This window comes from Megalobrama amblycephala, linkage group LG20 (assembly GCF_018812025.1).
Source record: "Megalobrama amblycephala isolate DHTTF-2021 linkage group LG20, ASM1881202v1, whole genome shotgun sequence".
NCBI classification, from domain to species: Eukaryota; Metazoa; Chordata; class Actinopteri; order Cypriniformes; family Xenocyprididae; genus Megalobrama; species Megalobrama amblycephala.
Window position 1 is genome coordinate 17,030,911 of NC_063063.1, and position 119,281 is coordinate 17,150,191.

A 119,281-nucleotide genomic window follows, 5' to 3' on the forward strand; every position below is an offset into this window, starting at 1 on the left:
AGAATTCTTTCTGACAGAAAATTAATATGCACCCAGAAAAAATAGGCTTTTTTTTTAATGTATTTTAGCAATATTGCATAAAAGACTACAGTGTGGCATTTCAGATGGCACAAACGTCCTCTTTGCTGTTCACATCAAAACTCAATATGACCTTCAAAAGTGACCTGCTCCTGTCACCACTTGTGAGTGTGTGTGTATCACACATCTCTGTGTTGGCTCAAGTGTATTCCTAGAACTCTTAATCAATACTGAATCATCATTCTTGGAAGTTACACTATCAAGCTCAATCCAGCTGCCTTTAAGATATTTAGAAAATATATATTTCTAGCAGACAACTTTGATGTCGAATGTTTGATGAATAGGTCTACTACGTGTTGTTACTGTGTGTCTGGTAGTTCACTGCCCACTACATGGATGTCTCACAAAATCCAGCCAGACATGGCGTGCAGAGGAGAGAATGCAACCCGACCCTTACCCTCCCCATTTCTGTAAAAGAGACAGAGCCTGAATGATGAACTGACAACATATTATAGTATCACACCCGAGGAGGAGGGAACCTCAAGGTTGGGCCCAGCAATAAGGAGAGTGACCTAGAACCTTTTCTATGGACTTGCAGAACAGGCTGCTTGAGCCACAAGCACTTTTAACCACAAGGTGGTACAACTGAGCATTAGAGATGACCTGAAGGTACATTAATATTTTTCTTTTAGCCACTATTAAGAATCTACTAAATGTTTGGGTGGCTTGGCTGCTAAAAAAGGTTAGCTATTTCTTCTCTTACCTTGTTTAAGCTGGATGACAAGTCCAGATGTCACTTGAACACAGTTATTCCATTGTGGCCAACACAAGACCATGAGGACCTTACTGTGAACTTCAATCTGTTGCGAGGCCCAGATGTCTGGGTATATTTATAGCTAGGTACAGTGTCTTTAAGGCAGGCTCCAACCATACTGAACTCCTGCTGGTCCCTACACATTTACACACTGACCTTAAGTGCCCCGAACAGGGGACTGAAAAACATGGAACGTATAGCAGGTTAATGCAGTATTAGTATGAAGTACATTACATAATACTGGTGTGAAGTGACTAGTGCATTAGATTGAGAGATTACATATTTTTCCTCACACCTACCTCCTTTCTTCCTCAATCAACACAGTCTTTTAGTTATTCAGAGGTGTACTGCAGATAAACTGCACCCATTAGCATTTTTACCTGAATTCAACAGAACACTGCAGAGATAAATGGCAACCTAACTCTTCCTTCAGTTCCAGTCATGCAAGATCCATTTTCTCAATGTCTGATCATAAATGTAGTGCATTATCATATCTTGATTGTTCTAGCTAAACAAAAGTGTTTCTTTAAACTGTTAGCATGATGCTAAGCTAGTAGGCTAAGCTAATAGCCTGCTAAGCAAAGGCCAACTAAAAACTTGTAGCACTTTTAATACAATGTAAAAAGTAATTTTTAAAAATGTTAAACATTTTTAGGATTAATTTAGCATCATGAACATTATTTTAAGACCAAAACAATCCACCCCTTGAAAAAAAAAAAAATCTCAATACAAATTTTATGGAGGTGACATTTAAATTTCACATTGAAAAATTTCAATATCATATTTATTAGAACCAATCTGGTGTCATGGTGTGCTAAATGAAAAAGGAAAAACAGGAAAACAGATTACACATACAACACTTTTATTTTTGAATATTAAGACAATGAAGCATAAGCCAAGAGCACCAAGAGTGACAGCTACTGGTGAAAGAGGGGCATGTGGAGCCCCCCCACCCCCAAAAACAGCAAACTGTAACCCAAAGTCAAACAAAATAATACAACAGAGCAACTTAGTAACAGCCTGGGAGTAGGGACCATTAACTGTACATAAGAGAGAATGAAGGAAAGGTAAGAGAGAGGACATTGAGTGCGAGTAATTACATTGTACAGTACAAACCTTGGGCGGTGTATAAAAAAAATTAAACACATAAGATGGTGAGAGACAGTGATATCCACGTCACTCCAGAGAACCCATTGGTGCATGTTTCAGCAAGTTTTTTGAGGGGTTAGTCCCAAGGGTCCAATCAGAAATACGGAGGCAGGTCATGGGTGGCGCAAGAGTCATCTTAAGTGTAATCATTGTCAAGTGTTGTCATCATGGCACCCAGTCCTTAAACCTCACCTTCAGCCCATTCCACCTTTAAGGTAACACAGTTACCATGGTGATGCTTGTGACTTACTGAATCTGAGACAGATCCAACAAAATTTAATACAAGTCAGTCTTTTATTTCTGTCTAAACATTGCTGAACACAACCTCCCTTTGTGTACAGAAACATATCAAATAATATTGAACAGAAAACTTTTCCGTTGGTAATGTGCAAGGCTCTGCACATAAAATGGCTTGCAACATTCTCTCTAACATTTTAACATAGTATTGTTATTTTCTAGAAGAAATTCCGGCTAGGCTATTGACAGGTGTGTATCGTGTGAGGACACACACTGCCAATCTAAGCCTCAGTATCATATCTGAGAATCATGACCTTTCATCTTGCTTTGTGGTGATCTGTGATAAAGTCTCCATCTATGCACATTTTCATGTGCTGACCGATCACTTGAGTCAATCATACACCTGATGGTCTATAAATATTTAATAATCACATTTAACTACACTGTTCCGGTGAACAGATAAACAGCAAATCCAGACCTTAACTTTGATACTAAAATATGGGGGAATAAAAGCTTTTTGTTCACAAATTCTTCGTGATATTTCTAACTTCCTTTCAGCACACAACAACACACTTGTATAAAAACACATAACTAATGCATACGTTTATGTCGCATTTTGCTTTAATTTGCTGCAGAATGCAAATTAACCACTGGGGACAACTAAATTTGGGTTACTTGAGGAAAGGGTGAAGTATTTAAGAAAAGGCACTTCTGAAAGTTAATAAATCCATAGAGTGAGCCAATGAGCACCTTTAGGGTCTAAAACTAGGCCTTTTTTAACTTCAAAATGTTTATCGTGGAACATTTTAGCAATAATTTTGTGAGAATCACATTGACAATTTTCCACCAAACTTAAACCTTTGGTCACATTTATCTATAATTTCTCTCACACACCTTTATGACACACTGCACCAACATCCTATGTTGTCGTGATGTGAACAGAATGATTCTAACCTGAAGACAATTTCAATAGAGAACTATTTCTCAGACAATTCACATCAGTTTTCACATGGGTCACCATTATAGCTAAGCCCAAGAACGTTATTGCATTTCTTTACAGTTATTAATAATAAAAATATTTCATTTTAAAAATCTGTATGTGTGTGTATTTTATATATATATATATATATATATATATATATATATATATATATATATATATATATATATATATATATATATATATTATGCCTTTAGTAAAACTCGGGAAAAATAGGGGGGAGAGAAGAGGCACCATGATCCTCTTCTCTGCCCCCATCTGACTGAGCAAATGCTCCACCCCTGATGAAAATTGGTACACACAGGTATAGGTAGGTACACGTCAAGTTTCACGGGTTAGTGCAGTGAGGAGTGTCTGGAGCAAAGCCAAGCATGACACTTTTACAGGTGAGCAGTAAGCAGGACAGCTGGCCCCTTCAGATGCCATGTCAACCTGAAACCTGCTTCACAACCATCACACAAGCCGAGGCTCTGTCTAAATTGCACTAATTTCACCCACACCCTACAGAGAGAGAGAGGTGGTGAGGGAGATCAAACCACACAGTGGCTGCAGTGATGTCACCCCAAAGTTCTCTCCTCATGTCTTTGAATTCTTCCCAGGATGATCCTGACATCCTTTCTTGTGCAAGGAAAAAGACTCGACAGGATAACGTGCAGGAAGACGACTTTAAATGCATCAGGATAGACTGTGGATTAATGTTGCCTGGGAGGAGCGTATAACAAAACTTTTCAAGTCAGCAGAAGTCTCTTACGGTTGACTGAGGTCAGGGTCAGTGCAACACACACATACACACACACACAGCACACAAAGCTGGTTATAGTTGCACTGTATACCCTGCTGTTTAGGTGTTGTGAGCCTGAGCTTAGCATTTGGCAGTTCTACCTGATCGCATCAATTGAAAACAAGTCAGAAAGATTTAAGAAATCAATAGTAATATCCCTAGCGGTATTCAAAATACATCACACATCAGCACCAGGCCCATGAAAAGGATGTCTCACGGTGCCACTGACATTCAGTGTAGGAACGGTCATTGGAAAACACATCTTTTCCAATTGGACCACTAATTGTAACAAATCCACTGAATGCACCATATGATGAACTTAATGGTTTAGATGTATGCACGTTACTTAAGTCAGTGGTTCCCAATCTCGGTCCTGGAACCCCCGCCCCCCCAATCCCGCACATTTTGTATATCTATCTTATATGGGGAGGGGGCACCAGGACCAGGATTAGGAATCGCTGGCTTAAATGTGATTTAATCTTTTTTGAGACTAAACAAATGGGGTAAACAGCACAAGAGTTATACATATGTCCTTTTCTCTTAACTTCTATTTGAAATCCCTCATTGTAGTTATAGAAATTCAAGTGTGGATCTGGATTCTAAAGTGATCAATAAGCTGGTCTTGGCCTAGTCTTGGCCAACAATGTGATTATACTCCATTTATTTAAATTCCAAACCTTCCTCTAGTTGCTTAACAAAAGAATCTGCTAAACTTAAATGTACTAAAGATTATTCATCAATTATTAAAATCATTTAAACTAAGCAGGTCTCATAAAACAAGCCAGCTTGACCCAATTCCAATGGCACTGATGGGGTCACCTCAAAACTTACTATATCCTGTCTAAAGCAATGTGTGTTAGACAAAGTGAGTGTAGAGTGTTTATTCCTGTATATAGGAGGGTATTTATGCCTAAAAACAATGGTCCCAGTGTAGCAGGTTTATGTATTGCCTCTGCTACACCCACTAACATAAGCACAGTTAAGTTAAAGTGCTCTTAATCAGTGCCCAACTTCAAGGGCACTAATAGACCATTCACAATACAATACAAAAAAAAAAAAAAAAAAAAACGATACAGAATTAGTCACCCCCCCTGTGCAATTAGTGGTAGGAATTAATGATTACAAAACATATCGACAGCAACAGAACGCAGAGTGTGAGTAACAATGTTTTTTGAAAACCAAGAGCTCTCACACACATCATCACCACATCATGTTGTCGTCCTTAATCGCTTCCCGGAAGCGTAAGGAAGCAGAACATTACAGAGCCCTTCTCTCCACTGCAACACATTCCCAAAAGCTGTCTAGATACAGTTTAAGGTCAATCCATCTTTCATGAATCTCTCTGCCTCATTCACTATGAGCAGGGTGAAAGCCTTTCTATTTCCTGCTCCAGAATGCCTCTTCTAACCATGGAATGAGCACAGAATGTTACCATGGGAACCACTGACAGAGCACCATGAAAGCTAAAGATGATGAAAGAAGCTGGAAAAAGCAATATTTGAATATCACCCTTCATTTCTCCTTCCCTATGTTGAATTAACACTAACAATGCAATTTGAATGCAAGGGAATTAAGGGCAGGCAGGGAGGTGAACGGAAATGGCATAAACCTCACAGTCAAGCAGTGAAAAATATCTGCAGATCCCCCTTAGGGCAAAGCCATGAGAAGTAGAGTTGTCAAATGTACCGACTTCGGTACCAATCGGTACAGAAATTTAAAAAAATGTGACGCTTTGATCACTGTTGAGTGGATTTGTAAACACCTCTGATTGGCCATTGTGTTCACGGCTAATCAGATTGGCTACAATGATCAAGGCATGGAAGCGTTTGAAAGCACACGGAAGTGTTTGAATTTGAAAGCGTTTTGAAAGCGGGAGCCGTTTGAAAGCAGCCGTCTATCAGCAGACTGGTCCACAGTAGAAGCCTGCTTTCAAACGCTCCTGCTTTCAAATACTCTCGTGTGTATCTGGGTAAGCGCTCGGTGAAGAGCGTCATTGATGATAATTTACAACATTTTTGAAGCGCTGATCATTGAAGTCAATCACAGACATATCCGATGAGCGTGTCAACACAATGGCCAATCAGGTGTTTACGAATCCGCTAAAAATTTTAGTACCGACTAGGCACCGAAGTTGGTATTTTTGACAACTCTAATGGGAACTGAGGGAGAAGGGGAAATGTGACTAAGACCTCTGTTGTGTCATCCTAGTCCATAAGCTGTAGTGAAATGTGCACACTGGAAAGCCACTATATTTGTAATTTCTTTGTTTGTTAGAGTGATAAAAAAAATGATAGAAGCTTATATGTGTTCAGTTTCAGGTCCCTCCCTTCATACCTCCATCCCCGAACATCCAACCCCTCCCTCCTCCCGTCCCCCAAAAAACTTGTAATTCCTCCACTTCTGCAAAGTGCTGAATGGACTATTCCTGTTGGAGAGCTGAGAAGGATCTGCCCTGCCTCACTTGGCCTTGACTGGCTCCCTCTCAAGCCAGCGTACACGCACCCTCTGCTTATAGTGATACTCCCTGAGGTAGTCCTGCAGAGCAGGGGGCAGTGGTAGTGCCCCGATGCCATCGTAGGTGATCCCATTGCAAATGGCAGCTCGAGCCAGGCTTTGCAGGCCAAATGGGAAGGTCCGGTGCAGAGGCACAGTGAGTAACGGCTCAAAGAACATGCAAGCACTAGGGTCCTTGTAGTGCTCCAAGAGTGCTGTGACGGTGGCTGCGTGGAACACGCAGGGGTCGTGTGCGTCAAAGCTGAAGTTGTGATTCCACTGCTCAATACGTGCGTGCAGCGATCGGCCGTAGCGGCGGAAGCTAACGGAGAACAGATAGTCTTCTTGGGCCGAGTCTCGCAGCAGAAAGGTGCCCTCGGGCCGACCATCCAGCAGTGCTTCAGCCTCATAGCGGTCCATCACACCCCAGTAGCAGGGAAGTGCTGTGATCTTCAGCAGATCTGGAACCAAGCAGTGGATATAGTCGATCTGGGTGTGCACTTTCCAAGGCCCTGGTTGCTTGCTGCTCAGATGGCCCTCAGCTGAAGTGTGCCGCTGCTTGGGCCTGCGAGCTTGCAAGCAAAGAGTGGTGGTGTCGTCATCCTCAGAGTCACAGTTAGCTGCTGTTGCGCCCCGGCTATCGGCCTCACCCATTCCAGGGGCCAGCTTAGGTCCCAGTTTATAAAGGGAAGCTAGGGGGGCTGTGATGGCCTCCACTGTGTGGATCTGGGCATCTGGAGGTGGGTCCACGCCTTCCTCGATGCTGAGTCGCCTTCTTTCTCGCAAGCGCTCCTCCTCATCTTCCGGTGATGCACAGGTAGCACCACAGGCATCTGAGGAAGAATCCACTGGTGTCACTGTCACCGGTGCCGTGTGCTGTTTAATGAGGTGCCATTTTCGGGCAAGGTCTGATCCCGGTGCAAAGGGGCACGTCTCTAGCATCAGCTCAGTAATTTGTATTTTACGTTTGGGTGGTGGAAGGTGAGCATTTCGAGAGGATGAGCGCAATGGGAGGCACAGGCCTACTGTGTCATGGATCTGCTGGCGTAGTGAGCGTGCTGCTCCCGGCTCCAACTCCTCACGGCTACTACCAGTCCCATGTCTGCGCCGAGACCGGCCTGATCGCCGATCTGTGGTCTCTAGAGAACTCTGAGCCTTAGTGGAACACGAGTGTCTCTTTTTTCCGCTCCAAGGTGCATGACGTGAATAAGAGTCTCTGCGAGCTCCCAGGGGAGCATGAGCATCTTCAGTATCCTGCTCAACTGTGATCTCTAGTATCTGGGGTACATCCGCTACGCAGTTATGGCCCCGTCGTGACACACTCCCGCTGGTCCTCCATGCCACTAGTGGGAGTGCTGCCACACTGCTAGAGGGACTGGCGGCCTCCAGTGTGCTGTCTCCCTGGGCCTTGTCCACAACGTGGCATACCATGTCTGTTTGCTGTTGAAGCTGTGGTGTTGTTTCAACATGAGAACCCCCATCTGTGTGGAGCAGAGATTGACATCCCCTCTTCAGGTTGCTCCACACCTTGCCAACCTTCTCCATGAGGTGGGGGCACCTGGACCTGGAACAAAAAGTCAGACTTCCATTAGCACATGATGACAAAAACTAATGAGACGGAAACCATCTAGTTACAAAAAACCCCAAAACAAAACAAAAAACAAGCACAGACACAAGAGTGTGCATGTGGGTGTGAGGGACTGTGGGAGGGGAGAGCAAAGCCTTAAGTGACTAAGACACAGTTTACACATTCATGTTGGGTAATCCAATCACAAGTTCATAATGCTAAATACAGGTGTTAAATGTTCAAAAAATGTTTGTTCGTTCTACATTCAGAGCAAGTCATAAACACTTAACCTTTGTAGTAAATGTTAATAGATGTAACCTAAACAATAATGAAAGTTTAATCTTTTAATCGATTAATTTTCTCAGTTTAACATGTTAAAAATATTCAATGCAATTAACGCAGCTTGCATTTTTTCCATCAATTTGGCTAGTTACATTATATGATCATGCTCTTTTCACGCAAATGCTTTTAAACCATTCAAGCACCACAATTTAAAGGAGAGTGTGCTGTTTGTGAATGTCGTGTCTGTGTGACACGACTCATGCACAGAAGGACACGCACCAGTATGGAGTTCTCTTTCGTGCTTGAACAAACAACACAGAATTATGCCAAAATGTCAGTTTTGTCGAGTATCTTCATAAGAACAGTCTTAAATTAGTTAAATGCCATCTTTAATGAAGTTATGAGTTGTGAAAAAATTAGTTGTGAGAAAATTAGATCAGCTGTTCAGCAGTGGCAGGTCTTAAAGTCACAGCAGCCTAATAAATCAGTTGCTGTGATGTCTGTCATTAATGTTAATCAAAAAACAAAGGTAATAGAAAATTGAATTAATCTATATTTAATTTATAATTTATGCAGTGAAGACTGTAATGTGTTTGAAAACTTTATTCAATTTCTGTATATTTCCAATCTGTTACAGGTAGGAAGGCCACAGGTAAATATGACATTTATATAATGGGTTTATGTGAAGATTAAGTTCACTTAAATTAAAAGTTATTTTTTAAAAGCCTAATAAATGTTGAAATTTATAGCTTTTAGTTATACTAATGTTGAATGTCTATAATTAATGTTTAAAAAAAACAACAAAAAAAAAAACAATTTCATAGAGACATCAGTACCAGTATTAGTATCAGTGATACTGGCCTTCATTCATAAAAAGATACCATTAAACAAATATTTAAAATATACTGTCTTTATGTTGTTTCTACATTAATTTGGAGAGTAAGTGTGAAATTATTACAATAGACCCCTTAATCGCCTACGTCACTGTGACGTCACCGCTCTAGCTGGAGGCAAAACATAAGGAAGAACTCATAGCAGGCGCGCTAAAAGTTTGAGGTTTTGACTTTAAAATGTCGTATTGTTGAGACGGAAACCATCTAGTTACAAAAAACCCCAAAACAAAACAAAAAACAAGCACAGACACAAGAGTGTGCATGTGGGTGTGAGGGACTGTGGGAGAGCAAAGCCTTAAGTGACTAAGACACAGCTTACACATTCATGTTGGGTAATCCAATCACAAGTTCATAATGCTAAATACAGGTGTTAAATGTTCAAAAATGTTTGTTGGTTCTACATTCAGAGCAAGTCATAAACACTTAACCTTTGTAGTAAATGTTAATAGATGTAACCTAAACAATAATGAAAGTTTAATTTTTTTCAATCGATTAATTTTCTCAGTTTAACATGTTAAAAATATTCAATGAAATTAACACAGCTTGCATTTCTTTTGCATTTTAAAATGTCGTATTGTTGTGTTTTTGGCTGCCAGAATAGAAGAAACAGCACTTTTGGTTCAAAACTAAAGTTTTACCGGATCCCGGCAGACATTCCTTACAGAAATCAAGAAGACAATTGTGGTTGAATGCAATACGGTGTACAGACTGGACGGAGACGATCATAAATAATGCTTGTGTTTGCAGTGCACACTTCATATCAGGTAAAATAATCATAAAAATAATAAAATAATCTATGCATATGTACTTGTGTGTTTGTTTTATATAGTACAAATCAGCAAGTTTCTGTTTATTGGAGAAAAGTCGCCAACCTTCAGCGCACTAGCTAGCTTAAATGTTAAACAATCATACAGCGATAGATGTGTGTGCCATCCTTTGAATGGTCTCTTAAAATAATCCACACTGCTAATCATAGTTAGCCCAGCGATGGGTTACATTAGACAATAAGCCGCACGTTGCAATGTTTACAAACTTTTAAGGGGTCTATATAAAAATAATAAAAACTCCAATATTTTTAATCACGATTAATCAATATTAAACAATTTACCAATATAAAACAATGTAAAAAACGAATGTCCTAAAATAATAGCATATAATGGCTATATTGCTTGTGAATTAACACACACCTATATACATATATGTACACACATATATTGCATTGTTTATCATTTTGATCTTTAATTCATAAAATTAGCAAAAATCTAACCTTTCATTGAAGGAAAATAATTGAAAGTGAGGGGAAAATCACATTATGAAATAAATGTTTTTCTTCAAAACATGTTGGCCATAATTATTGGCACCCCTAGAATTTTTTATGAGTAAAATATCTCTGAAGTATATTCCCATTCATATTTACATTTTTTTTAGCACACCAGGGTAATCATGAACATGAAATTGTCCAGCCATGACTTCCTGTTCCACAGGAGTATAAACATGAGGACCAAGGCCAAATTCATTTAATCATTTATCACAAGGAGTAAAACCAAAGAATATAGTTCTGATGTGCAACAAAAGATTGTTGAGCTTCACAAAATAGAAAGTGGCTGTAAGAAAATAGCTAAAGCATTGAAAATCCCCATTTCCATTGTCAGGGCAATTATTAAAAAGAACAACTAAAGATGTTACAAATTAACCTCGAAGAGGACATGTGTCTAAATCATCCTAATGCACGGTGAGGAGGAAAGTTTGAGTGGCAAAAGACTTTCTAAGGATCACAGCTGGAGAATTGCAGAGATTAGTTGAGTCTTCAGTCTCAGAAAGCCTTTAAAAAATGATCAAACAGAACCTACATCCCCACAAGTTGTTCGGGAAGGTTTCAAGAAAAATCCTCTGCTCTCACACAGAAACAATCTCCAGCATATTCAGTTGTCAAACAAGACCGGAACTTCAAACGGGACCGGCTTCTATGGTCAGATGAAACTAAAAAAAGAGCTTTTTGGCAGCAAACCCACCAGATGGGTTTGGTGCACACATGGATAAAAAGTACCCCATGCCCACGGTTAAATATACTGCTGGATCTTTAATTTTGTGGGCCTATTTTTCTGCTGGAGGTCCTGGACATCTTGTTCAGATACATGGTATCATGGATTCTATCAAATACCAACAGGTAAAAAAAAAAAAAAAACCTGACCGCTTCTGTTAGAAAATGATGGGCCGTGGTTGGATCTTCCTTCAGGACAATGATCAAAAAACAAACAAAAAAAACATCAAAACCAACACAAAAATGTGTCACTGAGCACAAAATGAAGCTTCTGCCATGGTCTTCCCAGTCCCCTGACCTGAACCCTAAAGAAAATGAATGGAGCGAACTGAAGAGAAGAAGCACCAACATGGAGCTGGGAATCTGAAGGATCTGGAGAGATTCTGTATGAAGGAATGATCTCTGATCTCTTGTCAGGTGGTCTTCAAACTCATCAGGCATTATAGCTGAAGACTCAGAGCTGTTTTCTTGGCAAAAGGAGGTTGCAAAAAGTATTGAATAAAAGGGTGCCAATAATTGTGGCCAACGTGTTTTGGAGAAAAACATTTATTTCATAATGTGATTTTCCCCCCACTTTCAATTCTTTTCCTTCAATGAAAGGTTAGATTTTTGCTAATTTTATGAATTAAAGATCAAATGGATAAACAATGCAGATTTATTTTTAGAGTCATCTTTGATCATATTTACCAAGGGTGCCAATAATTCTGACCACAACTGTATATACATATATATATATACATATATATATATATATATATATATATATATATATATACATATATATATATATATATATATATATATATATATATATATATATATATATAGATAGATAGATAGATAGATATAAATATATATACACACACTCAAAAATCTGTTTGATCAACAAAACTGGAAAAGCCCATACTTATACAATCACCAGACATCACAGAATATTTTCTGTATACCTCCTGCAGTTACAGAGATCATGTGAAACATGCATAATTGAATCTCAGTTAAGATATTAGCATACTCAAATAGCAATAAGCAGAGATCATGTAAAACTTACTTATTACAACTGAAATGTTTATATTTTATGTGCTTTAACAACATGCATGAAGAGATGCAATCACAACTAGCCACAGGAGACAGGTTCATTTCAGGTGTATACGGCAATCTTTCTTGGTTGAATGACCACTTGGAATCAGATCGCTCGAGACGGATGTTAATACCAGGTGTAAACAGGGCCTAAGTGATTAAAGTGTTGCCAGGCAGACTCACTAAGACTCAAGGCCAGCGCTAAAAATGAACTCATGGAACTGCTCCCAGACAACATGCTGCCGTAGGCTGAGTTATAATGCCGGTCTGGGCCTGTCTTTTTCTGACCCGCCATAGTGGAGCACTCAGCAGTTAATGAACTGAGAGATTTTGCATGAGCTCTGTAAATCCTTCCTTAATCATTATGTAGCCACTAAAGAACCTTTGATTTGGCTTTGGCTTTAATAATCTTAAAAACAAAAGCTCATACACTCTTCCTGAATATAAGCATGAATTTGTATTTGGGCTAATTCATTAACTGTTATCTTGGCAAAAGGAGATTGCAAAAAGTATTGAATAAAAGTGTGCCAATAATTGTGGCCAACGTGTTTTGGAGAAAATCATTTATTTCATAATGTGATTTTCCCCCCACTTTCAATTCTTTTCCTTTTCCTTCAAAGTATCCACTAATAGCAAATGTAAAGGCAACACCATGATAGACCAGACCAAATGTCAGAACAGTCCAAATATAAGTCAGCAAAAAGTCAGTAATGAATTGCCTCCAGGTGAAGTGTGAGCTCAAGGACTGCTTGTGCTCAGAAAAATTATTTACTGAGCACATGTACTCTGGCTAACCCATCTTTTCACAGGATGAACTTTTGACCAATGAACACAAAGCAAGCTGTAAAAACCTAAGTCCATGGGAAAAAAAAAAAAAAAAAAAAATTTGTGATTAATAAAAAATAATAAAAAAAAATATAAAAAGATACCCCCCCAAAAAAACATTATTGCATCTGTTTTGCACACAATCAAAAACCAAGACTTTAAATTATTTAACGCAAAATATGTCACAAAAAGAGAATACTGAACAAGAGAGAAAAACTTCCATAAATAATTAATGATAGTTCATCAAGTCTCCTGATAAAAAGAACAACAGAATGTAGGTCATGTGGGAGAAGCTACAGTGTATTATTCACCTTTTCTCAGATGGTGGCAAGGAAGAAGAGGGGTGTCATGCTTTTTTTTTTTTTTTTTTTTTTTTTTTAAGAGGCTGCTAGGTGTCATGAATATGCACTACAAAATTATTGGACTTGTGATGCCGATACCAGTCATCGATTTTCTGTCGGCGTGGATTCTGATATCGATCAGGGTGGGAAGGTTGTGCAACATTTAGAATTGAATTTGAATTGACGAAGCAAACACAAAGCAGAATGCAGGTAGAGTTGAGCCTGCTGCACCCATGGTACGGCAGCAAAGTTCCTTGATTATTACGCAGGAACGAGAGTATAGTTCCTAGCCATATCGGCCTAGAAAATCACAACTTTTCATTTTCTGTCAGTCTTAGTACACAATGTAACTACAGAAGAGTCAAGTTTTAAATAGGAAAAATATCAAAACTCTTTGGTCATTTTTGAGCGAGATTCTAACAGCCTAATCAGATTCAATTAACTATGCTAAGCTGTGCTAAAAGTGGTACCGCCAGACCCGAGATCGAAAACGGTAAAACTCAACTGTTTGACTCTAGGGGAGTTGGAAAATGAGCAAAAAAAAAAGTGGAGTGTTCCTTTAAAATTGAAAAAAAATTCAGTAAGATTTTTAACACTGCTTCTCTAGGTAAAATTAAAGAATTTATTTAAATTTACAAAGGCTTGTATACAGTGTTGTAGTTCTCCAGTCTGGATAAGAGTAAGACTGGACTCAGACTCAAGTCCATCTCAAGACCCAGTCAGAGACTATATTTTATATGACCAGCCAAAAACAGGGGCCGCATGTATAAAACTTTATTTAGATTTCACCCTAAAATTGTGCGCACACACACAAAAGCTAGAATTATCATGCCAGAACCTGCACAAAATTCTATAAAATCCAGTCAACGAAAGATTGTGCGTACATGCATCTCCAGCCCACCTCCTCCCCGAAATAACCATATATAGAGCTTACAACACTTAGTTTTACCATGCATATCCTCCTCTGCATATAATTTCCATATGCATATTCCCATCTAAGTGATACAAGACATTAGGAAAATGTCTACATAAATATGACATATATATACCATTTGTGCAGTCACATTACATTGCTAAAAAATCTTTTAGTATCCAGAGAAGAGTTATTTCCATTCTTTTTCACTGGCCAAATAGTATTTTTAATGGTTTCAAACAAATAAACATATGCAATTTTGCCTATAAGGTAAACATATATTTTATGATGTTTATATATTTTTAATGGAAACAGATAGGTCTTATTTTCACAGTGTAAATAAAATTATCTGACTCAGCATGTCACTGACAAAACATTTTAAAAATAAAACATGCACATTTTACCATTTCCTTTCAATTCTATCCTTCAAACACAAGTGTATTTTTCATAATGTTGGGAGGATCTCAGAAGAACTTATCATAAGGCTACTGTCTGCCTGCACACAACATCAACAGCACACCTCCGTGCAGCAGTGATTGTACAGTACTGTTCAAACTGACCAATGGACCTTTCTACCACCGATCTAATCCAGCAGTGTCTGCCATAAATATCAGAGTCAAGTGCACATCATTGATTATTGTTCTCACAAGAAATATTTTCTCAGAACGGTTTAAAGAGGAATTATCAAGCGCCTAGCACTCTTCGCTGTCATTAAAACTTGGCATACTACAGGAAACGTGTTCAAAAGCAGTGCATCCACAATAAATATCTAATCTAATATATCTAAATTCATATTTTTTTTGTTTAACTTCTGGATGACAATGTAATTTGAGTGCTAAACATTAATGAGAGTGGAATATTTAATCTAAATGTGTATATCAAAATGAAAACAGTTTAAAATCAGTCTAGGGTAACACTTTACAATAAAGTTCATTAGTTAACATTAGTTAACATGAACTGCAATTCTACAGAATGTATTAATCTTTGTTAATGTTAATTTCAACATTTACTAAAACATTATTAAAATCAAGAGTGGGTCAGCAGCAATGTGATCTGATCCTGTCTTGAGCTGTCCAGTGATCTTTTAGTGAGTGCAATGCAACAAGGTGGAACTAATCCAGCCAATCACAGTGCAGACGGTATAAACGGATAAATCTTGTAATCACTTGCATCAGTGTTGTGCTGTGTAGTATGCATGCTGCTATGACAAGATGCCGACAGCACCAAAATTTCGTCTTTTGAAAATTTTCGGCCAAAACACCAAAATTTTGGGTTTCGAGCCGAACGGACATTTAATTAGCGCTTCTCCGATGGCATGTTTTGACTGTGTTCAGTGTCTATTTCATGCACACAATGTAGATAAGCTAAACATGTCAGCTGTGTGGACACGACCTCTAGATTGACAATATTAATCTCCTGATTTCAATCTGTGATGATATGGTTTCTTAAAGGTGCCCAAGAATGCTTTTTCACAAGATGTAATATAAGTCTAAGGTGTCCCCTGAATGTGTCTGTGAAGTTTCAGCTCAAAATACCCCATAGATTTTTTTTAAATTAATTTTTTTAACTGCCTATTTTGGGGCATCATTAACTACGCACTGATTTTTTCAGCGCGCCGCCCCTTTAATTCGCGTGCTCCCTGCCACACGAGCTCTCGATTATATTACAGCACATTTACAAAGTTCACACAGCTAATATAACCCTCAAATGGATCTTTACAAGATGTTCGTCATGCATGCTGCATGCACGCTTCGAATTATGTGAGTAAAGTATTTATTTTGATGTTTATATTTGATTCTCTATGAGTTTGAGGCTGTGCTCCGTGGCTAACGGCTAATGCTACACTGTTGGACAGATTTATAAAGAATGAAGTTGTGTTTATGAATTATACAGACTGCAAGTGTTTAAAAATGAAAATAACGACAGTCTTGTCTCCATGAATACAGTAAGAAACGATGGTAACTTTATCCTCATTTAACAGTACATTAACAACATGCTAACGAAACATTTAGAAAGACAATTTACAAACATCACTAAAAATATCATGCTATCTTGGATCATGTCAGTTATTATTGCTCCATCTGCCATTTTCGCTGTTGTTCTTGCTTACCTAGTCTGTTGATTCACCTGTGCAGATCCAGACGTTACTGGCTGCCCTTGTCTAATGCCTTTCATAATGTTGGGAACATGGGCTGGCATATGCAAATATTGGGGCGTACACCCCGACTGTTACGTAACAGTCGGTGTTATGTTGAGATCCGTGTGTTTTCCGGAAGTCTTTTAAACAAATGAGATTTACATAAGAAAGAGAAAGCAATGGAGTTTGAAACTCAATGTATGTCTTTTTCATGTACTGAACTCTTGTTATTCAACTATGCCAAGGTAAATTCAAATTTTGAATCTAGGGCACCTTTAAATCTAAAATCTGTGCTGTTTTTTGTTGATGTGTGAACAAAACTTCACTAAACATTTTCAGTTTCAGTTTACAGCCAAGCGCATCCTAATTTTTCCGTTTCAGCCCAGAATTGAAGAAATCTTGTTGTGTAGTTTGAGCACCACAGCAATTCAGGTAGTCATACAGTCCTGTATTGTGAGCTTGACCCCTAAAGACTTTTACATTCATTACAGAAAATTGCTAATTACAAATATAATTTCATTTTCTTATTTTCTTACAACTGGATGAGTTTCAAGCTATATTTAAAAGAGGAAAGGCAAGTCATGATACCCTGTACTAATCCTCACCCTCATTCATGTTTCCAAGTACTGGACATGGTGACATTTTGGCTCAAACAGCATTGGCAAAAAACTGCTGCTCAATGTCAGTACAGCAAATTAGTGCAACGTACAGCAAAAGCATATTAACTCTCAGCATCTTCCTTCTTGTCTTTTCTTCCCCTCTTCCCTCTTGTTACCCTCTCTTTATCCCTTTCAAAGCCAGCATAAAGGATGACCATAAATCAAAGTTCAGATCTGTCAGCGCAGCTATGGCAACAATATACAACAAGCCTGACCTTTCCCCCAAACTCAGGAACCTTGCTCCACTTCCAGAATGAACTTGCACCGCATAACAACATTTGTAAAATTGTGGTGCAGGGTGGTCAGACGAGTTCATGAAAAGGGTTCACAGAGTTCATTAGAATGTATTCTATGAAACTGTGTCCTAAATATGAAGTCAAGGGTCATTTTTTTTTTTTTTTTACCATATTCAAAAGTTGCATACATATTGAAAACATTTTTGCACAAAAAGTGTTGTGCGAGCAATGTTAGTACTAGTGAAATGATTAGAAATGTGGTAAATTGATATTATATAACCTTTTGCCTTTGCAAACCAGGTTGGGAGGCACACCAGAGTCAATGTAGCTTAACTTCACAGTGCACTCTGGTCTCAAAGGCCAAAACTATCACCTAAAGTCAACCACTTCTCAAAACACACCAGCTGTGGAGATCTTCAACATACTGAATTCTGAAACCAAACAGGCAAAAGACCAGTTGCCAGAACTACAACGCTCTACCATGCCATATTCATATACTTTTCCATCCATAATGTTTTCTTTCACTCTGCATGTTACACAGGCGAGGCTCACGTTTGGCTGTGGGGCTCCCTTGTGTGGCTAAGAGACAGAACCGCACCCCAAGAGCAAACAAACAAAACTATTTTTAAAAAATTGGCTCAAAAACAAGTTGAGACAGCATGTTGGCAAAGGAAGTGCCCCTTCCTCAACTAAGTGGAAATCATGCCTAAACAGCCAAGTTCACCTTGGTGTGTTTCAGATGTTTAGACACTACAAATTACCCAAGAATTTGTTGCTCAAGATTGAATGAGATGCTGAGAATGAATATAAATATATACTTGCACACAATTTACATCTATACTACATATCGAATTATTAATATTTAAATTGAGATAAAGACCAATTGAAACAGAGAGCAAAAGTTCAGAAGAGATGCCCAGATAATAAAGGACATATTCAGGAGAGTCTCCAGATGGGGTCTATGGGCAACATATACTAAAATGCTTCTCATTGAACACAAATGTTTCCATACTTATTGGATTAACTTCTTAACAATTAGAAGATTTAAAAATGTCACAGCGTTTGGTTTGTATCCCTTTTACTTCAACGAGAGCAGTACTGGATGAACTCCACAAGTCTGTGTGAAACCTGATGATCATGTTCCCCCGCATGATTAAAATTATCTAAAGAAAAACACCTGACTACCTCTACAAAGAAGTCCACATTATCAGTGTCATAAATTTTATTACTTAAGTACTCTATAAATCTTAAATGCTTTCACTTTATGTTGTCTATCCTGAAATTTAGTTTCCAGGTCTAAATAAGATAACTTTTGGACCCCACTAAATTAAACATAAAATTTTCGTATCTAAAACACATTCCCAATCTCAAAATGTCTGAAGTGTTATAAAAATGTTATTAATGTTCTTAATGGAAGTCTAGCTTTTTAGGACATTAAAATTTGTTTTGTCCATTTTCTGTATTTAATTAAATGAAAAAAATAAAAAATAAAAAAAAAGGAACAGTCATCGAAAACTGTAACAATCGATTCCACTCTTCACACTTCTATAGCAATACGCTGAACTAATGATTAGAGATTAAAATAAAAATAAATCTTAACTTTTAACTACATAATATTCAGCAAACAATTATGCTAGAACCACCTTAGTTGTAGTAATTTTGCCTACATTTACATAGTACATTTTAAATTTTAGCTTTTACATAAACTGCAGTAATGCAGAGCAATGAGATGGAAGTTTGTGAGAAAGTACAGAAGTACTAAGAATAGCTTTTTAAAATTTTACATTTAGCTCTTCAGTTCTACTTTTTCAAATGCAATATACATACATAAACACATATACATATATATATACACACATAAACACACATATATACATATATATATATATATATATATATTATATACACACACACACATACATACACACACATATATATATATACACATATATATCTGTGTGTGTGTGTGTGTGTGTGTGTGTGTGTGTGTGTGTGTGTGTGTGTGTGTATATATATATATATATATATATATATATATATATATATATATATATATATATATATATATATATATATATATATATATATATATATATATATATATATATATATATTACACACACACACACATCTGTGTGCGCATCGGAAAATGTGAAAAATATGAAGGGAAAAAAAAATTTGAATTATGTAAGTGTTTACCATTAATTACCTAGACTCTGGTGGGCCGCCACAGTCTAATCTGTCCACACAGTTTCATAATGAACCGAAAATGTTACACTTCTCATAACATAAAAGTTCTCTAAAGGCGGGTGCACACTGTGCGATTTTGGCCACGATTTGGTCGTCTGAGACATAATTTTGAGAATCCTAAAAGATTCCTATAATCCTAGGCTAAAATGTAATCTTTGATCACTAGTTTGACATGTTCACCGACAGCCGATTAAGAAGATTTTTGTCGCACAGTCCTGCAGTGTGAATTCTCCTACGACCAACGTCAAATTGTCTTCGTTTTTCAAGATAAGCCGTGATCAAAATTAACGCCAGAGATGCCTTTGTTGGCCACCATTTCAGTCCCGTGTGTAATACAGCTCACAGTCACCAAACGTGTGTGGGTTGATTATGTAAAACTCCGGACGAGTTTTCATGTGCACTAGGGCTGCACAACGATTAATCGCGATTAATCGCTTGCAAAATAAAAGTCTGTGTTTACGTAATAAATGTGTGTTCTGTGTATAATAATTATGTATATATACACACACATACATGTGTAAATTTAAGAAATATATGCATGTATAAATAAATATATATATATTTAAATATATTTTATATTATATATAAATATTTTATATATAAATATACATTTTTTCTTAAATATACATATGTATGTGTGTGTATTTATATATACATAATTATTATACACAGAACACACACATTTATTACGTAAACACAGACTTTTATTTTGCAAACGATTAATCGCATTTAATAGTTGTGCAGCCCTAATGTGCACGTCCGTTTTTAATGCGTCTTGACTGTCGTACAGTCTGAAATAAATAACGGCTGAGATCCCACAGTGTGAGGATCATGTTCGTACAATCTGACAAGCAACAATCGTAAAGGACTGTTATAAATCGAACAGTGAGCACCTGGCTTAACTTTGTGTTTTGCGCCACTGAGTTTAACATGCATCTGGGAGAAAAACATCCACCAATTACTTTCACATTCACGTATTTTTCAACATTGTTGTGGAGATTTGTGAAAGATGCGTTTGTAAACCTGTTCTCACAGAGATGGCAGTTTTTCATCAAAATAAAAGCTCAAGGCTGTATCTCTTGCATGCAAGTGAAGAAATTAGGACAATAGTATTGTAATTTCCCTACTGTAAAGTAAAATAATATACATGTGAAATATTCATTTTTCATTTACATATATTTTAAAGTGCATTTGTTTTACAATATATATTACTATATTAGGGATGATAATAATGATATTTAAGTATTATTATTGTTAATTATATTGTAATTGTTTGGCTTTCTAACACACCAGATTGAATGTAATGTATATAGACTAAAGCACTATATCACAGCTAAAAAAAAAAAAAAAGGTTTGAATCCACTTTAAAGTCCAGGTACAAGTCGATGCAAAGACTTTTTACTCTGTTCAATTTGGACTCTGAACAGGTTGGAGCTTCTCATTTTGAACTCTCAAAAGGCACCAGATTATGTATTTAATATGTTATGTAATTATGTAAAACAGCATACATGTATTAACATTACTTACCTCTGTACCTCCTTGTTTAAATCCTCATTACTCTGCAGCTTACAGAACACTATGCAACTTAAGTTTCTGCTATAACCAGTTAGAGCATATTAGTGGATTAATGGATCTGTTCCCCTTGTTCTACCACTAACCAGATGCAACAGGACCGTCTGCAGATAAATCCTGGCACCAGATCACAAAACACCAGCCCGTTAAATACTATGCTATTCTCTGCTCAGCTTGGGTTTCTGCTACCAAGAACGCTAACAAGCCTTGCCCAGAGCTTCTGCTTCCTGGTAGCGTGGGCCCAGCCCCCTCTGTCCCCCCCCAGGTCACCCCCCTTCACCTGATACTGCAGCCAAATTCTACACCAGACATCTCTAGCACCCAAGCGCCAGAAGAGGAAGCAGTCCAGAGCAGCCCACTTCGTTCTCATGCTGGAGAGACACTCTACACAGTCATTTGAAAAAAATATCCACATTCCACACCAAATTCAGTTTCTGTTCACAGACAGATCTTGCCTGTATACATGTCCTGAGCTCCTCTGATAAAAGTCTGAGCACCACATGAGATTAAGAAAGAGCCCCTATCAACCACATACACCTTCAGTAACTGTGGGGACTACTTGACGTAAAGTATGCCCTTCTCTGATGATATGAGAAAACACATTAAATGAAAAAAGCATCTACATTATGTGAAATAAAATAGGAGTACACTAAGTGGTAAAGTCCTACTGAGAGTTTATGACAATATCCACACCCTGGATGGCAGACAGACAGAGATGATTGTTCTTCTTGCACAATTGATAAGATAAAGAGCCATTGCAATGGTGTGTTTTACTTTAGGTGCCCTATGAAAAAGAGTGGCATCTCAGTTCAACACTACACCAGTCCTTTAAACCACTTGGAACAATACAAGCGAAACGCCACAAATAATATGAATCATGAGCCATGTGATAAAAGGAAAACCACGCATTTTATATTTGTATCAATATCAAATGTAACCACAACTGTTTAAAAGTTTGGGGACAGTAAGATTATTTTTTTGGAAAGTCTTTAATACTTTTATTCAGAAAGAATGCATTTAATTGATCAAAAGATCATCAACCGAAGATACCTTTTTAATGTTACAAAAGATTTCTATTTTTAAAATAAATGCTGTTCTTTTGAACTTTCTATTCATCAAAGAACCCTGAAAAAAGTGCATCATGGCTTCCACAAAAATATTAAGCAGCACAACTGTTTTCAACATTGATAATAATAAGAAATGTTTCTTGAGCCCCAAATCAGCATGATTTCTGAAGGGTCATGTGACAATGAAGACTTACGGCTGCTGAATATTTTGCTTAGCCATCAAAGGAATAAATAACATTTTAGAATGTATTAAAAACAGTTTTTTATTGTAATAATATTTCACAATATTACTGTTTTTTTATTTATTAAATAAATGCAGCTTTAGTAAACATTTATTTTATTTTAAAATGTCAAAAAGAATCTTACAGACCCCCAAACTTTTGAAAAGTTAATATACATTTTAATCTCATAATATCTTAAAATAAATAAATAAATAAAAAATAATACCAAAATGTAAATAAATCTATTAGCATTGATATTTGAGACTAGTATGAACCATAACTAAGCCACCTGGAAGTTATTTTACCTATAAACTTTAAATTAGTTACAGCATTTATTTATGTTATGTTAATTTCAACATTTACCAAAATATTTCTAAAATCAGTAAGATAATTCATTATGAACTAACATGAACAATTGTAATTTCATTAACAAGCATTAAAGAGGATTAAATAAATGCTGTAAAAAAATACATTGCTCATTGTTAGTTCATGTTAGCTAATGCATTAACTAATATTAAGAATGAGACCTTATTGTAGAACTACAGTGTCACTGATGTACTTAGTGTAGTGAAGCAGCTTTCTAGGAAACGTCTGTTGCAATGGCTAAGCCCCGCTCAAGACAACTAAAATATCTGGGCAGGCCTTAACCTCTGCACACGGAAATATGCCAGCAGGAGTTTGCAGTCTCTCCCTCTCTACTAATTGTCTTGCATGTCAAGAAAATGTATCTGTGATACCCTGAGCTAGCAGATAATATTTCAAAAGCTTGTATTCAGAATGAACCCACTTGTGTCAAGAAGTGTGCAAAAATAGAAAATATTCCCAGGCATCCTCAATCTCCACAAACCACACTTTTTTGGAAACAGACCTCTCAAATCCAGAGCTTTGTAAAGCTATAGTTTTAAGGAGGTTTTATGGGCCTGCTGAGGTTACACCACTGTATATCTTATGCAACAATGACCCACAACTCCCTTTTTAGGACAGATAGGCATTAAGCCTATATTGAGTAACATTTCTCACTTGATAACATTTGGATCAACAACTTTTTGATCATTTGAACATACATGCTGACGAGAATCAGAAATGAACCAGAGCTCAGGGCAAACTGCAGATATTTCAAACGTGGGGGCGCAATAGATTTATCTGTCATTAACATTTGACATATTTTATAATATATATTCTAGGATTTTCTATTCATAGATTGAGTATGGCTTTTGTTCCTCCACAAATACTGTAATGACCTGCAGCTGTCATATATCGGTCTCAAAAGCATATTCTAATGTTCCATGTCTTATGATATCTTGACTTATATGGATAATTTATAGCTTCATATTTAATTTCAAGACCTGATTCACATGTAATGGCCATAATAGAAACAAATTCAATTGAAGTTTTTGACAAAAAATTGTTTTACAAGGTTCAAAATACAAATTAATAAAAAATGCCATCATAAATGTTATATATTTCCATTAAACAAAGGTAATTTCTGACAATTATCATGATGGTAATAAAACTTAGGATCTCTGCTCAAAATTCAAAGTTTGCAAATTGCAATCATGATCTATTCTGGTGTACTGGTGTCCAATTTATCCTTTTTACAGTCACAAATAGTTACATGTAAGAAAGGTGTTAAAAATAACCTCGACCACACAAAGGTTTTATCTCATTAAAAGTAATCTTAATACATAACTGAATTCAGGTTGGTTTTACTCAATGACCAAGCATGATATGTCATGTAATTTCATAAGATGTCATGGGATACATCTCAGGTAAAACAAAATACTTTATTTGCCAATGTGCTTAAAATTCGGCCCATGCAAATAATAAGAGGTCATATTTCACTAATATGCATTAAACCGTGATCAATGGTATAGGCCTTTGCAATAACACTGCAGCGAGTCTAAGTAGGTAACGTTAGTCAATCCAGACATGGACATAGCGGTATATTTCTAGATACCTTCATGATTCCACTCCACGTTTTACCTGACAATAAAACTACTGTATATGATGAATTATATATAGACCATGAATCTAAGTCTCTGCTGAATAACTCTCTATACATTTCTAGTGGTTGCTTTAGTTCAACCGGCTTCGGACATTAGAAAAGGGGGCCGACTGAAAAAAAAATAGTTAAAAAGCCATCGAACATAAGCGATAACATAAAATAATCGATGCGCATTCACAACACACGGAGAGATAAACTCACCGATCCTTCTGTCGTGCTCTTTTATTGCTTTTTCGGGTGTCTTCTTTTGTTTGCGAAAAAAATGCTATCAAGAATAGTCGGGTACATTTTCCCGAGGCTAGAGACGGTGGTGGATAAAACACACGGACGGGAGACGACTGGGACCATAACTGCGATAATCGAAAAGCAGGCAGCACGACGATGTGTCGATGAAATCGTAAACATTTTATATTTTGTATTTACATGGCCTACGATCCCCTCATCCCGTTGGCATTTCTTCCCCTGACGGCCGATATGGTCGCCAAGTGCAGCAGAGAAGAGAATCAGGAGAGGTGGTGGCAAAGCTGCTGTTGACTGACATCAAGGGACTCCAATTGCGCGAAGCTCTGTGTTCCGGCGGATACGGATGGGGAAAGACTTTGGAAGAAAGCGTCATTTCCCCACTCGAATTCCAGCTAGTGACGGGATGTCCGACTCATTTACGTAAATCGGTTCTTTTGAATAGTTGGTTTCAAAGAGTCGGTTAAAAAATGATTCAGACGTTCTTTTACGTAATTACGTATTTCCGTTTAGTTTGTTACTTGCAGCCACAATTTAGCTAATTTAATAATTTGCATTTGCTTTACGTTCTAAAACGAATTCACATTTTTACAGGTTTTGCGAGTTTTAATACAATAATAAATCAAAAAACGTTTCGTATGTTGATAAAACTAAGTTCAACACATTTCAGTTCGTTTAATTTGTATCTGGCTATTAAAGTAGACTAACTTACTTTTTACCTCATCAAATCCTCGGTTCACTTTGAGTACTTTTCTGATCAGTTCTCTGCTTACTGCTGCGAATCGGGCATGTCCAAACAATTTGAGTTCCCGGACCTATTCAGTTCGTTAAACGAATCGTGGAGACAGCTGTGAACCGGTTCAACAGATGCATAAAAATAAAGAACCGATTCAAAAGAGTGACTCGTTCACGATTCAGACGTCACTAAATCCAACCCAGACACAGTAGTGATGGACGACAGCCTCAGGATGCAGCTGGTTGCTTCAGTGGCAAGATATAAACACAAATTAACTGTCTGTGCTGACAACATAAAAGCAAACGCACGCGATACGATTGTAACTTGCATAACATGTTTTGATTCTTTATCTAATGTAATGTAGGACGATTAAGTAACCAGAAAAACGAGTAACCAGAGTGACACCATTTGTAATAACACACACAGGAAGAATAATCCGAACAAAATTTAAAGATTACTTTTGAAATGGTTCTACATTGGTTCTACGACGTGAAATGGCTTGGCTATGTCAAAAACTTGATTTATTGGATTTTGTTCAGGTGTATCTTTGGGATTTGTAGGTGTAATGAAATCTACTCTGTAGAATTTATCATAAAGAAAATAGAAAAAAAGAAATTATACTTCTAAAATTCAAAAATAGTGAACAAACGTTAGCTTGGTTGCTTTGACTGCTCTGGCGAAAGTAGCTGAGAGAAAACTAAACAGTCTTGACTGTCATGTGAGTGAGTCTCCCTTTATCCCTGGTTCGCTTCATGCAGTCATGTGACATGGTTGCATGTTGTGTGACAAAGGCAGGCTGTTCTTTAAAATCCCTCGGTAAGCCTCAGTGTCAACTGCTGGCCTTTACAACTACAGTTAAGTTCATGTGTGCTTGGATTCTAAAAACCTCCTTTTCATCTCCTACAGTAGTCAGATACACAGCATGTGTGGCTTTGATATTCATATGGCTTTCTGGATTACAGAAGCATGCGACTTAGAAAGTCCAAGTCAGCAATATTCACATGAGCAAGATTAGGCACAAGACATTCTTCCGCCTTATTACTTGTAGCAGTGATACAACAGTGCTCAGTACATATTGCTGTCTTTGGAAACATTTGGAAGGATCTGACAAAATATCCTTTTAAGGTCACACTTTATTACAAGCTTTATTAGCTATCCTAACCTTAGTATATACAAACATGCATGTGAATGTCAGTAGCTTTCATGCTTTGATTTTAGTGTATTTAAAGACCCCCACCTCCCATTTCATGCAAAGTTGTTTTAATTGACCTTTATGGAATAATTATAAAGATCAATTTAAAAAGTGATATACTGCCCTCTACTGATTTAATTGGTATAAAACATAAAGATGCCCCTTTTAACCACAACACACACATCTGATGATGTATCTGTACATTGCATTGTACTTTGTATGCGATTAATGATTGGTAGTCTTTTAATTCAGTTTATTCTGATAAGCTGCACTGTAAATAATGGTGAATTTTGCTATTATGCTGTTTTTTGCTATCTGGCAATAAACCTTCGTTTTCAGTGACTATATGCCAGCCTATCAAAGGTAGGACTTTTAAAACAGGAATTGAGTTGTTTTAATAAGATTTTCTATGGATATTTTAGATCAATGGCTGTCATTACATATGCTTTGAGAATTCATTGAATGATCTGTGAAATCATAAGATCTTTGGCTGAAATACAAATTCCACTGAATTAAGGCATGACAATAGAATGAAAGGAAGCATTAAAGTAAGTAATAGTATTTAATAATAATATTTCATAATATGCTCTCCAAGAAGAAACAGATTTTATATCTGTATTTTATAAATGTATTGCCATGAAACAGGACTTACCAGATTTTTATACACTCTAGAGTCTACTCTGTTGTGTGGTATTATGTTTTGTCATTTTGGCATTTACACTTAAACTACCTTTACACTACCATTCAAATGTTTGGAGATTTTTTAATGATTTTTTAAACAAGAAGTCTCATTGCTACATTTATTTGATTAAAATACATTAAACAATAATGTTGTGAAATATTATTACAATATACAAGTAAAGAATTGTTTTCTATTTAAATATATAATTTAAAATGTTATGTATTTCTGTGATAGCAATGCTAAATTACTTTTCAGTTTCACATGATCCTTCAGAAAGCATTCTAATATGCTGATTTGGTGCTCAAGATTTCTTATTATTATCAATGTTAAAAACAGCTGAGGTACTTGACATTTTTGTGAAAACCGTGATACATTTTTTAGGATTCTTTGATGAACAGAAACTTTACAAAAAATACATCTTTTGCAACAATGTAAAAGTATTTACTGTCACTTTTCATCAAACAAATGCATCATTGCTTAATAAAAGTATTCACCCCCCCGACCTCAAACATTTGAATGGTAGTTTACATTAAAAAGAATGACCATGATATTCTTCAAAATTCCTCTTTAAGTTAAACTGAAGAAGTAGTCATACAGGTTTGGAATGACATGGTTTCATTCTTATTTTCTTCACTTATTAAGGTAATACAGATTTACTCTTGTCTTATATCACCACGTGCTGAACGTAGCAGACGCTGTATACAATACATGTTCTTGTGAAGAGAAGCCACTGTTTCAGAACTCATGGTTTCTCATATGGCCTGTATCTCAAGTGTGATCGACACAGCTTTCGTTCCTCTCATCATCAGCGGATAAAAAAAAGTCCTGTGCGTGAAGAAATTCTCCATGCTGATTTGCACAGATATCTTTTCCCACTCTAACATCTCCTGTATGGCCTTACATGTGTATGTCATTTGCAGTCCATTTGTACATCGCAAATATGTTTCATAGACCCATTCTGGGAAATGCACCTCTGGTTAGTTAAAATTGAATATACTGTATTAAAAAGACCTATAGTTGCCCAGCAATGGGCTTGCAAGTAAGACATGTTCCAGGATGAACATATTTTGTTGATCCTGTAGCAACATTCCTGTCCAAAAATTTAGTCAACCATATCCCTATACCCCTAATATCCCTATACCCCTAAACCTAACCCATAAGTTATCCCTAAAATCAGAGAGAAATGATAGGTGAATAACACTGATGTAGAAGCATAACCCTGTTGTAAGCCTAAACTTGACATAAACTGTAAACCTGTCCCTCAAATCGGATTGGTTGACTGAAATGTTGTTCCAGGATCAACAAAGATGGTGATCCAGTTGTACTTGGTGAAATAACATTCACCAACATGACATATGGCTAGAGGTTTGGAAAATGGATGGATGGAGATACTTTTTACTCCAGAAAAAAAATTCTCATGCAATGTTCAAAAAAGCTTTTGAACATTTCTACCATTATGGCCCATGAAACAGACTTTATTGAGGTATTGTTAACTAAAAACTATTCAAAATCATTTTTGTAAATTTAAATAAAGCTGAAATAAGATCAAATATAAATATTAGAGGAAAAACTTGAAATTGGAAACTAAGTGAAATAAGTTGAAGTACTAAAATTACTAAATCTGAATTTAAATTAAGCTAAAAAGAAATGGTAAAAAAAAAACTAAAAGATAAAAGCTAATTCAAAGTATTTAAAAAACTATATATAAATAATCCTTGTTTTACTGTGTTCAATTTAGACATTTTTATTATTATTATTATTATTTTATTTTATTTTTTTTAAATGAGAATTAGGAATTAATTAAAATATCAGAATTTCAGTTTGGACAACTATGTTAAATGCACAAAGAAGAGTGTTTTATGTAGCTGTTAATGAATTTGGCAAAATCTTAAAGTGCATATATCAACCCACTAATGCATGTGGGATTTGTTTACCCAGGTGAAAAATATATTTAGCTACCACTTGTAGCACTATGGGTTCAAATGTACTATAAGTGGTATCTAAATACATTTTTTAAATACAGAGATAGTACAGGTGCTGGTCATATAATTAGAATATCATGAAAAAGTTCATTTTTTAATTGTAAATTATTTTTAAAAATGAAACTTTCATATATTCTAGATTCCCTACATGTAAAGTAAAACATTTCAAAAGTTTTTTTTTAAATTTTGATGATTGGAGCGTACAGCTCATGAAAGTCCAAAATCCAGTATCTCAAAATATTAGAATATTTCCTAAGATCAATCAAAAAATGGATTTTCAAAACAGAAAAGTTCAAGTTCTTTAAAGTATGTTAATTTGTGCACTCAATACTTGGTCGGCAGCACATATTACAGCAAATGACTTGCTCCTAGCACAAATTACAGCATCAGTGAAGTGTGGCATGGAAGTGATCAGCCTGTGGCACTGCTGAGGCACTATTGAGCCTTCAGATCATCTGTATATTGTTGGATCGACTGTTTCTCATCTTTCTCTTGAAAATATCCCATAGATTCAGGGGTCAGGCATGTTGGCTGGCCAATAAAGCACAGTAATATCATGGTCAGCAAACCACTTGGAAGTGGTTTTTGCACTGTGGGCAGGTGCTAAAGTCCTGCCGGAAAAGGAAATCAGCATCTCCATAAAACTTGTCAGCAGATGGAAGCATAAAGTGCTCCAAAATCTCCTGGCAGATGGCTGCATTGTCTTTGCACTTGATAAAACACAATGGACCAACACCAGCAGATGTCACGGCCCCCCAAATCATTACTAACTTCAGAAACTTCCCACTAGACTTCAAGCAGCTTGGATTCTGTGCCTCTCCAGTCTTCCTTCAGACTCTGGGACCATGATTTCAACATGAAATGCAAAATTTACTTTTATCTGAAAAGAGGACTTTCGACCACTGTTCACTGTCCAGTTCTTTTTCTCCTTAGCCCAGGTAAGATGCTTCTGGCGTTGTTTCTGTTTCAGAAGTGGCTTAGTAGTTCTTTTCCTGAAGATGTCTGAGTGTGGTGGCTCTTGATGCACTGACTCCGGCTTCATTTGACTCATTGTGAAGCTCTCCCAAGTGTTTGAATCAGCTTTACTTGACAGTATTCTCAAGCTATTGGTCATCCCTGTTGCTTGTGCACCTTTGCCTACCCAATTTCTTCCTTCTAGTCAACTTTGCATTTAATATGCTTTGATACATCACTCTGTAAACAGCCACCACATTCAGTAATGACCATCTGTGACTTACTCTCTTTGTGGAGGGTGTCAATGATTGTCTCCTGGACCATTGCCAAGTCAGCAGTCTTCCCCATTAGTGTGGTTTCAAAGAATAAGAGATACCCGGAATTTTTACTGTAGGGATGGTCATTTAATGAAACTCAAATGTAAATATTCTAATATTTTGAGATACTGGATTTTGGACTTTCATTAGCTGTACGCTCTAATCATCAAAATTAAAAAAAAACTTTTGAAATGTTTTACTTTACATGTAGGTAGGGCTGGGCGATATATTGCATGCGATTCTCACGCGCATTTCGTCAGTAAAGCCGGTTCCCTGATTACCGCTAAATCGCCATCACCTGCTTTCAAATGGAGCGGCATTTAATAGACAGAGCCGTAGTTCACTGATAAGCCACGCAATATCACGTTCATATCGCAGATGAATCGCCTTCGATAATGAACGCGATATTTGCGTGGCTTATCAGTGAACTACGGCTCTGTCTGTTAAATGGCACTTCATTTGAAAGCAGGTGATGGCGATTTAGCGGTAATCAGGGAACCGGCTTTACTGACGAAATGCGTGTGAGAATCGCATGCGATATATCGCCCAGCCCTACATGTAGGGAATCTAGAATATATGAAAGTTTCATTTTTAAAAATAATTTACAATAAAAAATGAACTTTTTCACGATATTCTAATTATATGACCAGCACCTGTATATTAAAAGCACATTTTAGTTCATATTTCATGCTGTCTCAAAATAGCACAGTCGAGTACACTTCTTAAGATTATCTAAAAAAGGACAAAAGAAGAATTTTTAGTATATTAAGTACAAAATTAGTGCACGAAAATAGAGCTCTTCAAGTATATTATAGAAATGTACTTTTTTTCACCTGGGTAAACAATTGGTTAGAAACTCTTCCTCTGTTCATGCACTTGGGTCGTGAACAGCCCACAAAGCCTGAGGGGCAAGCATTTTATTCGCCTGGTCTCCACAGTAACATGGCTTATTTGATCTACTTGCATGGATGTTGTGATTCATACCATGCTCTTATATCTTGATCTTGTCATACACCGATGACGTCAGGCCTGTTAAAATCAGAACAGCATAACCCTTGTACAATGTCAAAACAGGTCTACATTAAGCAGAGCACAGAGCAGGCCATGCCACTTGTGATGGGAATCCTGGCTCTTTATAGTGAGCCATGCAGATCCTTCCTTTCAGCTCAACTTTGAGAGCCCTGACTCTTTTGGCTCCCAAATGCATTCACACTTACTGGCTTTAACAAATCAGAAAAATTTAGAATAGTACTAAACCACATGATTTCCAGAATACCACAATTTTACATTGTTAAATAATGTAAAACATCAAACATTATTAAACATTATTACTGAACATTTGATTTAATTTGAACTATCCAAAACACACCATTGCAAAATCACACTCAGAACAAAGTGTGCCATATAAAGAAAACATAAATAGCCTATGTCCAAAACAGCTGCATTAGTATTAACAGTGAACACTGTTGTAACAACTCATAATGTAATAACAAAGCATAATGTAAAAACTCCACATGATATATAAGTATTATTAATGTAATCAAATGTTCATAATGTAATCATTTTCTCAGAACATAATAAATCTTGTGTTCATAATGTAATAACAAGACTAGTCAACTTCAATGCTCTGCTACCATGAAGTTTTAAGCTTGACGTCGACTAGTCGCTGATTTTAACACCAACAACATGGCCAACTGTCAGAAGACCATACTGTTTTGACTTAATGTAGGCCTACTATATATTTTCTAACTGATTGGACTTAACGGTTTTAATATAAATCACTATCAAAATTGTGGGAACATGACTATCGAGGTGCTGAGATCGAGCGAGGTGCTCCGGCCAGAATGACGGGGGTCTCCTCCCCTATGCCCCGTGCGGCCGGTTTTTCTGGCTCCGGCCAGAATGACGGTTTGCCGGCGTGTAGGCAGGGTGATTTGAGGATTACGGTAAGGGCTTCCCCGCCGAGAACGGCTCGACGATTGGTACCTCGGGACGGGTCGCGCTGGTCCTCAGCGTCCCGCCCCGATGCCTTTCTTTCTGGAAGTGCACGATGAGGTGACCAAGTCTTGGCGGACGCGTTTGCTCTAGACCTGGTCCCTCGTCCGCCTTCACCACCTTTGACGGCGGAGAGGCTAAAGGATATACGGGTATCCCCCCAGTCCAAATGTCTGTAGCGATGCAGCTGTGTCCTACGGCCTCCGGCTGGCGCGGTGAACCATGCCTTCCGTCCCAGGTCCCGACCTCGCTCTCCGGGCGACTAAGGTGACAGCACGCTCTGTTGGTCAAACGATGGCCACGCTTGTGGTCCAGCAGCGCCATCTATGGCTGAACCTGGCTGACATGAGGGAGACCGATAAATATCGGTTCCTGGACTCCCCCGTGTCCCAGGCCGGCCTTTCGGCGACGCGGTGGAGAGCTTCGCCCAACAGTTCTCCACCGCCCAGAAGCAGGCTAAGGCCATTAAACATGTCTTGCCCCGCCAGCCAGCTGCTGCCTCCACCCAGCCGGCGACGCAACCTCAGCCTGCTCTTCGCCGAGGGCACCCGCCCGCGTCGTCCTCCGCCCCTGCTAAAGTAGCAAAGCAGCAGCCTCCACCAGCCAAACAGCAGGGTGCCGGCCGCGGACGGAGCGCTCCGCTTCTCCGAGCGGAAATTGCTGTCCTCCTGGCGAAGGATGCAATCGAGCCGGTCCCTCCAGCCGATATGAAGTCAGGGTTCTACAGCCCCTACTTCATTGTACCGAAGAAAGGAGGTGGGTTACGGCCAATCCTGGATCTGCGAGTCCTGAATCGGTCCCTTCACAGGCTGCTGTTCAAGATGCTTACGCAGAAGTGCATTTTCGAATGCATCCGTCCCCAGGATTGGTTTGCAGTGATAGACCTGAAGGACGCGTACTTTCATGTCTCGATTCTGCCTCGTCACAGACCCTTTCTACGGTTTGCGTTCGAGGGTCGAGCGTATCAGTACAAAGTCCTGCCCTTCGGGCTGGCCCTGTCGCCCCGCATCTTCACGAAGGTTGCGGAGGCGGCCATTGTTCCCCTCAAGGAACAAGGCGTTCGCATTCTCAACTATCTCGACGATTGGCTTATTCTTGCCAGTTCACGAGAGCAGTTGTGCGAACACAGGGACCTGGTGTTGTCTCACCTCAGCCGGTTGGGTCTTCGGGTCAACTGGGACAAGAGCAAACTCGCCCCCGGGCAGAGGATCTCTTATCTCGGTATGGAACTGGACTCGGTCGCCCAGACTGCGCGCCTCACCGAGGAACGCGTCCAGTCAGTGTTGAACTGCCTGAGTTCGCTCAAGCGCAGGACAGCGGTCCCACTGAAAGATTTTCAGAGGCTCCTGGAGCATATGGCATCCGCAGCCGCAGTTACGCTGCTCGGATTGCTTCATATGAGGCCGCTTCAACACTGGCTTCACGACCGGGTCCCGAGATGGGCGTGGCAGCGTGGCACATTCCGTGTCCCCGTGACACCGAATTGCCGCCGCACTCTCACCCAATGGTCAGACCCCTCGTTCCTGCGAGCTGGTGTTCCCCTTGAACAGGTGTCCAGGCATGCTGTGGTCCACACATGCCTCTGCCATGGGGTGGGGTGCCACGTACAACGGGCATGCAGCTTCGGGACTGTGGACGGGACCAAAGCTTCATTGGCATATCAATTGCCTCGAGTTGCTGGCAGTTCGTCTTGCGCTGGGTCTCTTCAAGGAGCTGCTGACAGGCAAACACGTTCTAGTCCGATCAGACAGCATGGTGACCGTTGCATACTTCAACCATCAGGGTGGTCTAAGCTCCCGTCACATGTCGCAACTCGCCCGCCATCTCTTGTTATGGAGTCACAAGCATCTGAGGTCACTTCGTGCCATTCATGTCCCAGGTGTGCTCAACCGTGCAGCCGACGAGCTCTCACGGCAGCCTCCACGTGCGGACGAATGGAGACTCCATCCCCAGGTGGTCCAGCTGATCTGGCAGCCCTTCGGCGAGGCACAGATAGATCTGTTCGCCTCCCAGGACACTGCCCATTGCCAGTGGTTTTATTCCCTGACCGCAGGCACCCTCGGCATGGATGCTCTGGCACACAGCTGGCCCCGGGGCCTTCGCAAGTATGCGTTCCCCCCAGTGAGCCTTCTGACACAGTTACTGTGCAAAGTCAGGGAGGACGAGGAGCAGGTCCTGTTGGTGGCCCCGTATTGGCCCACCCGGACCTGGTTTTCGGACCTTATGCTCCTCGCGACAGTCCCTCCTTGGCCCATTCCTCTGAGGAGGGATCTTCTGACTCAGAGAGGGGGCACCCTGTGGCACCCGTGTCCCGAGCTGTGGAACCTCCACGTGTGGTCCCTGGACGGGATGCGGAGGTTCTAAGTGATCTCCCGCAAGCGGTCGTAAACACTATCACTTCCGCTAGAGCTCCTTCTACTAGGAACCTCTATGCGTTGAAGTGGAACCTGTTCATTGAATGGTGTTCCTCTCACCGAGAGGACTCCCGATCTTGCTCGGTCAGATCTGTGCTCTCCTTCCTGCAAGAGGGGTTGGAGCGAAGGCTGTCTCCCTCCACCCTCAAGGTGTATGTTGCCACCATTGCCGCACATCACGATGCAGTTGATGGAAAGTCCCTAGGGAGGCACGATCTGATTGTCAGGTTCCTGAGGGGGGCAAGGAGACTGAATCCTCATCGCCCTTCCTCCATACCCTCTTGGGATCTCACCTTAGTTCTTACATCTCTTCGGCGTCATCCCTTCGAGCCTTTGCAGTCAGTTGAGTTAAAAGAACTGTCGCTGAAGACCGTCCTCCTGGTTGCATTGGCCTCGCTCAAGAGGGTAGGGGACCTGCACGCATTTTCGGTAGAAAAATCGTGCCTGGAATTCGGGCCTGGGGATTCTCACGTGATCCTGAGACCCCGACCCGGATATGTGGCCAAGGTTCCTACCACTCCCTTCAGAGATCAGGTAGTGAACCTGCAAGCGCTGCCTTCGGAGGAGGCAGACCCAGCCCTAGCTTCGCTCTCTGTCCAGTTCGTGCTCTGCGCGTTTACGTGGATAGAACACGAAGCTTCAGGACCTCAGATCAGCTCTTTGTCTGTTACGGAGGCCAGCAGAAAGGGAAGGCTGTCTCCAAGCAGAGGATGGCCCACTGGATAGTGGATGCCACTGCCCTGGCGTACGATTCCCAGGGTGTGCCGTGCCTGTTCGGGTTGAGAGCTCACTCCACGAGAGCTCCACGCCTCGCTAGCAGATATCTGTAGAGCTGCGGGCTGGGCGACACCTAACACGTTTGCTAGGTTTTATAGCTTACGTATAGAGCCGGTTTCCTTCTGTGTACTCGCTTCAACCAGCCGGTAGACGCGTTGAACCCACTCTAAGTGTCGGCTTGCAATGCCATTCCCACCCCCTGGGCCGGATACGTGCATCCATTGACTCCAGTCGTGTTCCCCTTTGGCGAACCCTGTCGAGTTCCTCCGCCTCCCCCTTCGGCTCAGACATTGCGGAGTGTCTGATGCCAGGCCAACATCCGTCACTGACGTTGTCTGTTGGCTGGGTTCCATATGTGCGATCCCTCTACGTGAGCGGTCCCATATGTGTATTGTCCACGGTATAACTCCCTACGGTGAGCCCGTGTCTTCCCTTAGCAGAGCCAGTTCTGCTGTCACCTGTCAGATGAGTCTCCCCCTACTCAGGTGGAGCCATCCCAGGGACTCCATATGTGTGCTGCCCCACGGGCCAGTCCATATGAGTTTTCCACGTAATTTCCTTCCCCACTGGGTAGGTAGTAGCCTCCGCAGCGTCCCTCTTGGGTTCGCTTCCCCAGTGTAGTCTAGTTTACTTGGTGGGTAGATCGGAACAGCAGTAGACTCTCTTGACGTTAGCTCGCCCCCTTCACCGTCCCATGGGTGCGACGGGTGGCCGGGCTTTCGCTGGGCACTGGAAAGGGTTTCGTAACTGTGGCGTTTTAGTTGGGATCCCAATTCGTCGGTCACTACCAGAGCATGTGAGCGGAGTGGAGCGGGAGTGAGCGGGGAGCGCGAGCGGGCGGGTCTTAGACTGAGCGCAGAGCAGCATTTTTAAAAGGACAGAGTGTCGCTCTATTTCCCGCTCCAATTTCGCTCCAATTTCGCTCCGCTCACCACGAGTCTGAAGCATGCTCAGTCACGCCTGACCCAGAATCCATCTGTCTTTTACTGTCATCAACAGACTATTTTCATTCAAAACTCGGCTCAATAATGGAGTTCAAAAAGTACTTCAAAGAAGAAAACGAGAAATCATACAGGTGTACTATTAAAAAACTAACTAACAGTGACAATGTGGTACAAGAAAACGAATGTGGAGACATTGTTTCAATAAGTAAAGGTTCCTTTTGGAATCTAAAAAGGCACATTTCCCGAAGGCATGAAAGTGTGCTACGTGAACACGCTGGGAAGGAAGCCAAAGGTTAGCAAATTGAATACGGTAACTTGTAACAAAGTGTAAATTAATTATAGCTTAATATTCAAACAAATTCGTTTTGTCATTCAAGTAGGCATAATGGTTCGTTTTATTTCATTTGTGTCGTCCGTGAATTTGTATTTGATAGAGCGAGAGGAGCAGCAGCAACAAGAGACAACGGTTAAGGAATTAATTTTACAGCTTTTTTTTTTTGTACAATTGATATAAGCCAATTTAAATTTTAATCCTGCGCGCTGCGCAAAAGTTCAGTTATAAGAATGTTGGCCTAATAGTTCATTTACTTTCAAAACGTTTATGTATATTTTTGTTTAATTTTTTATTTATATTATTAGGCCCATTTATTCGTTTAATATTACAGGAATTTTTGTGATTAATTTGTCATTTGTAATTTGAAATAAAACATTTCTATTTGAAAAATGTTGTTGTTGCTCATTAGTTCTTTAGGAGGTAAGGCTGTGGTCTAAGCTAAAAGTCATATATAGATTTTTTTTTCTTTTTTGGAGCGAGCGGGGGGCGATTTGAGTGGAGCGCAAAGCAAACTGCGTTGAGCACTGAGCGATAATGAGCGGAGCGGCCTGATGTAGCTTTGAGCGGGGGAGCGGAGGGGTGAACAGTTCCGTGAGCGATGAGCGGAGATTCTCACCGCTCCACTCTGCTCACATGCTCTGGTCACTACTGATGTATGTCGAACGTGACCGACTGAAAGGGAACGTCTCGGTAACGTATGTAACCCTCGTTCCCTGAAGGAGGGAACGGAGACGTACGTCCCGTCGCCACAGTTTCTGTACCCTCGCTGCAGTGCGGACACCAGTATGTCTCCTCAGCGAAAAACAGAGTGCGGTTGCATCTGCTTCCTATTTATATCCCCCCGGATGTGGGCAGTGCGCATTATGCAAATATCGCACGCCAATGTTCATTGGCTTGTTTTAGTTCTCTCAAAGCTGATAGGGGCTGCCTTCCCAGAGCCCGCTGTAGGCCCAGAGGCCATTCTTCTGCCGCCCAAGCACCTTGCCCTGCCGGCGCCACCCAAGCGCCTTGCCCTGCCGGCGCCACCCAAGCTCCTTGCCCTGCCGGCACCACCCAAGCTCCTTGCCCTGCCGGCGCCACCCAAGCTCCTTGCCCTACCGGCACCACCCAAGCTCCTTGCCCTTCTGGGCAACATGCTTCTCGCCCTGCCAGTGCTGCCCTTGATGCCTGTCGAGCAGGCCCCACCCATGCCTTTAGCACCGCCCTGGCCATCAGCCAGGACACCAGACCTACTGGAGCCCGCCTGATCCATTCCTCCAGCACCACCCTGGCCCTCAACCCGGACACCAGACCTGTTTAGCCCACATGGTCCATTCCTCCAGCACCACCCTGGCCATCAGCCAGGACTCCAGAACTGCTGAAGCCCCCTTGGTCTGTCCCTCCGGTCCCGCCCTGTTTTTTTCCCAGGACTCCAACCCTGCCGGAGCCTCCCTGGCTCAACCCTCCTGTCCCTCCCTGGTCCCTTCTAGTGACTTTTTGGTTCTTCTGCAAATACTGACTTGCTCTTTCCAACCAACCACTCTTTCCAACCAACAACAGACCGTGACACAAGCAGGGGTGTAAATTTCATTTAACAGTTGGGGAGACTAACAAATTTTTTGAAGGGGACACAAATAATACAGCCAATTTATGTCCATTTTTCTTTTCTGTCATTTTTTTCTGGCCAACAACACAAAGCGCTAGTTTAAATAGTTAGGTTCATAGGTTCCCTTTCGATACTACACTCGTACTGCGTCGAACATCTTATTATTCATAAGACAAGACATATATGGGGAAAACTCCTTTTCTCTGATTACTGAAGCCTTTTTCATTCACGCAGTGAAAACTGCACAGCCATTGGTTCATGGATTAAAATCCACTGAATCCAGGGCATCCACTGAAGCGGAGCTCACCCATGTGCTGTCAAAGGCCATCGAACAGCTCTATTTGGAGAGGTCTGCACCTGAGGAACCCACACGCAGCCACTTAGACAAGTGGTTCCTGCCTGGACGCCACCAGGCGCTTCCTCAGCGGTCAGCGCCCTTCTTCCTGGAGGTCCATGACAAGCTTACAAAGTCATGGCGTGCCCCTTATTCTGCCCACCTGCATCCTTCTGCCTCTCATGCTCTCAACTCCATTGACGGCGCCAGGCAGAAAGGATATGAGAAGCTGTGGCTGCACACCTGTGCCCGCCTGCTGCCATTGGATGGAAGACAAAGTCCGCCCACCCATCAAAGCCCTGCCGCACTACGTCTGCCCTCACTGGATGGGCTTACACCTCGGCCGGCCAGGCAGCTTCTGCGCTACATTCGATGGCAAGCCGCCCTAAGCCGGTGCCAGCTCAGTAACCACCCAAAGACAAGCCGCCAACCATTCAGCCCACGTCACGGCCTGAGCATCGACGACGCTTGCATTCTGCTAAGCGCCACCCCCTCCAAAGTGACAGGGACCTCGGCCCAAGATAGTGCTGGACCCTGCACCTTAAAAGTCGGCCTGATGTCAAAAAAGATAGAGGAGGCCAGACCACCCTCCAAAATGCCTCCCTCAGTTTTTCGGCCACCTCGTTCAGTTCCAGGTGCTTGAAAAAATGTGTTTGTTGCCTGCACAGAGCCTGTTCAAATGCCCTGGCAGTGCACTGTTGTTATAGCGAATACAATAAAAAACAAAAATACTCAAAAAGAGAGCAAATTTTCTCTTCCACCCAATACACACACCACTGTCGCTCTCGGTGACTTAGTGCCAGAACATAAAACGAGGTTATGTACTCCAGTTCGCTCAACGGGCCCCGTTATCCAACGGAGTGGTCCAAACCTCTGTGGAAAGCAAGGACGCGCACGTCCTGCGTTCCGAGGTAAACATTATGCTGGCGAAGAGAGCCATGGAAGTCAGGTTTCTACAACAAGTACTTCCTCGTCCCCAAAAAGGATGGAGGTCTCCGACCCATCCTCGATCTCAGAAGCCTGAACAAGGCCCTGTTAAAACGCTTATTCAGAATGATCACTTTGAAGGAGATCTTCCCACAAGTGCGTTTATTTTCACATCCAGATAGCCCCCCATCACAGGCGATTCTTGAGATTCGCCTTCGAAGGGGTGGCATATCAATACACGGTCCTTCTGTTCAGGCTATCTCTGGCTCCCCGCACTTTTACGACAGATGGGTGTGCGCTTACTGAACTACCTCGACGACTGGCTCATTCTGGCCCAGTCGGAGGCGGAGCTGATATCTCACAGATCCATCATCCTCAACCACTTGGAGTGCTTGGAGCTCAGAGTCAATTTTTTAAAGAGCTCGTTATCCCCCAGCCAACGTGTCACGTTCCTGGGGATAATTTTAGACTCGACTCGCATGAGGGCCATGGTCACTCCAGAGCGAGCTCTGGTCATTCAGGATGCTAGGTCTAATGAGTTTGGCATCTCTGGCTCTGCAGCTGGGCTTGCTTTGCATGCGCCCTCTGCAGCGCTGGCTGAAACCAAAGGTCCCGTCCCAAGCCTGACAACAAGGTCATTGCTCACTCAAGGTGAACTTGGCATGCGCTGCAACCCTGGCCTCTTGGACGAATCCCTGCTGATTCGAGCTTCATATCAACCATCTGGAAATGATGGCGGTATATCAAGCTCTCCAAGCCTTCCTCCCTCTCAGGGGCGGATCTAGAAAATTATTTATAGGGTGGCAAAGGGGTGGCATGAGGTCTATGAGGGGTGGCAACACCAAAGCAAGCGCCCATGCATAGTTTTTGGAGATTTATGGCCTGACATACACAATTGTGTTCACAAACATTGCATTACCAAAATAAATAAGATTTCAATATCCATCATGGCACCAAGTAAAGGCACTATATGAAAAACATCAACAGATTTAAAATGAGTCTGACCTTGTATCACTAAAGGAGATGAACAGTTTTATTAATATTACACAGGGTACTTCGATGGCATAAATCACCTGTTTTAGTGCAAGTTAAAGAACAACAAAAACTTGTTTTTGCAAACAATTTTTGTGTTTCTGTTATTAACAGAGGTGGGGATGTCTGTGTGTGTTCACCCAGAACACACTATCAACCACATACTCTAGCAACACCCCAGCAATTGCAGCAAGAGTCTAGCAACCACCCAGAATCTCCTAGCAACCACCTAGCAACACTTTAGCAATCACCCAGAACATCTATATTCTGGCCTAACTGACCAAACTATTTATGTTTTTTAAACAAGACTTTAAGTTGGCTTTATGACAAGCCAGCATAAATTTGTCTTTTAAACTTTTAATCTAGTTGAAATGAAACAATTCAACATTTTCTCACAACTATAAACACAATCTCAAAACTATGCACCAACTTGTACAAACCTAAAACTTCCAGGTCAAAATAAAATGTTTTAGTCAAAAACTTATTCTTGTCTGACAAAATCAAACTTTGGCCTCAGATGACACACAAAACTTAACAAATACACAGACTACTGCACTGCCCAGTAGGGTTGTCACGATACCATAAAAATGTCTTACGATACTATACCAGCTGAAGTATCACGATACCAAGTAGTATCGCGATACCATGCAGTATACAAAATGAACCAAACTTTCATAAATACATGAAAACAGGCCAGATTTTTCTCTGAATACTTCATTAATGAGAATGAATAACAGGCTTTTATTACTAATCAAATGAATCATTGTAAACAAAATTCATCTTAGCACTGCACAGAAGCTGTATGAACTGACTTTACGATGTAGCATTTATGCATTTACACTTCAATTACAATTGCATAAATAATGTTATGATATTAATGTTTCAAATATAAAAATCTAAATATAGAAATAAAAATGTTGGCGGGGAAAAAAAATGATAGAATAGACCTACTTTTAGATGGTAAAAAAATGATAGAATAGGCCTACTTTTAGATGGGAGACTAAAGTCGCCAGTAGGTGGCAGCAAGTGTTAATGATTAAGTCAATGAATCATTCAACCGATTTGTTCAAAACGGCTGATTCATTCAGGAACGAAGCAAATGACTGTCTTAATGAATGGATTAGTGAGTCAGTGACTCGCCAATTTGTTCAAAACAGACTCATTTAGAAACTAAACAAAAACAGCGCTCTTGCTCGTGTCACGAACTATCAGGAGCATTTTTGCCAGCCTATCTTGAAATATCTAACCCTGACTGGGGAGCAGTATGTATATTAAAACATATAATACATTTATAATTATAAAATCACGATTGATATGATTGATAAGAACCGAGTGCAAACCCGCTATAGTTTATTGATGAAGGAATTGCATTTGTCTGAATCGTGTTCGCAAAGATGTTTCTAGAAACAAACTATTTAATCTTTTCCAGAAGTGGTCAAATGAGCAACGGAAAAACTGTGAGAATTCATTCTTATATAAAGATTTTATGACGTTAATTAAGTGAATTTCAGACCCTCCAGATAAAATGCAGTGCGAACAACAACGTGCAAGTGCAACTTTATCTCATTGCAAAATTAACTGAAGCATCAGGAAACAATAAGGCGCTAATTCTACAGAGCATTTACTACACATCGGCAGTCTCTTGTAATGTTTTTGCAGGCACGCATGTTCAATTGAAGTGTACCTGCCACACATACAACATTCCTTACGGTACTGACGATACTACCGTTTAAAAAATACAATGGCATCGCCAGTATTTTGAAGCTTTAGTATCGCGATACTACCGTAGTACCAGTACACCGTGCAACCCCAGTGAACACTAGTGAGATCAATTCATGTAACACTGTAACAAAAATACAGCTTACTGGGATTCAGGAATTATTTTGCAGCTCACTGTCTACTACACTATACAAAAATAAATTTACAGATACAGTAAAATACAGCAGTGATTTTTTTCTTTTTTCATTTTACTATTGTAAATTGATCTGGCAGTAGATATGTATGAACTTGGTATGCACCACAATACAGTATACTGTCAATTACAGTAAAACTAAATTCAGCATCCTATGCACATTTTGCCAAATTTTATTACAGTATATAAGGTACTATAGCGGTGTATTGGTCTTCTGACACAAGACAGTCATTTCTCAGATCTGCAAAATACAGTACAACAAATGGCTACAGAGAAAGTTGACAATCACAAGTTTGAGGGTGTACAGCAGGGCCGGGTCTAGGGGGGGGCTAGGAGGGGCAGTGCCCCCCCAGATTTCTCTTGTGCCCCTTCAACATCCCCAGGATACTTGTTTTTTTGTGATAGCACACAAAATGTAAAAAATATATCAACACTAAATTAGTTACATACGCAAATTACTATAAACATTGTGCGGTTGTATTTTTGTGGCACGCCTTGCGGCGCGCATCCTTTTACAGTTCTCCCTCACAGACACGCTCAGCACTTCAGGTGCTCACACCATGCTAGAATTGCCATAATTACAAGATTTCAACTTGTAAAAAGCATTCATGTCCTCATCCACATCCTTTTCCTAAGCAGTTTTCCAAGACTTTTGCACACCTTATCTGATCACATCTCAAGACGGCAAATGACAATCACATGAGCAGATGATATGTAGCTCCTTCATAAATGCGCTCTAGTCTCTATTTAAACGCGCACACACCGTTAATACATTGATACACGATAATGGAACACTTGGAAATTTAGCTTGGAATTTTAAAAATGTCATTTCCAAGTCATGAAAAATCTCAAAAATGAATAAATTAAAAGCTAAAAAAAAAAATATAGATGTAACTATTCTAGTAAAATATAAAAGTTTTGCTCAGTTATGTTCAGCTCTAAAATATTCTATCAGCATATTGCGCTATTTGTTGAATAGTAGCCTATTATTTGATGTGATAACACCTTACAGAATCTGCAAAATATCAATAATTTAAAAATACATAAATGAGATCAAAAATTGTTTTTGTTTTTTTTAGCACTGCAACAAAAATTTATTATTATGAGATGTTTACATATAGTCCACAATATATAATATCTGCCTTTACACAAATTAAGCAGTTCAAAAGTTTACATATACTTGATTTATTCTCAGTACTGTGTGTCATTAATTTACAACTGTTTTTATGATTTTTTTTATGATAAGTCCCAGTTTTGGGACTCTTCTCATACCCAACTGTTACAAATGGTGAAAACATTTACTGATACTCCAGAAGGAAACAATGCATTAAAATTCAGGGGGTATAAACATTTGCACAGGATGGTTGGGGGGTAGATTGTTTTTATTTTGTCTTCTGGAAAATGTTTTATGAAGCTTTTGTGGGATAGAACTAAAAAAAAGTAGATCTTTAAATAAAATAAGAACTTCCAGTCTTATTCTATTCAGAATTTCCAGTCATCCTGTTCATAGGTTTACAACCCACTGGCTCTCTTATTGTGTTGTGTTGTCTTGTGCATCAGTAAATGTTTGCAGCTTTTGATCATCCAGGTAACAACACACACTATTAAGAATCAAGCATATAAACTTTTGAACTGGATCTTTTGTGTAAATTCAGTCATTATTATGTCTTGTGGTTTTTATTTTTATATAGCCAAAATAACTGACCACAACTGAAATTAACCAAAAATATAAGGGGGAAAAACACGAAAAAGGAATGAATCATGCAACCAGATCTTCTAATGGTTTCAATTTCTTCAATGAACCAAGTTGTCTTAAAAGTTCCACTTTTAAATTTTACCATTCTTAAAAATTTAGAGTAAATCCAAAATTCTTTCTTAAAAACAGAAAACAATGGCTTTATTTTAAGGAACCTACAGTAAATGAATATAACATTTTCCCAAAATGAAAATATTGTTCAGTAGAAATTGAATGTGTACATCTTCCATTATTATACCAAAAGTTATGGTTTTTTTTTTTTTAGAAAATGAAATCAAATTAATTGTAATTTTAAGCCATTTGTATGTTAGACCAAAATTCTGTAAACAGTCTAATTAAACAGTTGTACTAACTAAACAGTCAAAAAACAAATGTACTGTTGTTTCACTTTCAGAATCACACAAAGTACGTTTGTGATTAATATTAAATCTGAAGCTGTTATTAATCTGAAGAAATCTGAAAAATGGAGGAAACTGTTTAGTAGTTAAAAGGGGGTGGGGAGATCATAAACCTATGAATCATAAATCATATTATGCTGCCCCACCAAGTTTTCGAAATGTAAGTTTAACCCCCCTGTAAATTATTCATTCAGCTCTCTCTCAGATTTTGACTGGCGTGTGTCATCAGCTTTGCTACCTAATGTAGTCATTCATTGTTAAACGTTTTGAGAAAGGTGTCTTTGTTTTGAGAACTGAACGAATGGTTTGGGAAACTGGGCCAACTGAATCACTTATAATGTGTTAGCAATCGAGAAAAGCTAAAATACATTTAGATTCTTACCTAACTAGTTTCTGTGATCGGGATCTTCTTATTGATTTCATGTTACCGTTTCGTCGGATGGCAAAAAGACCTTTATCCATGATGAAAGTGGAGCGGGCGGTCGGTGAATCAGTTCGCAAACAATTACGAAAATTCAGGACTTCTGAGTTAGCCGAGAAACAGTAATTTTCCGATTCACGAACAAATGGAAAACAATTCGTAAGTGAACTTGGCTGCGCAGTGTTTTTGACTCCCAAAGAACCGGTTCATGAGAGTCATTTGTTAATGAGTCGGACTACATTGGGCGCGCTGTGTGCGCGTGCAACCGTCATGCAGCTTATTGACAGACGTTTTCTTGCCATTATTTTGCAATACGCTGTCTTTTTTATGTCATCACATTGAAGCGCCGCTGCTGGAAAGCAGTAGTACTTGAAACACCGCTAACATTTATATTTTATTCTCTGATAATTTTGGGGCGGCGGATATGGTGGCAAAGCTTTTTCTTAGGGTGGCAGTTGTCAACCCGTGCCACCCCGGTAGATCGGCCCCTGCTCCCTCTCTTGATGGAACACCATGTCTGACACCTGACACTAGGTCAGATCAGACAGCATAACAGTGGTGTTCTTCATAAATCACCAGGGCGGGCTCTCTTTGAAGCCCCTCTGCACTCTGGCGAAGACCATCCTGGAGTGGGCCCAGTGCAACCTGCTCTCGTTGAGAGCAGCGCATATTCAAGGGTTAGTTCACCCAAAAATGAAAATTCTGTCATTTATTACTCACCCTCATGCCGTTCCACACCCGTAAGACCTTCATTAATCTTCGGAACACAAATTAAGATATTTTAGTTCAAATCCGATGGCTCCGTGAGGCCTGCATAGGGAGTAATGTCACTTCCTCTGTCAAGATCCATAAAGGTACTAAAAACACATCTAAATCAGTTCATGTGCGTACAGTCGTTTAATATTAATATTATAAAGCGACGTGAATATTTTTGGTGCGCCAAAAAAAAAAAAAAAAAAATAACGACTTATTTAGTGATGGCCGATTTCAAAACACTGCTTCATGTGTATCGAATCTGCAGTTCGGAGCGCCAAAGTCACGTGATTTCAGCCGTTTGGCGGGTTTGAACCGCGATCCGATTCATGATTCGATACACTGATTCAAAACGCTTCGATGCTTCCTGAAGCAGTGTTTTGAAATCGGTCATCACTAAATAAGTCGTTTTTTTGGCGCACCAAAAATATTGTCGTCGGTTTATAATATTAATATTGAACAACTGTACTCACATAAACTGATTTAGATGTGTTTTAGTACCTTTATGGATCTTGAGAGAGGAAGTGACATTGCTCCCTATGAAGGCCTCACGGAGCCATCGGATTTGAACTAAAATATCTTATTTTGTGTTCCGAAGATTAATGAAGGTCTTACGGGTGTGGAACGGCATGAGGGTAAGTAATAAATGACAGAATTTTCATTTTTGGGTGAACTAACCCTTTCAGGGCGTACGGAACATGTTGTCCTGGAACATGTTGATGCAATGGAACTGCTGAGTTATTTTTGTACATTGCATAAAGGAATAATCTCCTTTTGGTTATGATCTTGGATTGTGTGTTCTTTTATACTTTCTGAGCAAGTTCATTTGAGTATACTGAACTTTGTAAGCAACAATTGCATAATTCCAAAACATCCATGTTGTTCATGCATTCAATAATTTATTCATTCATTCTTTAATTTTTTTTTTTTTTTTTTTTATGAAATAAAAGTCTAGCTGCATACAGTCATGATATATCCCACTGTAAACTATCCCAAGAGTTTTTTTAAAAGCACCTTATCAGCCCACGCCTGACGTTCACATGATTAAATTTCAAGCAAAAATCCCAAGAAAACTGACCTTTTTTGGGGAAATGAGCTTTGTCACAGAGATCAGTCTTGGATATGCTGGTGTGAGGAATAACCCTATTTTTAATATTTTCAGTCATATGATTTCAACAAATAAGAAAAAATACAACCTTAAAAACTTTCATCGGATGATCTCTTTGATCAGGTTTTGCTATGGGAACCAAATGATAGAAATACTATGAGGAAATTATGACTTAATAAACATACAAATTAATGATTAAATGTTTTAATATTCAAAAAAGTTTTGTGTGATGGTTAGATATAGAGGTAGAGGACATCAAATATCATAAGCTGAGTATATACACAATAGATGTCAATTGGAAGTCCCTATGTGTAGGCTACGGAAGCCCTAAACGGCCATGGATTTTTTTTTTTTTATCTTGTTTTCTCGTGATCACGACTTATTTTCTCAAGATCTCGAGATAACAAAAGGTCTATAGGCTATCATTTTTTTTTTTTCAAACCTAGTCTGTGGTGTAAAACGCACCCAGCCACTTGGGGATGGAACACCCCATCATAAGTATTTTAGTTACCATGTTCTGAACATCACATCCTTTGTTTTTCCATTAAATGTAATTTAACTAGGTGGTTGAATAAGGTCTATAGGCTATCTTGTGGATATTTCAGCTAAATGTTTACTTCACTTAATAATAAAGTTTACAAAAAACAAATACATATAGGCTAATCAATCACTGTTCAATAAATGTACGCTTAACATATTGTTTGTGTATTTAACATGCTAATATTCAACAGAGCATCTCAAGCGCAGGCAGAGTGCCTTCAGAAAGTCATAAAAAGTCATTTTTTACTCATTTAAATTTATATATATAATATATATATATATATATATATATATATATATATATATATATTACATAATGTATTTGTTATTTTTATTTGTCATGTAGGATATGGCTGTGATATCAATATCATGTGCGTTCAACTGTCTTCCTCCTATCTTCCATTAAAAAGAGGTGCAATACTCCAGATTTCCAAAAAACAAAACAAAAAACCTTAATCCAGTTGATATAGGCTAAAACAATCTTGGGATGCTGTTTGAGAAGCGTGTTTGTGTGTATGTGTTTTCTACAAAGAAATGTAAAAAATACAATAGGTTACACGCTATCACTTCTTATCAGTATACATTAAGTGACATATTTAGGTAAACGAACACTGAAACTTCGATGATTAAATAGCATCTTAAAGATACACAATAAGGTTCAAACAGAATACTATACAGTGACATCAAAATTAGATTTAATAAGCAAAAAGTTTATTATCACACCGAACTATTGCGGTCGTGAAACTGTGGTGAGTCATGCAACTAGTCAGAACGATAACAGATACACTTTCAAGCAAAATAATTATAATCAGTCATTTAACAGTTAAGTTAATCGCTTAAGGCACACAATACTGCACAAAATAAAGCGATCACGAAAACTCTCTCTGTCCGAAACTCGTACAATCTGGGCCAATATTAACTAATACAGTAAAGTGGATATTTACAGCACATCATCAGTTATATTTGGTAATATACTGCCACCTGTTGGCACATTTGTGTAATGTAGAGCAGAGATTAAGTCGTGATCACGGCAAAACAACTTTTGTTATCTCGAGATCACGAGAAAATATTAAGTCGTGATCACGAGAAAACAACTTTTGTTATCTCGAGATCACGAGAAAATATTAAGTCGTGATCACGAGAAAACAACTTTTGTTATCTCGAGATCACGAGAAAATTAAGTCGTGATCACGAGAAGACAACTTTTGTTATCTCGAGATCACGGGAAAATGAGTCGTGATCACGAGAAAACAAGATAGAAAAATAATAATAATCCATGACCGTTTAGGGCTTCCGTAGTAGGCCTATTAGTGTGCGCCTTTTAAATGAATAGGTTTTTGCCAATGAAAATTATAGCCATTTCACAACAACAAAGAATTATTATTATTACTATTATTATTTTGATTATTAGGCTGTTGTCTTAAACTTTCTAAGAATTTGACATGGCTAATAGGCAACAGCTTATGGGGTTCTAGCTTATATGAGCACGTGAGGTCATATGCTCAGACATTTGACGCTCATATGTGTCTTTACATTAAGACTAGCAAATCACAAATCAGTTTCCTCCGTTTGCATGACTGTAACGTATTATTCAATTACACCCCATAAAAAGGGTGTGACGTGTAAAACATAATGGAGCGCGTGCTCACACCAAATACCGACGTGCTCAATTGGACACAGCGATAGTGAAGGGCTCCTATAAATGCCACACTGAGTGGGAGAGACTTAGACAGCAACTGAATCTCAACTCAGAGCACTACGACGCTACTAGCCTGTACCTGAGGACCGGTTGCAAATTTGAAAGAATAGACGTCTGATTGCATTTGACTATATTTTTCTTTTGAATTAAATATTAATAGTAATTATTTATTCTCTTTTAAATAGTCATTTAAAGTACACTCAATGGAATACCAAAAGACGGCAGAATTGAACGGTTTGTGCAATGGCAAAATTGTCACAGAGTATCTCTGCCGTAATGGCTTTAGCGAGTTGACAGTCGACACGAAAAAAGTCGCTGTCCAGCACAAAAACGAGACATCCCGGAAAGAGGCGGAGGATGAGTCGCGGTTACCTGCTCTGGAGGCGGCATACACAACCATACTGCGAGGTCTGGGAGAGAACACTGACCGGCAGGGTCTCCTCAAAACCCCTCTCCGTGCAGCTAAGGCAATGCAGTTCCTGACCAAAGGCTACCACGAGACCATCTACGGTAAGTAGGCTATTATTTGGCATATTGTTATTATTGTTCAGAGAATAATGGCATTATACAGTTTCACTCGAGTCTACGATTTCGTTTAGCATACAGGGACTTCAAACATCGTTTTAGCAATCACAAAGTAAGATTACAAGTTGGTCAGCAGACACCGATTTCGAAATCACTTTCACTGGAGAAGGTTACTATAGCAACAGCAGCTATGCTGCTTGAACGCTTCCAGCTAGGATAGGCTAACCTACTCTTGTAATTTGTTTTTTTTTTTATTATTATAGGATTAGCCTACACTTCACAAATACACCTCAAAATATAAAATATACCACTTATTTAAAATGTCTTTGAAGTAACCATGAAATTAAAATGGTTAATAGGCCTAGGGTAGAGTGGGGGAAAACGCCCCCCTTTAAGGGATAGTTCACCGAAAAATGAAAATTCTGTCATCATTTACTAACCCTACAAACTACAAACCTGTATGAGTTTTTTTTCTTCTGCTGAACAAAAAGGAATGTATTTTGAATAAAGTTTGTAACCAGTCTGCTTTTGGGCACCATTGACTTCCATAGTAGGAAAAAAAATACTAAGGAAGTCAATGGTGCCCCAGAACTGTTCAGTTTCCCACATTCTTCAAAATATCTTCCTTTATGTTCAGCAGAAGAAAGAAATGTATACAGGTTTGGAACAAATTCAGGGTGAGGAAATGATGACAGAATTTTCATTTTGTGGGTGAACTATCCCTTTAAGGACTGTATTTTTTTTCTGTGAAACAAAAGTTAAATGTGTCTAGAGTAGTTATTCTAGTTTTCAGTGTCAATGAGATAAATTATAAACCAAGTATGAAAAATGTCCAGAGTTTGCATGTTATTGGATTTTTAACAAAAATTAAATTTGTACCAAGGGGGCGTTTTGCCCCACAGGTAGGGTAAATGCCCCCACTCTGATAAAGCAATTTGCTTTATACATTTACACCAAAATCAGAGTACAGGCAGTTTTAGTTTAAAATTAAAAAGACGAAACAGTAGATAAATATTCATTTATTAATGAACCATGCTTAAAATAAACTTATTTGAAAAATATTGTTAGCTGATGCTTACTGGCTAGCTAACTAGATAGCTGGTGTGAACTTGAGGTAATTTTTTTAATATAAAGTCTTTTATTCAGCCACCTAGTTAAATTACATTTAATGGAAAAACAAAGGATGTGATGTTCAGAACATGGTAACTAAAATAATTATGATGGGGTGTTGTACCCCAAGTGGCTGGGTGCGTTTACACCACAGAGACTAGGTTTGAAAAAAAAATGTAAATTAGCAATAGCAATAGCAAACGACAATGATCCTACAATCCAACCAATTCCAAATGTCAGATGTACATCACAATAGGGAAGAAAAGACTATCGCAACTTCCCTTACATGCCGAATTTAAGAAAGCTAATTGTGCTAGGGCCCAACATAATGCCAGTTATTAGCTCATCACCAATTGGATGATTTCATTAGTTATGTTTATGTATTTGAATGTAGCCCAAAATGATGATAACATTAATTAAATAAAATTGTTTATCATTCTGATCCAAATACTTTTCAGTATGCAATGTTAGGGCAGTCTTTTTACCCACTGGTGTGTCTGACAACTCCACTACTTTGATGAAGCATTGTATAATTTACTTGTACGTCATTCTGGAATTACTCAATTAGTCAACATCAGATGCTGAAAGCACCAGCTTCAATAGTCTGATTGGTGTTAAGGGCTACTTAAACTAATCACTTTAGTTCCTGAGTATTTGCCACTCTCCTGAACTGACCTGATTTATGAGAGGGTTTTAATGTGGAAATTGTGTCTGTTATGTGTTAAGCAATTAACTTTTGCATATATTTTTTCATACTTCTACAGATGTACTAAATGATGCCATATTTGACGAGGACCACGAGGAGCTAGTTATTGTGAAAGATATTGACATGTTTTCACTTTGTGAACATCATCTAGTTCCATTTTTTGGCAAGGTATGTCTCAATGTCTGCTGATAATGTCAATGATTGTAATGCTTTTAGCTACTCAGTTCTTCATGTTAATGTTATGCTTGATGTTGCACTGCTAGACAAGGCTGTTTCAAGAGTTGTGAGGGGATCATTGACGCATACATTTGTCTAGGCCTGGGAGAGTGCTTAGTGCTGGCAGGTCAATGGGTACTTTTCAATGAGCAATAAACTGAGTAAATTATTTTATGTTAATTAATCTGTAGGTTCACATAGGATATCTGCCAAGTAAAAAGGTTGTTGGCCTCAGTAAGCTTGCAAGGTGAGTGTATATATAACACACACACACACACACACACACACACACACACACACACACACACACACACAATTTAGTGTGCCAGTCTCAGACGGACTATAAAGGGCCTTGTTCTCACATCAGAGTGGGACTGAAAAAGTGAACATATTAGTTACAAGTGGCTGAGTTCTTCTGTTATCACAGCCCATTCACTTGAAGCTTAGATGCAAAGCCTGGCACAGTATCCTGCCCCATCTGAAAAACGCCAGACTAGCTGACCTCTGGCGCTGAGGAAATCCCCCTCAACTCCCACCTCCACTGTTCGGTGGTTGTGGGAACCATTAACATTGCTGCCCTCACAAAATATCATGTGCAGCTTAGTGCTTCCTTTGCCTGAGTAAAATATGCCCATACTTCATGAGCCACTATTCATCAGCTGCTTTTATATCTATTACTTATCTTAACACTAATTCTCTAGAATTTTTACCAATTACACTATAGTTATATATAAAAAAACATTCAAGAATATTCTGCTAATGTTGTCATTCCTTGCTCTTAAGGAAATAGCTACCTATTAAGCTGTTTGTAAGTGCAACATTTTAACTTGTGCGCTATGAATTTTGTCTCTCTTTAGGATCGTTGAAATCTACAGTCGCAGACTTCAAGGTAATTATCACAAGATATCTAGATTCTTACCAAAAGGGAGATAGACATACGCTAACATTCAAAAGTTTGGGTTTAGTAAGATTTCTATTTAGAAATTAATACTTTTATTCAGCACGAATGCATAAAATTGATGAAAGGTGACAGTTTAGTTGTGTTTTTTGCCAATTAGCTGCCATTTTGTAATGTTACAAAAGATTTCCACTTTCAAATAAGCCTTGTGCTTTTTTAACTTTCTATTCATCAGTTTCCACAAAAATATTAATCAGCCCAACTGTTTTCGTCATTGATGATAATAAATATATATATATTTTTGATCAAATAAATCAAGCTTTGGTGAGTATTAGAGACTTATTTCAAAAATATATCAAAAATCTTACCGACCCATAACTTCTGAATGATAGTATAGGTAACATTTCTTAGAGAATGTTGTACATAGTCGAGTATAACATTTATTTTCAGTGCTAGCATCTCTCAATCTCAGACTTTACTATTGAATCCACCTAATCTGTGTTGCTGCTTCAGTGTTTTACTGTTAATTTTGCTTATTGCAGTCCAAGAACGCCTAACAAAGCAAATAGCAATGGCAATCTCTGAGGCCTTGCAGCCTGTCGGTGTGGCAGTCGTCATTGAGGCAGCGTAAGTATTTAAAAGACAAAACACTCTCTTATAAAACATTCAATCAGATTATGTACAATTATCTGTATGTAAACACACACCTAATACTATAATATATCCTAGCCTCTCATAAATATTAACACAGATAAATGCAATTAGATTCATGTAACTCCAAAGCTCAGAATACAGTACTTTGATTCAGCTTCTGCTAACAGTGACTGTCATGGTTGATGATTTATTCATACAATACAATGAGCATGAAAATGTGTATTTCAAATGTTATTTGTGACCTGAATGGATGTTTGTTGTTGTAGTCACATGTGCATGGTCATGCGTGGAGTACAGAAGATGAACAGCCGTACTGTGACCAGCGCCATGCTGGGTGTTTTCAGAGAGGACCCAAAGGCCCGAGAGGAGTTCCTCGCCCTGACAAAAAGTGCATAGTGATCACACTTTCCTGCGCCAACTCCATCAGTGTGTTCACAGTCAAACAGGTCAATGATTTTTCTCTACGTTTGAAACCCTCCAAGAGAATCTCACTGAGCCAGAGCTGTAGATCTGTCCACCAGCTGCTGAAGCACAGCTGTATTGCCAACAGCTGAAACTCACTGTTTGCATACACTGAAATATAAAATGTGAATATTGAAGGATCAGTGTTACTACATGAACTATCTTTGAGAAAAAGACCTGCCACTGAATCATTCACACAGCTGCCTTAAAACTGATAGAATTATATGTGTCATTTCTATTATCTTCTGTTATTAACAATTAACACTAAATTAACATATTGCCTCAGATACTTGTTTAACATTATAAATTTTTGAAAAATGAAGATATTAAAACTAATTTGTATATAACTTAAAAACTTTTTTTTTTGTCATATACTCCAATTAGATAATATTCAAAGGGTCATAAGCCAACATGATAAATAATTTATACTTATAAAAGTCAATGAAAGGTTCTTTGTGATATATCTGGGGAATCATTTGTATGTGGATTGAAGTAACCAACATTGCCACTGGGATTTTGCCTTTTTTTTTTTTTACATAATATATATAGGTCTGAATTGTATAAAACAAAGCAGATGTCAACTATGCCAACTAAAACATTAAAGCACCATTTACGAAATGCATCGGTCTCTGTTTTCTTATGCAAAAGACTGATTTCTGCAAGATGTTGTCACAATTTTATTTTGCAAGGAGCATTTACAGAGGCAAAAACAGTCTCACATTGGTACAGGTTTCAATTCTTAATTTATTTGATCTTAAGGGAATGGTATTACACAGTAAGTATTGCTATGTTGTGCCTTCTTGCACTTAAAAATATGGCAAAACAATCAGCCTGTAAGAGAATCTGCAACAGTCTACAAAAAAGTATGTGGGTTCAAGAGACATCTGAAAGAAATCCAAAACTATGTAATTCCAAATGATCACTGAAAAAGGAAACAACAGTTTTCCAGAAAACATCTGCAACAGTGTTCACAAAAAGAACCAATGGCGGGATAGTAAGAATTGGAAACAGGATATAAACATCACTGTACACTGAGCTTGAAGCTGTCTTATATTGGCAGGTCACTTGTTTCATATTTACATTAGAATCTGCTGTAGTGACACTGCCTTGGAAACAGTAGAAAAAAATATAACTTCAAACAAGAGAGATAATATCTATATTTTTTCTTAATTGGGGTAACATGTGACATTTAAAAGTCAAAGTCTAGCGGTCCAGTGACTAAGTAAGCCTAAAAAGGGAAATAAAGTATCAAGAGAACTGTTTATGTCTGTCATTATACTTGGTAGTATTAAAAATGATAAATTATTTACTAAAACAAATTAATAAGAACATTTACAAAACATGTTCTCCAGCAAATATACTTAAAGAAGGCATCTACATTGTTCAAACAGTGCAAGCCAATATATTGCTCTAAGGTTAAGTGAGAGAAAAATACCACGGACATATTTTCATATAAATACAGTCATAATCCAGTACACTCCTTTGGCAGCACTTTCCCACAAAACACTGCAAATTAAACTCTTGTGAAGTTAAATGATCATTCTCAACACATGGAAGAGTCAACATAATCATTCACAAACATTGCCTTCTCAGCTAAACACGAAATCTCCAGCAAGAGACAATAAATCAAACTGAGGTCTGTTTGTAGTTCTTGGTGTCAAGAACCTTCTTCCCACACATGGCACAAATTCCTGCAAAGTAGAAAGAGAGGGTGGTGAGAACATATATATATATATATATATATATGTGGTGGAAACAAAACCGCATGTAAGCATCTCAGCGCTAGCGTCTCACCTTTCTTATAGGCACATCCCTGGCAGTAGTGTGAACCAGACTGATGGACAGAGCTTTTGCATATTCTGCAAGTGGCAAATCCAGATTTCCCATAAGGATCAAACCTGTCAAAATGGCATACATATTTTCATTACGTTCATCATAACTTACATAGTTGCATAGTGTTTTCTTCCCTATTGTAACGTATATATGAATGGAACAGCTTCTTGAACAAGACTAAAGAGGGAACTTAAAAAATGTGTACTGATAAATTATTTAGAATAAATACTGCAATATCCAGTAAAAGATAAGAATTGTCGATTTTGATTTCATGGTGACTTTACATGCATTACAATTAATACTAACCCAAAAATACAATAAATACTATGATGTTTAAGCAATTCCAAGCAACACACCTGGCTTTCTTTGATGTCAGCATTTTATTTTCATTAAGCTTTCGACCACCACTCTCTGTAATATAATAGTTTTCATGTTAGTATTCAGTGTTGACGAAGCATAAATACAAATGCAAATGGGAAGATCACAAAAAGCATGATCTAAGCTTTAATCCAACTTGCCTGTTGTGTTTCTAGCCCCATCTTTCCACGTATCAGGCGTGATGACTCGCCCCAGTTTCTTCTCACCTGTGGGGAACATCAAAACATGCTTGACTTGACGTCAGTTTATACATATTAATTGTTATCATCGTCGAGATACAGGCGAACGAACCACAGGCGTTCATTACAGCAGATTGTTTTGTTTCCGAGAGTTCTCACGCTAGTGTGATTTTGCTAGCGACCCAAAGCTACTGACTATACATACGAATTACAATATATTAATGACTTAGACATTTGTATAAAACAAATAATCATTTAATTTACAATATGATTTATAAGGGAACTACTTACACTTCTCGCAAACCATCTTCAAATGTGTCACAAAATCGTAGCTATCACGTCTAGATACTTCGCAGTTGTAAAAATGAAGCTAGACACACTGCTTAGCCTTCAGTTGACGTATTATGAACCATTGTCAAAATAAAAGTCCTGACAAACGTCACTCAATCTAGTTGTCTTTAGTAGCAAGAAACACGTAAAATAGTGCGTAAGATGTTGAGAAGTAATAATAATAATAAAATATATATAATAAAATAAATATTATCTGTTAAATTGTTTTTAGTAGTAGAATCTTTTATTATGTTTTTGAGTTTTTGATTGTTGGTGACTTCATTTTCCCGGAAATAACCGTCTGTCGTGTTTTGTAAATAAGCACTGTTTAACGTTACATTTATTTGCAGTTTTATGGTATTCGGTCTATAAAGGTAAAACTTGAATTTGTTCAAGCTGTTCAGGTGCTGGGGGAATCCGCTGATTCATTAGTGTAAGGAAGTTAATTTTTTGGATATAAACTACAACCAGGCACAACACTTCACTGGTCAAGTCAGTCTTTTCTTCAAAGTAAGTCGAATTAATCATTGAATGAATCGTTGTGTGCAATAGTGTCCTTGCTTTTCTAACGTTTACTGGAAATTATGCTTTTATTGCCAGCCTCATTATTACGTTTCTTTAATATCTGTCTTTTGTGTCCTTTCTTTGACCTTAAATGAAATCATTTTGATGCAAAAACTTGAGAAAATGAGATCCATGCAGTCGATGACGTTGATGAAAAAAATATTTATTTATTGAATTTAAGTTTGATTTTACATAAATAATAACAAATATTTTTTTTAGAATTTAGAAAATGTATGACATTTTATGGTTTCCTGCTATCCAGACAGTCATTGGGTAATTTTATGGTCCCGTTACTGTTGACATTATCAGATAGAGTAAAAAATAGCCCCCAAAGAGTGGGTTAACACCTTTGTCAGAACAACAGAATAGCAACATTAATACATTTAAAATATCCCCTTTCATCTGAATACAAAATATTATTGCAGGAAAAGGTACATCATGTGCACAAGAACATCAATTCTGTGAATATCTTCGCTTTGGCAGAATCTGGCAAGTGCCCAATATTAACTATAAGTGTCACCATACCCCATTACCTAGAAAATCTTAAAGGGTTAGTTCACCCAAAAATGAAAATTATGTCATTAATGACTCACCCTCATGTCATTCCAAACCCGTAAGACCTCCATTCATCTTCGGAACACAGTTTAAGATATTTTAGATTTAGTCCGAGAGCTTTCTGTCCCTCCATTGAAAATGTATGTACGGTATACTGTCCATGTCCAGAAAGGTAATAAAAATATCATCAAAGTAGTCCATGTGACATTAGTGGGTTAGTTAGAATTTTTTGAAGCATCGAAAATACATTTTGGTCCAAAAATAACAAAAACTACGACTTTATTCAGCATTGTCTTCTCTTCCGGGTCTCCGCAGTGACGCTGCTTGTGACAGCGGTTGCTGCTGTGTAGGAGCTTCTTCCATCGCTCTTAGTTCTTCGTCTGTGTATTCGGGTTCAAATAAATATGGCTGAGCAAAAAAATGCAAGTCTTCCTCTGTGTCGAAATCCTTAGACATGTTTGCGAAGGTTGTTTTGTTTACAGCGTGCGTACAGTATACCGTACATACATTTTTAATGGAGGGACAGAAAGCTCTCGGACTAAATCTAAAATATCTTAAACTGTGTTCCGAAGATGAACGGAGGTCTTACGGGTTTGGAACAACATGAGGGTGAGTCATTAATGACATAATTTTCATTTTTGGGTGAACTAACCCTTTAAAGTTCACTTGGGAAATGATAGCACACAGAGTTCAGCAGGTGAAAGAAAATACAATGAAGATCAAAATAATAAATGAGTACAATAAGGAGTAAATATGTGATTATATGATAGTAATTGAATACATTGAGTAAGATTATATGAATATTTGAAATCTTAAGTAAAGTACTATTAAAAAGTCATAAATGGTAATAAATTATTAATATAGGATATGAATAATATGAATATTGACCATTTTTGGATTTACCACATTTGAAAGACATGCAAATGGCTTTAACATTTCTTTTGCAATTATTCATTCATCCCATTAATTTACTCTAATTATTCTTTAACAGGTACCTCTATTTAACTTCCATAATGTGGGATGTTGAGATTAGGGGCATGGCATCCGCTCATGCCATCATTGCCTCCACCATCTTCATGGCAACTGTGATCCCTGCTGTGTTTTTGGAAAACTTCTCTGTTTATGGGACTCACATGGTTTGGCTGTATTGTGTGGCTGGGTCTGTTGCTGTGGTCAACACTGCAGTGTTTTGGCTTCTTGGCATCAGCCCACCAACAAAGAAGAACACACTGAGCTACAAGGTAGAGATGTGCAGAACATTCTCCAATGATATGCAAACATAACTGATGACTAAATAGAATGAACATTAAAGTTGGCATGAAATGCGATTTTTCTTCCCCATAGAGTGGTTGCAGGGATGACGTCAAAACCTGGGAGATTAATTCGCTGTGGTTCCCTCAAGATTTTCCTGTGGGTTTTTTCCAGTTTATGAGTAAAATAAGGTCTGTGGTAAACGATTCTTGGACGTTTTGTTCTACAACATAAATTACACACACACTCCAAACGTTCATATCTAGGTTCTTAATACAAAACATACTAAACATAACAGCTTCAAAATTTGCATTATCAGTATGGATGTGTGTAATTTATGTTGTAGAACAAAACATCCAATTATCATCAACTTCTACTCATAAAGCCCCATAGGAAAATCTTGAGGGAACCAGTGGTGAGTTTTGATGTCATCCTTGTGACGTAAGTATATGAGTGAAACGGCTTCGCAAACATTAAATAATGTAGGGCGGGACTTCATTTTGTCCTTCAGCAATTGATTGGATTGTTGTGTTTTGCTATTGCTGTGATTTATGTGAGTGAGGATGTCCTGCCCTCCTTGTGCATAAAAACACATCAGAGAAGAGATGTCATTGCACTACAATATTTCATAAAAACAAGAGTTGTCAATTTTGATTTCAGTCACTTTATATAGTTTCATTTGTTATTTCATTCACAGATCAACAGATTATCCAGATCCTGTCTGTACTTTCTACTGTCATGCCTCTTTTTTCATACTGTGGTGGTAATGTACGGCGCACCTCTGCTCGAGTAAGTATTACTGTAAGCATTTGTTTGTTTGTTTTGTGTCCAAAAATGTGAAATACCAGATGTATAAGTCACATATCATGTTGCAGGTCTGCCCTGGAGACATTTTCTTTGGCCGTGCTGCTGTCCACACTCACTACATTGAGATGTCTCTGCATACTGGGCCCTAATGTACAGGCGTGGATCCGGGTTTTCAGCAGAGATGGGTAAATGCTGGATAAACTCTCTACTTGAACCACACGAATCATTGCTTGCACCGTTTACGGTGTGAGGCTTAGCAGTTTGTGTTATTGTTTCAGGTGCAGCCTTCAGTGGCTGTAGTCCACTAGATGGAGACCTTGGCTAACTTTGACAAATGGTGCAACAGATCTCATTGAGTTTCATAGACAAGGGATTGTTGTAGGTTGAACAATGTAAATATAAAATCTATTGATATAAAAATCAATATGATGCAAAACCATTTTGAAATGGCAATCATAATACCCCAATCCCCATTAATGAGCAACTAGAGTTGAGTTGAAAGCCTAATGCTTTTTCTTCTCTGCAGGGTGGGGCATAAGCTGGCTTTCCTGTTTTCTATTTGTATATATTAGTGTTTAATTAATACAATTGTTAAAATATGTAACATTTTAGCTTAAATAAACTACAGCTTTACATTGACTGAGGTGTTTTGAAACAAGACCTCACAATGTTTGTACTATCATTTAGGGATGTTCCAATGGTATGATAGTCAGAGATACTGTGTGTTTATACAGCTGCAATATCTCTGCTTAAGCACTGCAGGAAATTTGTCTCTCAGATGTGAATACGCAGTTGTGCACACTTTTTGTTTTCATTGAACATTCATAGTCCTCTTGTATAACTACACTGTATACCAGCCAAAAAGCCTCATATTTTATAACCGGCATACAGTATTTTAAATTAAATTCATTCATCACCGTTCAAAAGTTTAGGGTTGGTAAGATTTTAATGTTTTTGAAGTCTTTTATGCTCACCATCATCATTTATTTGATCAAAATTACAGTAAAATAGTACTATTCTGAAATACTATTACAATTTAAAACAACTGTTTTCTATTTTTTTTTTTTTTTTTTTAATGAAAGTATAATTTATTCCTGTGATGACAAAGCTCAGTTTTTCAGTGTCACATGATCCCTCAGAAATCATTCTAATATGCTGATTTGGTGGTCAAGAAACATTTCTTATTATCAATGTTGAAAACAGGGGTACAGTTTTTTTATGGAAACCATAACCTTAAAAAGTCTTTACTGTCACTTTTGATCCATTTAATGCATGCTTGCTTAATAAAAGTATTAATTTCTTTAAAAAACAAACCAACAAACAACAAAAAAATGTACTGACCCCAAACTTTTTAATGGTAGTGTATGTTCATATGAAAACTGCTTCTTTTGATATATGATTATTATTCTGTATTCATGAGTAACATTTGTGCTTTATTCATGTTAATTTGTTAGCAACATTATGATCGTTTAGCATGTGTGATTTTCAGGGCGATGTCAGTGTGGGACACCTCGCTTCAGATTACCACTGGCTGTAGTGTGATTGGGGCCTGGCTGGGAGCTTTCCCTATTCCTCTTGACTGGGACAGACCATGGCAGGTTAGTGTGAAATTACAGTCATTTCAAAAGAAATGACATTTCGCAATAAATGCACATGCTTCTGGCTCATTGAGACTCTATGTGTGCTCCAGTGGGTAATGCAGGTTTGAGTCTGCCCTGCAACTCATCCCAATGCATCTCTGCCCCCCACCCCCGTTGATTTCCTGTGACTCTGTCTAGTAAAGTAAAAGCCTCTAAAAATTGTGTCTCTTAATATTCACTATAATACATTGTTATGCTCAGTTAAGAGAGCAGATTTCTGCCGTGGCAGCAGAATTGCAGTACAGTGTTCCTTGTTTCAAAGCTTCTGCTCTTATGTTGCATCAAACTTCAGAAAGGAGGAACATGTCAGAGAAATGATTTTGCTTTGTATAAATATTTTGGTTTAACTTTACTTATGTTTATGCTGTCTAATAATAAAATTAGTTTTTTCAAATTCATATTTCTCTGTATGCAAAAAATCATCTATTTTTGTCCTACATGCCTTATGGGATAGTACACTGAAAAAGTAAAATTGTCATCATTTAGGGCTGTTTCACACAACGCATTTTTGCTGTTAAAAGCACGAGACGCAGGTCAGTGGAATGCAAAAAAGTGCAAGAGCTAGAGACATGGGTTGTTGTTGTTCTTTTTCAAGCTGAACTTCTTTTAACTTGAGCGGCGCGTTTTTCAAAAGCCGTGTCATGCAAAAGACGCGCAATGGTTAAAGACGTCCATCTATCACGTTTCCATTGAAAAACAATGGAAAAGTAGCACACTCTTCTTACTCAGTCCTTCCAAACCTGTGCCTTTCTTTCTTCTGCAGAACACAAAAGGAGACTTTGATTAACTATTATTGTCCATACGATGAATGTCAATGACTTGGATTAAATGGGCAAAAACCATAAAAACATTTTTTTTTAATCATGTCCATTATTATTTTTTGATTCAGACACATGAAACTTGATTTCTTTTATACCATAATCACATCTATATCTATATCAAAGGACATTTATCTCAGCATTTTATTATACTAGTGATCAATGTTAAAGGTGATAAAGAGGATCTTTTCGTCGACTGAGAAACCAAAGACTGTTACTGAGTTTTTGAAATGAGAGCATGCGTAAGAACAACCCCCCTCCTTTCGAAGGGAACGCCTCCCAAAACTCGTGCACGAGTAACGGAACACGAGTGTTTACCGCCGGCATTCGCCATGTCGTGTTAGTGGATTCATTATGTCGGACTCACCGCAGGTAACTCATAATCTGCAGTTGTTACTCCTGTCTCCGGACAAAAACATCGCATGCAGGCGCCTGTGGAGTGTGGAAAGTTACTGGAGCGCGCAGCCGCGCTCGTCTCTCACAAGGAACGTCATGGCAGTGATTGACAAGCCAGAGGGCCAATCCGCGCACGTCTCTCACAAGGAATGTCACGGCAGTGATTGACAAGCCAGAGGGCCAATCGTTTACGCGATGATCGCGTAAACGATTGGCTGATGTTTTTAAGGCCCTACCTCGTGCACAGATGATGTATATTAATATTATTCCTTTCAGTGCACCTAATAAATAGTCTTTTATCAGTTAGTAAAGACAGTTTCAGGTAATATTGCAAAAATGTATAAAACAAAACATCCTCTTTAGCACCTTTAAATAGAAAACAAATGATGTGTAGTTAACACCGAGAGCCTTTTTAGACAACATATACATTCCTCAACCAGTCGTGCAGGACCGCCATAGACAGGTTTTGTTGGGAATGAACCAATCTTCATGAAAAATTTAATGTTCTCAAAGCATAGAAGGACTGCGCTGCTACTTCAATTATTCATGTGTTGTACAGACATTGATCAGAGGCCAGTGTTTGCCCTCGTTTTGCCCTCAAAATGTCACACTGAAGTCTCCCTTGTGTGCTTTCTGACACTCTCTCTACACACAGATGTCTAGACGAGGCCAGAGGGATGAGACTGACTCATTATGGGAGTGAGGAGGGAGGGGAGTGGGGTTGGCGTAGTGATGATTCCTGAACACATGATGATGATGGGATTGTGAGCTAATGAGAAACTCTGGGGTGGTTGAAGCCAGATGCTTTTCTTTAGAGAAAGGAACTCATGACTTGTGATTTCTCAGTGCAGTGACACTCTATATTGCAACCCATATCATAGTCTTGGGATAATTGAATAATCAATCTTACTGACATTTTTTAATTCTGAGCCACTCTGCATATCTTCAGTCATTTAGAGACCAAGGATGAGGGGTAAAAATCTCACGTTAACACTTCACAATAAAGTCTCATTTGTTAACATCAGTTAATGTATTAACTAACACGAACTAACAATGAGCAATACATTTGTTATAGTATTTATTCATCTTTGTTAATGTTAGTTAATAAAAATCCAGCTGTTTATTGTTTGTTCATGTTAGCTAATGATAATAATTGTATAATGATAATTATATATTTTATTATAATAATTATAATTATTATAATAATGTATTAGTAAATGTTGAAATTAACATTAAGATTAATAAATGCTGTAGTAGTTGATTCTTAGTTAATGTTAATTAAAGTAGTTAACTAATGTTAGCTAATGAAACCTTATTGTGAAGTGTCACCAATCTTACTCTCTATAAAAAAGATTATTATATTATATAAAATATGTACATACACTGTATACATGTATATAAATATATATACACATTAAAATACACACACACACACATATGAAAAATAGCAACTACAGATGCTGGTCATATAATTAGAATATTGTGAAAAAGTTTTTTTTTATTGTAAATTATTTTAAAAAATGAAACTTTCATTTATACTAGATTCCCTACATGTAAAGTAAAACATTTCAAAAGTTTTTTTTTTTTTTTTTTTAATTTGTTGATTAGAGCATACAGCTAATGAAAGTCCAAAATCCAGTATCTCAAAATATTAGAATATTTACATTTGAGTTTCATTAAATGACCATCCCTACAGTATAAATTCCGGGTATCTCTTGTTCTTTGAAACCACACTAATGGAGAAAACTGCCGACTTGGCAATGGTCCAGGAGACAATCATTGACACCCTCCACAAAGAGAGTAAGTTACAGATGGTCATTATTGAATGTGGTGGCTGTTTACAGAGTGATGTATCAAAGCATATTAAATGCAAAGTTGACTAGAAGGAAGAAATTGGGTAGGCAAAGGTGCACAAGCAACAGGGATGACCACAAGCTTGAGAATACTGTCAAGTAAAGCCGATTCAAACACTTGGGGGAGAGCTTCACAATGAGTCAAATGAAGTCAGAGTCAGCGCATCAAGAGTCACCACACTCAGACATCTTCAGGAAACGTCAGAAGCATCTTACCTGGGCTAAGGAGAAAAAGAACTGGACAGTGAACAGTGGTCGAAAGTCCTCTTTTCAGATAAAAGTAAATTTTGCATTTCATGTTGAAATCATGGTCCCAGAGTCTGAAGGAAGACTGGAGAGGCACAGAATCCAAGCTGCTTGAAGTCTAGTGTGGAAGTTTCTGAAGTTAGTAATGATTTGGGGGGCCGTGACATCTGCTGGTGTTGGTCCATTGTGTTTTATCAAGTGCAAAGACAATGCAGCCATCTTCCAGGAGATTTTGGAGCACTTTATGCTTCCATCTGCTGACAAGCTTTATGGAGATGCTGATTTCCTTTTCCAGCAGGACTTTAGCACCTGCCCACAGTGCAAAAACCACTTCCAAGTGGTTTGCTGACCATGATATTACTGTGTTTTATTGGCCAGCCAACATGCCTGACCCCTGAATCTATGGGATATTTTCAAGAGAAAGATGAGAAACAGTCGATCCAACGATATACAGATGATCTGAAGGCTCAATAGTGCCTCAGCAGTGCCACAGGCTGATCACTTCCATGCCACACTTCACTGATGCTGTAATTTGTGCTAAGAGCAAGTCATTTGCTGTAATATGTGCTGCCGACCAAGTATTGAGTGCACAAATGAACATACTTTAAAGAACTTGAACTTTACTGTTTTTGAAAATCCATTTTTTGATTGATCTTAGGAAATATTCTAATATTTTAAGATACTGGATTTTGGACTTTCATGAGCTGTACGCTCTAATCATCAAAATTTAAAAAAAGAACTTTTGAAATGTTTTACTTTACATGTAGGGAATCTAGAATATATGAAAGTTTCATTTTTAAAAATTAATTTACAATAAAAAAAAATGAACTTTTTCATGATATTCTAATTATATGACCAGCACCTGTGTGTGTGTGTGTATATATATATATATATATATATATATATATATATATATATATATATATATATATATATATGTGTATATATATATAAATATAATGTGTACACACACATATTATATATATATATATATATATATATATATATATATATATATAATGCTTTTTTTTACTTTCTATACATAAAAAACACAATATTTCCACAAAAAAATTAATCAGCACTACTGTTTTCAACATTGATAATAAGAAATGTTTCTTGAGCACCAAATCAACATATCAGAATGATTTCTGAAGGATCATGTGACTGAAGTCTGGAGTAATAAAATAGAAATACAGCTTTTGCCATCACAGGAATAAATAATAGAAACAAGTTATTTAAATAGTAATAATATTTCACTATATTACCGTTTTAACATTTTTTATTTAAGAAAAACGCAGCCTTGGTAAGCATAAGAGACTTATTTCAGAAACATTAAAAATCTTATTGACCTCATACTTTTGAAGTGTACATATTTTTCTGTTAATATATTGTCTGTCAATTAATTAGTATAATAATTATTTTTCTCCAAGTTAACAAAAAGAAATGCATATTTTAAAATGTTTTATGTGCTAGACTGAAATAAGGTAGAAGCAACAGGACAAAAAAAAGTGACAAAATATTAGAAAAACTTTTTTTTAATAGTCAGTAAGCATTTTGAGGCAAGTCATTAATTTTACATTTTGTATATCCACTGCACATTGGGCATCAACAGCAAGTTTTTAATCATGAATTATGTTCACTCATAAAACCATTGTGCCTTTTGATTTTTAGATTTGCATTCCATATATCTACTGTTTATAAAGGCTTTTTTGTTGCTCACAATGTGCTGGAAGCTTTAAAGACCACTCAAACCACTCCACATATTTGCATGGACTGCAGGAAATTCATTAAAAAAAAAAAAAAAAAGATCAAATAACATTTGAAATCACCTTGATCATATGAAGCAAAAATGCAAAGCAGTCGGCACCGACCTGAGAGGCAAGGCCACCAATACATAACACTCAAAACTTATGTTAAAAAAAGAAAGAGGAAGAAAGCAGTCTAAAATACAAAATTTGGTTGGTAAAACACCACAGTGATTCTGTAGAATTTGCAGTCAGTCACTTGTGCTCCTGCAATATGACAGTTTTGATCTCATTTTGTGGCTCCTCTGTGCAGGTTTGGCCCATTTCCTGTACCCTCGGGGCAACTACTGGATTTCTGACTGGCCTTGTCGCTGCCCCTGTCTGGATCCACTGGCATCGCAAACAGCTCACCTACAAGCTTAAGTGAGGAAACGAAGGACACAGTCACAGGCCACCAGAAAAACGGACAGAGAAAAAGAACCAGGCTTGAGTCAAAAACGACTGTCCATCCCAGTGCGCGCTCCAAATCAAAGAAATGACTCTGAGGTCACATTTACAACAATAAAACTCTGTTTTTTTTTGTTTTTTTGAGAATAGACATTTAATTTGTTGTATGCTCATAATGGCAGTATATTTATTTGAGAATTCCCCTCTTCCTTCTTGTAAATAAAACCAGTACTGACTTGAGACATTTTGTAAAAAGCAACTGTTTTGCAACCCAAATTAAGATGCTGAGTTTCCCTTTTTGAAGTTGAATAAAGTCTTACTTCTGTAAATGACAGATGGGTTTGGTTGTGCTGTTTAGGCTTGTCTGGGTTTCGTACTCGTGCTCGCTGATCCAGACGCGGAAATACAGTTCGATTGTTCATTAGGAAAGGGTGTCTTCAGACATCTTTTCATTTCTTTCACTTGTCTATTCTCTGTGCTTGTATGTTCAGTAAATCATTTTGTTGTTTTCCTTGTATTCCATCTCAATGATTAGTGTTCTTGTGTCATTTCCTCCCTGAAGAAAGTGTCTTTTTGTCATTTGCCCATGACTTGGACTGTACGGCACCATTGTTCATATTTCACTTGTAGGTGACTGCGTCCATTGGTTCTCCCTCCCTTTAGCTCAGAAGTCAGATTGTAATCTGGTTGGTTGTCAATTGGTCACCGCCAGTTCTTGCTCTTCTTTCACCTGGACGCCCCTGAGCTGGTGTATCATGTGATGAGGCAGCAGTTGATGCAGCGTGGGGCCCAGTCTTCGCTTGAGCGCGCCTTTCTTAGGAGCCAGAATGGCTATAATGGCCTCGTCGAACACAGTTTTCAGACCTTTCTGTGTCAGTGCTGAGCATTCAACATAACAGCAGGCACCAATCTGGAAAGGCACAGAAAATGAGACACCTTTTTAGATATTCACTGATCAAATTTAGGACAATGTGCTGTTCTTTTCACTTTGCCTTTGACCCATGACTTAGTTTTCTCTTAGTACAAAGTTTCAGTTTTATTTCTTGAGAAATAGGAAGTATCATTTTGCCTCACCTCTTTTGCTAGCTTCTGGCCCTGTTCTGTCACAATGGGCTTCTTCCTTCACGTCGTTCAGCTTGGCAATAGTCTTGGGGTCATCCCGCAGGTCAATCTACAGTCAAAAAAGGAGAAGGAGAGAGAGAAAGTCACAGTTAAGCAGACCCAACGTGAGGGGTTAACTGTGTAAGGACAGTGGATGAGATTCCATACGATAGAGTTTGTTTTTAGAGCAGAAGGCTCCAGGAAATTCAACCCAAGACCAGATGGTGGCATGCGTCTGCAGACTCCCCTTTCACCTAAAAAGTACCACCGCAGTTGTCTAGGAGGGTCTCTGCCTTCCCTGTTTCCAATTAAAATTCCACTTCATCTAAGTTTGAACTTTTTGCCAGCTACTCTCCACAAAAAAAAAAAAAAAAAAAAAAAAAAAACCTGCTCTCCATACATCCATTGAGGTATTACCAAAACCACTACAGAGAGTTGTACATCCTTCACATCTTCCATTTAGACACATTTTAAGGTTTCCTTTAAATATGCCAATGTTCATGAGCTGGTTGACAGCAAAAGTGAAGCTTTGTAGGGTTCAGGGTAGGGCTGCATGATTTAGGGAAAAAAAATCTAATTGCAATTTTTCTGATCAATATGACTATAAAATAATTATTATTACTGTTATTATTGTTATTATTAGTAGTAGTAGTAGTAGTAGTTTTAGTACTAAATAAACAAAAAATACTACTCAACATTTCACTGTAAAACAATTGAGCATTTAAGGACTAATAATATAATTTAAAGGATTAGTTCACTTTCAAATTAAAATTTCCTGATAATTTACTCACCCTCATGTCATCCAAGATGTTTATGTATTTCTTTCTTCATTTGAAAAGAAGTTAAGGTTTTTGATGAAAACATTCCAGGATTTTTATCCATATAATGGACTTCAATGGAGCCCAAACAGTTGAATGTCAAAATTACAGTCTCAGTGCAGCTTTAAAGGGATCTACAGCCCGGATGAGGAATAAAGGCCTGTACACACCGGGACGAATATCGCACGCGTGTAACGCCAGCGTTTTTCGCCAGCGTTTTTCGAGACGTTTTTTGTGTTCACACCCAAGCGATTTTCACTGGCGATGCGCAGAGTGAACGTGCAAATTCACTCCCTGACAGTATGTGGCGCTTGTGCTTAACGGTAGTGCAAATAAACATATTTATGATATTAATAAAGTTAAAGAAAATAAAAATGCAGATATTAAATGGCATATATATGAGAGATGGTAGTCAGAAACAGTAGTGCAAATAAACATTAATGAAATAGACATTCTCAACTATATTTCTTGAATGTAAAAGAAAAAAAACAGCAAAAATACAGAAATAATACACATCTATTGGTATGGCCAAGAACTGGCAGAGCACCCATAGCGTGCGTCTCAATCAGCTCCCTAGTTCACTAGTCAGGGCACTGATCAGGGAATCGGCCACATTCATTTAAATGGTATACAGATACATGACCTAGGAAGCTAGGGAGCTGTTTGAGACGCAGGGATAGTTTGTAGGGGTCTTCCTCGTCTACTTACTTTCTCTTCGTCGTCTTGTGTGCTTGGCAAGACTGTTTTGTGCTTGAGCGCCACCAAGTCGTGTTTTACTGTAACTTCAGCAGCTCCAGGCACGTGAACAAAAGCACCAATCTCATTGGTCGGCCAGTTTTTAACGCGGCGCGTCAAACCAAAAAAACGAACCCGAGGCGTTTTTTAAAAAATGACGCTTTTACGCCTCGCGTTTTTCGCGTCGGTGTGCACACTCACATTGGCCCCCTTTGTTTAGTTTAGTTTAGTCACGAGGCGTTAAACGTCGGCGAAAATCGCGCACGATATTCGTCCCGGTGTGAACAGGCCTTAAGGGTCTTATCTAGCAAAACGATCAGCCATTTTCTAAAAAAAAAACAAAAACAAAAAAAATTGTATACTTTTAACCATAAACGCTCTCTTCTTCTTCTCTATTTGAATTCCAGCAGTGTAGACACTGCTAAGTGTATTACTGCCCTCCACAGGTCAAAGTTTTAAGTAATTGTTATATACTTGCACTAGCATATTGTTTATGACAATTTAGTTCAAACTTTTACCTGTGGAGGGCAGTAATACACTTAGCAGTGTCTACACTGCTGGAATTCCAACAGAGAAGAAGAAGACAGCTAGTTCAAGACGAGCCTTTATGGTTAAAAGTATATAATTTAAAAAAAAAATGTTTAGAAAATGACAGATCATTTTGCTAGATAAGACCCTTATTCCTCATCTGGGATCATGTAGATCCCTTTGAAGCTGCAATGAAACTTTAATTTTGACCTTCAACCGTTTGGGCTCCACTTGAAGTCCACTATAAGGAGAATAATCCTGGAAAGTTTCCATCTAAAATCTTAATTTCTTTTCCACTGAAGAAAGACATAAACATCTTGGATGACATGAGGGTGAGTAAATTATCAGGAAATTTTAATTTGAAAGTTTTACATAACTGTAAAGTTATTTTGATAGAAAACGCTTAAAGGATTAGTCCACTTTTAAATACACTTTTCCTGATCAATTTACTCACCCCCATGTCATCCTAGATGTTCATGTCTTTCTTTCGTCAGTCGAAAAGAAATGAAGGTTTTTGAGGAAAACATTCCAGGATTTTTCTCCTTACAGTGGATTTCAATGGCTACCAACAGGTTGAAGGTCAAAATTACAGTTTCAGTGCAGCTTCAAGGGCTTTAAACGATACCAGATGAGTAATAAGGGTCTTATCTAGCGAATCGATCGGTCATTTTCGAAAAAAATACAACTGTATATGCTTTATAAACAAAATATCGCCTTGAACGTACTTTCCGCTTCCGCATTCTTCATAAGGCTTACGCTGAATGTCCTACGCCTTCTCTATTCAAGTTACAGAAAAAAACGAAACTGGCGCCGCGTTCGTTCCGTAAGTAGAATAGGGAAGGCGTAGAACATTCAGCGTAAGCGTTATGAAGAATGCAGAAGCGGAAAGTACGTTCAAGGCGATATTTTGTTTATAAAGCATAAACGGTTGTATTTTTTTCGAAAATGACCGATCGATTCGCTAGATAAGACCCTTATTACTCATCTGGTATCGTTTAAAGCCCTTGAAGCTGCACTGAAACTGTAATTTTGACCTTCAACCTGTTGGTAGCCATTGAAATCCACTGTAAGGAGAAAAATCCTGGAATGTTTTCCTCAAAAACCTTCATTTCTTTTCGACTGACGAAAGAAAGACATGAACATCTAGGATGACATGGGGGTGAGTAAATTGATCAGGAAAAGTGTATTTAAAAGTGGACTAATCCTTTAAAAGGTTCCATTTTGTTAATAAGCGTTTCTCATTACAAGAATGAGAAGATGGTTGGTGCATGTTGCATAATGAGCTGCCCATGTGTGAGAAAACAGTTCCATGCTTCACTGAAACACACAGCGCATATATTTATTTAATCAAATTATAGCCTTTGTGATTGATACATTGCACTAAATCAGATTGCGATTTCAGATTTATTTCAATTAATTGTGCAGCCCAAGTTCAGGATCCTTGTTTCCGGGATTCTCTAGCCCTCTTTCTTATCGATTGCGCTGCATCTGTATTCATCTCACTTCTGTGGTCTGATTAAGACAGGAACCTTACACACAGCAATAAACATGACCTGACAGGACTAGGGCTGATAGCGAACCCTCACTCTTAACGCACATACATGGGTTATAGTAATTACCAAACCACAAGCATAAGCCGTCTGAACAATTGACCAGATCATGTCATGAACACTTGATGATTGAACCTGTTACGATAGCACACAAATCAATATGTTCAATCCATAATATTACGACAACTATAACCACACAGGACTTGCAAACATAATGCATTCTCATGGATCATAAATATCTCTGTAGCATCAGTAATTCTGACAGGCAACATACTAGGGATGCACAATATATCATATAGATAATGAATGTTTTATTGTGCATGCGTGTTTAGATTATGTTTTTACCATCCATTTTAACACTCGCCTAAAGTTAATCTTTGAAAACATAAATAATCTAATAACATTGTTAAATGCAATCTTCAGCAAATCTCAAAAAGATATGCATTTTTTATACTGTACATTTAGTGCTGGGTAGTAACTGATCACATCTGGATCTGGATTATGTAATCAGATTCCAAAAATTAAGTACTTGTAATTAGATTATATTACACTTTAAAATACTCAATCAGATTACAGTTACTTTCTTAAAAAAAAGCCTATTGCTTATAGATGGCTTATAGTTGTCTGAATGTCTGATGCACATGGCATACTTAACTGGAAACACTTCAGGATTTTCAAAGTCGTCATCTGGTTGGTTGAATTCTACAGAACGTCCGAGAGACGTGTGTGTCGCGTTCTTTAATAGTCCGCCTGGAAACAAATGCCGTCACGGCAAACCCCCTCATCAAAGAAGAACGCCGCCGTGTTTACAACTGTGACAATGAGTGCTTTCCAGGATCAACTAAATGCTGGATTTTCAAAATTATGTGAAGTTCTTGGTCTGTTATTTTAGGGACATTGATTTTGCATTTTCATGCCCCTAAACATGACGCGGAACAAAACGAACTGTGATTGGTTGCGTTACATGTCAATCAAATGTCTTCTTGGGTGGCCCTTGGCCAATGAAATCTACGATAGAGTCCAGACCTTCTGCCGTCAGTCTGAAGGTCTTGCTATGCGAGACTAGACATACATCCAAATTTGCCAAATTAGTTGGGACATATATCCACATTTGCGTTGAAATAACAAAATCAGACACTTTAGACTTGCTATATAGTATATATCGCTTTACATAAGTGTACTGCAAGTATGCAAATAAAGTTGATTATTTTCTTAATTATCTAATCAGACTGCCAAAAATTAAGAATTTTTTATTAGAGACATTTATGGCCAAGATGATAAATGGACACCAATATAGCAACACTGTAGCATACTAGTGTACCAAATGTTTTTGTTACAAATTTGTGCACTGTTTCACATATAATTACCAAAAGTAGGCAGTATACAGAATAATAATTAAGTGTGTGTGTACCTGAGTGCCAATGAGCAGGTAAGGGACGTTGGGCGCGTACTCCTGCAGCTCTGGGACCCACTCCTCTCTTACGTTCTGGAAGCTGGCCGGATTCACCACAGAAAAGCAAATGAGGAAGACATCTGTCATGGGGTAGGACAGGGGTCGCAGGCGATCATAGTCCTCCTGTCAGACCAGAAGACACTGGATAAAAACAAGTATAGGGCCTTCTACTGATCATAAGTCAACAATGGTTTAAAAAAAAGCATCAGGAATGCACTCAAAAGCTCAGAAATATTTACTATAGTAAAATACCCTAATATGAGTTTGGTCATTTCCTTCTCCACAAATCTTAACTAATAGCATTCACCACTATATTGAATCACTGTCCACAAACGCTCTGAAATGGAACATTATCAGCAATCACTTAAGCAGCAACCAGAAATTACGCTGACCCTAATGATCGAGCAGAGATTAATATGATTTAGATTATGACTCGTGACCCATAAATCCATATTTCACTCAACAACATTTCCTCCATCTCCTCATTCGTCCTCTAAAGCAGCACAGAGGCATCGACATGTCCTCTGGAAACCAGAAACCCCAGACGCTACAACAGATAAGCCTGGATTTACTGGGGACATGTGACTGATATTTTTGGGAGCTTGTTTTTTTCCAACGTGGGTTTGTGTGTCTCCACACGCAGTGTGTGTGTGTATTGGTATGCAATCATCCATGGTTATTCTTTCTAACGAGAGTGTGTCTAAACTATAACAGCATGTGCCTCTGGCCATGCGTTGCAGTACAAACATTTCATTTGCAACAGGCACCACTCAGGAACAGTCCTGGGCTTCCAGGAATGAAACCCCAGAAATGTGGAGCCGGAGTCTCTGAGCTTCAGAGCTTAATTTACCGTGACGTCTCTCATCTAGGAGCACCTCTGCATCTGAACCGCGAGGGACGTTACTAACATCTGCTGACTGAAGATTGTGAGTGAAAAAGTACTTCTGCAAGTTTGTGTAACTAGGAGTCCTGATGCTCTTCAGGGTTGCATAAGCCTTTATGTGCAGACACATTAGAGAAATTTCAGTGAAATTTTGTGGGCAAAAAAAAAAAAAAAAAAAAACTTTCACTGTCTTTTGTCAATAGCATAGAGGTATTATATGAAAAACTAAAAAAAGGCAATTGCAACTTTTTATCTCACAATTCTGACTTTTTTTCTTGCAATTGTGAGATATAAAGTCAGAAATCAGAATTGCGTAATATTAAAGGTGCCATCGAATGGAAAATTGAATTTACCTTGGCATAGTTGAATAACAAGAGTTCAGTACATGGAATTGACATACAGTGAGTCTCAAACACCATTGTTCAAAAGACCTCCGAAGAACAGGCGAATCTCAACATAACACCGACTGTTACGTAACAGTCGGGATCATTAATATGTACGCCCCCAATATTTGCATATGCCAGCCCATGTTCAAGGCATTAGATAAGCCAGTATTAACGTCTGGATCTGTGCACAGATGAATCATCAGACTAGGTAAGCAAGCAAGGACAACAGCGAAAAATGGCAGATGGAGCAATAATAACTGCCATGATTCATGATTACATGATATTTTTAGTGATATTTGTAAATTGTCTTTCTAAATGTTTTGTTAGCATGTTGCTAATGTACTGTAAAATGTGGTTAAAGTTACTATCGTTTATTACTGTACTTGCAGAGACAAGAGCCGTCGCTATTTTCATTTTTAAACACTTGCAGTCTGTATAATTCATAAACAACTTCATTCTTTATAAATCTCTCCAACAGTGTAGCATTAGCCCATTAGCCACAGAGCACAGCCTCAAACTCATTCAGAATCAAATGTAAACATCCAAATAAATACTATACTCACATGATCCAACGCATGCATGCAGCATGCATGAACATTTTGTAAAGATCCATTTGAGGGTTATATTAGCTGTGTGAACTTTGTTTATGCACTGTATTATAGTCGAGAGCTCGGGGGACAGGGAGTGCGAGATTTAAAGGGGCCACGCGCCGAATCGGTGCATAGTTAATGATGCCCCAAAATAGGCAGTTAAAAAAAATTTATTAAAAAAAAATCTATGGGGTATTTTGAGCTGAAACGTCACAGACACATTCAGGGGACACCTTAGACTTGTATTACATCTTGTGAAAGAACATTCTAGGGCACCTTTAAGTAAGAATTGCGTGATATAAAGTCAGAATTTTATGATAAACGTCAGAATTACGTGTTATGTATGTTATGAGCAATTGTGAGGGTTTCTCTCACAATTATGACTTTATAACTCGCAATTGCATGTTATAAAGTCAGATAAACATTTCTGAGAAAAAGTCGAAATTGCAAGTTTATATCATGCAATTCTGACTATAGTTCGCAATTCTGAGACAAAAAAAACAGAATTGTGAGATAAAGTCAGAATTGTGCGACAAACTTTATATCATGCAATTCTGACTTTATAACTCGCAATTTTGAGTTTATATCTCGCAATTCTGAGAAAAAAGTCAGAATTGTGAGATAAAAATTCGCAATTACCTTTTTTATTTTTTTTTTTATTTAGTGGTGGAAACAAGCTTCCATAAGTATAAAGCACAACTGACACAAAGAAGTCACTTTCAAATCAAGCAGCTTTCTGTTGGTCATTGTGGTGAATTTGTGGGACCAACACAAGCAAAATCTGTGTGGGTAATGTTTTTGCCCTCACGTGAAACTCGCAAAATGTCACTGGGCAGTGGTAAATTTGACATCACTTTTGGGTTTGCTGTAGAACACTGTGGGAAAGCTCACTGTTAGCAACTTCAAATAAGCACACACAACAGAGCCAGACAGTCGCTCATTCATCAAAAAGATTGGCGAGCGATATAAACCTTCTGTTTTTACTTGCAACTGTCAATGTTTCAAGGCCAAATGTGCCGTTCTGTGGCTGAGATATGAACCTGCGATATATAACCTTAAGAATTACAGCCGAAACGGTTTGCTTCTGCTGTCGGGAGATCGTCCTGTCCCTGCCACATGACAAATCAGGATTTGTTACAACATAACCTGACAAAACAAAGTTGAGCAGGTGCATCTGTGGTGTAAGTGAGACTTGTGTGAGTGTGCGTTGCCCCTGTGGGCCGACTGCATTATAAATACACTTTGCAGCCCATCCTCTGGCCTGTTCAAACATTCTACAGGGGGCAGGGTGGGAGGGATGGTATTATTTACAGCTGCCCTTTGCCAAAACTGAATGTAGAATAAGCCAACACATCTTCCACCCACGTCTCCTGCATATCTCTTGCTACCACCAGAGAGCACACATTTTACACAAGTTTATGTCCATGTTGAGAGTCGCTAATGAAATGTAGTGATTCTACCAACTTAAAAGGTGAAATGTGTCATTTTCAAGATACTAAACAAAATTGAATTCTTTTTGTTCAAAAGGCCCAATCTGTTTGAAGATGACAGAGCTGGATCAAACAATGGTGTGAGGTTGGGGCGGTACTACCTGCTGTCCAAACAATGGCAGATGGGTGGAAATTTATTATTTTTACAATTACAAAGCCTGTTGCTGCTGGAGAGAATGGGGAGTAGCAAGGAAATATGAATCTGTGTTGGTGTATTTGTCATTTGCACAAGGTACACTGGGCACTGAAATGCTTATGACAAGGGTCAAGGTCACAGAAACAATGTACAACAGTGGTTCCCAACCCTGGTCCTGAAATACCAGGGTTGGGAACAACTGATGTACAATACGATAACCGAGAAACAAAACAGGCATACATGAGAGCATACATACATACACACACACACACACACACACACACACACACACACACACAAATGTTAGGTTTTTGTGAATTGTGGGGACTTTCCATAGGCCGCAATGCATTTTATACTGTACAAACCGTACTTTCTATCCCCCTACCCTACCCCTAACCCTAAACCTAACCATCACAGGAAACTGTGCACACCTTTATTTTCTCACAAAAACATCATTTAGTATTTTTATTAATTAATTTACATTGTGGGGACCGGTGGCTGGACATTTGGTCACACACACACACACACATATATATATTAGTGCTGATGATTTAACACATATAATTTAATTCATTAGATTATGAGAAAAAATAAATTAATGCATTTAACGCACCCGCCCCGCACCAGACCTACGTAGTTCATCTTACATTTCATACAGTTGATTGATGACGAACATGAAGCAGGGCAACAACTCACTGCGTGATGGAGCCTATGAAGTGTAGTTAGAATGCCCCTAAAATTCAAGATATCAGGGCAAAAATGCCCCTGAATAAGTTTGTGTCTCATATTTATGATATAGTTAAGGAATATCACACGAGTAATGAGAGCAATATCAATTGAGTGCTGTTTTTGTCCCGAATAGCACGAGTGCAAATGTGATATTGATTTTATACAACAGTTCAATAAATAAGTAGTTAAAGTGTCCCTATTATGGATTTTTGAAAATTACCTTTCATGTAGTGTGTAACATAGCTCTAAGTGAATGAAAACACCCTGCAAAGTTTTAAATCTGAAAGTGCACCATATATAAAGTCATTGTCTCTCAAAAGTAAGAGTCGACTGAGTCAATTAAACGAATCCCAAGCCGTTTCGTTGTGACGTCACAACGAAACATAAGCATATTGCCCGTCCACTTATTGCACACGCAGACACCAGGGAAAATTCATTTTTTCAACAAAACCACAGCAGTATAATCTTTAGTGTACGCTCATGGAAAGGAGGGGTTTAGAGAGACTGATTCTTTGAACTGCTTCTAACGTATCGTTTACCAATCATTGAGAACTGAGGTGAAATTAAATGTTTATTATGAGAAAACGAAAGTGTTTTTTGACCTTGCATGCATGTAAACCTGTTGTAGGAGACTCCCAAACAATATTAGAAAGAAAGAAAAAAGGCATAATAGGGGCACTTTAATATTGTGTTCTATTTTAGACACAGTATTGTCTGCTTTTTCTCAACTTTCAACAAAAACATATAAAGCTAGAACTGTTATGTATCTCCGAGCAATACACAGCGGTGCTTCATTTCTGAATGAATCCACGTTTTGAGTGAATCAATCAGGTGAACCAATGATTCAAAAGCCCATTCATAAAGAGAGCCATTTACTTCATTCCTGAATAAATTAGCCATTTGAACAAATCGAATAAATGAATGACTCAGTGACTTACTCTTTTAGACATGTATCGCCACTTACTTGTTTTAGTTTCTTATTTAAAGTATAATTTCATTATTTTTTTCATTTTTCATTTTCATTAATTCTGTTAAATCAAATAAAATATTTTTTTTCTAAAGCTACATTTTGTAATGTCTATTTGATGCTTTAATCATTTAACACAATAATGATTTTAAATGATCTTTTGGGGGTAATTTCTTGTGCTCCCCATTCCTCTTTTTCCTAATCAACTGACAGAAACACCGACGCTGCATTCACACAGGGCGTCGGCGTTAACGCTTCTCGTTTACTTTGAATGGGTGACGTCATGCATTGGCGAACTGAATTGTGGGTTCCGTCACATCGCTTCACTCGTGTTGCTCGCGGCAGAAGTTGAAGGTTTCTCAACTTTTCAAGCGCCAATGCAGGCGTCAGCCAATCAGATCGCCTTATGCAAACACTCTAGAGCAGTCGCTAGCCAATTGTGTTCATGCAACACCGAAAAGTAATGTGATTGGCTGTTATCAATATAACAGTCGCGTCAACACAAGCTTCAGACATGCCCTCCGTCAAGCGTTGACAACCTGTTTGAATGCAGCGTGACTTTTAATTCTTGCACCCAGGAACAATACAAGTCGATACTATAGTGACAAAGTTTGCCAAAAAGTATTTCCTACTCAAGCAAGGCTGTTTTTGACTCTGGTCAAGCCTATTTTAATAGAGTGGTGCAGGGATGACATCAAAACCTGAAAGACTAATTTGCCACTGGTTCCCTCGAGATTTTCCTATGGTGTAGGCTGCCAAGTTTTATTGAAAGCCCATTTTGCCAGGGGTGAATTACCCCTTTAACTAAAGCTGGCTACATGAATATACAATAATACCAGTTCTGTCAGGACCACTATCGTCAAAGATGATTAAAGGTCCCGTTTTTCATGGTTTTTTGAAGATTTGATTGTGTTTATAGTGTGCAATATAACATGTGTTGATGTTTCGCGTGTAAAAAAACACAGTATTTTTCACATAATTTACTTATCTGTATACCGCTGTTTCCACTGTCATAAAAACGGGCTGATGACTTCCTTGTTCTATGATGTCCCTCCTTCAGAAATACGTAACGAGTTCTGATTGTGCCAGCGGTTCCTGTGTTGTGATTCGACAGCAGCTTAGCGGAAAGGTCCCGGAAAGGTCACGCCTCTTACCATAACGTGGAGATGCACACGCTCAGTGTTATTGTAAACATGTCTTTAATTTTAATCACCGGAATCAGACCCGGTGATTGGACTGCGGGATGAAAATAACAGCGTTTCGATGACATGGCGACAAACACACTCTACAAACGCAACTCTTGTGTATTCCTGTGGGCGGAGGTTAGTGAAAGAACTGTTTTAGTGACGTCATTAAAGAAGGAAGTAGAGGGATGTAGTCCAAACTGGCCGTTCGATGTAGGCGACTTCTGTTAAATAAAATATCTCGCTTGGCATTGAACTTTGAGCTTTAACATTTTACAGATTTTATTTATACTCTAACAACAACATTACACACTAACTAAAGTTTGAAACATGGGATCACGAAGAACGGGACCTTTAACAATTTGGAATGGCGGTATGGTTCCATTCTAGGCAAGAACTCCCTGCCCATCCATGCAGCCTAGCATGGATAAGAGCAGGGAGTGCAGCGATAACCCCCCTAGGGTAAACAGAACATAACCAACATCAATGTATTGCTGATATCATTAATGTTCTTAATGACAATAATTTAATGTGACAACATAAATCAAGATAAGTGACAGTGCGATTTAAAGAGGAATATCAGAAGGCCAAGTCCTGACTGTGGACGAGAGGTGAAGCTGGGGATGGAGGAGGGTAATTAGCTCCTAAGCAATGCGATATAGCTGCTGATAATACTGAATGGACCTTATATATAGGGATGCTGTGACAGGCGTTGTACGTCTATAGGTAGATGTGGATCAGCTGAGATTCAGACGTGACCTGCCAGAACTAACGCTACGCTTGATTCTATAACACCACTAATAGACTCATGAGAGGACATCTAAAGCGTTAAAATGTCAACCCCCCGCGTTAAAATTTCAACAGCTCAGGTTTGACAGTAGTAGAACTACATTGAAACTGTAGCTTGGCAAGCTATAAGCTACTCATAATTTTGAGTAGTTTTCACTATATTGGTTTCTACCGTAGCATCAAAAGGCAGTTGAGCTGAAACAGGCTGCTGGTTTGTAATTAAGCTAAAATACATTTTGATTGTTGCCTGTGAAAACCAGTTGATAAAACAGGTTTTTATATTAGTGCCTCATTCCCTTGAAAACGCCCTGTGACGGCTTATCAAGATCCAGAGCTTGTTAATAATGAAATATGTGACATTTCTGGGGAAAACGTGTGTGTGTGTGTGTGTACCTGTGTGTACGTAAGCACCCTGCTCTATTGAGAGCTGAGGGAAATGGAGTGAAAAAAAGCAAGACAGCAGTCTAATGCAGTGAACCTGGAAACACCCTTTTTCTGCTGCCTGCTGCCGTCATTACCATACAGCTCTCCCTCCAGCTGATACCACTGACAACAGACAGCCTCTGAATGCATGCATTACTCCTAGAGTATGAACACAGTGACAATAGTCAATTGTGCACAGCTTCTCCTCCACACATAGTACTGTATAAGACAACTCCTGCTTCTGTCCCTTTTCTATTCTTTGCTTCTTACAAAAGCAAATATCTGATATGGAATGGAGGGGGATGTTTGTTATTTGTACTGAGATGCCTAGTCACTGTCCTTATATTAAATATATATATTCCTTCAACCAGACACACACACTCAGTTTAAAACACATTTGTGTGATGGAGTTAGGGTTGCAAAATAAGGGACACCCATTCAAGCCAACCCCCACCCCCATATATATATACTACTGTATTATATTGTATATGTTTCATATCAACACATCAGTCAGCATCTATAGTAACATATGTTATACTCTTCTGTGTTCCAGCCATACAGTGTTGACTGTCTGGTTTTATTGCAGCACAATTTACTACATTGGGCTAATAAAGCAAGCATCCATCCATCAGTCAGAGTGCAATTGCCTTGCCCTTTTCTCTTCCCTCAACCCTTGTCTTTCAGATCAGATTCCAATCTGTCTATACAGTGCTTCTGTAAGATTCCCACAGTCACAAAGATGAGTTGAGAGAGTGAGGGAGACCAATATGGTAGAGAGAAAGAAAGTGTTTTTACACTGCTGTTCCTATGAAACATTTATCTCCAGAGCCCCTCTGCTCTCCATTTACTGCATGTATGCATGTCTTCCTGTACTCCAAATTCAATCAGATGTATGTGTGTGAGTGAGAGATACATTCTGAAGTCCATCTTTGTCTGTCAACCTTCTGTATAAGTATGCAAATGTGTGTTATGTTTATCTGTATGGATCTGCTGTGTTGAAAGTGGGTCAATCTGCAGTTGATAGTCTCTTTGCTGTTAGCACCTCATTCCTTACATAAGACAACAAGAATCCGAGGGAGAGAACGAAAAATCAGCAAGCTAAAATTACCCACAAGGCCCACTTATGCAAGTTGAAGAAGAATAGAAGTGGGAATGTAATGGCTGGGTGATTTTCTACAGAAAGTTTTATATTCAGAACATATTCAGCAGAAAGGGGACTTGAGGATGGGAAGGAGATGAAGGAAGAAAGAGGCTCCTGTGCCGTTATCCAAAGAGAATAATTCATGGCTGTGTTTACTCAGACGATGCAGATTAATTGAAGCTTGCGGTGCGGTGCAGTGAATAAACACACACACAGGCAGATTACTCAGCACAGATGAAGCTCAGTCAGGTCTTTCCTTTCACACTTCATCCAGGAGTTGAATCAGACTCTGGGCAGATGCTTTAGAGGTGGGACAACCACCAAGTTTAAAAAAAAAAAAAAAAAAAAAAAAAAACACCCGACAATGACACTTGAGGTGGGAGCAAATGTGGTCTGTAGGGATATACATATATATCTCTATATAACAGTGAACTTACTGGTATCAGTCTCCTGCTACAATCCAGAATGTGGCAGAACGCTGTGTTTCACTGCATTGGCTCCCTGTAACTGCCAACATCAAATTCAAGGCTCTGACCTGGCATTAATGACTGACTCTGGGGCTGCATCCTCCCATTTACCACTTTCCTACATGTCTACGCTCCCTCCCATCCTCTGAGGTCAGCGAGCGAACCATGCCTGGTAGTACCATCACAATAGACGCACACACTCAATTACAAGAACCTTCACTCTCTCTGCACCGCTGTGGTGGATTGCTTCAAACCTTTACCTGACCTTCTGAGACCATAAAAAAACTTTAAGAAATGGCCACTTCTGTGAGCAATTATTTCATAACGATGATGAATTATCCTTTTCTCTTTCTCTCTTTTCTGAAATAACACTACTGCTGTAGTGTTTATTCTGCTCTGATTTATTCTTGAAATTCCAACCCAGGCTTAAACGGAAAAACATGCCTCTACCTAAAACGTATCTAAAGATACATTTCAATGTAGTTTCCAGCTGAAATTAACACTACAGACAATAGAAACAACTATAATTCCTTTTCACATAAATTATGATTACAGAGGAAAATTATTGATTAAAGGATTAGTCCACTTTTAAATACAATTTTCCTGATAATTTACGCACCCCCATGTCATCCAAGATGTTCATGTCTTTCTTTCGTCAGTCGAAAAGAAATTAAGGTTTTTGATGAAAACATTCCAGGATTATTCTCCTTATAGTGGACTTCAATGGCCTCCAGATGGTTGAAGGTCAAAATGACAGTTTCAGTGCAGCTTCAAAGGGCTTTAAACATTACCAGATGAGGAATAAGGGTCTTATCTAGTGAAATGATCGGCCATTTTCGAAAAAAAATAAATAAAACTGTATATGCTTTATAAACAAAATATCGCCTTGCACATACTTCCGCTTTCCGCATTCTTCAGAATGCTTACGCTTTATGTCCTACGCCTTTCATAATCTACTTACAGAACGGAACATCTTGGATGACATGGGGGTGGAGTAAATTATCAGGAAAATGTTATTTAAAAGTGGACTAATCCTTTAATAAAGACTTATTTTCATGCATAATACCATTTTATGACCTCAAAATGCTTGTACCATAGTGGATAATATGTAAACCAATACATTTTGAAATTTGCATCACATAGCGAGCTTCATATGTAGAGCTTTTTCTGACTTGATCGGTAGCGCAGCATTGCATTTTTCGTTTGTGGAGTGCTCAGGTACGAATCCTGTGAAACGTAAGTCATGATAAAAGAGCTCAAAGACTTCTAGAAGCAAGCTAAAATTGCATGTTTTATTCAGCAAACATGTTTTTATCTCATGTTTGCGTTGTTAAACCAGTCAGTTAGGCGAAGGGTAGGGTTTAATGTAGGTGCATGCTACGCGTGCTATTTCATTTCCTAACTGCCGCAATATGTACAAAAAGTTACCAGAATCAGGTTCATCAGTTTCAAATAAAACTGAATGTGGTTTTAGCCCCATTTACTGGATATTTAATTTTGAAAACATGCAGGAAGCAACTTAATATCATTTTGCAGAAATGCTGCCATGGGCTGTAAAATTCGGTTTTAAGTGTTGTTATTTTTAACTAATGCAGCCGACTCTCAAAGACCACACTGCTTCAACAGCACAAACATGCAGGTTTGTACTGTACAATATTAGGAAGATCAGGCTCTTCCTTCTAAGCATGCAACAACTTCCCATCCAGGCCCTTGTCATTTCCAGGCTGGACTATTGCTATGCCTTTTTGGCTGGACTTCCAGCATGTGCAATCAAACCTCTTCAAATGATTCAGAACGCAGCAGCTCAAGTCTTTAATGAACCCTAGAGAGCACATGTTACACCACTGTTTATCTCTCTGCACTGGCTTTTGGTTATGGCTTACATCAAGTTCAATACATTGGTTCTTGCCTACAGGATGGGCATGGGCTCCGAACACTCTCTCTCACGAGTCTACAAGCCCTCCAGGAGCCTGTGGTCGGGAAGTGAGCGGTGACTCGTGGTACCATCACAGAGAGGCATCCCTCCCTGTTCTAGCTTGTACTATCCTGAAAGTTGGCTGAAACTTTGGATTACTTGCACTTCTCGTGTTTATTTTATTGAATTGCTTGTTGCATTCCTCAATTTTGAAGTCATTTTGGATAAAGTGGCTAAATGAATACATGCACTAGAAGCCATTAAAAATCTTTTTATTAAAATAAATCTGAAATAAAATATACATATTAGATGAAAAACTTAAATGAAAAAGTTGCTTTTGCAACTAACTGAAAATACTAAGTTAGGTAAATACTAAATTAGGTAAATGGAAATATTTTTAAATGCAAGCACATAGAATGACTAAAACTTAAACTAATATTAAAATGAAAACTGAAAAGAAAAATAAAAGAATTCAAAATATGTATAGATACTATAATAACACTGCAGTACTGTTAATGTTGTTGTATAATAAACTGCTTGTGCATTTCCTTGTTTGGATAAAAGTGTCTGCTAAACGATAACCAGTTATCAGTCACAACATAAAAGTAATTATCATAAGCCAAAGTTTCATTCAGTCTGTGATTTGTGTGCTTTTTCAGTCCTGTCTCGACTGATAAAAGACAAACTCGATGTCCTTCTTTCATTCCAGAAATAGACTCCAGTAAGAATTCAAAGCAGTTGCGAATAAAAGGAACATATTATGTGAGCACTTCAAAAATATGAAAAATCTTATGGTTTAAAATCCCTTCTAGTTATTTGGCTGGTCACGACATAGACTGAGCCCCAGAAAGGGCAAAAGGCATTCGGGTACACTGGGGTGGGAGGGTTTCCTGGATTGAAAAAGCAAAGCAAACTGCAACTGTGCTTCACATCTGGGGCCCAGTCCCTTTCTGAGGCTTATTAAGAACCAGTCAACTCAAAGCCCTGTTAAAACATCACCTCAGTGAAGAAAGAAAAAGGTGAAGGACTGAGAGTAGAGGACGAAAGGTCAGGATTAGATGGCTGAGATGGAGCTGTGAGACAGATGCCAACATCTGAGAGTTTGCCCCTTTACTGACACTAGCCAGCTTACTCTCTGACTCCTCCTGAGGCAATTAGCATGTCAGGACCAATCAGACGGAGAGCCTGTGAAGACAACCAACTGACATGTATCTGCTTATGAGCCAAGCGATGCCCTCCTTCTTAGCAACCACAGGCTTGAAACTATTTTTAACAGATAAAATAGAACAAACACTTGCCTATTCTTCCAATATTGATACCATTTATTCACTGCATGAAGTGAATAAAGTCCTTTCTCTGCTCCTAGTGAGGTTTAAAATCACATGGCTATGGAGCACACACTCATTAACACACATGTCTGAGAAGGGCAAGTCACCCTTTGTCATACAAAGGGAATTCTGATGAGGTCTTTTATCTTGTCAATGCAGAAGGGAGTATTTATGGAATATATAAATTGGAATATTGCAGTCAAGTGCACAATAATACTGCTGGAAAAATGTAATTATAGATTTGAGATGTTTAAGGCCAATTCACACTCCATCGACAGACAGTGACATTCACAAGTTTTCAGTAAGTCACTTCCAAGGCCCAACAAATGCCGATTGAACATGTTTAATGGGCAAAAACGAGAGCAGACCAAAATCCGATGAAGTTCCTGTTGCCGTCTGTCGATGCAGTGTGAATTGGCCTTAAAAATACAAACAGCTAATTAGTTTGGTCTTTGGACAATGTTTCAAATCATCGGATCTTTAAAAACCTATCAAACATTTCAGGTTCAAAGTAGGGCCCTATGATTTCCGCGATGCAGAAAACACAGACGGAATTGTGGAATCCACAATTTACAGCATAAAACGGAATTTTGTTTACTACACATATATTCAAGCATGCTTGATGCAAAAAAAAAAAAATTAAAAAAGACAACAATTTCTAAAAAATAAATTATTTATTAGGCCCTATTATTTTAAAAATTAATAAATGATTAAATTGTTAAAGTTTTATGAATTCAGTTGATTAAACATGGATTTTGAGTATTAACATTTAAATAAACCACTAAATTTGGGAAAAATTAAAATGGAATTTGGGAAAAATTTCATAGAGCGCCATAAATCATCATAAAAGTAGTCCATATGACTCATGCACTACAAAGTCATGATATGTTTGTGTGAGGGGCAGACTGAAATTTAAGTTATTAACTCAAATTCCTGCTTGACAGCAATGGTCACCATTCAGGTTTCATTGTATGAAAAAAATATAATCTTGGCTGTGGCACCATAAACATTTTCTTTTGTGTTCGATTTCGAAAGACATGAGAGTTATGAAATGATTTTCATTTTTGGGTGAAGTGCTTCTTTAAATCGATCCTACCACACTGAACATAAGCTTTAAATTTAACCCTCTTTCCTGTTCTTCAGCTAAATGAATCCTCTTGATCAAGTGATCAGTCATGGTTTCTGTACGGTACTAACTGGTGCCAGCTGTGGAGAGAAGACTGGACGTGGGGAGGGTTTTCTGTGTTTGAACTGCTTCAAAACTAAACCCCACCGCTTGGCCCTCACTGACACTTCTACACATCTGGCCCACCACTCACATTTTTTCTCTTTTTTTAAAGGACGACGCTCAATGGAAAAAGCCAACCGTGTCAGATGCACTACACCACTATGTTTAAGAACTAAGAGCTTCAAAGTGGATTTTATCTCATGAATTTGGTATGTCCTGAAGTCCTGGCAATAATTTCATGATCACCATTAAAACAACATGAAACAATAAGGGGATTTAGTTCTCTATATCACATCTGAATGAAACTATACTAACACTACACAACGCACACTAATCGTATATGGCAAAAACACTCTTGTCGTCTTTATTGCAACCGCATGGAATGTTAATTGAAATCAGCCATCTTCAACTGTTCAAACAGCCTGATACTTATTTGGTTGTAGAAGTGCAAAGAGAGTTTCACTAGACATGCAATCTATAGTATAAATAAATCATTCATCAAAGATCAAAGACTGAGTGCTGACAGATATTCAGCTTTCAGATTTTTTTAACAGTTCAAACCCATGCCGCATCTGAATTAGTGGCCCTGGGCGAGAAGGCATCAGGCTCAGAGTTCAATCTACATTTACAGCTATGAGCTTGGTCGATTCATGCATACCGACACATATAGTGCACATTTTGTGGAAACGATCTCAATAGACAGCCTGACATACAACACATGTACTTAAAAGTTAAAATCAAGGTGTGGCTGCATTCAAATATGCCTACTTCCCTATTACTGTATATATAGTAGGCAAAAAAACAGTATGGGAAAAGAGTAGCATGTTAGAATTATTCATAAAATAGTAGTCAAAAGGTACGAGTGTGGCCTACTACGTCCGGCAAGATTCTGAATTGTGAATCCAATGGAAACTTTACTATCCCATGAGGCCACAGAAGAGGCTTTGTGAATGGCAGTGAAGTGATGCAACTGATGCAGGTCGCATGACAATGACAACATGATGAATCTGGATACACACATTCACACTACTATATATGGGTCAATGACGTATAAGGATTTTCGACAGGCCAATTTTAAAATACAAAAAATAATCATATTTATTGCAATTGTTCAAACATTAAGAATGTTGTGTACACATAAATTCATATTAAAATTTTAAATTAAGTGATTTTAGTGTTTTTTTTTATCTAGATGAATTGGCCATAGCCAATATCATATGGTGCGACCGTGATTTATCTTAAAATTAATTAATTTCCTTAACATGCTTAACATTTTTTTAACAAGTTCTCAGTAATTGTAAAAATGTAATGTAAAGTATGACCTTATATTTTTGCTCTGTAACTTCAGAGTTGCCTTCTTAAATGTAGTTTAACACCTATTTTTCCTGTAAATCACATAAAACTGATAAAAATGTTTTAAAAGTACCATTCGCTTAAGCATGCTGTATCAGTGATTCATATTTCAGCCGCATAAATTAGATATTTTATTTTTAATTTAATAGTTATTGTTATTATTGGTCGCACCACATGATGCGTGGTCGCTCCAAATGACACGAAGACCTTAAATTTAATTAAAAATCTATTTAAAGAGATCAATAAACAATCAATTTTATATAAAAATAGATTTAAACCAGATTTTATTAAAATTTCACAGAATTTTCATGAACAAATTTTATAAACTTTTTTTATTATTAAAGAAAAAAAAAAAATCACATCGCAAACATAAGTGCACCATTTCATTTAAGTTGAAATTAATTAATTCTTTAATTCATCAAGGACACATTAGGCTTAAATTGATCAAAAGTGACAGTAAAGACATTTATAATTTTACAAAAGATTCTATTTCAAATAAATGCTGTTGTTTTGAACTTTCTATTCATCAAAGAATCCTGGCAAATAAAATAGGATCACAGTTTCCATAAAAATATGAACACTAATAATGATCAGAAATGTTTCTTGATATCAGCATGATTTCTGAAGAATCATGTGATACTGAAGACAGGAGAAATAATGCTAAAAATCAGCTTTGATCACAAGGAATAAATTTCAGTTTACTATTTATTCACATAGAAAACAGATATTTTAAATTGTAAAAACATTTCACTCTTTTCCTAGCAAGGTGTAACTCCATTCTTGCTGTAGGGCCAGAATTAACACACCAGCGGTTTTACAGGCACAGAATTAGCCACCTAAACAAAACAAGCTAGCTTCCTACAAAAGGTCACTATGAAATTTGTAATAAAAGTATATATTTGCAGAAATAACGTAATATTCATTGTTTTTTTGAGGTCATACCAAGTGATATCCAAATGTGGGAACTACCTACCAGCCGTTAAAAAGGTTATTTTTTCCAAATTTAAGATAGAGTTGCAAACCTGCTCGCTGCTTCCATGGGTCCTTCGCAAATTGGTATATGATGCAACGTCCTGTCTTTGAATGGATTTCAACAGGAAAGTCCCAAATTAGTCTTTTTTTGATGGTCGCACCACATGATATTTCATAAAATGGACATCATCGGACAAAGTTTGTTTGTATATTATGATGGAAATATAAATACAAATGCTTTGCAATTTTGTACAGGATTGAGTAATTTCAAAGACATTTCCAAAAACAGAGGTTATGGCCGGATGGTTGTACCACATTATATTGACACTTTAAATAACAGAAAATTACAAATAACTAATGTTTTTTGAAAAGTTAAAGTGAGTACATGCACGGGAAAGGTACTACATATATGGTATCTTTTTATGCATTTAAACCAAACTTTAACTGAAAAAAATGCAGCCGGACAGAAAATTTAGGCGTCACGTCATTGACCCATATAACATATTTTTATGAAGTAATTGCTTATTCAAAAGAAGCACAGAGTACACAGAGAGTATGAGATTTTGGCACAGCCTTTGCCTTTCAGGTTACAGGTTTTAAACTTTCCATTTATACTGCTAAACCTCCAGATACTTATTCCTCCAGACTAGACCACCTTGGAGAACAATGTTCAAAGGCCATATGGCAACTTAAGATCATCTTTCATGGTCACTTTCAACATTAAAACACAAAAACAGAGAAAGTAAAGATTTTAGATTGATGTTGCATTCCCACTGCTTCACATGTTGATCTTTCCTCTGAGAGACGCCAGTGTGTACTCACCTGTTGAGCAGAGGCTTGGTGATCAAAGGGACAGTTCGCTCAAAAAATGAAAAATCTGTAATCTAACACTCACACTCAAGTTGTTCCAAAACCACATGACTTTCTTCTGTGTAACATAAAAGGAGACATTAAGGCAGAATTTTTGGCACCGACAGCCTTTCATTGCAAATTTTTCTATATAGCGAAACGGTCAGCCTGCCTGACCTCATCTTTTTTGTTCCATAAAAGAAATTAAGTCATACGGGTTTAGAAAAACATGAGGGTGAGTAAATGATGACAGAATTTTCATTTCTGGATGAATGATCCCCTTTAAATCAGACGCATACAATGCCAAAAAGACTCTGAATGGATCTGAACAGGCCACCATGTACTTTGCCTGTATTGAGCGAGTTACTATTGCTAATGAAAAAGCCTCAAGGCCAAAGAGAGAAGAATAGGTTTAACCCTACCTGACCTGCAGTGTCATACAGCCCCAGCAGGTACTGTTTTCCCCCAACGGTCACACTCACTGAAAACAAAATACATTATTAATTTAAATAGGATTTAAGACTCAAAATGTCATATATGAGTAAATACACATTCATTTTGATTAATAAAAAGGCGGTTGGTCATGTTTAGTGATTTTTGAACAAGTAAAAGAAGAATGCAAATTGATATTCATTTCTGATCAGGTGAAAGAGGGATGCAATTTTGTTTTATGTATTTATGATCAATTGAAAGAGGCACTCAATTTGGTTTTATTTATTTCTGTTCAAGTGAAAGAGGCATACGATTTTGTTTTATTTGTTTCTCATCAACTTGAAAGAGGCACTCAATTTGGTTTTATTTATTTCTGTTCAAGGGAAAAGGGAGATGAATCGTGCCATAAGGATGCTGATGTGCACCAGTTGCATCCTCAGCCCACAGGTGGTTTCCATTATAGAAACACAAGCGCAACACAATGCAAGTGACTTCGAGGTCTTGTAAATACCACTAAATGAATGTTAAATACATTTATACGTCAAATACACACTGAAATATTGATGTTCATTATGTCGCAGTAACACGCTGCTATATTTACCTGCATAATGATCAAAGACAGTGGGCACATATTCCTCTGGAAAGGCGTCGTTGGCATAGCTCATCAGCAGACAAGTTTTTCCAACGGCGCCGTCGCCGACGACCACGCATTTCAACATGATGCTGCCGGTTCCGTTTGCCATGACGATAATAAAACGCTTGAATTCACCATCTTCATCTGCTAAGAGATATATCCCGCTTTCTTAGAGCTCCCTTCAGGCGTCACCACCAGCAGCAGCAGCAGCAGCGCCGCGCTCGGTCTGCAAAAACAGCTGAAATGCCATTTCCTCCACCCCGCTTCACAAATTTGGCATTGAGTGAGGTGTTCCCCCTCTAAATACTGGCACACGCCAAGCGCGTGCCGCTCCCGCGAGATGGAAGCCAGCGGTAAACTTCGCGTTGGAAAGACATTAACCTGAAAAGCGCGTGCACAACACTATACGCCCTCTCTCTGCTGTCCCACTTTCCCTACTTTCCAACCCCAGTATCACCTCCTCTTGACTCTTGAGCCCAACGCGGATTGACTTGCGACATAGGCGGGGTAATAACTCTGGATCAAGGGATCAACTATAAAGATTGGTTGTAATGTCTGAATCAACCAGCCATGATTAAACAAATACCAGTCTGCATCTTGTGGATCTCAGACTGAGACTAATTCAACATTAAAAGGGCATGAAGTTCAGGAACATAACAGTGCGTTTGAAAATACCTCAGAAAACGATGATTTATTGGTATTTTCCAAACATATGTGCGCTTAAATAACACATTTGCAGTAATGCAAACACATTTCTTAATATTGTTTAGGCCAATTCACTCATTGTCACTTCCCTATCCTCTCAGTCTCATTTGTCTGTATCCCTCATGATCAAACGGTTAAATTATGGTGATTTAGGCTAAACATAAAATAAACGGCTTTTATTCACTGCTGTAATAATATCACAGCTGTTTGCTGCATAATGTTTTAACAGTGCATTCATAATGGCAAAAATGTACAATCTTTGATGAAACATGGACTTTACTATATTACGTTTCTGCACTTTCTAGATGATCCCTAACACCTGATCGCAGTCCAATCAGCTGGAAGCGGGCAGGCTGGTCAAGGATGCGCTGCTGTATCACTTTTGACAGCTACTGCAGGAGTCACGTGACCAAACAATTACCTCATACCTTGTGAGCGAGTGTGTGCGTCTCTCTGCTCGGTGTATATGGATTTGTGTGGGCGCGCACGTGGGCGCGCACCAATAAAACGGTGTGGTGCAGACGCGCCCATTCGCTTTGACATCAGTGTCGCTTTGACATCAGTGTCTCATATCATAATATATATATTTTTTAGACTGCTTACATTTGATATTATTGTGTGCTGAAAATATCTTTGGGAAAAAAGAAGAGAAAAAATAGGCTACCAGAAAAAATCAAATTCTAGCTTATTTAGCAACTAATTACTGTGATTTTACGATTAGGCTACTTCCATTGCGTAAAACTATTTGTTGCACATCATTAAAAACTAGGAGTTTAGTGATTCATGTCACGATAATTGTGTAGTTCATACTTAATGTTTCATAATTTAAAGACATTTTCATGAAGACATTTAGGCGTTTAGATTTAATGATAAAAATCCTATTAGGCTACTAGCTGTAAATATCCAGATGCAATGATGCTGTAATGAATACTGAATGGGTTTTCATACAGAAATGTTAACCTTTCTGAATCAATACAATGTGGTGGAAGCCTGATGCTTCTTACTGGACTAATAAGAAGCTTTTAAGGTTTAATGATGATTATATTTTAACTGACTGGGTCACTGTGTCATTCCTTTAAAGGTAAACTGAATCTTTTTTCAGCATTAAAAGTTTTGCACATTTAAAAAGAAAGTATAAAAAACTTTAAAATTATAAATATTTACATGATTCTGACCAGTGATTACAGAGCTTAGGGTCACCTAACACCTGTTCATGTGGAATCAGAAGAACCTCTGTCAGATTTTGAGCATGTAATAAGATTTCTTCAGGCTTACTGCCTGTTTTTTTCTCCTTAGAATAGCTAAGAAATTATCTAGAATTGCAGATATGTGCAGAGGAAAAAGCTCAAAATTATTTAACTGCCTTTTTTATAAGAAGGTTTTGGAAATCCTCCACTAGATCTCATGCACAATGATCTTTTAAACTGTACTGACTGCAATAAGAGCAATAAAAATTGTATTATATCTCCCTCTTGTGGATAGTTCAAGTACTTCAGTGCGGATGACAGGTTCTCATAGGGGTTTTCAAAGAGGGGTCGGAGGGGGTTTGGGCTGCGAGGGAGTTTTAGGGAGTCCATAGAAAAATTGACAGAAACAGTGTGAAAAATGTAAAAAGAAATAAATAATAAATAATAAGATTAAAAATAAAAATTAGAAATTAAAACATGTAAATATAGACAATAAAAACAAAATGATTATAATAAATAAAATATAGCTGCAAGCAGCAATGACGGGCCCAAGCCCTGGCACCACCACCACCCCGGTAGCTTCAGGGCAACTGTGCATGATGGGCAATATGCATTTAAAGCGAGTAAATGTAAAAAGACTTTGTACAAACCCGATTCCAAAAAAGTTGGGACACTGTACAAATTGTGAATAAAAACAGAATGCAGTGATGTGGATGTTTCAAATTTCAATATTTTATTCAGAATACAACATAGATGACATATCAAATGTTTAAACTGAGAAAATGTATCATTTTAAGGAAAAAATAAGTTGATTTTAAATTTCATGGCATCAACACATCTCAAAAAAGTTGGGACAAGGCCATGTTTACCACTGTGTGGCATCCCCTCTTCTTTTTATAACAGTCTGCAAACGTCTGGGGACTGAGAAGACAAGTTGCTCAAGTTTAGGAATAGGAATGTTGTCCCATTCTTGTCTAATACAGGCTTCTAGTTGCTCAACTGCCTTAGGTCTTCTTTGTCGCATCTTCCTCTTTATGATGCGCCAAATGTTTTCTATGGGTGAAAGATCTGGACTGCAGGCTGGCCATTTTAGTACCCAGATCCTTCTTCTACGCAGCCATGATGTTGTAATTGATGCAGTATGTGGTCTGGCATTGTCATGTTGGAAAATGCAAGGTCTTCCCTGAAAGAGACGACGTCTGGATGGGAGCATATGTTGTTCTAGAACTTGGATATACCTTTCAGCATTGATGGTGCCTTTCCAGATGTGTAAGCTGCCCATGCCACAGGCACTCATGCAACCCCATACCATCAGAGATGCAGGCTTCTGAACTGAGCGCTGATAACATCTTGGATTGTCCTTGTCCTCTTTAGTCCGGATGACATGGCGTCCCAGTTTTCCAAAAAGAACTTCAAATTTTGATTTGTCTGACCACAGAACAGTTTTCCACTTTGCCACAGTTCATTTTAAATGAGCCTTGGCCCAGAGAAAACGCCTGCGCTTCTGGATCATGTTTAGATATGGCTTCTTTTTTGACCTATAGAGTTTTAGCCGGCAACGGCGAATGGCACGGTGGAATGTGTTCACCGACAATGGAAATATTCCGGAAATATTCCTGAGCCCATGTTGTGATTTCCATTACAGTAGCATTCCTGTATGTGATGCAGTGCCGTCTAAGGGCCTGAAGATCACGGGCATCCAGTATGGTTTTCCGCCCTTGACTCTTACTCACAGAGATTGTTCCAGATTCTCTGAATCTTTGGATGATATTATGCACTGTAGATGATGATAACTTCAAACTCTTTGCAATTTTTCTCTGAGAAACTCCTTTCTGATATTGCTCCACTATTTTTCGCCGCAGCATTGGGGGAACTGGTGATCCTCTGTCCATCTTGACTTCTGAGAGACACTGCCACTCTGAGAGGCTCTTTTTATACCCAATCATGTTGCCAATTGACCTAATAAGTTGTAAATTGGTCCTCCAGCTGTTCCTTATATGTACATTTAACTTTTCTGGTCTCTTATTGCTACCTGTCCCAACTTTTTTGGAATGCGTAGCTCTCGTGAAATCCAAAATGAGCCAATATTTGGCATGACATTTCACAATGTCTCACTTTCAACATTTGATATGTTATCTATATTCTACTGTGAATAAAATATAAGTTTATGAGATTTGTAAATTATTGGATTCCTTTTTTATTCACAATTTGTACAGTGTCCCAACTTTTTTGGAATCGGGTTTGTAAAAGTCATTTGAATACACCACAATTACTGCAGCCAGCTGGTGCCACTATGACCGTGAACCACAACAGCCACATCCATGAGATCATTTAAATTTAGAAAAACTGCATGTGACATGATGTCATAGGTCAGCTTCAAGTAAATGTAAATGTATCATTTTGCATCTCAAAATTTTGTACTTCTAGGAGTATTTATGTTAAGGTTATTTTATATTTTTATTAACCTAATAAACACACTAATTATATACAACTATATTGTCAATGGACTATAAATGAACTGGTTATATGCATTTATTTTGTTATTCAAACTGATATTAAAAGATAAGGCCTAAGATATTTCTTATCCTGTAATGTAGGCAACTGCAGACAGCAATGAAAGGGTTAAACTCCAAACTAGCAAGAATGTACCAAATACCAGATGTGTTTATCTTAAATAACGTGTTACATTTTTATTAACATAAATTTAAACTAATTATATAAAACTATGTTTTAAGTGCACTATTAATTAACTGGTTCTATGCCATTATTTTTTTCATTCAAACAGAGAAAAACACTAAGAGATTTCTTATCCTGTAATGCAGGCAGAATTGAAATGAAAGGGTTAAACTCTAAACCATCAAGCATGTAAAATAGACTCAAACAAATGCAGAGGCATCTAAAGATCAGTTGTAAATGTTTTACCAGGCAGTTAAGCCAGAAACTTTTTACATTTTGTCAGAAAATAATAAGGGTCCTGTAGTTTATTTAGAAACAGAGAAATATTTAAGCAAAATGGTCAGAATCGTGGGTAGAAGATGGTAAATGGCAGACCTTGGAAGCGAGGAGAATGCAATGGGCTGAGTGTCGTCTGCTGACAGATAGTCCAATGAGAAACAAACAGCACAGGGAACTGGAACAAAACAAGACAGGAAAAACAGCAGGCATGAGCACAAATGATCTGACAAAAGGCAAGAGCAAACACACCACATAAAGGCAGAACTGATGAGTTTCAGGTGTGCTGAGCAAGACAAGCAAAATGAACACAGAGACCTGCAAACCATGACACATTTTAAACAAAAACAAGACTTAAATCTAAACTGTGACATAAAGTTGTTTTTGATAATGTCTAAATTTATATCCAAATGCAATCCCTGATAAAAGGATTATGTCTGAACAATTTTTATCAGTCTCAACATTGTTTTCAGCAAAAATAATTTTCTCAACCTTGCTAAAAAATACCTATGCTGTCATCTAGTGGTTACACTAAATATTAAATTTGTTCATTAAATATTAAATATTTAACTTACACATACTGCTTTAATTGAAAAAGTAAAATAAAATGTTTATTTCTAATAGTATTATTTAGTATTATTTTATATAGAAATAAATGGTGTATAATATATTGTTTAGAAGATATGAGACCCTTCCTGAAACCCTTTTTGTCATTATTTTAATCCCTCACCATGGCAACACCGTTTGAGATATCTAATATCCCTTCACAATTTCAATTTCACAACATCCTCAATGTGTTGACTTAATGCTGACTTGAGTTTGCTTGCGATCTGATGAATTCCCTTAAGCCACACACACACTTAACGATTGTAAGGCCGATTATGAATGTAAATTGATACTTATGACTGATCGCGCTCAAACGCGTCCAGTCAGAGCCAGTTGCGTTCAGTCTGCGATTACAGTCGGTGTTCAAATTCCTTGTGTAAGTATATAAATCGGCTCCAGTCGAAGGAAACAATCGGTATGTGTGTTCAGTTCAGTCTTAGAGTGTTTCAGATAATCGTTAGGTGTGTCCCCGGCTTTAGGAGAAGTATATAAAATTCCAGAGAATGCATTTTTCAAACAACTCATAATAGCCAACTTCCTGTTGGGCTGGCGTATAACTGTATGAAGTTTGGTTACTGTAGGTGAAAAGGGGTGCTCTACAAATACAACCATATAAAAGGGTGCACCACAGAGCCCCTCCCCATGATAACTTGTGCCCGGCCCTGATGGCCGATGATTCCAATGTGTGTGCAAAGTTTCACGAGTTTTTGAGCATGTTAAGGGCTCCAAAAGTGCCTGAAAGTCTGAAAAAAAATGTACCTAGGAAAACAATAGGGCCTTTCACCTTAGGCCTTAATAAAAGTGACAAAAACATACCAAAAATATGCTCAGGTCCTAATAATGACAATTTCACACAGAATGGCTGTAACAAGGCTGTTTTAAAGGTCACCGAAATCTGTTAACCCCCCATATTTCACACAGAATAGCTGTAATGTCTTTCAAATTCACTCTGGTCTAATGTGATGTTTCATACAGTAGAAAACCATCCAAACCATTTCAGGTGACTCAATGTATCTTTCCTTCCTTCGGAACGAGTGAAGGAGACGCACTGAATGAAAATGACACAGCAGAAATGCAGCCGTTACCCCGGTAACCCCATAAACAAAGCAGTTGCTAATCTGTTTCTGAACAATACTTGAATGTTTTAAACAGCCATTCAGATTTTTATATTTGCAATGGTATTCATCTCAGCACTAAATACTTAGAAACATAATAGGCTATTTATTTTCAAATTTAAACATTTTAACATTTTAATCTGGACTACAGCATGCCCTAGATACTGATTGAAAATGATTATTTATGTGTGACCTTGTGTGACCTCTTCATGCGGGCCTCTGTTAAACTTGTTTGGGATCATGAAAACTCCTGCTGTCAAAAATTGTGTGTGTTTTGTACAATCAAAATGGTGATTGCATGTACAAATGAATAATTATCCCATGCTTTATAGGTCACTGACCAATAAAATAATTTATTAGATGAATTTTAATATCTTTGTGACTGTGAAAATGTTTCATGCAAAAAGAATTGATAAAACCAAACTCCATGATAATTATGTAGCCAATTCCACAAACCGATATTCAAGCTCTGCAACTATGATGTCACAAAGACATTCTAGACTGCTGAGCATTGGGTCGCCACAAAGACACAAACCTATGATTACTTTGATCAGAGTTTTGAGGTGAGAAGACGAAATACATTAAAGACCAACATCAGAGAGAACATGGAGTACACTAACATTAGTGAAACAGCGTTTAATTTGTTTGATGAAGCACGTTTCCAGGCCGAACACACTGACGTGATCATCAGGGCAGATGGCGCAGAATTTCAAGCGCACAAGATCATCTTGTCTGCCTTCAGCCCTTACTTTAGGTGAGGAGACGCATTTGAACTGCAATTGCGTGCAAATTACCAAGAAATAATTATAATTACATACATAATTTCCACTGCCAGCATCATATTGTTGAAATTGCCTAAGCGGTCCAAATATATAAATGCATGAAAATGAATTTTGTTCACAGGGCTCTTTTCTCCAACAACTGGAGCAGCACAGAAAAACAATTTTATGAAATTCCAGGATTGTCCCAAGACTCCCTGTCTCAGATCATTCAATTCGCATACACAGGAGCTGCACACATTACAGAAGAAAATGTGACAGAGGTCTTGGTGGCGGCTGATCAGTTTTTGGTGTGGGGTCTCGTTGATGCTTGCTGCCATTTCCTGGAGGAAAATTTATGCCCAGAGAACTGCATTGGGATCTGCAGGTTTACAGAAGACTTTTTTTCCTGCTCAAAGCTCCACCATAAAGCAATGCACTACATCCTGCAGAACTTTGAGGAGGTTCTGCTCGAACCTGAGGAGTTCCTGGAGCTCTCGCTGGAACAACTCGAAGAAATCATCGGAAAGGATGAGCTGAACGTTAAACAGGAGAAGGTGGTTTTTGAAGCAGTCCTCCAATGGATTAATTATGCACCTGAAAACAGGAAGCAAACCATTGCCATGCTTCTGCCAAAGGTAAATCAGAGAGTTTTGTCTTGTTTACATTACAAATTTCAAATAACTCTGTAATCAAGATACATTTTCTGCTATAATTTTTAGTTAAAATTGTAGTAATTTTGTTTTGTCGTTTTGTCATTTATATTAATTTGGTATCACTTTGGTATGGGGAACACATACTCTCTATTAAGTACAACTTTTGCCTCAATAAACTCTTAATTTACTGCTTATTAATAGTTAGTAAGTTAGTTGTTGTAGTGTTTAAGTTTAGGTATGGGGTAGGGTTTAGGGATGTAGAATATGGTCAAGCAGAATAAGGCATTAATATGTGCTTTATAAGTACTAATAAACAGCTAATATGCAAGCTAATAAGCAACTAGTTAAAAGTGAGAATTGTTCCTCATACTAAAGTGTTAATATGGTTTAAATGTGTCTATAATTTGTAATCTAATTTTATTTCAGTTTCAGTTTTCGTTATTTTAGTATACATCAGACTAAATGAAAATGAGAAATGGTGTCTTGACAATTAGTTTAAGTTTTTTAATAATTTATTTCAGTTAAAGTTTATTTTCATTTTATTTTAGGGTTTTAGTTTTAGTTTAACTACAATAATCCTGGCATGGGGTAAGAAAATATTCTTAATTCAAATGGCAAACAAGTTTATTTTTCTTCCTCCTCTGACAGATATTTTTCTTGTTTTAAGCATAAACTCGCTTAAAGGATTAGTTCACTTTAAAATGAAAATTACCCAAAGATTTACTCACACTCAAGCCATCCTAGGTGTATACGACTTTCTTCTTTCTGATGAACTCAATCAGAGTTATATTAATAAATATCCTGATGCATCCAAGCTTTATAATGGCAGTAAATGGGACCAATGAGTATCAAGCTCAAGAAAGTGCGTCCATCCATCATAAACGTACGTCCGGGGGGTTAATAAAGGCCTTCTGAAGCAAAGCGATGCGTTTGTGTAAGAAAAATATGCATATTTATTTAACAAGTTATAAAGTAAAATATCTAGCTTCTGCCAGACCACCTTCCGTATTCAACTTACAAAGAAAGTTTAACGCCTCTTCCAGTTCAAAACACCTTACGCTACGTCCTACACCACGAAAAAAGCTTTTTCTGTAAGTTGAATACGGAAGGTGGTCTGGTGGAAGCTAGATATTTTACTTTGTAACTTATAGCTTGGATGCGTCAGAATATATGTATTAATTTAACTCAGATTGTGTTTATCATAATGAAGAAAGTCATATACACCTAGGATGGCTTGAGGGTGAGTAAAGCTTGGAATAGTTTTCATCCTTAAACTAATCCTTAAATTTTAATACATTTTACAGAACACAAGACTTAACATCTTAAGAAATTTTGGAAAATAACTTTTCATTTTTGAACTTTGAACTGCTTAGCAACAGCCTTGCAGCAGTCTAGCAGCTCTGAAAGTCTAAACTTTCCTTTCACTGTGCTTCAGGTTCGATTGGGGTTGATGCCATCAGACTACTTCATCAATAATGTGAAGAACAATCCACTGGTGATGGAGAATGAAGCCTGCAAGCCTGTTATCATCAATGCAATGAAGTCTATGTTTGACCTCAGCATGGATGAATCCACCAACCAAGAACTCATACATCAACTGACACGCCCACGTCTGCCCTCAGCAATCCTATTGGCCATCGGAGGATGGAGCGGCGGCAATCCCACCAATGAGATTGAGGCATATGATGTGAAGGCAGACCACTGGGTCAATGTAACTCAAGACGATGAGCGTCCCAGAGCCTATCATGGTACAGCGGTCCTGGAGGAGTTTGTTTATTGTGTTGGTGGTTATGATGGTGTGAAGTATTTCAACAGCGTGAGGAAATGGAATCTCATCACTCACACTTTTCATGAGGTGAGTAATGTTGTAGGTCAACGTGTAACTTTAATTCAGCTTGCTTTACAAAAAAAGCACCATTGTACAGTCATGGTGTCAGATTTTACTTTGATATTGTCATTGACCATAGTAGTGAATAATGGTTCTCCAAATACTATTAAATAAATTGTGTTAATACCATTGTAATTTTTGCAACTGATAGGACAGAACCAATGTGATGGTCTATTGATGTGTGTTTGGACATTGATGTAAAGTATCTGATGTGTTGCAGGTGGCCCCCATGCATGAACGCCGATGCTACGTAAGTGTGGCTGTTCTGGACGGGCTTGCATATGCAATTGGTGGTTTTGATAGATATCAACGGCTTAAAACAGCAGAGCGTTATAATCCAAACACCAATCAGTGGACACTGACAGCACCAATGAATGAACGGAGGAGTGACGCCAGCGCCACCTCACTGCGGGGCAGGGTAAGAACACTCACCCATGACTCCACACTCTTCTGCTGGAGACTCTTAATTCCTGTAAAGCAGATAATAGGAATATTATATAAAATATACTGAGTGTTGTAAACAGTTTTTTTCTGAACAATCTGTGATAATTGTGCACAAACATCATGTATGTTATGTTTGTGTGTGTTTGTCAGGTTTATATCTGTGGTGGTTTTACTGGGATCGAGTGTCTCTCTTCCGCTGAGAGTTATAACCCGGAAACAAACCAGTGGACTCTCATCTCTCCCATGAGAAGCCGCCGCAGTGGTGTCAGTGTGATCGCTTACAGGAGATCTAGTGTATGCTGTGAGTATTAAACATGCATATCAGTGTTATGTATCATTGACATACTATTATAGTTTTTATATTTTAATATATATTTAATGTTTTTGATTAGTTTATTTTATATTTTTAATTATATTTTAAATAATATTTGTATTAATGTAATTTTATGTTTTTGTAATTTCTGTCATAGTTTTATATATATAATCTGTTAAAGTTATATATATATATATATATATATATATATGTTTGTAATTTTGTTGTGTTTTGTCATTTTTATTAGTTATATTGTTTTTACTGATTAAAAAATATGTTTAAAATAAATATTTTTTTAATATTTTAATAATTTATTAAAGTTAATTAGTTAAAGTTTATTTTATTTCAGTTAACTGCACTGTAAAAAAAGAATTGTTGGTTTAACTTAAAAAAGTAAGTTACCTGGTTGCATTAAAATTTTGAGTTTATTGAAAATAAAAATTTGATTTAATACAACGAAGGCAATTGTACGGAAGAGGATTAGGGCCAAGCAATAATAAAGAATAAAACCATCTCGAGATTAAAGTTGTTAAATTTCGAGAAAAAAGTCTAAATAAAGTGTTGAGAATAAACTCATTAAATTACGAGAAAAAAACTCGTTAAATTTCAAGAAAAAAGTCGAGATAAAATGTTGAGAATAAACTCGTTAAATTACGAGAAAAAAACTCATTAAATTTCAAGAAAAAAGTTGAGATAAAATGTTGAGAATAAAGTCATTAAATTACGAGAAAAAAGTCGTTAAATTATGAGAACAAATTCGTTAAATTATGAGAAAAAAAGTCATTAAATTTCGAGAAAAAAAGTCGAGATAAAATGTTGAGAATAAAGTCATTAAATTACGAGAAAAATGTTGTTAAATTATGAGAACAAATTCGTTAAATTATGAGAAAAAAAGTCATTAAATTTCGAGAAAAAAAGTCAAGATAAAATGTTGAGAATAAAGTCATTAAATTACGAGAAAAAAGTCGTTAAATTATGAGAACAAATTCATTAAATTATGAGAAAAAAAGTCATTAAATTTCGAGAAAAAAAGTCGAGATAAAATGTTGAGAATAAAGTCATTAAATTACGAGAAAAAAGTCGTTAATTATGAGAACAAATTTGTTAAATTATGAGAAAAAAGTCATTAAATTTCGAGAAAAAAAGTCAAGATAAAATGTTGAGAATAAAGTCATTAAATTACGAGAAAAAAGTCGTTAAATTATGAGAACAAATTCGTAATTTAACGAATTTGTTCTCGTAATTTAACGACTTTACTCTCGAGATGGTTTTATTTTTTTTATTATTGCTTGGCCCTAATCCTCTTCCGTACAATTGGGTTAATGAACAGAAACTCAGAATATTATGTTATCTGAACAACATTAATTATCTAAGTTGATTTGACAAAGGAAAAAAATGTTATGACAACAAATCATGAAAATTATTTTTTACAGTGTGAATGTTTTTTATGGATTTAGTTTATAATAACCCTGACACAAATATAGAAATATGGAACAATCACAGTTTAAAGGTTGCAAATGTGTAAATAGCATGCATGGATGTGCATACAAATGCACAGAATACATCATAAAAAATGTATTTATTTAAAGGTTGGTGGTTATGATGGTGCCAGTCGTTTGCGGAGTGTGGAGGCCTACAACCCGCTGACTGACATCTGGCGTGATGTTGCAGCAATGTACAACCCACGCAGCAACTTTGGCATTGAGGTGAGGTGTGGACAATTAAAATCTGCATCTGGTGAAATGACAATAATGATTTTATGATAATGAATATGGTATCCCATATTAACTGCACCATAAAATTGTAGCAATCTTCAAAGATCAATGTGTTTGACTAAGAAAACATCTACCTAATTCCAACAGTCAAAAAATTCAACACTGTTTAATAGAAGTGTTGCATCTTACTAAGATTTATTCATGTAAAGTTAAACATGATTTATTTTCCTTTTACCTTCCTCAAAAATCCAGGTAGTTGACGGTCAGTTGTTTGCTGTCGGAGGCTTTAATGGAATTGGCACCAGCTGTGATGTAGAGTCCTACGACGAGAAGACAGATGAATGGTAACTTCCACAAACACTAAATCTCACAGATCATTTCAGACTGCATTAGATATCTATAAGTCTATAAGTATTATGTAGGCTATATTTCATTGCATTCACTGCATCTGTTTTCTGCACAGGTTTGATGCAGATGAAATGACCATTTACCGCAGTGCTCTGAGCTGTTGTGTAGTATCAGGATTGCCTAACATGGCAGAGTATGCTGCCCTACGAGACGCCGTACAGACACAAGACTGAGTGTCATGTTTCCTGAATAAATGCATTCAAAAAAAGAGTCTGTATTCTAAATGTTAAACTTCCTCTCAGGTGTAGTGTTGTTCATTAAAAAGCCTGTAGGTTCAAATCTCGCAAGGGATCTCTGCAGCTCAACAAACCAACCTCTAATATTGAGAATTCTGTTTACTGAGTAAACTATTTATTGCTTTATTAAACTTTTACTGTCATTACTGGTCTTTCAGGGTGGCCGGTGAATGTGTCTTGGTCTGTTTTATGATTATAGATTGTGTATGATTAATTTAACTCATAAACAGTCTTTGCTAAACTCTGTGAGAAGCACTGATTACGTGGCGTTTTAGGCATAATCTACACATGGAAATATAACTTTTGTGTTACATTAAAAAGTTGAGCCTACAATCATTTTTGCAGTGTCATTATTGACTTCTGAAAATAATAATTATTATTATTATACATACACACAAGCACACAAACATATATACATTCTCATTCTGAACAATTACTAACCTATTTATCTATAAAATAATTCTAAGCAAATAGCCTACCTAATATTAGCAACATATTCAACAAGACATGAATACAGATATTTAAGCACCAAATCCATCAGAATTAGCCTATCACACCTGACCCATGATTTTTGTTCCACATACAGTGTTTTCTTACATTCTCTTATCTGAATATATCAAACAAAGTCTACTCTTTGGGGTACGTGTTTCACTTTAACATGCACATCCCTTCAACACTGAATAGCTTGTTGTACTTTTAAGACCTGAAAAGTGAACTTTGACGTTTGTGATTTTTAGCCTGTCCTCTAAAAATTGACACTTCATAACTTGACTCACTTTAGTGTTATTATGTAATTTAGAGAATCCTATTGTTTCGGATGCTGTCAAGGCCTAGACATATCATATGGGATGAAATGATGGTGGCTACAAGTGCATCAACATCCCAATTTATTCATTTAAGATTAAGAGTTCATATTAGGAATTGTTCATCTCTAAAACATTTAACAACCATTTTAAATTAGCAATTAAAACCATGTCACAATCATGTCCTGTTTAATTTCGTTTTCTGTCGCTGTTTTGCCTGAGTTCTAGTTATTTTATTTGTTACTATAGTATTATAATTAGTCTCGCACCTGTTATTTGTTCTGTTGATTGTATTCTCTGCATATTTACTCATTAATCAACTTACTCTTACTTAGGTATGAACAGGGCTATTTATCTATTAGACATTCTGCTATTGAACAGCAAATTAACAATTAAGAACAGGAATAAAATGAAGATCTTAAATCTTTTTTTTTTTTTTTTTTTTTTTAGTTGGTTAAGCTATACTGAGCATTAAAGTTTAGCAATTCAACTGTACCTGACATACAACTGGAACAAAAGTACCTTTTGTCTTTATGAACTAACTGTGGAAAACATGAACTATTTATATAAATTACTTGTTTTTAATAGTTTGTGTGTGGTAATGTAATAAGCAAAAAGTGTTCCAACTGTACTCAGTCTATCCAATAGTGAGTAGAAAAAAGACATAATAATGTAACTTAATAGAAACTAAATATTTTCTAAATAATATTTTTAACATATTTATAATATTATTATATTTTTTACAGTATAAATTGGGTCTTTATACAAGAAACTACATGCATTTTACATTTTAGGATGGGGATGATCATATTTTGGGTACTTGGCATCTAAAAGATTGAAAACCCCTGCTGTAGCATTCAACATTAATTATGCCTAATTAGTTTGTCTGTGAATATGAGCTACTTGATAAATATATGCTTCCTAATCACTGTTCCATCTGCTTCCAAACCTCTAGATATTTTATATTTATTTTTGTGCTAGCTTTGTTCTTGTGCAAGTTATGATTCATGATTCTGTAAAATAGGTACACGAGCAATTAAAACAAGCTGCAAAAGTACACAGTTTACTAAGCAAAATCAATACTGAATAATACGTGATAACCCTATATTAGTGCATGCAAAAGCATGCTATATTGTCAATAATAAAGTTATACATTTGCTATAAAGATTGTTACAGTTTTTTTTAAATAAAAATATTTGCTTGTGCTTAAAAGCTAGCCTATTAATTTAATAATTTTATAAAAAGTCTTCTGCTACCCAAAGTTGAATATATTTGATCAAAATACAGTACACAGTAATACTGTGAAATATTATTACAACTGTTTTCTATTTTAATATATTTTCTATTTTAATATACCTGTGATGACAAAGCTGAATTTTCAGCATCAGTACTCCAGTCTTCAGTGTCATGATCCTTCAGAAATCATTATATACATGCCGCTTTGGTTCTCAGTTATCAATTATTATTGGTGCCCAATTATTAACAATGGCTGTTATTATTATCAATGTTGAAAACATCTTTTGCTGCTTAATTTTTTGTAGAAAATGTGCTATGTTTGGTTTAGGATTCTTTTTAATGAGTGCTGAAAATTCAAGCTTTGCCATCACATGAATATATTATAGTCTAAAATATATTAAAATAGAAAACAGTTATTTTTAAATTGTAATAATATTTCACTAGGCCTATATTACGGTTTTACTGTATTTTTGATCAAATAAATACAACCTTGGTGAACATAAGAGACGTTGTTCAAAAACATTATCTTAATTATTCCACACTTTTAACCGCCAGTGTATATTAAATAATTTTAAGACCTGGTCCATAATCGCCCAAATTACGCACAAACTCAAAGCAGTTCCAATGGCAGCCAATAGATGGCGCAAATGATTTATTGTAGTTAATACCCAGTTCCAGATCACACCAACGACTCAAAATAAGTCTGTCAGTGAGTGAATCAGAATATTTTGTTAAAACAGACTAAAATATTTTCCACTGTCGAAGCACTCCGATAAAGAATTCATATTCACTGTGATTAACAGTTTAATATCGGAAGATCATAAATTATGAATCACAGCACGGAATTAAAATACTCAATGACACCAATTTTTTAGAACTTGATAGAATATTCTGTTGTAAAAGAGAATTCCGAGTGACTCAACAGCACTAAAGGGTAGCAAAAGAAAGAAATGCAGTGCTGTGGCTCATACGAAAAAGGTGCATTGAGTATTAGGACTAATAAATAATGTACGGCTCCGTGAAACATTGCCTTTCCAGCAATGTGGAATGTAATTGGTCGCCTGCGGGCTAGTAGTCCGATGTCAGGCCAAACTAATCTCGAATAGCTACACGAATCCTTACCTCTATTCATCTCAACCCTCTTCATACGTCTGTCGTTGACTCTCTCGTCATTTTTCCCTGAGTTTGTTTTATTTTCCTCCCTCCTCTTCAGTTTTATGTGCCATCTTTTGTTTTCTGAAACTTGTTGAGTTCTCAGAGGACACGACGACTGTGGAGAATTTGAAGGTGGGAGGGAGAATTTTGCATTAATGCTTTTGCATTGCCTGTCTAAGTGCCACTTACCCTTTAAACAAGAGATGAAGCAGCTCTATCTGTTTATCAATGCATTTCTCTCAGGACAGTCGTCGAGTGCAAGGCTATAATTTTCACTCTCATGGATATTGATGAGAATGAGATGTATGGTAGGCTAAGAGAAAGACAAACAGTAGGAATGAGACAAAGTATCGTCTGACTGTAGGCCTGTAATATATTTCTTTGTGTTATATAAAGCTCAGAATTGAATGCCAAATTGGGTGAGTGCTATGATATAGGCCTATAACTACTTGTTATGCTGAATCAAATCCACAGGAGTCTGCGTTAATATATCAGCTTGAGCTTGACTGATGAGCATTTTGGGGAGCCACGTTTGAGAAGTTCCCCTACAGCTGTGGGAATGAGAAAGAAACAAGAGCCATTTTAATATTAGAGCAGCTCGACACATTTGACAGTTCTTATGAAGGAATGGACATGAATTTTTAATTTCATTCTGAAATATGAAGTTATATTTTATTGAGGGCATTAAGTTTAGCCTGAGAACATTGTTCACATCCTGGGAGAAGAAAGAAATACTATGTTTCAATCAACTAAGGGAAGGAAATGACAGTATGCTGTGTGACCTGCCAGGTTGCTAGAGAAGCTATAAGAGGAGTGTAAATATTTGCCTTGCCTTTCCTTTCTTTTAACTAGAACAGTTGTAAATATTTTATAACTTACCCAATAATTTCCTCCTTAGAGATTAGGGTGAAATTAGAGTCAAATTATGACTGACCCGTGCAATAATTATCACAGTATTTGTGTCATCATCATCATACATAGCTTAGGTGATTTTTAGGAGAGTGTTTCTGCTGTGCGATGTGTGTCGAAATCCCCACTGGCGGAGTTAATTTTGTCGGAGCGGCTGGCCCGCTTGTGGGTTCATGGGCCATTACTGGACCATTTAGTCTTTCCAGTGCTCTGGTTTCTAGTAATCTGGTTGATTGAACTCACTTTCTATTACATTTTAATCATTTTCTGCAGGGCCTGTTTCAAAGTAAGGGAAATGACTCTTGTGTTGCCTTGTGTCAATATAAATAATTCTTTGGTTTATCTGGATGTCTGATGCTTGGAGAACATGACTTTTCAGGCTTGGCTAAAACTGAGAAAGTTATATTTAATGTTAGCAATTCAAGTTGTACCGGAGCATGCAGGTGGGTTATTGATTTTTGTCACAAATCTAAGTGGCCATTTTATTAGTGATTAGTAGCCTCAGATTGCTTTATTGAGCAAAGGTATTAAGTCAGTTTTGCGAGGAAGATGAATCTGCTCAAAGCAGACATCCTACATTTTACCAGGACAGTGTGTGTATTTTTTGCTCGAGATCTGATGAATGCTGAGATGTTCCACATGACAACATCAATTTAAACCATAATATTGCATCAAACTGTCATGAATCCGTTCCTTCTGCCTGAAGGATACACTGAGCATCTATCAAAGGTCTGGCACTACTGCTGTAAAATAGAGTCTTCCCACATCAAAGACACCCTGGGGGGGACGAGTCAAATTTGGAAATATATGAGGTGAAATACTACTTTTGCTTTTACAGTTTTTTTTATTCGCTTTGGTACTATTTTCACAAGTAAGGTGTACATTTTCAAAACTCTTAGTACACGACTCCAAACTGATCACACAGCTAGATCTGATCTCATGCTTTCATTCTAGTTGTACATATATTCATTCTACATAATCACTCAAAACACAAATAATCATTTCAAAACACAAGATCATTGTGATATATAATGAGAACATTTGGTTTAATCACGAAACACAACAGTGTGTTCTTCTTTCAGTTTAGTACTTTTAACAATCAGTTCATTCAATAGCAAACAATGCAAGATACATGTTTCAAATCACCCTCGTCGCTGAAATAATTACAGTTACACAGGCGTGATGAAGTTATAAAAATGGCAATGAGTTTTTGTGTGAGGAGAGAGTTTACTGCCAATTGTACAATTTTATAGATGAAACACTTATTTTGTGTTGTGAAAAGGATACTAACACAATTGAAAATATGCTGAAATGTTTGAAAAAAGTGCACTTTTGAAGATCTGTTGTGATATTAGTACTAAGAGTTTTGAAAATGTACCAATTGCTTGTGAAAATTGCGCCAAAGCAATTAAAAAAACCGTAATGATGTGGAGTAACTCTTTCTGCAGGTTACATTGTTACACCAGTAGGTGGCGACATGAGTGTCTTTATCTCATGTCCTGATTTTGCAGAGTTAGAAGCGTTCATGGGTCAACATATTTTGTTGATCCTGGAACAACGTCTGAAAATTTTGTCCTAATATCCCTACGCTTAAGGGGATTGTTCACCCAAAAATGAAAATTCTTTCACTCCCTCTCAAGTTGTTCCAGACCTGTATATTTCTTTGTTCTGCTGTACACAAAAGGAAGATATTTGGAAGAATGTTTGTAACCAAGTTTGTAACCTATCTGCTTGGCAAACATTCTTCATTGAGCATTTATAAATAAATACAAACATTGAAATTTATAAATCTGATTAATCGGACTGTTGTTCTGTGTCCTAATTCAGAGGCTGCATCCTTCCAAGGTTGCATTCGAAGGCCAATTGCGTCACAGCAGCGTGACAAAGGCTGTCCCAATTCACTGGCTGCGTCCGAAAACTGGAAAATGCTACCTTTGGAGGACACATTTCAAGGTAGGAAGGCATCAAGGCACGTCCAAATCCAGTGTTAGCTTCACTTCCTGTTTCCTGAGCTACCTTCCTCTGATCGATTTTTGAAGGCATAGATGGACGTAGGTGTGTCCTTCGCTGCCTTTGATATCCCACAATCCTGTGCTTTCCGTTATTTGACAGTTGAGCTAGAAAAATAAAGATGGCATCTGAAAGTCGCATTTTCTGGTCAGTTTGTGTGTAAATGTACGTTTTTTGACTAACATTTTCCACTTTTTATGTAATTTCTAGCGAGAAATTACTACTGTAGTAATTAAATATTTATTTAGTTCTCACTAAAGCTCGTGCCATTTTGCAGTAGATCATTAAACTGTTTTGCTGCCTCACAACCCACATGGAAAGAACCTATATGTGGATATATGCGCATATATGAAACCTATATGCAGTGTATATGTACATATATGCTGCATATATGCACATATATGATAATATATATGCTGCATATATGCGCATATATACTGCATATATGCTATATATATGCTGCATATATGCGTATATATACTGCATATATGTGTATATATGCCACATATAGGCAAAATTGAGGTGCATATATGTGCATATACAGGAAATATAGGTCTCCTGTATTGCTTCTTCATATCCATATATATGCCCTATACATACAAGATATGTCTTCTATATAGCTAATGGCAGGATCTGGTCATTTTGTAGCTCATATCTCATTTTTGACTGTCATACATGATGCCTAGCTCATAATTTCTATTATCAAGGCAAAAACTAAGAATTAACGAAAAAAATTATGCAAGAACTTATGTATGTGCGAATGTAGCAGTTATGTATTTAGACAATTATTTTGTGATTCCACTTGCCATGACCATATTTGGGGTTTCCTGCCGCCATGCTGACTTGGGGTGTTGACGCACTTTGCTGCTTCCCAGTCTGCATGAGACATCACAGCGGTAGGTCGCACAAAGTTTTTGCGGTGATTCAATTAAGGCCATGTTTCATGTAACAGCTGAATTCACATGATATATTTGTATGATTGTAATCCAAAACCCCTCTGTGATGTACATTCAGATGTTTCGTTGATTATTTTTCTTTACTTAAGTTACTTTTAATATCTCTCTTTCTCAGCGTTGTGTGTTGCTGCCGCATGCTGTTTGTATGCTGCACAAGTCCTCATATATTGCCATTTGTGTTATACAGAATAAAGTGAGGACCTGATGGCAAGATTTTTCGCAGTCTGTCTTTGATTACGACACAACGCAGAAAACACACCGCTACACGAACACGTGAAATTGGTCCCACATGGAAAAAACCTATATAAACATATATGTTTCAATATAGGTTTGATATAGGTTTTTAATATATGTGACATATATAAAATTGGCCGTTTTCCTATATTATGTGTACATATATGTGTGCATATATGTGTACATATATGTGTGCATATATGTGTACATATATGTGTGCATATATGTGTACATATATGTGTGCATAAATGTGTACATATATGTGTGCATAAATGTACATATATGTACATATAATATAGGAAAACGGCCAATTTTATATATGTCACATATATGTAAAACCTATATCAAACCTATATTGAAACATATATGTTTATATAGGTTTTTTCCATGTGGGAAGTCTGTCTGAAATCAGTTTGGTGAGGTGCCTTCATGCACAAACACTGCCTTACAAGTCACTGCCTGATAGGGCAGCAAGGCAACAAGTCAGCTGCCTAGGTTTTCGGATGCAGCCAATGGCTTTTTCAAATGCAGCCTCGAAATGCGTCCTTCATTTCAATAGGAAGGATACAACAGATGGATCCTTCGTGGCCTAGTTGTTTTCTTTTTGATCTATTTTAGCTAGTAAATCAAAAGTAGACAAAGTAACAGGCAATATTGTGACTAAAATATAAGATTGACACTTCAATTTTAACGTCTTGCTTATATAACTGTTGTATAAAAGCATGCGCTGTTATTGAATATCAGCACTCTTGTTCATGTGAAGTTGCTTAAATATGTGTCAAGGTCTTGAAACAAGCAACAAGCTAAAACCAGTGTTGGGGGTAATGCGTTACAAGTAACTTGAGTTATGTAATCAGATTACTTTTCCAAGTAACTTGTAAAGTAATGCATTAAGTTTAAAATTTACAACAAAGTATCACTTTTTCAAATAAGTAACGCAAGTTACTTTGTTTTCCCATTTATTGACTGACAGTTCTCCTGTCCCAATGTTGAAAAAAATTATAAGTGCAGAGGCATTGTGTGTAAACATGACAGTTATTGTAGTTCTGGACTAAATGTGAGCATGCGTTTACTAATCGCTTAGCACACATACACAAAAAAAGATTTAGTGTTCCTCGAAATGAAATAAAATCGGTGAAATGCAAAATCAGAATACTTTGCAAACCTTCGATAATAAATTATGTTAATTGCAGAATGGCAGCACAGCTGGAAGGTTTGTTTGAGCTGCGCCCTCTACTGTACACCAAGGCTGTATGTCCAAACATGTCCATTGAAAAACAGTTTTCAAATATCAAATGATTAGCTATTATATCTTACCACACATGCACTCTTTCACTGTAAAAACTAAAAGTGTTGCATATGAATTCACATTTGTCTTCAGTGAACAGTAGGCCCCGCCTTCTTTGGTCTGATTGGCCATCATGTTGACACTGACGAGCGCTGTTAGACCGCTGAGGCAGACCAGCCTAAAAATGTAACATTTCAAGATGTCTGTCCAGTAATTGTCCCCCTCAATGCCTATGGGGGTTACGGACCCGCTGTACACGCATGAATGTGCATTTCCTTCAGCCTGAGGCTTATTATTTCAATTTTAGTGTGACAGGGTCTTTACATTTGCCCAAAAATAGAACTTTTTTGTTATATATAAAAAAAAAAAACAAGCCCAACCCAGGTGAAAAAAGTAACGCAAAAGTAAAATAATGCATTACTTTTCTTTAAAAGTAACTAAGTAATGCAGTCAGTTACTTTTTAAGAGAGTAATGCAATATTGTAATTCATTACAATTCAAAGAAACTTATCCCAACACTGGCCAAAACTATTACTAGTATATTCTTCAAACTGCCATGTTATACCTCTATCAAATATTTGTTGCAACACAATCTCACAGCAACTCGTAACTATTTACATTTAGCCGACTTTGTGGCTAATTTGTATGAATTCATTTGTATGTCTTTGTAAAATCTCCTTATGCCCCAGTGACGGATGGTTATGTTTAGGCTTACATTTTTTCTAAAAATTGTGTACATACGTATACATACAGCGTTGCCACCACGTAAAATAGTTCACCTGTGAGAATGTGTCTCTGAATTGGTCTTCTAAACTGATTGATCAGTAGGGCTCCACTATATTTTTACAAGAGTGAAGACAGATATAGCATATAGCAGATATAGCAAAAGCATAAAATAACATTATTAGTCAAATCTATTGTTATTCTCTTATTTTATATAATGGTCCAAGGGACTGGCCCTGCTCTTTGGAGCTACAGGACTTGATTGAGTCCAGCTGCAGCTATTTTCAGCAGAGCCTGTACTGCATTTCACACTGTGGGGCTCGACTAAGACCAGGTCACGTAGGAAACATGAAGCAGCAGAGCTAATCAGAACTGCGATCACGGCCCTCCTGCTTCTCTCTCAGCTCTAATGACCATATTCACTCCCTTTGGTTAGACCAGTTACAAAAGCCCTCGCTCCATTTTCAAGACTGCCTTTCTTCTTCAGAATAAGCAAGTGTCATAGTAAAAACCCTTAGTAGTAGTTTCTTGAATGCATCCTTTGAGAAATCAGCTGCTAACAAAAATGCAGGGGTGGAAAATACAAACAAAGAAAAATCGTGAAGAAGTGTCATTCATACTCATGGTAATTTTAGAGAGGCAGACCACGTATCCATTATCCATGCGATAAAAGGCCATGAGAATGATGTCTTTTTGAGGGTTTCGAAAACTTTGTTGTGGTTCATTTTTGCTTCAGAACAACCAAAGGCAGCTACCCACAATGATAAGCACAAACAGCAGCACTCTAAAGCATGAGAGGAATACTAATGAAATAAGTACAAGCATATCAGAAAATCATTTCAGTGTAATCTGAAAATTGTTCTCTCTTCATTCTTCATTACACTTCCACAACCTCTAAAGCTAGCATCGATTACACATCCTTTGCTCGAGAGGATTTCCGCCTGGGCTGTGGCTATAATACTTCATCAAGCTGTAAAGAAAAGGCAGCGCAGGGAATAATGTATAGTGACCTTCCCCCATGGCCAAGTTGATTAACAATAGGCTGTTTTTTTTGTGTGATATAACGATTCTGTTCCAGCCTAGTTGACATATTATGGTGGAGCCCCATTACAGAATCCATGCTGAAAGCTGGAGAGCTACAATTATAGTCTAAACACCCTAAGAGCCTGCAGACTCAGGGACAATCAGAGAATAGTGCTCTCATATGGCTCTGCAGAAAACACATGTTCTCACTGAAGATCACAGTGAAGGAAGATGACTGTGGCCAATATGAAGAGATATATGGATGATAAGATTACCTAGAGGGGATATCATGGAGATCACAGACATAAGGCTAATTTTAAGCAAAGATCATAGAATCCTCAAGCACAGCCGTTATTTGCCTGCAATGTATTTCTGTGACTGCTATTAATTAATGAGAATTCAGTATAGCGGCTTGATATATTGAAATCTGACATGATAGTTAATGATACATAGATACAAGTTATTATTACTCCCTGTTCTAGCTTGTACTGTTCTGAACCATGTCTGAAACTTTGTATTACTAGCACTTCTCTTGTTTACTGCCTCTGGGTCACTTGTTGTATTCCTAATTTGTCGATTTGCATAAAAGCATCTGCTAAATGAATAAGTGTAAATGTAGAGAGCGACATGATTGTGCTTTATTCAACATCAATATATTAGAAGGAAAAAAAATGGTAAATGATTTTTTATGTTGACTTTTGTCATTCAAAGATTGCTCTTTTACCAAAATGGAAATGCTAACCCCAAAGCAATTTAATAGCTCAAATGCATACTTAACATTTAAGCATCAGGTTGATTCTTTTTGGCTTTTTCTAATCTAATGAGAAATTATGAACAAAATGTCAACTTGATAACATGCTTCAAATGTCCTGCATGAAAAATGCTACATTACTAATGTTTTGGGTCTCAGAGACCCCATAAAACATAAATAAATGCAATAAATACAGAAATAAACATGTACAGTTTTATTTAGTTATTTAAATTTCATTTATTTTAATTTTTTTCTGTAGTCAAATTGATAATTCTAAAAGTTGATAAGTCAAATTTCTGAAAAGTGCATGCTTAATTTGATATAACAGACTGTGAAGAGCTTCAGTAATATCTGTCTTAAAGTATATCAGTTGACTTTAAAATGAAAATTACCCCAAGCTTTACTCACCCTCAAGCCATCCTAGATATATATGACTTTCTACTTTCTGATGAACACAATCGGAGTTATATTAATAAATATCCTGATGCATCCAAGCTTTATAATGGCAGTGAACGGGACCAACAAGTACGAAGCTCAAGAAAGTGCATCCATCCATCATAAACGTACTCCACACGGCACCGGAGGGTTAATAAAGGCCTTCTGAAGCGAAGCGATGCGTTTGTGTAAGAAAAATATCTATATTTAAAGGGTTAATTCACCCAAAAATGATAATTCTGTAATTTATTACTCACCCTCATGCCGTTCCAGACCTATAAGACCTTTGTTAATCTTCGGAACACAAATTAAGATATTTTTGTTGCTCCGTGAGGCCTGCATAGGGAGCAATGACATTTCCTCTCTTAAGATCCATAAAGGTACTAAAAACATATTTAAATCAGTTCATGTGAGTACAGTGGCTCAATATTAATATTATAAAGCGACAAGTATATTTTTGGTGCGCCAAAAAAAACAAAATAACGAATTATTTAGTGATGACCGATTTCAAAACACTGCTTCAGGAAGCTTCGGAGTTAATGAATCAGCGTGTCGAATCCGCAGTTCGGAGCGCCAAAGTCACATGATTTCAGCATTTTGGCGGTTCGACACGTGATCCGAATCATGATTCGATACGCTGATTCATTATGCTCCAAATCTTCCTGAAGCTGAGAGTGAGTAATAAATGACAGAATTTTCATTTTTGGGTGAACTAACCCTTTAACAAGTTATAAAGTAAAATATCGAGCTTCTGCCAGACCGCCTTCCGTATTCAACTTACGAAAGAAGCGTACGTTTTTGTAAGTTGAATATGGAAGCCGTAATACGTAGCGTAAGCTTTTTGAACGGCGAGAGGCATTACACTTTCTTTCTAAGTTGAATATGGAAGGCGGTCTGGTGGAAGCTAGATATTTTACTTTATAACTTGTTAATATGGATATTTTTCTTACACAAACGCATCACTTCAGAAGGCCTTTATTAACCCCCCGGAGCCGTGTGGAGTACGTTTATGATGGATGGATGCACTTTCTTGAGCTTCATATACTCATTGTTTCCCGTTCACTGCCATTATAAAGATTTGATGTGTCAGGATATTTATTTACACCTAGGATGGCTTGAGGGTGAGTAAAGCTTGGGGTAATTTTCATTTTAAAATCAACTAATCCTTTAAGGGCTTTGATTAAGTCAGAGGAAAACGATTAATGACTTTATAGGGTAAAATAAAAGTATTTTATAAAAAATAATACTATTATTTTCACATAAAACATAGGGTGCTTTGGGACCCCAAAACAGGACATGAGGGTTATAAAAAAAGTATGTTTGTGCACTAAAGAGTATAAGAACAGATTGTTGTCTTCTTTTCATCATTGCTTATAATTACTTACTATCTGCCAAAGCAAACACAAATCGTTCCATTACGTTATTGAAGTATTTGTTTTAATTCAATGTGAGATGGATTTATTTTGTGTATTGTATCTATTGTGAATCATGAAAGAAGCCATTTATTTATTTATTTTTTCTTTATAGGTATGGAGAGGCTTATTTCAGTAGCTATTATCTGCTGTTCTTGCACATTCCTGACAGAGATGTGAAAAACAGTGTATTTAGAAAATCAATAGTATCTAGTTCACCTTCAAGCGCCTTTTCTGACAGATTCACACTTTACACAATGCAACAACACACATTGTGCTGTGGAGAAAATGGGAAAAGAGTTTAAAATGTCTTTTACTATGGGTGATTGGAGATAAGCTTGTTATTTCGTAATATGAATAGAAACAGTCTGTGTTTCCATTTGAATTCTTTTTCTGATAATTGTGTCATCATGAGTGAAATCCATATCACATTCTGTATCCATCTTTAAATTTGAATGCTCTCTTTTAGTAACATAATGACCAATGACCACATATTCACTGATGAAAATGCAGAACTAAAGAAAGAATTGTCTGTGGGCGCTCTAGTTGAGAACGAAAACGTGGTGTGCATTTTTTTATTAAATAAAAAAAAATCAAAGACAAACACAACACATACTTTCAAAATGTTGTCCAACAACTTTATCATATTGGAATATGATGAAAAAAAATTTAATGATTTTGAAAGAGATTTGTTTTATTTATTGCACCTGTAAGCACTTCAAAGCTTTGGCAATATTTCAGCCCTTTATACAGTCATTCCAATAAAGCTCTATTGACTTTCAGAGAACGAGAGAGAAAAACACAATCAGACTGAAAAATGTAAGCAGACAAGATAAGGTCAGGGTAGCAGCTGAATAGAACATCACAAAAATGTTTCATCAGAGTGTAATTGTTTATCATTTCTAGGCTCTGTTTTCCAGAAATACGGTAGGTTATCTCTTCAAACCATATTTCAGTCGCTATCTTTTGACCACAGGGAATATGTTCTGGGTGTTCTAGATAACATTGTTCTCTTAAATCCAGCAACAGAAACAGTTGTGAACCCAACTAAAATAAGGCTTGAATACAATACCAGAAATGTCCAGAGGCAATAAGATAAAAGAGATTGTGGCTATGTTATATATGCACTACCATTCAATAGTTTGTGAGATCTGCTTGGTTACAAACATTCTTCCAAATATTTTCCTTTGTGTACAACAGAACAAAGAAATGTATACAGGTTTGGAACAAATTGAGGGGGAGTAAATGATGACAGAATTTTCATTTTTTCATTTTTGGGTGAACGATCCCTTTAAAGGATTAGTTCACTTTCAAATAAAATTTTCCTGATAATTTACTCACCCCCATGTCATCCAAGATGTTCATGTCCTTCTTTCTTCAGTCGAAAAGAAATTAAGGTTTTTGATGAAAACATTCCAGGATTTTTCTCCTTATAGTGGACTTCAATGGACTCCATATGGTTGAAGGTCACAATTACAGTTTCAGTGCAGCTTCAAAGGGCTTTAAACGATACCAGACGAGGAATAAGGGTCTTATCTAGTGAAACGATCGGTCATTTTCTAAAAAAAAATGTAAATGTATGTGCTTTATATAAACAAATGATCGCCATCCAAGTGCTTCCGCCAAAACCACACTTTTGTATTCTTAAAGCATAAACATATGCATTTATACATTTATATTTACATATACATATAAAGCATATACATTTCCTTTTTTTTTTTTTTTTGAAAATGACAGATCATTTCGCTAGATAAGCGTGCCTCAGGGATGACGCATTTTTGTAGGCAAAATCCGGAAGCGAGTAGCATTTTAGGACCCGGTCCAACGCCGTCAAGTCTATGGTTTTTTGATGGGTTTTTGCTAAATCGTGAAATAAGGTCTGTGGTTAAAGCCTCTATTTTCACGTTTTGATCTAGCTAAAACACACCAGTTATAACCCGTTTGTGATTTTTTAAACTTTTACTGTGTCTTAAAATGTGTTGCTAAAAGGGACTACTTCCTTTGGCGGGGATTTAGACGTCATCATTAAAAACGGGACATTTGGACAGCATTCTCAGAA

At 37.6% G+C, this 119,281-nt stretch overlaps 6 protein-coding genes and 1 long non-coding RNA gene across 11 annotated transcripts; 3 read left to right on the plus strand and 4 right to left on the minus strand.

The window, feature by feature from the left end:
* Positions 1 to 1,677: 1,677 nt before the first annotated feature.
* socs5a (suppressor of cytokine signaling 5a) lies at positions 1,678 to 25,681 on the minus strand. 4 transcript variants are annotated; one of them, XM_048169991.1, is made up of 2 exons: positions 25,538 to 25,681; positions 1,678 to 8,056 (listed from the first exon to the last, which is right to left on the minus strand). In XM_048169991.1, the coding sequence occupies exons 1-2, from the start codon at positions 25,540 to 25,542 to the stop codon at positions 6,457 to 6,459; spliced, it is 1,605 nt and encodes a 534-aa protein (XP_048025948.1). In that variant the 5' UTR covers positions 25,543 to 25,681; the 3' UTR covers positions 1,678 to 6,456. The 4 variants fall into 4 exon arrangements, with proteins under 4 accessions (XP_048025948.1, XP_048025949.1, XP_048025951.1 ...); XM_048169992.1 differs by lacking the exon at positions 25,538 to 25,681 and adding an exon at positions 25,002 to 25,245; XM_048169994.1 differs by lacking the exon at positions 25,538 to 25,681 and adding an exon at positions 24,780 to 25,244.
* Positions 25,682 to 46,851: 21,170 nt separating this feature from the next.
* On the plus strand, positions 46,852 to 54,799 carry gch2 (GTP cyclohydrolase 2). Its single transcript, XM_048169766.1, has 7 exons — positions 46,852 to 46,898; positions 49,796 to 50,120; positions 52,010 to 52,119; positions 52,359 to 52,414; positions 53,025 to 53,056; positions 53,608 to 53,692; positions 53,986 to 54,799. The coding sequence occupies exons 1-7, from the start codon at positions 46,866 to 46,868 to the stop codon at positions 54,113 to 54,115; spliced, it is 771 nt and encodes a 256-aa protein (XP_048025723.1). The 5' UTR covers positions 46,852 to 46,865; the 3' UTR covers positions 54,116 to 54,799.
* Positions 54,800 to 54,905: 106 nt separating this feature from the next.
* cript (cysteine-rich PDZ-binding protein) lies at positions 54,906 to 57,015 on the minus strand. 2 transcript variants are annotated; one of them, XM_048169769.1, is made up of 5 exons: positions 56,863 to 57,015; positions 56,533 to 56,598; positions 56,371 to 56,425; positions 55,976 to 56,079; positions 54,906 to 55,872 (listed from the first exon to the last, which is right to left on the minus strand). In XM_048169769.1, exons 1-5 carry the CDS (start codon positions 56,876 to 56,878, stop codon positions 55,808 to 55,810), a joined length of 306 nt encoding a protein of 101 aa, XP_048025726.1. In that variant the 5' UTR covers positions 56,879 to 57,015; the 3' UTR covers positions 54,906 to 55,807. The 2 variants fall into 2 exon arrangements, with proteins under 2 accessions (XP_048025726.1, XP_048025727.1); XM_048169770.1 differs by lacking the exon at positions 56,863 to 57,015 and adding an exon at positions 56,684 to 56,765.
* Positions 57,016 to 57,166: 151 nt separating this feature from the next.
* On the plus strand, positions 57,167 to 67,555 carry pigf (phosphatidylinositol glycan anchor biosynthesis, class F). Its single transcript, XM_048169768.1, has 6 exons — positions 57,167 to 57,411; positions 59,012 to 59,261; positions 59,969 to 60,060; positions 60,147 to 60,263; positions 61,568 to 61,676; positions 67,090 to 67,555. The coding sequence occupies exons 2-6, from the start codon at positions 59,034 to 59,036 to the stop codon at positions 67,201 to 67,203; spliced, it is 660 nt and encodes a 219-aa protein (XP_048025725.1). The 5' UTR covers positions 57,167 to 57,411; positions 59,012 to 59,033; the 3' UTR covers positions 67,204 to 67,555.
* Positions 67,359 to 91,966, minus strand: rhoq (ras homolog family member Q). The gene is given in 6 exon segments (XM_048169767.1): positions 67,359 to 68,133; positions 68,298 to 68,342; positions 68,344 to 68,394; positions 73,367 to 73,531; positions 90,661 to 90,719; positions 91,272 to 91,966. Coding segments are annotated over 6 exon segments (678 nt in total). The 5' UTR covers positions 91,414 to 91,966; the 3' UTR covers positions 67,359 to 67,917.
* Positions 91,967 to 95,621: 3,655 nt separating this feature from the next.
* LOC125254953 lies at positions 95,622 to 108,076 on the minus strand. Its single transcript, XR_007181802.1, has 4 exons — positions 107,449 to 108,076; positions 103,879 to 103,963; positions 101,604 to 101,641; positions 95,622 to 96,326 (listed from the first exon to the last, which is right to left on the minus strand). It is a non-coding gene; the product is annotated as an uncharacterized LOC125254953 (long non-coding RNA).
* On the plus strand, positions 98,356 to 104,607 carry LOC125254947 (kelch-like protein 10). The gene is given in 9 exon segments (XM_048169765.1): positions 98,356 to 98,623; positions 98,773 to 99,265; positions 100,719 to 101,138; positions 101,392 to 101,589; positions 101,766 to 101,897; positions 101,899 to 101,916; positions 103,518 to 103,634; positions 103,896 to 103,987; positions 104,107 to 104,607. Coding segments are annotated over 9 exon segments (1,737 nt in total). The 5' UTR covers positions 98,356 to 98,474; the 3' UTR covers positions 104,225 to 104,607.
* Positions 108,077 to 119,281: the final 11,205 nt, after the last annotated feature.

Coding starts and splice junctions, on each gene's coding strand:
- socs5a (XM_048169990.1), bottom strand. CDS start 21,597: ATGTCTGGTGTAGAATTTGGCTGCAGTATCAG. Junction 8,057..21,565: donor GAATTTGGCTGCAGTATCAG/GTGAAGGGGGGT, acceptor TTTTTGTTCCAG/GTCCAGGTGCCCCCACCTCA.
- gch2 (XM_048169766.1), top strand. CDS start 46,866: ATGAAGGTCTTACGGGTGTGGAACGGCATGAGG. Junction 46,899..49,795: donor GGGTGTGGAACGGCATGAGG/GTAAGTAATAAA, acceptor TCTTTTAAATAG/TCATTTAAAGTACACTCAAT. Junction 52,415..53,024: donor GGCCTCAGTAAGCTTGCAAG/GTGAGTGTATAT, acceptor GTCTCTCTTTAG/GATCGTTGAAATCTACAGTC.
- cript (XM_048169769.1), bottom strand. Junction 56,426..56,532: donor TGGGGCTAGAAACACAACAG/GCAAGTTGGATT, acceptor ATTATATTACAG/AGAGTGGTGGTCGAAAGCTT. Junction 55,873..55,975: donor GGGATGTGCCTATAAGAAAG/GTGAGACGCTAG, acceptor TCTACTTTGCAG/GAATTTGTGCCATGTGTGGG.
- pigf (XM_048169768.1), top strand. CDS start 59,034: ATGTGGGATGTTGAGATTAGGGGCATGGCATCCGCTCATGCCATCATT. Junction 59,262..59,968: donor AGAACACACTGAGCTACAAG/GTAGAGATGTGC, acceptor TTTCATTCACAG/ATCAACAGATTATCCAGATC. Junction 61,677..67,089: donor ACTGGGACAGACCATGGCAG/GTTAGTGTGAAA, acceptor TCCTCTGTGCAG/GTTTGGCCCATTTCCTGTAC.